Source organism: Alnus glutinosa, chromosome 3, assembly GCF_958979055.1.
Source record: "Alnus glutinosa chromosome 3, dhAlnGlut1.1, whole genome shotgun sequence".
NCBI classification, from domain to species: domain Eukaryota; kingdom Viridiplantae; phylum Streptophyta; class Magnoliopsida; order Fagales; family Betulaceae; genus Alnus; species Alnus glutinosa.
The window spans coordinates 14,723,163-14,825,655 of record NC_084888.1 but is presented as its reverse complement, the minus strand read 5'-3'; the positions used below and the strand labels follow the sequence as shown (position 1 = coordinate 14,825,655).

General features: G+C 36.4%; 4 protein-coding genes and 2 long non-coding RNA genes across 10 annotated transcripts; 4 read left to right on the top strand and 2 right to left on the bottom strand.

The window, feature by feature from the left end:
- The first annotated feature begins 6,403 nt into the window (after positions 1-6,403).
- On the top strand, positions 6,404-12,281 carry LOC133864033 (protein FLUORESCENT IN BLUE LIGHT, chloroplastic). Of its 2 annotated transcripts, XM_062300224.1 has the most exons (5): positions 6,404-6,536; positions 7,345-7,454; positions 8,031-8,199; positions 10,686-11,006; positions 11,730-12,281. In XM_062300224.1, exons 1-5 carry the CDS (start codon positions 6,440-6,442, stop codon positions 11,930-11,932), a joined length of 900 nt encoding a protein of 299 aa, XP_062156208.1. In that variant the 5' UTR covers positions 6,404-6,439; the 3' UTR covers positions 11,933-12,281. The 2 variants fall into 2 exon arrangements, with proteins under 2 accessions (XP_062156208.1, XP_062156209.1); XM_062300225.1 differs by lacking the exon at positions 6,404-6,536 and having other exon boundaries at positions 7,345-7,462.
- A 2,436-nt stretch (positions 12,282-14,717) lies between these two features.
- LOC133864974 (uncharacterized) lies at positions 14,718-16,930 on the bottom strand. The gene is made up of 4 exons (XR_009899593.1): positions 16,743-16,930; positions 16,541-16,621; positions 15,642-15,848; positions 14,718-15,011 (listed from the first exon to the last, which is right to left on the bottom strand). It is a non-coding gene; the product is annotated as an uncharacterized LOC133864974 (long non-coding RNA).
- A 21,276-nt stretch (positions 16,931-38,206) lies between these two features.
- Positions 38,207-48,811, top strand: LOC133865059 (25.3 kDa vesicle transport protein SEC22-1). Its single transcript, XM_062301529.1, has 6 exons — positions 38,207-38,494; positions 38,910-39,118; positions 40,720-40,880; positions 40,996-41,142; positions 47,148-47,224; positions 48,350-48,811. Exons 2-6 carry the CDS (start codon positions 38,931-38,933, stop codon positions 48,431-48,433), a joined length of 657 nt encoding a protein of 218 aa, XP_062157513.1. The 5' UTR covers positions 38,207-38,494; positions 38,910-38,930; the 3' UTR covers positions 48,434-48,811.
- Positions 48,812-52,036: 3,225 nt separating this feature from the next.
- LOC133864299 (zinc finger CCCH domain-containing protein 62-like) lies at positions 52,037-57,433 on the top strand. 2 transcript variants are annotated; one of them, XM_062300583.1, is made up of 10 exons: positions 52,037-52,371; positions 52,529-52,647; positions 53,249-53,363; positions 53,446-53,504; positions 55,262-55,313; positions 55,616-55,727; positions 55,977-56,075; positions 56,166-56,293; positions 56,395-56,477; positions 56,581-57,433. In XM_062300583.1, exons 1-10 carry the CDS (start codon positions 52,202-52,204, stop codon positions 57,120-57,122), a joined length of 1,479 nt encoding a protein of 492 aa, XP_062156567.1. In that variant the 5' UTR covers positions 52,037-52,201; the 3' UTR covers positions 57,123-57,433. The 2 variants fall into 2 exon arrangements, with proteins under 2 accessions (XP_062156567.1, XP_062156566.1); XM_062300582.1 differs by having other exon boundaries at positions 53,246-53,363.
- Positions 57,434-58,749: 1,316 nt separating this feature from the next.
- On the top strand, positions 58,750-76,931 carry LOC133864088 (peroxisomal (S)-2-hydroxyacid oxidase GLO4-like). Of its 3 annotated transcripts, XM_062300296.1 has the most exons (13): positions 58,750-59,068; positions 59,217-59,338; positions 59,501-59,649; positions 59,734-59,858; positions 59,942-59,988; positions 60,144-60,221; positions 60,346-60,470; positions 60,609-60,666; positions 61,505-61,567; positions 61,847-61,916; positions 69,361-69,461; positions 75,995-76,099; positions 76,612-76,931. In XM_062300296.1, the coding sequence occupies exons 2-13, from the start codon at positions 59,327-59,329 to the stop codon at positions 76,789-76,791; spliced, it is 1,113 nt and encodes a 370-aa protein (XP_062156280.1). In that variant the 5' UTR covers positions 58,750-59,068; positions 59,217-59,326; the 3' UTR covers positions 76,792-76,931. The 3 variants fall into 3 exon arrangements, with proteins under 3 accessions (XP_062156280.1, XP_062156281.1, XP_062156282.1); XM_062300297.1 differs by lacking the exon at positions 59,217-59,338 and having other exon boundaries at positions 58,752-59,068; XM_062300298.1 differs by lacking the exons at positions 58,750-59,068; positions 59,217-59,338; positions 59,501-59,649 and having other exon boundaries at positions 59,775-59,793.
- Positions 76,932-81,796: 4,865 nt separating this feature from the next.
- On the bottom strand, positions 81,797-85,536 carry LOC133862256 (uncharacterized). Its single transcript, XR_009899186.1, has 2 exons — positions 85,325-85,536; positions 81,797-82,082 (listed from the first exon to the last, which is right to left on the bottom strand). It is a non-coding gene; the product is annotated as an uncharacterized LOC133862256 (long non-coding RNA).
- Positions 85,537-102,493: the final 16,957 nt, after the last annotated feature.

The window sequence follows — 102,493 nt, the reverse complement described above, 5'->3', positions numbered from 1 at the left end:
CATATTTGTTAAAAATATGAGTGTCTTGTTTATAAATTTGTTTTTGATAATGTTTTGATTAGTTTGAGGGGGTATTATTGTGCCCCTTTTCAATAATGTTTTTTTGTGTATTGCGAAAAAAAAAAAAAAAAAAACAAAGACAAAGCATATGAACAACATCTATAGTTGTGGACAATAAAAACAAAGTTACTTTTGTATATTGATCAATGGATTATATTATGCTTTTTTTTTTTTTTTAAGTGTTTACAAAGTAAATTAGTTTTTGGTAATGGTTTGATAAGTTTTAAAAAAACTGATGTATGTAATCTTCTTGTTGTTAATTCAAGCCCTCTTCAAAAAATAAAAAAACAGATGCTCACATTTTTAAATAAGTATTTCTAATTTCTATATATATATTTTTTACAATTCAATACTTCTTACATCAGGGTTACGTTATTCGATAGAAACGCAAAATGGGATTGGAAAATACTTGTTTTAGAGAAATCGTGAAGGCCTAGATGAAGAAATGAAATCAAAATGGGGATTTGGCGAACAATGCATCAACGAAAAGACTAGAGAATATTTTTTCTATTTTATTTTGTGAAGGAAGAGAAAAGAGCGATTGAACCAGAGTGTCTTTTCTTTCTGAACCAGAACAAACGGTCATCATGGTGTAAATTTTTGGTCTTGAATTTTTACAATTATTTGGGGTTATTGCTATTCTCACAACAAATGTGGATAGCATGCATATTTCATTCAGTTGTCATGCCAATCCATTAGGTGATTCAAAAAAATAATTATACTTAAAAGAAAAAAACAAAACAAAATAAACACACAGATCAACCAAAATTAAATAACAATTCAAACAATAATAACAGATGTTCAAATTTATGCAGTTACTCGAATATTTAATTCGAAATGATCTTAAAAATCCAAACAAACAAACAGGAACAATATTTGAACATTAAAAACAGAATAACTATTTTAAAAAATAATAACAACATAATAAATCCCCTTAATAGTTCATGAAATACAAAAAATTCTTGTACAAATTACAAATAAAAAATGAAACAATAATCAACAACAACAAAGTATGAAATTGAAACTAACCCTCCAAGATCGTGTTCTTGGACCGTCCACGTGCATTATCTTCAATGGAGGAGCTGAGTATCGTTCGGTGTTGGAACCAGTTGAGGAAGAATGCTCATCCGAGGAATAAGGCTTCTCTAAAGACATTGAGGTTCTACCTTCTGATGCACGATCTTATAGCCAATTTCCGTTCACTGTGCAAGGCCGTCACTCACAACACAAAACCCAAAAATGGTTAGGTTTAGGTCTAATAAATAGAATAAAAGCAAATAACCCAAAAATCACCTACCTATCTGATGGGTGAAAGACCCCAATCTTCTCTGCCAACGAATATTGCTGCAACGGCCGAAAGGTGGTGATGGAAGCTGAAAAGCACCCTGACACGTTGCTTTTCAGGCAATAGCAACACACACCATCTTCTCTCTCGGGTTTCTTGTTCGCCAGGAGGAAGGAAATGAGGGAAGGCGGTTTACACCCACCAGAGTTCACACCTAACGTTTAGAGTCTGAGCATGTGATAAGACAAAAGCTTCAATTGCCATTCCAAGAAAAAGCAGACGTTACACAGCAATCCCATCACTACACAGCAGGTTCAGAGTAGCATTTACTACTACAAGAGGAAAATAATAGCACATGAACTCAGTTGCAATCAAAGTTACTACACAAATACAAGATTGGCCGTTGATTGCAACAAATTTTTCGAGATTATCTGATCTCGATGACCCAATAGATAAAATAAAAAAAGAACAAGGCTGGGATTGTGTACACGTACAGCAGCAGATCTATGAGTTTGCACACCCAAATTATTTCCTTTCTCTCCTACTGGCCCCCGGTGGTGGGTACCAGCTTGTGCACCTGGCCTTACATCTTTGAGACTCCCTCGTCTTCCATTTCTGGGACAAGGAATGAATGAGTTTTTTTTCAAAATAAGACAAAATAAGATATGGATGGGTTTTAAAAAAATATTAAAATAAGAAAAATTGTAGAACTTGCAGTGAAGTGTGCTGTAGCTTGATGGGGGAAGAAGAAGAAGGCAAATACGAAAATGGGATTCTGCAGGAATGAATGGGTTTTTTTCAAAATAAACCAAAAAAAGATATGGATGGGTTTTAAAAAATATTAAAATAAGAGAAATTGTAGAACTTGCAGTGAAGTGTGCTGTAGCTTGATGGGGGAAGAAGAAGAAGTCAAATACGAAATTGAGATTTTGCAGGAATGGATGGGTTTTTTTCAAAATAAACCAAAAAAAGATATGGATGGGTTTTAAAAAATATTAAAATAAGAGAAATTGTAGAACTTGCAGTGAAGTGTGTTGTAGCTTGATGGGGGAAGAAGAAGAAGACAAATACGAAAATGGGATTCTGCAAGAATTTGGTGCATCGCAGCTGCAAGAAACGTGGCGAGAAGGAGAAAGGCTAGCTGCAACGTGTATGGTGACTGACTGGTAAGGTGTTGAAACATCCCCAGAAACTTTGACTGCTGGCTCGAAATTCACGCGTCAATCCTCGAAATTCAAACTTCATTCAAACAATATTCAAGTGGCCAGGCGGATCTTATTCAACTTGGTTCCAGGTTCGGGTTTTTGAATAAAAACCCGGTTGGAATATTGAATACTCATTCAAACCAAACGCACCATAATGGAACCGTCAATAGGCAATGTCACCACCAATAAACAATTCACAGGTGTTCCTGAGTTACTATTGAAAGAGTGGAAAAATACCATGATGGGAAGTACATGTGATCACCACATTGCCATGTGTATGCCACCTTATTTAAAAATGCCATGTCAGCAAAGTACTGACAAACATTTTCTTTAAAAAAAAAAAAAAAAAAAAAAGAACACTAGCATCAACCGAATACCCTAAAAACTTTAGGACTTGTTGCATATTACCCTAGCGCCAATTGTTTGGACCCAAAAATCACGAACTAGCCGGAGATTTCCTTAAATTTTCTTTCAATGTAAGGAATTAAGCTATTTTTTTGCTTCCATGTTCAAATAAACTCTACAATATCTTCCTTTATCATTTTCCCAAACTATTTAAATATTCTTTAAATTAAATTTTAGAGAAAATATAAATGAAAAAAAAAATCATTTAAATATTATTTTAAATAAATGATAGATAAAATAAAAAGTTTTTTATATTAAAATAATATAAAGGGAACCATTTTTGCTTCCCTAAGTTTAGGGTAAGTTGATACAGTTTTCTGTCTTGGGTAGCACTTCGTGAATTGGATCAAGATTCACCTGCAATAGCCCAGAATTAGAGTGAGCCGAGGATGGTCTGGTTGGGGTAACTCTTATGTTTAAGTTAGATTCTTCATTTGAAGGATAACCTAAAAAAAAAAAGCAAAAGTATTTTAGAATGTATGAGTTTAGAGGTTTTTTTTTTTTTCCCCGCCATTTACTTTGACCTTTTTCCCTTTTATAGGAAAGGTTTTTTATGGGTATAATATCAAAAGGTTAACGATTCGGTGGAGTCTTTCTCTCAACCTCATAGATCATGATATCTCACTTGCCACCGAAATCGTGGTTTGTTAGGATGTGGATCTTGGAGATTGTTGACTGATGAATTTATTCCAAGGGTCGTACTATCTGTAGGCCATAATATTATATGGGCTTTTCTTTAATTGGTGGACTTGACCAATACGTAACATGGTACAACTTTTGGTTTTATTGGTATTCCCTTAGTTTAGGTAACAAGAAAATTTATTTCAAGATGTTTTTAAGAGTTTTTCCTACATTTAGAGAATAAAATAAGTTTTAAGCAAGGTGTTGCTAGTTATTTAACTAGCGCCGAGTCCTTCGTAGCTTTCATGTCTTATTAATGGACTCACCCGATACTTTCTTATAGCTGCAACAATCACAACACTCAATTTTTGGACAGAAATTTCTTACAAACTGGTTTGTATGAAGTTTCTTACAACCCACATATAAGATTGACATGTGTCCCTTGGCATGTGAGAAACATATTTATTTAAATAGCATGTGCTTCTTACATGCTTTTTTAATAGCATTAATAAAAAAACATGTGATTCTCACATGTTTAAAGGATGCATGTCATTTTTATATGTGGGTTGTAGAAAATTTATGTCCTCCATTTTTTTGTATGAAGAATCACAATACTACATTTGCTACCCACGCTCCTCGCCGTTCGATGAATCGCCTTCTCTAGGACCCCATATCGAAAGGGGCAGATTCTGCCACAAAAAATGGCAGGGTTTGTAATTGTGCTTGCTTGTATAATGGTGGGTTTGTGGATGGGCATATGGTGGTTGAGAAGGTGCCTATCGGCAAGAGCTAGTGTTGAAGATTTCCATGCACACACACGCGTACCCTCAACTACTTTGACTATCCAAGCCTGTGTCGCTTGTCCATGATCAACTCGCTCATGCGCAAGGCTGCCAGCGACAACAATGCATGGAATGCGCACCATCACAAGGTAAATTTTGATTGTAATGAGCAATTTGCGGATGATACTGCAGTTACTGATGAGAATTTTGGTTTAGAATTTTAAGCAAATTGAGAAGAGCTAAAATGTTTTAGAACCCAATAGCAAATTGAGTATTATAGTTACAACTTTATATATATATATTTTTTTTTTATTAATGTAATTTGAGACATGGGTTGACGAGTTTAGGCTATTCTGCATCACATACTGTGCGTCTCTTTTTTTTTTTTTTTTTTTTGACATGTCCACACAAAAGGGGGGATTCGAACTAGTGACTTCCGCTTCATGAGGCATGGTCCCCAGCCGATTGAGCTACCCCTTGGGGACCATACTGCGTGTCTCTTGCCAAAGATCGAAACAAATTTCTTTTCTTATGTATGAAATTAGGGTTATTTTCCTATGTTAAATCCAACGGGATTTTTCTTTTTGTTATTCAATTTTGGGAAGGAGGCATTGTGGACAATCGACCCTAATATGGTATTTTGAGAGGTTTGTCACTTTGCTGACATAGCATTTTTAGATAATGTGGCATACGTGTGGTAGTGTGACAATGATGTGTACTAGGGGTGAAAATGTGATGCGGATATAATAATTAACAATATTCGCATTTGTAAGATTATTAAATATGATTATTATTCGCTATCTGCATATGAGATAATGAACATTTTGAATTACTATCTAAATCTATATGTAAGACTAAATAATGCGGTTATGATACTATATGCAAGCTTAAATAAATTAATATTTTATTTGTTACATAATTCATGATTATCAATCATAGATGATCATTGTCTCATAAAGTAATCGGGATTGTGATTACTTAAAGAAAAGAAAAAATTAAAAGTAAATATAGTTAAGTATTACTTTGAAATGATAGTGAAAAAAAAAAAAAAAAAACCTAACATGGTCTATAGTTAAAATTATAAAGCCCAACAGCTCTTTTCAAATTAATTAACTAGAAAAATTATCATCTAACATCTATTACAATGAATAAAATAGCAAAAAGTGAAAAATAATTATTTGAGCTACAATTAATTTATCAATATAATATCATTGAGAGGACATTGACAATTTTTTAATAGTTTAAAAAAAATGACGTAATTGGTAGTTCGGAGTCATCCACAAGCAGCGATAGTTTGAGGATTATTTATACTTTTCATTTTCCCTGAATTATAAGAGTGGCATCAAAGTGTTGATTTTTGGGAATTAGAGGTCATTTTACCTAATTACAAAAAGAAAAAAGTAGGGAAAAATACATATAAGTATATAACCACCTCAAACTATCATTTAATTATTAATGTCTTGTCCAAACTATTAATTGTGTCAATCTCTTCTCTAAACTATCGAAAAATATCAATGTCCCCCCTAATAGCAAAAATACTATTCATAAAATAATTAAAAAAAAAACTAAAAAAATTATTTAAAAAAATCTAAAATAAAAAAAAAGTTATAAAAAAAAAACAAAAAACAAAAAAAATTAAAAATAAAATAAAAAAAATAAAAACGGTTTTTTGTTTTCCTTTTTTTTTTTTTTTATATATAATTTTTAGTTATTTTTTCCTTTTTCTTGTTTTTTTTTTTTAAGTTATTTGTTTTTTTTTTAATTTTTAAGTTATTATTATTATTTTTTTTGAATTTATAAGGACATTGTTGTCTTATTGAAAAAATTTGATGGTCATTTTTATATTTTTATTGGTCTTTGGGGGATATTGACATGTTTTAGTAGTTTGAGAGGATACATTGACACAATTGTTAGTTTGGGAAAAAATTGACAATTGACTAGATATTTGAGGGGATATTTGTAATTTTTTTTTAAAAAAATAAAGAAAATAAAGAAAAAGGTTATTTTACCTTGTCAGACGACTCAGACATAATGCTTATAAAGAAGCTCACTGGAACACCCCCCAAAGTTTATCCGAAGCAATGGCGGTTGTACTCCGTTGCTCCTGCTTCTTCACTCCCCCGAACTCCGGCCGATCTCTGCCGTCCGATCCTTTACCCGGAAAATCCCAAGCTCCCGGTCAGTACTACCCCGTACACAATCTCCTCTTTCTTTCTACAATCATTTCTCACCTTTTTGCTTACATTTGAAATCCTTTTTAAATTCGAAGCGATTCTTCCTCTCTGCTCTGAATTTGTGGTGCCGATTTATCTCCTTAAGCTGTAAGATTAACAGCGAACTCGAAGAGTCCCCAATGTAACCTTTGATTCTGGGGTCTTCACATTTTAAGCTCAGTTTGGTTGCTGAGAAAAAAAAATAAAATGTACTAAGGATAATAAATTGGATATTATGCTTGAATTACTGCATTGTGAGTGGAAGAAAAAAAGGAAAAAAAAAATTGCGTACGAGAATTCAGTTGTTGAAAACAGTGTCTATATTGGATATAAACGTTAAGTTTTGTTGAGGTTAAAGCTAAATGTGAAATATGGAGGTTTAAGGTTTTGTTGTTGAGGTATGCAAGTAGGCTTGAAACCCCCCCCCCCTTTCCCCCCCCCCTTTTTTTTTAATTAAAAGTGGGTAGATAAGTTCATAGAATCAAGGATATTCGAGAAAATTGTGGAATAACGATAGTAGAAGCTGAAATACAGAAAATATGTGATTCTTGAGCTGGTCGTGTTGCGTGATTTTCATACTGATGGTCTGCATAATGAGTACAAATTTTCAAAACTTTTTATATATGCATAAATACGTGTATACTGTTCATCAACCCACCATCATTTTACCCATGTACAGGAAGGCCTTATTTGGGATAGTTGCAGGGTTAACGACTCAAATGTGGAGAATCATCCTCTTACTAATAGGGTTATGTTTTCATTGATTGAATCAGGGAAGATGGCTTCTCTTTCACTTAAAATGGATAGGCTTGTATTGTCCTTGGGAGATACTTTTAATGGACCATCTGAGATTTGCTACACTTTGCCTAACTTACATTGTCAGGTATGATGGTGAGTTCCCCGATATCAGCTGTTATGACTTTCCTAGGACTTTTTTTTTTTGATATATGTTGCACTTGCTTGCTTTATCTGTGGTATAAGAAAACTCCAAATTGTAAAATGCAGAGATTACAATCCCTACAAAACTGCTTTAGAGAACATTATTATGCAAAATATTTGTAGGTTGTTTCTTGTGTTTTTTTTTTTTTTTTTTGGATCTTTCTAGTAGACATAAGTTGCAAGTTAGCAACTCCTGTCAAGTTTAGAGTTAACTGCCCATTTTAATTTTGCCAAGTCTGGTTTTCATTTGATAGTCATACGCCCACAACCAAACTAGAGCAACACAAATGGATGGAGTTCATTAAGTGTTATTTTTACGCAAGCCAATAAACATAAAGTACACAAGAGAAACACCTAACTAGAAAAGTTTATTAAGTGTTATATTTCAAGAAAGATGTGTGTACTCAAAATTACCATAGCATGCATTTATTACCATCCATTTCACCTTTTGGATTCCCTCTTTGATAGCAATTGTTTACATTAAACCGTGCCATCTGATTGTTAATTACTGATTTGGCAGGGAAACAAACAATTAAGAATCCGAACAGTGGGATTTCTTGTCAGTAATGCTTTGATGTTAACTACACCTTTTAAAGCTCTGGCCGAAACATGTGAGGCTAATAACTCTGTTTTCAACATGAACATGCCTTTACTGCTAGCCGTGGCCCTTATAGGAGCCACTGTTGGAGGTAAGGTACTATTGGCTTCATTGTCTCCTTTACTTCCATTCCTTATCATTACTTTGAAGTATTTATTTGGAATATATCTGGATTTTTCTATTTTTGGTAGAGTTGATTATGCTTCCCCCCCACCCTCCTCAAAAAAAAAAAAAAAAAAACTTGATTACTGCATTTATATTTTTTTAGGTATTTTGATGAGCAAATGTAAGGAAATGTTACATATGGAATGCCCTGGTGGCTGGGGTTTATAACCCAGACAGCCACGTAGGAGTTTGAGATTTAGGCATGGAAATTGCCTGCTAAATGACCAACGTGCATGAGTTGTTAATGTCCCAGACACCTTGGGCCTTTTCTTAAAGCAGCATTTTCAAGTTTGGAATTGAGTATGGAAACATCAACTGGAAATAGCAACGGACCTTAAGGGGGTCCTTCCCCCGCGCGGGTTTCAAAGGTTTTTTGAATAAAAATAAATATCCTAGCACCCAAAAGGTTTTGTAGGCCCCCTTAAAGATTTTGAAAAATACCTGCCAAAAATTTTGATTTTGATTTTTTTTTTTTTTTTTCCTGGATTGTTATATTAATGTTTCTTAGGTTATGTTTCCTTTATTGTCATTGGAAACAAATAAGTGGTAGTTTCTACCAACATGTAGAAAAGGAAAAAAAAAAAAAAAATTCAATTCATTTAAATCCCACAGAAATATTTATGCTGAATAATGTCTCCAACAAAATCGAGATTTGAACATTTACTCATAAACTATGTAATCATGGTCACTTTTATTCTTTTTCTTTCTAGGTAAAATCATGGTTAGTTTTATCCGTCTTTCCCCCCCCCCTATAGAAGCTTAAAGTTTGGCAGATGATTGTAAAAAAGTATAGAAACTGAAGTGTCATAAAAACTAATAATTTTGGGGGAAAGTACACTTTACCCCCCCTGAAGGGGGATATGATTGAAGATTGTGGGATATGATTGAAGATTGTGAGCTTTAAGGGCTTAGGGTTGGGTTGTTTTGTGGGCTGTTCCTTGTCGGGTCGGTTGTGAGGCTGTTGCTTCTTGTATACTCCGTGTGTACTAGGGGCGCCTTACGCTGTTTTTTTAATAAAATTGCAATTACTTATCAAAAAAAAAGTATCCAGCCATTTGTGTTTTGGCTTCCAATGTTACAAAATCGGCGATAGACCCCCCTAATTTATCCAACTTTGACAAATCGTACCTTCTGTCCATGTTGTCCGTCTCTTTGGACGGAAACGAAGTCACGTGCAATGCACACGACCTTTTAAGGCTGCATCGAGACCATTTTGTCCCTCCTCCATTTAGAGAAATATTCCTCTGAATCAATAAGCCGCATAGCAATCCAGCCGGATTGGAGGGCGGGTGGGAAGTTTTCGGTGAGGAATCAGACGGCACTGATTAGATGGTGGCGGAGGTAACTGACGACGTAGATCAGAAACAAGCAGAGGCGTAGAGCTGATCAGAATCAGAGCCGGTGGTGAGCTCAATGGAGCAGCCCCCAGGAGGCGACGACACAGAAGGTTTAGCCACTAGAGCTGGCGCAGCCGGCTTCGATGGAGTTGGCGCCGCCGGTTTCACAGGACTCGAAGCTGGTGGAGACGACAATGGAGACGTGGCCGGAGCTGGAGATTTAGGCCTGAGATTGCAGACTCCGATATGAGCGATTTGAAGAGTTTTCAGGAACAGGACGAGTCTGTGGTTGTTTTGAATTTGGAAAACAAAGGAACCCTAGAATTTTTTGGTGCTGAAACGATGGGGGTGGATGATGGGTCAGTTTTAATGGGAAGAAACGCCCGCTCCAGCGACAATGACGCCGATCAATGCGAATGCGAGCAAGCATTTTCGATCCATTGATTCAGATGAATATTTGGAGGAGGGAAAAAAAATGGTCTCGATGCAACCTTAAAAGGTCACGTGCATTGCATGTGACTTCGTTTCCGTCCAAAGAGACGGACAACATGGACAGAAGGTACGATTTGCCAAAGTTGGATAGATTTGGGGGGGGAGGGGTCTATCGCCGATTTTTGAATATTTGATGCCAAAATGCAAATGGTTGGATACTTCATAGGGGTAAAGTGCACTTTCCCCATAATTTTTTATAATCTATTTATTTAATTATCTCATTTATTAAATACTTTATAATTTACATAAAGCATGTTTTTATATAAGTACTTGAAGATTTAGCCACAAATCAATTTTTAAAGATATATATATATATATATATATATATTTTGTATTTTATTTTAGAACTATATCCAGCCCCCCTAGATAAAAATCCTGGGTTCTGTCCCTGCTTGGAAGTTCTCTCTCTCTCTCTCTCTCTCTCTCTCTCATTGTTTTCATTTTGAGGATCCCATTCTATACTTCGGTGCCTGATATCTATGCTTTTATTTTATTTTATTTTTATTTTTTATGAATGTGAAGTTTAGATCTATAGCCATCCTATGCACAGTCTTCCACTAATTGTTGATTGCTTGTATGGTAGGGTTGCTTGCTCGGCAAAGGAGAGGGGAAATGCAACGGTTGAACGAACAGCTGCGCCAAATCAATGCAGCCCTAAGAAGGCAAGCTAAGATTGAGTCCTATGCTCCTAGCTTGAGTTATGCTCCTGTTGGTGGAAGAATACCAGAGAATGAAGTAATTGTTGATCCAAAGAAGCAGGAGTTGATTTCTCGATTGAAGACTGGAAAGATTTTTTTGAGAAACCAAGAACTCGAAAAAGCATTCATGGAATTTAAAACAGCTCTTGAGCTTGCTCAGAATTTAAAGGATCCTACTGAGGAGAAGAAAGCTGCAAGAGGTTTAGGTCTGTTTTCATTCCCTTGGTCGTTAACTGCCTCCTAGGTTTGTTTAATATAAGTGCTATGGCTTATGTCAAATCAGGAAACCAAACAAAAGCCATGTTATGGGGCATTTAATTTTATAAGCGCGTGGGTATTTTGTACTCTTGAGGTTCCATTTAGAGTCCTATGCATCTAGTACCAAAAAAAATAAAAAAATTCCGTGAAGGATTTTTTCTCTTTTCTTTTATTGTTTTTATGGATAGAATGAATCGAAGCGTTAAGCCTTGTTTTGGATGGATTGGTGATAAGACCTTTTCTCTTATCATTCATTGAGTAATCTCATTAATTGAAGCCTAAAGAATTGTTATAACCATTCTCATGCAACTAAATGAAACCAATCATGTGCAACCTATTATGAGGTTCCTCTCTATTGAGTATCAAAATCATATATTGTTTCAAGATTTAAGAATACAAAAATGTTTAAATTGACTCTATGATGTCCTTCTAAGCATTAATTTCAGTCAAAAATATGTTGTTCTGGATTTCTCAATTACTTTTGTTTCTAACTCTAAATATCTTTAGAAATTAACTTCTGTGTGCTATTTGAAATTTTTTCATTAGTCCACGTTTCTCACTCATTTTTGTTTTTCTTAAAATATAATTTCTTAGAAGCAGGTTCAACAGTGTTTGTGATTTCTCTACAGTAGCTATCCATCTCAAGTTCTGATTCAAAGTTGATCTTTCAGGAGCCTCCCTGCAAAGGCAAGGCAAGTACCGGGAAGCCATCAAATACCATTCTATGGTTTTGACAATCTCTGAGAGAGAAGGAGAGGACTCGGGAAACACAGAAGCTTATGGAGCAATTGCTGACTGTTATACTGAGCTTGGAGATCTTGAGCGAGCAGGGAAATTCTATGACCATTATATTTCAAGGTTGGAAACAGACTAAACCGTCCCTCTAATCCAGTACTTTTTCTTTGTCAGTGATGTCTTGAGGTTGTAGTATTAGTTGAGTTTGCTGAAAGCTGGTTACCTGCATTTCCTTGTGGTTCATTTCATTTTTGTATCCATGTTAAAAGTCACTTGATGGAGAATATCCTTCGGAAATCCCTTTGGATGTCATGGGGCTTCCATTTGTTTGTAAAACCATCTAGTTGTCGATTGATATGCCACATGCTATGACAATCAAATCTGGATTTGCAATTTTGTTGAGCAAAATATCAATCTCAATCAGCCTTTGAATTCGTATTGGGATTTTGATTCAAGTAATGAGTAAGCCTATTTCTTTTTGATTCTAAGACCAGTAATTATAGTGGTTTACTCGCTTCTTTCAAATTGTTTCTCATTATTAAGAAAAGGTATTTAGTTATGTATGACTTGTGAGAGAAATGAAAGATGTTGAGGAGATTTTTGCTGGAATACGAATATTACTGTTTAGAATTTGATATAATGCCTGATATAGCGAGACTTACACAAAATGCTAAAACCCTGATCCCTCCCCGCTTTTACCCTAAACCAAAACCCCTGTTGAGTTTAGTTTTGTATACCCTTCTCGAGGTGGTGGTGTGGGGTTGGCATGCATGTTATTATCAGAAATTACAAAATATCCATTCTATTATGATTTTATGAGCTAAAAACCATTTTTGCGTTACTGTGGAGAATATCTATTTATCCCCGTAGGAGTGTGCAGAGAAAAAGTTGCAAAAGGTTTCTAAGAGTAGGGATGCATTGGATGATGTTAATGTTTTTGGTACAGTGGATAATACCTATTTATTTCCTATGTGTTGTGCTAAATAACACAAAAACAATTACACACAAAAACACTAGAATTTATGCGGTTCTCTTAATGTGATGTACGTCTACAGGTGAAGGCAAACACTAACAAAAGATGGAATATAAAAATTAGTGAAGAGAAAAGAAAAACCATTTAAAATCCAAAGCCACAAAACACTCAAATAGGGTTGTTAAACAAATAAAGCCACTCACGAATAGGTTCGGATTAAACTTGCATTCGGTTCATTTAATAAATAAGCTAATTGTAGACACAAAATTAAGTTCGATTATTAAATGATATATACTATTATAAACTCGGCTCGATTCGTTAGCTCGTTCATATATATATATATATATATAAAAGTAATATGTATGTATATATGTTACTTGAATGTGTGCGCGCACGTGTCTATATAGATTGTTATACACCACACTATATTGATGTTGCACTGTCAATCAGCTAATAGATAATTTTTTTTTTCTTTTTGAAACAAGGGCGGCAGTACCACATCAACAAAGTGAGATAAAAGTGTAAAGCCTCGAGGAAATTAATTAATTAGTAATTAACTCCGCGGTTCGCTTCCCGCCTCACTTACCAAATAAATAAGACCAGTGGATCTTAAACTCTCAACATAAAGCTTAAAATGAAAGACTTATCACTTTACAATTAAAAGATAGCCACTAGTTATACCCATAATAAACAAATACCAGAGCAATTCTAAAACATTAAGACATTACATAACATAATCATCTAATGCCTTGGCCTAAATTCAGTCATTAAGTCGAATAGTTAAATATTACAGATCTAACTAGAGCATCGAGATAAATATTATCCAATCCAAAAAAAACCTCAACAAATACAAAACATCAAACACCACATATAAAAAAGCCCTAGGAGTATACAACCCAGCTCTGCGCCCCTAGCGTCGATCATTGCTACCAACTCAGGATCGAACCCAAAGATTAGCCTAGCAAGATCATCCAAGGACATCCTCTTGCTCGGGTGCTCAAATACCATCCTCAAAAGTACAACCAACTATAAAACAACACATATTTTATAGGTGGAAAGATAAAGTATAAGTTCACGACTTAGTGAGTAATAGTACACGGAGAAAGCATGTTATCAACTAGTGAACTCAGTTGTTTGACAAAAAGAGTTTATAAATCACAAGTAGTAACATAACTTGTAATCATATGTTAAATGATAAGAATATCATGATGTTACATTATAACTATAGTATATGATATTTAAAATGGACATGTTTATAGTTAAATTGTATATGGTTTACCCGAGGAGCTCTTAACCCATTTTTAGTAGGGTTAACACTGTCTTGAGGGACTTATAATACAACACCGGTGCCCCGATGTTGCCACATACCATCATCTCTAGTGACTCGACCAGATTTAAACCCTGGGTGATCCACATCACTAATGATGCTGTCATTCGGACCACCAATCAAACATGCTTGCGCCGGTCACCTTTAAAATCATTGGATCCAATACTAGACAATAAACATAAATCTCTTGACCATACGGGATAACCCATATAATAGTAGCCCATGGTCTTCATCAGTACATGAAGTACCATGTCGTACGATGCAATTAGCCATTTTCTTTTCCATGCATGCATTTACAAACTCTCATTTTACATCTTTCTATTATTCATCATACATTTTCACAAAATAGTAGAGTTCACATCGTTCTAAAGTGAATTTCATATGAGTTGTAAGTATGCACATCTAATGTATGCATACGGATATTTTATGCATACATTAAACGTGAGACGGGTTCAAATTGGACTGAAGGGAGGAGGAATTGTAACGACCCGCACTTTTACAAAAAGGCTTAAGTGAAAATTTCGATTTTCACGTATCATTATGACATCAACAACGACATCATCAGAGTATAAATTGACGGCGGAATATAATTTTTCTTTCTTTACAATGACACATTAGAGCTGATAGAATAACCTCATTATATAAATTAATAACCTTTGTTTTAATAATATGAATACATCTCAATAATAACATACATGCTACAAGCGGCACTTAATAAAGTATTAGTAATACCAAAATATCGTAGCATCAAAGAGACATTTAAAAAGAGTCTGACATATGTACATGAAAGGATAGACTAAGCAGGGTAGTCCATCACATCCAGGAGACCACAACACAGGAGGCAACCTAGCCTCAAAAGACTGCTACTCAGATTCATCTAAGCATCTGGATAGTCCTGATACTCTTCATCCTCAAATCCTGTATTAATAAATAATACAGATAGAAACAATAATGTAAAAATACTTAAGTGAGTCAACTGTTTCCAATAATATAATGAATGCTGATTTATTTACGAAATGCAACACAATGTAAAATAGATTATATGTATATGCAATTTATGGCCAATGGTAGCTAATCATAGTCATAGACTGAATATAAATATAATCATAAAGAAGTGATATGACAGTTTTATATGTAAAGTCTTAATTATATCTTTTCAAGCACTCCTCTCGTAATGGATCCTACGGTCTGTATTAGCGCGTTGATTGGGATCCTACGGACCCCCTTTTTCGTTGCTTGGGATCCTACGGTCCCCTGGAGCCTACGGTCTAGTATCATCTCACCAAGTTTTATTAATCTTTTACTGGAATCCTACATTTCCAGCATAACTGAAATCCTACGGTTTCAATGGCTTGTTTATTATTCTTTTACTGGAATCCTACAGTTCTAGCGTAACTGAAATCCTACAGTTTTAGTAGCTTATTAATCAGTTTAATTAAAACAGTAAAATATGCAAATTCACATGGACAACCAAATAAATAAGGCAGTAAACACCGCATTAAGGAAAAGTCCACCAGCATTACCATCAGTAAGTATAAAGATACTTACTTCTTTTTGCTTCTAAAAGGATTTCCACACAATTGATGACAAAAGCTTATAGAGAAAGGGCTAAAACATAGCACACGAAACAGAGAATTTTTCTGTTTTCCTTTCAAAAGAAATGCAACCCGTGAGAGCAACAAAACGTTTCTTCTCTGTGTTTTCTTCATTCTTTTCCCTTTTGTCAACATCATAAACCAAACACACAGGAATACACTGCAATACCATTCAATACACACAATAGTGAATTAATATAATTCACTAACAATATATTTTAATCATATTATCATTTCTGATTTCTTAATCCTATTATCATTTTTGCAGAGTAACGGTATATAAAATCCTTCAATTATAATGCCACATATTTTATTTGGGCATTATAACTGTGTTTATAACTAAATTACCAAAATATCCTTATTCATAAATATTACCAAAATACCATTTTCATAATAATTACCAAAATACCCTTTTCATAATAATTACTTTTTACTCAGGCATTACAACGGCATGATTTATATTTTAATCACTCCGTTTTGAAAATCCTATTTAAAACATAATTTATAAAATCAAAGGATAAGAATCTTTATTCAAAATATCTTCTAGGATATTTTGTAAAATATCACAAAATATCTTCTAGGATATTTTGTAAAATATCTCAAAATATTTTTTGAGATATTTTGTAAAACTTCCATTTAATCTTAAAACCATTTCAAAGAGATATTTTATAACTAAAACAATACTCTTTTTATTTTCTTAATCCATTCCACCTCTAATCTTCTTTTCAAAGAGATATTTTATAACTAAAACAATACTCTTTTTCTTTTCTTAATCCATTTCACCTCTAATCTTCTCCTTAACACATATTCCTTAAAGCATAGAAACTAACTTTAAGAACTTTATGAACTTACCTTCAAATATCCTTAGGAAGCATACAACACTACTACTCACAAGATCCGGCCAAGAGAGTGTGATGAAGATGATCATTTTTCCTTTGAACAGCCCGAATAGAGAGATCAAAGAGAGAGGGAGAGAGTTATTTATATATATAAGAAGAAGAAGGAAGAATCCTTCTTGAAGTAGAAAACCAAGAGAAAAGTAAAGGAAACTTACCATCTACGTGAAAGAGAATAAGAGTTTCTTCTTCCTTGATGCAACTCCAATTAAAGAGGACTAGAGGAAGAGCAGGCGAGCTTCTTTCTTTCTCTTGATGCAACCAAACCAAAAGAGAAGAAGAAAGTGTTTACAAAACAAGAGAGAAGCCAAGAGGGGGATATGAGAATTGTGTGAGGGAGGGGCTCCTTTTATATTGGAATAAAGGGCCAAGATTGATCCACCATGATCTCATCCAAAGGCTAGAATCCAACTTGGAGAGCAAGTTTGATGAGTTGTCCTTGATAAGTCATGCATGTGATGATGAGAAAGAGAAGAAAGAAGAGGATTAAACGTGAAAGGGAAAGATTTGGGATATTTGATAAGATCTTATCCTATCTCAAGGAATATTAATCATTGCACCATGAATCATCACAAGAGAAGATGAGAGGAAAAGGGAAGAGAGTTATGTGTTGTCAAGAATCCAAGAAAGAAAGGAGAGAAGAAACCGTATGTGATTTACCCAAAGCAATTACAAATATCTCCTATCTTAATGTATGACTCATCATAAAGGAATCTTAGTAATCATTAGCTTGGTGACTCATCCTATCTAAAAGGAACAATAATCATCATTCACCAAAATATCTCTTATCTTAAGTTTTGATTTAAGGATAGAGATAGATACTTGTGCATCAAGTTTGGATCAATAGTTGAGGATTTGCACATGGATAGATGACTCATCTATTTCCAAAGGAATATAATAATAATTACTCATCAAGATATTTTCTAACCTTAACCAACTAGATTTGATTTCTAACTAAATCTAATAATTCTCTAACCAAATTCCTTTGAGATTAAGTATTGATGGCTAAGATTGATTAAGAACTCATCTAAGGTCAAGAATATGCAGATGTGTGCCATGACTCATCAAAAGAAATGATGAGAATTGATAAAAATCAGAAAACAGGTGTTTGGACGAGATTCTGCATTTCTGTAGATGAATGGCGCTCGATCGACTGATTGTATCGCTTGATTGACTATGTCTATTTATATAAAATCGCTCGATCGATCGATTCTAATTGCTAAAACGTTGCTCGATCGATTCTATAATCACTTGATCGACTTTGACTTAAATTTGATTTCCAAATCCGTTTCAACTCTCATACACTATTTAATCACTTAAATATTTGGGATAATTGCACCGTTGGTCCCTGTGGTATACCATAATTATTTTTCACTCCCTATAGTTTAAAAAGTTCATGGGAGGTCCTCGTGGTATACAATAATTACAAATCGATCCTTAGCGTCAAATTCTGTTAAAATTTTTAACAGATTCCGTCAAATGCCACGTCAGTGACACGTGTCGCCAATAAGATGGCGACACGTGTTCATCGTAATAAAAAAATATAAATTTATTAAAAAATAAATAGAAATACTTATTTTTTTAAAAAAAAAAAATTCAAAAAAATCCAAAAAAAGAAGAAGAAGAAAGCTGAAAGGGCTGGCAGGCCACCCCCTGGCCGCCCCCAGCCACTGGGGGTGGCCGCGCGCCACCCCTAGTGGCCGCAGGGGTGGCGCGCGGCCACCCCCAACCCACAGGGGGTGGCTTGGGGTGGCCATCGGGCCACCCCTCTGTGGCTTGGGGGTGGCCGGCCAGCCCTTTCAGCTTTCTTCTTTTTTTTTTTGAATTTTTTTTTTTAAAAAAAATAAGTATTTTTATTTATTTTTTAATAAATTTATATTTTTTTTATTACGATGGACACGTGTTGCCATCTTATTAGCGACACGTGTCGCTGACGTGGCATTTGACGGAATCTGTTAAAAATTTTAACAGAATTTAATGCCATGGATCAATTTGTAATTATTGCATATCACAAGGACCTCCCATGAACTTTTTAAACCATAGGGAGTAAAAAATAATTATGGCATACCACAGGGACCAACGGTGCAATTATCCCTAAATATTTATACCTAAATGGATGAATATTTATTCCATAAATATTCATATATATATATATATATATATATATATATATATTATTCCTATTATTAGACCTTAAATCATATTTTAAGATATTTTATTCAATGTCTTAAAATACGGGGTATTACAGGAATTCAATACTCTGATTTTACTGGGGATTCATCATTGGCTAGGGCTTTCGAATCAAAGCATGGGCATCTGCAACTAAGAGGGAGCCTAGAGCCAAATTTCACGCAAAAAACCTCAAAGAAAAAAAATCTAGAAACCCAGAGCCAAATTTCTAAACTTAAATGGAAAAATCGCCAGAGCAAAAGCCGAATCGCATCCTGGTTGTAAAGGTCTTACAGTGAGTCACCCAGATCCGAATCACATCATTGTGCAGCGATTCGCGCGCTCCAATTTGCAGTTAGTTCAGGTCGAGAAGCTGATCAGAGAGCTGAACTTGTTCCCCAAGAATGACCTCAACGTCATTGACGGCCGATATTCCTCGCCCCCACCGAAGAACAAGATCGTCGAGAAGCGGCTCGTCTTTCCCAACTTCGTCGGGTCGGGGGCGTCTGTGGAGGACTTGGGCCACCACGATGGCTACTACAACATTGAGCATTCTCACGCTACGTGTGAAGATCCGGCGAGGAAGACATGGAAAACGACGACGTTTGTGAAGGGTAAAATTGAGAAGAAGAAGAAGAGGGAAAGGAAAACGACGTCGTTTTCGAGTGAGAGTAAAACGGATAAAATTGCATAAAAAAAAGTCACTGACACGCACATGTTCACATTTCTGTCTGGCTTAACGGCTGAGGGTGATGGAATGGTGACATTGACAATTTTGAAAACTTTGGGGGGGTGGGGGGGCACATTGCAAATTTTTAAACTTTGGTATTCAAATTGAAAATGGGTTACAACTTTGGGGGGTGAATTGTATTTAACCCTTATAATGTTTATGGACAATGTAATAATTTTTGAAGGATTTAAGGAGACATGTGGATATTATGGAACTGAATCATGGTTGATGACATTTAGTTTAGAGCCTTCGATTTTATTATTAAGGAATTTTGTTGTACAAATTAATTAACTCGTAAGTGCACGAATCATTTGCAATAAAGTGTTTTGCAAGTGCGAGATCAATCCCACAGAGAAATGGTCAAAAATCAATGTTTTGTTTAACTAATCTCATTTTAACCTAGTTCCAAATGTTGAGGTTCAAACATGCAAAATAACAATTAAGTTAAAGATGATGAAAAACAAAATATAAAAAGAACTAAAGCTTAAGAATCCACCAAACCAAATCCAACAACACACATTCTTGTTTTCCATTTAAATACCTAAAGAACATTTAAGCTTTGCATTGTTATTCAAGTACTTAACCATAAATGTTAGAACTATTTAATAAATCCAACTCAAAGATAAATCATAAAGAGTACCCATTTGAAATCAAATCATTCATTGTATCTATTCAAGGAACAAATCACAATGGGTACCCTCTTTCAAACCAATAACTCGATGTACCCATCTGTTGAAACACATTAAATACCCTACTACTTCAATAAATGCAAATTCACTCTAAGGCATAAGCAATAAAGAGAATGAAACTTGAATAGCATTTCAATAAAAGTTGGAATGTACAAATAGTATAACAAGAGCGTGAGTGTTATCAATGGTGAGGTTTCATCCTCAACCTTAGTTGAAAGTTCTAGCCTCCTATGACTAAAAACACCACAAAAGCTTGAAGAAATAACATGAAATTAAAGGAAACTTCAAAGAAAAGAGTTACAAAATGTAAAGAGTTTCTGAACTAAGCTACAACTGAAGAGAAAATGGCCTACTCTACTGCCTAAATTCGTTGGTTTACAAGGAGGGGATAGCTATGGCTTTATAGATGAGCATTAGGGTTTGAGGGCCAAGCAAAAAGACTCATTTACCCCTCTCTTGCAACAGACAAGTCTGAGCACAAGAGCAGCGTGACTTTTTGCAAAACTAGAGGAAGAAGTGCTTTTGTCATAAGGAAATTGCTGATGGGAGCTCTGGTATGATTTTGCATTTTTGCTAGTTCTGCTGGGTGCGCTCGAGCCCAACAGGGCTGCGCTCGAGCTCACTTGGGCCGAACGTCTACTCTGCGGTGCATCGCGGTGTGCTGATGGCTCGTGTGCTTGAGCTCAACATGGGTGGGCTCGACCGCACTCGGCTTGAAGGCTCATTTGCGGCACATTGCAGTGGGTTGAGGGCTGTTGTGGGCATGTGCGCTCAAGCCCAACAGGGTTGCGCTCGAGCCCATTTCCAAAAAAATCCGAATTTTTAGCCTTTTTGCCTCAAAATCTCAATTTTTCACTTAATGGCCTGCAAAATGCTAAAATACCAAAATTAACAAAATATATTAGAAAATAACAAAGATAAAGGCCTAATAAGTGCAAATTAATGGGTCTAAATATACAATATTTGGTACTCATCAAATTTATTTTAGGCTAAGACTTTTATTATGGATAATTTATAAAGTAAAGGATTTTATGTGGGGCTAAAGGAGGGAGCTATTTTAGGTTGCAAGTAATAAAATTAATAATGCTTGTAGTACGTGGAAAATAATAGACTCCTAATTTACACGTGTGTGTGATAAATTGTGCAACAAAATATTAAATGCGAAATTTAAAAGAGACAAATATTTTGTTGATGAAGTGGAAAACAAAGCTATTTACAAAGCAGTAGCACTCACATACCCGATGCAGTGTTCGTACCTTGAACTCTGACACGTACCTATACGTGAACGCTTCCCAACCAGGTCTCCTACCTAAAGGGGTCTTCAATGAATTATTTTAGCTTATGGCTTGTCTCTAAGCTAGACTTCAAAAGATCAAATCACACAAAAACTCCTAAAAAGCTAGCAAATCTCACAATCTTTGCCTAAACACCTCTCTAAGCACAATGGAATTCAATATTGAATTCTATGAATAGTACAAGCCTGGAGACCTCTATTTATAGGCTTTAGAAGACCTAATACAATATTGATTCGGAGTTCTCTGGGCGGTGTTCAGACGGCAAGCAGCAACTGACTTCCATAACGCGCTTCACACGTTTCTTCATTAAACTTCAATCTCCGTGTCAAGACGATGTTGCCCTAACATCCAGATGGTTGCATGTTGTCTATGTTGAGCTGTTCATAATCTTCTAGAATACTGATGGATGTCCGGACGTTTCACTAGGCCGTCCGAACAATCAATTGGGGATCCGACCTTTGCTGAGTTGTAAACTATGCAGAATCTTCCTGGAATCCGAAAATTGCCTTCTTGATGCTTGTGACACTGATAATTGTCATATTAAGGCCATTTCCATATTGGAGAAATAATCTCTGAATATTCTGAAGACTCTGAATAATTACGGCATTCCTGTTACAGTAGCACACTTACATGGTAGTGATTTTGTCAACAGAATGTAGCCAATAAAACTAACAGTACGAATATAAAATGATAGTGTGTATGGTGAAAAGAAAAGGAAAGCAAAATGGGGCAATTTCATAATTAAAAAGAAATTGTTAATTATTTGGTTAAAGTTATAGACAGAGTTTTCCTTCAAACTAGGTTGGAGGAAGTTCCTCCAACATTGTCTATAAAAATGCCATGTGTCTTTTTGCGTATAAGAAGCACGTGCTTTTTTTAATTACAAGGGCAAAGTTGGAAGAGCAAATGCATTTTTAATAAAATTTATTCCAACTTTGTCCTTGCAATTAACAAAGGCGCGTGCTTCTCATATGCAAAGGGACACATGACATCTTTATAGACAATTTAGAGAAAATATTTGTTCTAAAGTTAGTGGTTGGTAGTTAGAAAAAATGTGATAAATAATATTTTGAGGTGAATTTGAAAATACTAAAAGTTTAATACTTAAAACGGAATTTTTGTTGTAGAGAAATTTGGCTTTATGTACAAAACCACCCCCCACTTGGCCAATGGTGGTTTCGACCACTCCATATGGCCACGTGATATTGCAAAATAGTTTGTAACAATGTGTGTTGAGAAGCCTTCTGATGGTTAAGTGGGGGCAATACGCTTAACAATAAAAACATTCGGATGGTTAAGTGAGAGGTAATATGCTTAACAATAAAAACCCTTGGATGGTTAGGTGGGGTCAATACCTTAACAATAAATACTATTTGATGGTTATGTAAGGATAATACGCATAACAACAAAAATCCTATGATGGTTATGTGATGGTAATACACATAACAAGACTCTCTTATAGTTATGTGGGAGTAATACGCATAACAAAATGTGTTAAAGAATTTGATAATGTATATATTTGTGTAAAATATGCATGAGCTTTATGATATATATTGTTGACAGTTAAACGATGCTTTGGATGTGTTACATTATCACGATATAAATTGTTTTTGTGCTCCATAGTATGGGGTATTATATATATTAAATGCAAAGGAAAATATTTGAGATTTTATAAGTATGTATTAACAAACCTTTAGGCTTGATTTACAAAATGGTTATGAAAGTTTAGAAGTAAACACTTTTGCGAAAACCCTACTTGAGATAACTCTTTAGTAAAATCAAGATAAAGAATTTGCAAAAGAAAATGAGGCTCACATCACACACTTATGGTCATAATGTTTTATACTTGTTGAGTCGTGGACTCACACATCCACCTATAAAATTATGGTAATATTACAGATGTTGCTAAGAATGAGGTAGATAATGACCCTTATGCTTGTCTAGGCTTTCGTTTGTGAGGCTGGTAGGAGGCCTCTCATCTTTTGAATAGCTAGCTCATGTTTGGGTCAATATTTAGATATGAGTAGAAATGTCTTTATGGTATATTTTTTATTTGAAGACAAGACGATGGTAGTTTTATGTCATTGTAATAACATTATGATTAATTTGTAGTATGTGATTTCAGATAGAAGCTATGATATTTTTGTGTTGTGGTTTCATTAGTAAAATGAAAAAAAAAAAAAATACACATTTTCTTCCACTGCAAGTATATGTAAAGGTGGTAGCGTCATTTGCAATTAAGATAATTCCGCTTTGTGGCTTATTTAAAGTCAGGGCGTTACACGAGCAACTAGAGTAATCAATAGATGAGATCTTCGAGGGTATTCGGTTTGTATAGTTTTGACTTCACTAGACTTGTGTCCTATTATGTAATATGGATGATGTAGAAGCTGGTAGATCATGATGTTTAATTAAGGTTGTAAGTTGAACAACTGATGTAATTATGTGACATGAATGTATGTAGTATGCTTATGTTTAGTGCTCTAGTGAAATTGTCTACGCAATGTTATAGTTAAAGAAAAAAAAATTCATAGTCATTTCCATTGCATGTTTATGACAAGGAACTAGCAGTAGTGCCTCAAGGCGATTTAATAATTCATAATTATCGTGGAGTTTAGAGAAGCCATGATCGATTCTGGAAGTTTTTATTTTATAATCAACTCCCTTATGGCCACAAGCCGAACTTAAAGAGGTCATTCGAGACACGTCAACCCTAGATCATACGAGGATTAATAGTATGAGTGACCAAAGGAGAGAGCTACAAACATATAAGTCCTAATTTTAAAATCTAGAAAAAAAAAATGATTTTTCTAAATAGATGATTTGAAAAAGGAAGGAATTTTAAGAGGCTTATGTTCAAAATATACAATTTTAAAAGGCAAAAATGGCTCACTTTACACATTGTTTTAGACTTTACTTACTGAGACGTAAGGTTGTCAATTTTTTACACGACTCGCGAATCCGATACGAACACAACACGAAGTTATAGGTTTGGGTTTAGGTCATAAATGGGTTGACCCATTTAAAAACGGGCCAACCCGTCAATCAGTTTATTATAAATATATATCAGAATGATGCATTGTTCTCGTGGCTTGGTGATAGAATGATAGTAACTTAAAGCAGGTAGTTGGTGGCTTGGTACTAGGTAATTTTAGTTTAAGTCAAATGCCCCATTATTGGCTCATATATTCCTAATCAAAATTCAAAAAATCTATAAAAAACAATTGGGTCGGGTCGGGTCGCAACGACCCATTAACTAAACAAGTTAATTGTGTCGTGTCAGGTAACCCGACTTCTAATCATGTCATGTTTGGGTTTCATGTTTCAACCCGATTAACTAATCGTGTCAGGTTCGAGTTGACCTAAACGGGTTAGCGGGTCAATCGGGTTGACTCAAACCCGACACGATTACCTGTTTTGCCAACCCTACTGAGACGTCTACTCATCCCTCCACCTATAAATTGTATTTACAAAAGAAATTCCAACCAGTGGGCCTTGGGGGTGGCACTACTATTTGTAGGCCGAAAGGCTGCTCTAGAAGATGCTTTATTTAATGTGATTTGTTATGAGTAGTTATGTTACTTAGATTATCTAACGACCCACCCTCAATAACACAATATTGTCTGTTTTTCGCTCTCCCAAACCAGACTTCTCAGGAAATCACCTATTTTAGTACTACTCGCGCAGAAGCACGCTTAACTACATAGTTCTGATAGGTTTATGGACATAGCGGTTTTAAAATGCGTTGTGTCAAGAAGCGTGTAAATATACATATAAGCACATACCCATTCCCATATCCAGGCGATGTGGAACGTCACAATCACCATCTCTTAGGACCCAGCATCCCCACTGGCAACCTCATGTGATTACCCCATTCTTGGTGTCCCAGCGAGTGCCAATTGGCGACACTCATGGGCTTGTGCACGCTCCCCCCATCTCAAGCTGGGCAATAGTTCTAATACTATTTGTAACAACTCACCCCCAATGACACAATATTACTTGCTTTTGACTCTCCCAAACCAGACTTCCCAGGAGGTCACCCATCCTGTTACTACTCTTGCAGAAACACGCTTAACTGCGGAGTTCTGATAGATTCATGGCCATCACAACTTTAAAACGCGTTGTGTCAAGAATGGTGCGAATATACATATAAGCACATACCCATTCTCATACCTAGGCGATGTAGGACGTCACATATTAGTTTATGTTGTGAAGGCTTTTTATGATTTCATGTGATGTAAGCTTAGAGGACTTTTATCCATCGACCATCACATATTAATATATATATATATGTTTTATGGTATTAAATTTAGTGTTTTGGTGTTGTATACATGCTTTTTTTAAAAAAAAAAAAAAAAAATCATTATTATTGCTATGCACATTTTTGACGTGAAATGATGATGATAGATGCTTGCACGCTCGAGCCCCCTTAATGTGGGTAAGGAGCTAAGAGCATTTACAACCATGATGGCACATTTGTTTTTTAGAACGACAAGAACATTGTTGTTTTTTAAAAGGGTTAGTTTGTTTTCAAAAGAATGTTTTAATTTCTTTTAATATCAATTTTATTTAGTTTAGTCGTTCTGGTTAACTTTAGTAATTATATCTTAAACTTTACCTACTTGAATGCATGAGATTCTATTTTTAATTGAGTAATGTTATGTACTACATTTTTATCTTATAACTATTTCACAATGCCGACATGATAGTTTCAACCAATTCCTGCACCAGTAATTGCTATATACTACATTTTATTCCATAATACTGACGTGATAGTCTCAATCAACAATTGGATATATAAAATTGATTTAAGGGTTGATTGAGACTGCTACATCAGAATTGTATGATAAAAATGTAATTTATAGTATTAATCAATTCAAAATATTGAGTTGTCTCTTCTAGCTATATCTAAAGGCATAAACCATTTTTTTAAACCCTTATCGGAATAAACTTGTCCTTGGTTATAGAAAAATTGGGATAAGGGTTATCTTATGCCCACACCAAACAACTTCTGTTGTAGCTACTAACCTGGGATTGAGATATCCTTAAACAAGAAGGAGGCTACCTTATTCTTGTATCGAAGTAGAATATGCCCTTATATCATAAAGTAATACTACTAGGGGCATAGTGCAACATGAGTTATCCAAGTGATAGTCTCAAAGCCACGCTTCTCTCTCTCGCTTAGATAGAGAAGTTTTCTATGAAAAACTTGGTTTTTCTATCATTTACTTAGAGGCTTCTCCTCCCTTTGGGACTACCTTCTGGGGGAGGAGGTATGGTTCCCATCCTCCTCCCATTTCCTCTTCTTTGTTCATTTTTCTTTTCCTCCATAGGTTTTTGTTTTCCCCTTCCTCGACACAGTGTTGACTCCCTCTTTAGTGGTTCTTTTGGGTTTTCCTCCTCCCTCTTCTTTTTTGCCGTCGGAACCATCCTCCCTTCTTCCCCTTCCCCATTCACTTTCGAACTCTTCCTCGGATTAGCTGGGTTTTTCATATATAGTTTCCAAAAAACAAGATCTACTTCTCCTCGCCAGTCCGACCATCTAACGCGCCTTGCCACCATCTCCACTGGCCCGCACTGGAGTGTGGCCTCCATGCCCAAGCCAGACATTGCCTACCCTTACTACTCTCTTACACGCCTCGCCTTCTCCCCTTCCAGCGGCTCCGCTTTGTGCCGTCTTCCTCCACATCTCCTTTAGACCTCCCGGTGCCAGCGTGTGGCCTTCACACCCAGGTCAGGATGCCATCCTCCATTGCATCTTGTCTCCGTCATCCTCTGTATTTTGTTTATGTTGGGATTTGTTTTGTATTTCTGTTTTATTTTGTCTTCTTTTTTTTTTGGTTATGGTCTATCTGGATCTTGTTGTTTTATCCTATGATGAAGACTTGTTTATGAAGTTTTTGTTTTAATTGTAGCAATGCCTCCCCCCCTTAACCCCCGAGAGGGGGTTGCTGTTTCCTTTACCTAGCAAATGTTTGGGTAGGTTTGAAGGGTCTCTTGAGGGTTATGTCCCTATCCGAACGGGTAGGGTTGAAGAGTCTCACGAGGGTCATGCCCTTGCTCGTGTCCATTTTATTTAGGGGTCAGGTAGGGCTGAAGGGTCTTGTGAGGGTCATGCCCCTGCCCAAAACATTATTTGGCTTTTGCCAAAGGTTTAGAGGACCAGGGGCGGAGCCAACATTTGAGATTTAGGGGGGGTGCAAAATTGAAAAAAAAAATTAGGGGTAAAATTTTAATTTTAATTTTATTTATTATTATTATTTTTTAGGGAAAACCTTAGGGCCCCTTGGTAGCTCCGCTTCTGTAGAGGACCATTACATTTTTGACCCATTTGGGGTAAAAAACACATTCATTTCTTGTTTGCTGTTTCTAGATTTGACATTGTTTCTTTTGTTTGGATATGTTATTGGGAAGCCTACCCCTCTTGATTTTTTTGTTCCTTGTAGCCCTTCTCAATTTTACTGAATGATGTACTTACAAAAAAAAAAAGTAATACTATTAACCACATTTTTATCTCACAATTATCTCATAATGCTGTTGTAGTAGTCCTAATCAATAATATTTTTTTTTTTTTTAAAAAAAAAGAGTAATGATAAAAACCACATTCTTATCTCACAAATATCTTACAATGCTGACGTGACAGTCTTGACCAACCATCATTGTTTATTTTTTATTCTTCTTATTTTTAACAATAATATATTTAAGGGTTGGTTAGAACTGTTACACCAACATTGTGAAATATTTGTAATATAAAAATGTAGTTTATAGTATTAATTAAACAAATTTAAAAGTTGATTGAAACTGACACATCAACATTGTGGGATAGTTGTGGGTGGAGGTGACAATTCATGTTTGCGTGTCGAGTTTGAGTCGTGTTCAGAAATGAATATAAGACTATATAAGTAAATCTTAAACCGACAACTATGTGATAGGAACTCCTAAGATTTTTCTCTTTAGGGAAACACGGTTAACCTAGAGGAGAAGAAAAATTCTCCATCCTTGATTGGATTGTGGAGGCGAGTTCGGTTTTACAAGTTATTGTTTGAAGATTTTATTGGTAACTACTGAAGGCTAGATATCATGGCAGAGGATCTTTCAACCTTATTGAGGAATTTTTCTCTGACGGGGGAGGAGAGTGTGGAGATGCGACATATCAAGTGGATTGGTATTTCTTTACGTGGAAAATCATGCCTAGTGGGTAAGCTGTTTGCCAATCGGATAGTGGGAAAAGATGCTGTAAAGCCCGTCTTTTACAAAAAGGCGTAAGTGAAAATTTCAATTTTCACGTGACATTACGATATCATCAGAGTTATAAATTGGCAGCGGTAACTGAATAAAAATACTTCAAATTAGATAAAAGAGTGTAACTGAATAATTACACTATAAAATAGTATTTGTGCCATGTATGGCACAGATAATTTACAAACATTATATTTATAGCATCATTAATACATACCAACAAAAATATAAATATTGTTCTCCGAATATTATAATAATGGACTAAACATAGTGGTTCACAAAAATGAGATGCGTCCTAGCCTCAGATACTGCCATCAAGATCACCTAAGTGTCTGGACAATCCTAATACTCATCTCCCTCGTAACCTGTATTAATATAAAATACAGGGAAAAACAATAATACAAAAATACCTAGTGAGTCCATTGCTTTCAATAATATGATGATTACTGATTTATTTAATAATATATGATGCAATGATATAATATAATGACAGTTTTATATGCACAGTCTTAATTATTTTCTTCTTGCACCTCTCATACCAGGGCCATTAAATCCCTGTTCGTTTAAGCGGCTAATTATTGGAGCACAGACTCCCTTACATGTTTTCTTAGCTTTTCCGCACTAGTAGTCAAAGTAGCATACTTAGTACATTGGTCATCTCAACAACCAAGTATATTGATCATTCCGACAGTCAATTAAGTACCCATAACTTGCCTAGCACATTGACCATCCCGACAGTCAACTTATACTTATTATTATTTTTGGCACAGGCGGTATGCCTGTCCATTGGTCATCCCAACAACCAACTTGTTATTAACCCTGCATCAGAATTATTAACAGTATGCAATATACTATTTCTATGCATATAATTAAATAAAGCAGAAATCACAACATTATAGAAAACAACCACGTATGGTCCTCAGTTAGTAAGAATACTCACAGTTTTTTCCTGCTTCAGAAAGTATTCACAAAAATGATAACTGCATAATTATATACATGCAATAATAAATTAGTATAAAATACTAAGAACTTATTTTGACACTTTTATCACTTTCGACTTTTAAACCACTTAACTCAATTTTTAATGTCGCTTAGATCTTATAACGGCATAAAATAGGTTAATTGTATTACCATATATTTCGTGTGGGCATTATTTCTGCATTTATTAATTAATGACTAAAATACTCTTTAATTAAAATTGACATTACTACAACATTAGTATTAAAAGCTTATATATATATATATATATATATTTATCAAATAAACATAGTAACTCCATTAATATAAATATTGGATTTTATATATTAAAAATAACTAGATAGTACAACGGCATAAATATAAATAATCTTTATTTTAATCTTATAAAATTTAGGTGGAATAACGGCATTAGTAACACTAATGCCTAAAAATACTATTAAAATTTTGGGCGACATAACAACACTTTTGTAAAATATTACTTTTTACTCGGGTATCACAACAACGTGATTTATTAATTAAATACGCCACTTGAAATACCCTGTTAAAATACAATTTAAGGCATTAAAATGGCCTGGAAACTTGATTATATTTAAATGAAGCCTGTTTTGCCTAAGAGGCTGGAAACTAACGGGCTGGGTTGAGTTTATCATTCCATATGGGCTGGGTGTTATGGGCTGAGTCCATAAAGAATTAAAATGGGCCCACAAATTATTATTGTTCAATTTTAGTCCAAATCAGGGTACCATTTTTCGTGAGTATTTTTAGGTATTAAACGAAGTCCAAAAACTATGAAATTCGGAGGGTAGTTAGAGGACTTCGAGACGAACGTTCTGGCTTTTGAATCGACCAAAATGGAGTTCGTTTGACCTTATTTTTTTATTCCAAAGTTTAAAGTTTGTTTGAGCTTTTATCAAATTAAAACTATAAATGCTTCTAAATGAATACTTATTTTCATAAATATTCATATTTATTCTTTTACCTTATTATTAGGTCATAAATCATATTTTAAGATATTTTATTCAATATCTTAAAATGCAGGGTATTACAAATGCAATCAAGTTCACCCTTGTTCAGGGTTGGAAACCTACTGGTACACTTTCTTTTAAGGTCTTAGGAGACAATTTTGAAAATTAAAGATGACTTCTAATTTACCAAGTGCATGTGTGCAATAGTGTGCAACAAAATATCAAAATACAGAAATTAAAAAGACAGATATTTTTGTTGACGAAGTGGAAACTCAATTAAGAGAAAAACCACTACGGGACAGCCAAACCCAGGATATCCACTATTCAGAAGACAAAGCTAGTTACAAAGCAATAGCACTCACATACCTTTATGCAGTGGTCGTGCCTTGAACTTTGACGTGTAACCTAACATGAACGCCTCCCAACCAAGTCACCTACTTGAAGGGGTCTTCAATAGAATCCTTTACCTTAGGGCCAACCCCTAAGATAGACTTCAGTTTCAGCACAGCAACAACACTAGGCAACGGCTTGAGAATGATCGGATTAGCACAATAACTCCTAAAAGATTCTCTTTAAGCACTACAGAATTCTTACAAAATACATGCCTAGGGTCTCTATTTATAAGCTACAAAAACCTAAATAGCGTTTGATGCGATTTTCCTAGGCGATGTCCGGACGGTAGCTGAGGGCGTCTGGACGGACATTTGTGCGATCGGCTTTCCAAATTCGCTTGAAATTCTTTCATGAATAGAGCCGCATCCGGACGGTGTTGCCCTAGCGTCCGGACGGTTGCACTTCAGCTGCACGCAATTTCTATATTAAGGATTGAGCGTCCAGACCATGGAGTCTGTCGTCTGTACGGTTGAACATCTTCTGCACGACTTGCCTTATCAAGGATAACGTCTAGACAGAATGGTCACGTCGTCCGAACGGTTGCAACTGTCTTCCCATATTTGCGTTTTGGAAAGAAATTCGTTTACTTGTTGAACACTAAAGGGCATCCGGCCGTGTTGTTGAGACGTCCGAACGGATGTAACCTGGATCAGTTCGAAGCTTCTGGACATAGAGGAAGGTCTGGACAAAAAGTTATCGTCGTTTGGATGGATGATGCTTTGACAGTTGAGCATCTGGATAGAATCTCATGTCGTTCGGACAAATGCAAGGGATCCGATTTCTCTAACTTGGAATCTGTGCAGAATCTTCTAGAAACATAGTTTTGAAATGAAGGCTCTGAAAATAACTGAATGGCTGATAAAAAGCATCATTACAAATAAGTGATTTTGTCCAACAGAATGTAGCCAATCACAAACTAACAAATTTTTTGTTTCTCGTTTAATTTGAGCATGTTTGGGATAAGTCTCGAGTACTTGAAGGGCGACCATGGGTTTTTTAAGGTAATCTGTTCTCTATTGAGGACTTTAATTGTGCCATTGTGCCTATAAAAATGGATTTTGAGAAGGTTGCTTTCTGGGTTCTTATGTTCAATCTTCCATTGTTATGTATGAGCGAGACAATGGGGGCCCAAATTGGTAAATCGGTGGGAGTTGTAGAAGAGGTTGAAACGATTGAAGACGAGATAGGCTGGGAAGAGTATCTATGCGTCAAAATACGGATAGATCTCTCAAAGCCGTTGGTTAGGGGACGAGTTCTTAAACTTCAAGGTGAATCCACTTGGAAAGCCTTCCAGTATGAGCGTCTCACAAAATTTTGTTTTCATTGTGGTGTGATATGTCATGGTGTTGCAAGTTGCATGGGGTTGACAAGGAATGCCCGTCAAGGACCATCATCATCGATTCAATTTGGCACATGGCTTCATGCTTCCCCGGTGTTTAAGCGATCTAATTCTGGACGTGGCTGGTTTGAACGAGCTGCTAACGTAAAATCACTAGAGCTTTCTCATATGGAGGCAGCAAGGAGTCTGAGGAGTGCTGGTAGTAGACATGGGGATTATTGTCAGGAGGAGGGTGGTGTTTATGGGAAGAATAAATCTCATACTGTCATGAAGTATCATAGTGGTGAAGGTGGTGGTGCCGGGGATGTGTCGATCACCATGGGAGGCCCTAATTCCGTTCACGTTCCCAATTTAATAGCGCATTACAATGCGGATATCTCGGGGGCAAAATAGGGAGATTTGTTAATGGGTGATCATGTAATCCCGACTTTGGACGAGGAACAAGTTGATAGGGTCGAATCTTTGGTGGGCGCTAAAGTTGGTGTGGCGGAAGGAGTTAGTGTTGGGGTCCAACATGATGTTGATTTCTCGTTGGTTGGCGTTGAAACATGTGCAGATAGAGGAGTTATCAGGATGTTTCCAGATAACCTCTTGAAGTCATCTCCTCTTATAACACCTGGACTGGGCCTCAATATTCTTAATACTCAAGGGGGCCCGGCAAGGGTTGAAAATTTGGCAAGTCCAATTCTATCGACTCATTCGGCATGGGTTGACATTCCAGTGTTACAATAGACTGGGGGATCAGGCCTATCGAGTACAACACAGGGTGCTGATTCTTTTTTTAAACCTGCTGATGTAGTGCATGCAAAACTAGTGGACAACTCTGCTGTTACTCCTACAAAATGGAAACACAAGATTCGGGGTGGAAGGAAGATATCTGATGGGTCAATAGGCAATAAAGGAGGGTGTGAGAAGAGAAGTCATAAACATCACTTGATCGCACATGAAACACGTTGGTGCGGGGAAGAAGTTCAAATGAGCTGCTGTTAACCAAGACAACAATAGGGTGGAGGCTGATAATCAGCCCCGCCTACCCCAATGAGTATCCTTAGTTGGAACTGTTGGGGGCTTGGGAACCCCCGGACAGTTTGTGACCTTTGCCAGATGGTGAATGAGAAGCATCCCGGTCTGGTTTTCTTGATGGAAATCAAACTACAATCTCTACTCGGCTAGAATGTCTAAAACTGAAGCTGGGTTTTGATTGTGTCTTTGCTTTTGATAGTAGAGGAAAGAGTGGAGGCTTGGCTTTGTTTTGAAAAGTTGACTTTTAAGTCACTATTCAGAATTTTAGCTGGTAGCATATAAATGGTACAATTTATTCTACAAACCATGATTTTCTTTGGAAAATAATTGGCTTTTATGGACATCCGAAAACTCACAGGAGAAAGGAATCGTGGGAACTTCTTCATCACCTTGCCACATTTCCCCCCTCAACCTTGGCTTTGTCTCGGAGATTTTAATGAGATTTTAGAAGATGCCGAAAAATAGGGAGGTGCTAGAAGGCCACGGATTCAAATGGAGGATTTTCATAGCATTATGGTTCATTGTAATTTGAATGATTTGGGCTTTTCAGGGTCATGTTTTACTTGGTCCAATTGTTGTCATGATGATATGTTCACGAAGGAACGGTTGGATAGAGCTTTGGTGAATTTTCCGTTCGCTTCAACGCTCTCTTAGTTATCTGTGGAAGTGTTGGTAGCCCGCACTTCAGACCTTGCACCTTTGTTTGTACAACTTAAGGATCCTCTTGACTCACGTCGAGGTAGGAAGGGTCTATTCCGTTTTGAGTCTTGGTGGCAGAAAAAAGGGGACTTCCTGAAAGTGGTTCAGAGGGTATGAAGAGAAAAGATGGGTTGCCGTGATTCTTGGGGTGCTGTGAAAGCAAAGATATATATTAAAAAAAAAAAAAAAACCCAACATGCTTGCACTCAATGGCGTAAGGTAAATTCGAACCCCACTGAAAAATTGATTATTCAAAAGTCTTCTTTTCTGGGCAATTTACAGGGAGAAGGGGATGGGAGTGACATGGCCCAAGTGAAAAACTTGCAAGTAGAGGTCAATGATTTAGTTGAATTTGGAGATTTTAAATGGAGGCAAAGGGCGAAGCAAGCTTGGTTACAACAAGGGAATAAAAATTCTAAATATTTCCACGCCTATGTTAGTCAAAGAACGAAGGCGAATGAGATAAAAAAAAAAAAAAAATCAGAATTTGGAGGGGGAATGTTTTTACTGATCCGGCAGCCATTGAGGGTGCTTTTTTGCAATATTTCAAGGGGCTGTTTTGAGGTAACAATATCGAGGGTATTGATACTTGTCTATTGGGTATGGAGGGTCGAGTTACACCAGAGATGAACGCTCGTCTTTTAAGGCCTTGTTCTGTTGAGGAGGTGAGTCAAGCTCTACATTTTACGGGGCCTTTAAAAGCCCCCCGGATCGGATGGTTTCTCGGCTTTTTTCTATCAACGAAATTGGGCTCATATTGGCAAGGAGCTTTGTATGTCTATTTCACAATTTCTTAGATTGGGTATTATGGATAAAGACATAAATATTACTCATATTGTGTTAATCCAAAAAAAAAAAGAGCAACCTGTGTCTGTAGCTGATTTTAGACCCATTAGCTTGTGCAATGTTGTTTATAAACTAACCTCTAAGTGTTGGCTAATCGGCTCAAGGAGTTTCTTCCTTTTATTATATCTCCAAATCAGAATGCTTTCATCCCTAGGCGATTGATTTCGGATAATGTGTTTGTTGCATATGAAACACTACATTCCATGCAGACACGTCAATGGGGCAAAACGGGCCATGTTGCAGTAAAGCTTGATATGAGCAAGGCCAATGACCGAGTGGAATGGGGTTTTCTTGACGAGGTTATGAGAAGGATGGGATTTGCACAGAATTGGCGAGGTTTGATTATGCACTGTATTCAATTTGTTCAGTTCTCCATTCTTTTAAATGGCTAGCCTACAGAAGTTTTCCAACCTTCACGTGGAATCAGACAAAGGGATCCTCTCTCCCCTTACTTGTTCTTTATTTGTGCTAAAGCCCTGAGTAATATGCTATATCAATATGAACTTTCAGGATGGCTAACGAGGGTTCCAACCTCTCCTAAGGGACCTCGGTTGAATCACCTGTTTTTTGCAGATGATAGTTTACTTTTTTGCAAGGCTACAGTTAGATATTGGGGTAGTTTGACACATCTTTTACAGGCCTATGAAAAGGCTTTGGGTCAACAGCTTAATAAGGAGAAGACTTCAATTTTTTTTTTTTCAGTCGCAACGCTAGTACTGAGGCTCGAGATTGTATTATTCGGTTATCTGGGATTCCTAGCACACAGAGATATGATAAATATTTGGGTCTCCCTACCCTCGTGGGAAAATCTCGAATGTCGGAGTTTAAAAGTATTAAAGATAAGGTGTGAAAGTGTTTAAATGACTGGAAGACAAAATTCTTATCTCAAGCGAGCAAGGAAATATTACTCAAGGCTGTGATCCAAGCCATTCCGACGTACAGTATGAGTGTGTTTTTACTCCCTATTGGTTTATGTAAGGAGCTAAATTATTTGATGCAGAATTTCTGATGGGGGCATAAGGATAATAAATCAAGAATTCATTGGATGAGTTGGCAGAGATTGGGGTTCTCAAAGACCAAGGGGGGAATGGGGTTTCGTGACTTAAGGTGCTTTAACAAAGCCCTTCTTGCTAAATAGGGTTGGCGTCTCCTGCATAATCCTCATAGTTTGGCATGCCAGATTCTGAAGGCCAAATATTTTTCTCGGTCTTCTTTTTTGGAGGCTCAATTGGGTGGCTGGCCTTTCTATGCTTGGCGTAGTATTATGTCCTCCTCAGATCTTATCAAGGAAGGGTGTGTTTGGAGGTTCGGGAATGGCAGTGATGTGAGAATTTGGGGGGATAAGTGGTTTCCACAACCTACTACATATGGGATACAGTCTCCACCAAATTTGCTACCGGCTGAAGCTAGAGTTAGTAGTTTGATTGATCCAGTGACAAAATGGTGGAATGGTTCCTTTGTTCATCATATTTTTTGTAAAGAGGAAGTGGAGAAATTTTAAGTGTTCCTCTTAGCAAACATGGTCAACATGACCTATAAATTTGTTGGGGTTCCTCAACGGGTGAATTCACGGTTCAGAGTGCATACCACAGTGAAAAAGATCTTCAAGAGGGAAAGGGAGGTGAGTGCTCTTACTCTTCTAAGGGGCAATTGTTGTGGAAGGTGATTTGGGGGATGCATGTGCCAAATCCTATTAAAAAAAATTTGTGGTGTGCTTGTCAAAATATTCTCCCTACTATTGAAAATATGCTTAAGAAGGATATGGATGTGGATCCTTTGTGTTTATTTTGTAAGTCGACAGTGGAGTCGGTAAAGCATATTTTATGGGACTGTCCTTCGACAAATAACGTTTGGGGAGCTTGTAGAAAGTCTATGTAGAAGAGTATAGTTGCTAGGGAGTCTTTTTCTGAGGTGGTGGAATACATGATAAAAAGATGTATGCTTGAGGAGTTTGAACTCCATCCAGAAGTGGCAAGACGTTTGTGTTTTAGAAGAAATTCAGTGGTTCACGGTGGAGGCTTTCTGCATTCGAACGATTTGATTAGAGCAGCAAATTCCTATATTGAAGACTACCATTTAGCTATGAAACCAGAGGAGGTGGTGGGATGTGTTGGTGATGCAACAGTATGTGATGGTAATGCAATAGAACATTGGGTCAACCTGCGACAGTATATTGGAATCCTTCTCCTTTGGGTTTTTTGAAGGTAAACTGGGACGCCTCTTTAAATATTGATAAAGGAAGAATGGGGGTGGGTATTATTGTGCGGGATTCTCTTGGGCGGATTGTTGCAACTTCTAACTTTTCAGTTCCAGTTCATGTGGATATGGTAGTTACTGAGGCGATGGCAGCATTGCAAGCGGTGGAGTTTTGTCATGGTAGGAGTTTGTTGAAGATAATTTTGAAAGTGGATTCTTTGAAAGTTGTCTCCACTATTAAAAATCAGAAGTTCATTTGGGCTACCCATGGACAAATTATTGTAGACATCTTGGATGTTCTTTGTTATTTTCAGGTCTGGGAGGTTTGTCATATTAAACGAGCGAGTAACTCGGTTGCACACCAATTGGCGAAGGCGGGCCATCAACATGATCAGGATCACGTGTGGCTTCATTGTATTCCAGAATTTCTTAAACCTTTTGTTTTATCAGAGGACTTTTCTCTGATTATTTAGAACTGTTTTGCTCTAGTTGTTTCAAGTTTGAATGAGAATGAATACTATTTTTTTTTTTTAAAAAAAATAGTATATCCTAAGCGGATTAAGGGTCCGTTTGGGTTTGCGATTTCAAAAAGTGCGATTTAAAATAACGATTTTAAAATGTGCGATTTGAAAAAATTGATTTTTAAAAACACAGTTAAGCGTTTGGTAAAATCGCAGTTTAACATTTAAAATCGCGAATTTACCTTTAAAATTTTGCGTTTTCAAAAAAGCATCATCTTATCTGCGATTTGAAAAAGTAGATTTTTTGCGTTTTCAAATCGCAATTTTTAAAAACGTAGTTCCTAAACGATTTGTGTTCTGCCATTTGGTTTAAAATCACATTTATTATCTGCGAAATCACAATCCCAAACACACCCTAATTTAATTAAACAGTCAAATCTCTCTGCTCCATTTCACTAATTTGATGCTCCATTTCACTAATTTGATGTTATACTCTTGCCAAGTTCTTTTATCGTGTTAAAAATTGTTGGCTGGGATAAAAAAATTGTGACTCATTGCTCTATGACCAAACAGGATGAAGAAATCCACAAATCTTGACCGTATAACCAAACGGACTCTTTCTTCGACAATAGAACTCACGCGCGTCTTCTTCCTCAAAACTTCAAAAGAAAGGATTCGATCGTTCAAGCGAGCCTTCACTACGCCACGCTCCGCGCCACCGCAGGGCGAGCTCACCGCCCACCACACTGCCCATTCCAACGTCGCCGCTTCACCGTACGACCCCACCGCACGGCGTTATTCACGTTCAGACGTCCCGCTTTCGATCCTCCGCGTGCAGTCCACCACTTCGCACCCCTACCACCGTTCGGTGCCGCAGACACCTCCGCGGTACACTCACAACCATATTATTGCCTAATAACGTAGGGATTGCAATATTGTGAAATTTTTTCGGAATATTACGATTATGTGAAATTAATGGAGAATATCTGGGAATCGTATAATGGGAACACTAGTTATTCCATCAAATCTTCTGGGCTGAAGGATATGCTATAACTTTTGGCAAGAAAATAATTTGGATTCGCAAATTGGGGCCTTGCATTGTTGTCGTGAGGGGCGATCCAAACAGAAAAATGAACTCTTAGGTTATATGAATCTAGCAGTTCATTTTGATCTAAAGCCGAGTTTTTTGTTAGTGTGTGTATCAGCATCTCTTTTTTTTGAGTAGTTTTGGCTTGTTCATTATCTCCCGGATCTGGCTTCAAATGGCTTACATATTGGAGTCATTTTTTAATTTTTTGTATAGCTGAGAAGTTGTGAACTGAAGATGGTGAAGTTGACGATGATTGCTCGCGTCACTGATGGTCTTCCACTAGCAGAGGGGCTTGATGATGGCCGTGATTCAAACGATGCTGAATTCTACAAACAGCAAGTCAAGGCATTGTTTAAAAACCTTTCAAGAGGCCAGAACGAGGCTTCAAGGATGTCAGTTGAAACTGGCCCTTATATTTTCCAGTATCCTTGTGAGTTTGTTTATGAATGTTGCCATGCTATTTACTTATCAAAAAAAATGTTGCCATGCCATTACATTTTAATCCTCTGTTATTTCTTTTCTATTTCTTTTGACTGAAGTGGTTCCCTCTCGTTTGCTTCTTTTTATTCTACTTGGCATTTTTAACTTGTGAGAAAAGTATGCTAGGTGCTCTTTTTGTTTGCATCATTATTTTTCCAGTATTACTTTTGAGAAAATAGTTTTCCAGTATTGTTCTTGCTATGGTTTGGAATATGCAATCTCTTTGTCAAACTTAACTTGACTAAGCCTTGATCCTAAATAAATTGTGGGTGGGTTTCAAACACAATGTGAATTATGGAGACTTAATGAGATGTAGTCTCGTAGATGAGTGGGTGTAGGGTTGTAATCGAGCCGAGCTCGAGCTGAGTTTTGAATGTTCAAGTTCGTTCGTTTAATTTTGTTTCGAACACGAGCTGAGCTCAAGCTGATAACCGCGCTATATAATCTATTCAAACTCGATTCATTTATTTTTCGAACGAACTCAAGTTTGTTCACGAGCTGCTCAATTAACATTTTTTATTTTATTTTTTATTTGTAAATTCATAGTTAATTTATTTTTGTTAAGATTTTATCATTTGAGTTAATTAGATAAATTAACTTGAATCTTAAACAATCCAATCTCAAGTCTATATGTATGTTTTATAGTATGTGTATAAATTTATTATACACACATAAATACACTTATCTACACATAAACACATATATTTATATCAATACTTACAATCACAATAATTCAAGCTATATCTATTACATTATGAAGAGAATTTCTTTTATCATTTAAATACTTACAATATTCACATTACATAGTTGAATAATACTATAAAAATAATAAAAATGAAGTTATGCGAGTTTGTACGAGCTTATATGAGTCGAGCGGAGTTTATACAAGTTTGGCTTGTTTAGTAAACAAGCCTAAATTTCTGTTCAAGCTTGATTCATTGAATAAACGAACTCAACTTGAGTTGAGTCTATACGATTCAAGCTCGAGTTGTTTATGAACAACTCTGTTCATTTACAACCCTAAGTATGTGATATTAAGTTCCCTGAGCTGTAGTCGTTCAGTTCAAATGATTCTGCCCTATTTAACACATCTGAGATGTGATGGGTGTGGCAGCTTTGGGTAGAACTTATGCTGTCTTTTATAACATGTCTTGACGCCGAAGTATCATAGTTGCATACTTTTGGTTTGTGGAAGAGGTTCAGTTACAGTTTGTTACTTTTTATGTCAGTCAAGACATTAGATTTTCTTTCTATATGATTGTAACACCCAAGTCTCACAATAGGAAGATGGTTAGCCTACATAGAGTGTGGAATATAAAGGAGTTAATGGATGCTAAGTCCTACATTGGTTCCTTACTAGGTGAGACTGAGCTTTATAAACGATTCTAGGGAGCTCCAATTGCAACTTAATTAGTCATTTTGGAATGATAGTGTAGATGTGGTGAGTGATTTCTTTTGGTCGTTACAATGATTCACAAAATAATTTTTTTTTTTTTTTTGAATGCTAGAACTATTTTAAGGTTACCTTGACGTAAGTTCTTAGTTACATAATTGAAGGACGTGTTTGCTACTTGACAATGTGTGACCGTGCTTATCCTAAAAAACTTGCCTTTCAATACCTTGAAGACCTCAAGAATGAATTTGAGCGCGTTAATGGGTCTCAAATTGAAACTGCTGCCAGACCTTATGCCTTCATTAAATTTGGTGGGTCTCACTTTTTCCTACATGGTCCTTTTTATGTGCTTCATATTTTTACAGCATTGTTTTTGGTGCTTCTTCTAATGTGTCTGAGTTTCCCATTTCTTTTTATGTTTAAAAGACACATTCATACAGAAAACGAAGAAACTGTATCAGGACACTCGTACTCAGCGGAATATTTCAAAGTTGAATGATGAACTCTATGAAGTCCACCAAATAATGACTCGCAATGTTCAGGAAGTTCTTGGTGTTGGTGAAAAGTTGGATCGTAAGATACTCCCTTTTTTTAAAGAAATAATTAGATTTTGTTATATCGTTTTGTTCTTATATTTGTTTAAAGCTACCAACATAATGGAACTCTTCAAGCTAAGGCATTGTTGAATTCAGAAATTCATGTCTCTAGGATCAACTTGCGCATTTAATTAACAGGCCTGCACTATATATATATATAAAACACATAGGGTACCCCCAAAGAGGATATAATTCAATGTCTTGGAGTGCATGTATCTGTGTGTTTGGAAACCATGTATGTTGCTTTGTTTATAGGTGTTTGTAGTTAGTCTTGTAACAAGGATGATATTACAAAAAGATTCACCATGGTCAATGGCATAGCCAGACTTGCTTTAGAATTCTGGTAAGGCTGTCTGTGGGTTTACAAGCTGTGATCAAATTTTTGTTTGTTTGTTACTGTCTCCTACTGAATGTGAACTTATGTTTGTGACATCAAATTATGGTGTCAACACAAAATTGTAGTTGCACTCCTCTCTTGTTATTTTTATGCAGGTCATGTGTTTTTTTTTTTTTTTTTTTTCCCTTTTCTGTAGATGCCACATATTTCTGTTTCTTTAGATTTTTTAGAATAAAAAATCCGGAGAATTTACTTTGTAATGTTCCTCTCTCTCTCTCTCTCTAGATTTTTTATAATAAAAAATCAGTAGAAGCCTGATCAAACCTCTTCTTCTTGCCTATCTTGACTAAAGAACGTAACACTAGGAATTTAGAGAGTTCCTAAGCTCTTCAAACAATAAGTTTGAGTAATAATTTTTGCCTGTCGCTTTATTGATGTGTTCTTCTTTAAATAGGATTCAATAACCTGCTGAAACTAGGAATACAAGTTAGACTTGTACTAGGAAAACAAATACGGCTAGACCTAGAAAAATCAAGTAGAATCTGACTCCTTTTGGGAATAAATCAGATTCTTACATAACTTGGAATATTTCCTTATTAAGCTTATAACCTAATGGAAGTAACTTCCTTATTGAAATAGTTACTCTAATAACTTAGGGCTAACGTCACCAACTTAGGGTTGACGTCTTCCACTCTCATAACATTCCTCCCCCATTAAGAGTGTCCTTGTCCTCAAGGAGAAAATCTGGAAATTGTGCTTGGAAATCTAGCACTGTCTCCCAAGTAGCATCTGCAGGACTAAAGCCTCGCCAATGGATAAGAACCTCTCTGTTATTGATGTGGCCATGAAAGCCTAGAGCTGCTTGAGGGGGAAGAACTGGATGTTCAGATTCACACTCAGGAAGGACTGTGCTAGTAGCAGTTGCAGGACCCAACTTTTGCTTAAAAGTAGAGACACGTGAAAGACTGGGTGAACCTTCGAACCAGTGGGTAATGCCAACTTGTATGCCACCTCCCCAATCCGGTCTAGCACTTTGAAAGGGCCATAGAACTTGGCAGCCAACTTCATATTTGTCCGTTTGTAAGCGTACATACGCATAATCCCCCGGTTGAAAAGTCCGCTCTTGATGACCACGATCATAAATCCGTTTCATTCGATTCTGATCCGACCGGAGTTTAACTCGTACATCTTTAAGCAATGCATTTCTGTCTAAGAGATCACATTCAACAACCTCGATTTGAGCGGTGCTAGGGATGTATGTGAGTAGTGTAAGTAGAGGCTGTCCATAAACAATCTCAAAGGGTGTCTTACCTGTACTAGTGTGTCAACTAGTATTGTAGGTATATTTGAGCCAAGATAACCTCTTGACCCAATCCTTGGGCTTGCCACCCATGAAACAGCGGAGGTACATCTCCAATGTGCTGTTGACGACCTCCGTTTGACCGTCCGTTTGAGGATGATAGGAAGAATTGACCCTGTAATCCAAACAACTCCTGCTAGAATTTGCTAGTGAAAGCTGCATCTCGGTCACACACAATGGTTGTGGGCAAGCCGTGGAGCTTGAAAATATTATCAAAGAAAACTAGAGCTACACTTGAAGCTGAGTAAGGATGCTTGAGGGGAATAAAGTGAGCATATTTGGAGAATCTGTCCACTACTATGAAAATTACTGACTTTCCTTTTGATAGAGGCAGCCCATCCACAAAATCCATAGAAATATCAGCCCATGTAGTGGAAGGAATAGTCAAAGGTTGGAGCAAACCTGCTTGTTTTGTGAGCTCACTTTTGTTGCGCTGGCATACATCACATTCTCAAAGATATGCTTTAAGTTGAGAACATGCTCCTTGCCAATAAAAAACCGACTTGAGTTGGTGTCACATTTTATGGAAACCCTCATGGAAGCTGCTGTGAAATTTGTGGATAATAGCCTTTGTGAGTGGGGAGTTAGCCCGTAAGTAGATACAGTCCTTAAAAAAATATGAGACCTAATTTATAGCTCCATGGTCCAAGAGCCTCCCCTTGGCGAATGCGCTCAACCAATTGTTGTACCTTGGGTTCCCCTGCTATCTCGACTTTGATGGGCTTGACCCATTGAGGAAGTGGGCTAGAGATGGTGTGGAATTGCCCGGGTTCTTCTCTCTGAGACAGGCTATCAGCAGCTGAATTCTCAAGGCCCCTTTTATATTCAATGGTAAAATCATACCCCAAGAGCTTGACTAGCCATTTTTGTTGAGCTTCAGTAGTGATCATTTGCTCTAACAAGTGGCATAGGCTCTTTTGATATGTTCGAATAATAAACTTGGTGCCTAACAGGTAAGGCCTCCACTTTTGAATGGTAGCTATCAAGGTGATCATCTCCTTCTCATATGTAGAACGGGCTAAGTTGCTACCTTTAAGTGTTTGACTAAAAAAGGCTATAGGCTGAGAATCTTGCATTAAAACAGCCCCAATGCTAGAACCTGAGGCATCACATTCCATGACAAAGGGTTTAGTGAAATCGGGAAGTGCTAGAACTGGGCCTGTGGTCATAGCTTGCTTGAGATGGGTGAAAGCCGATTCAGCTTGATCATTCCAATTAGTCGCATTTTTCTCTAATAGCTGGGTAAGGGGACTAGCAATGAGTTTGTAAATTTGATGAATTTACGATAGTAACCTGTGAGCCCGAAAAATCCCCGTAATGCCTTCACGGATTTAGGCTTGGGCCATTGCACCATAGCTGATATCTTTTCAGGGTCCATGGATACACCCTTACTGGAAATTACATGACCCAAATAATTTACCTGTTTTTTTACCAAACTGACACTTTTCCCTTTTCACAAATAAATGGTTATCCCGCAAAAGTTGTAGAACAATGCTAATATGTTGGAGATGGTCAGGCCTAGATTTGCTATAAAATTAAAATATCATCAAAAAACACTAGCACATACCTTCGGAGTAATCCCTTAGAAATTTTGTTCATGAGAGATTGGAAAGTTGAGGGTGTGTTGGTTAAACCAAACCGCATCACAAGAAATTCATAGTGCCCTTGATGAGTTCGAAAAGCTGTTTTTTCGATATCTTCTTGCGCCATCTGAATTTTGTGATAACCCGATTGCAGATCGAGTTTAGAAAAAATGTGAGCCCCATTCAATTCATCCAAAAGCACATCAATGACCAGGATTTGAAATTTATCTTTGACTGTCACGTGGTTGAGGGCGCGATAGTCCACACATAATCTCCACGACCCATCTTGTTTCTTGACTAATAGAACCAGTGAAGAATAGGGACTAGTACTTGGTCGGATGACTCCAGATTGTAGAAGACCGGTCACCATCTTTTCTATTTCATTTTTCTGATAATGAGGATATTTGTAAGGCCTCACATTAATGGGTCCACCTGCAGATGTCAAAGGGATTTTAAGGTCGTGGGATCTGTTTGGAGGGAGCCCATGTGGTTCAGCAAATATATCATAAAAATTGTGCAATATGGAAAGCAATGCAGAATTTTCTGAATTGGGCCCTCCCTTCTGTGCACCTAAAGTGATGACGCCGGTCGCCGGCATCCACTGATTCTAAATATGATCCCAAGCATGTGAAGACCATGCCCCTTTCTGCCCCTGCTTGATTTGGCTTTATCCGTGTGATGGCCCTATCTTTCTCGGCAGCATTCAGACATTTTAGAGGCATTAATTGACAAAGCCATTCAGACCCCTTCTTTCTCAATTCTCAGCACATCTCTGGGCTATCCACCACACGATGGATGGGGGCTTCAACCCCCTTCAAGCTGATGCTCCTGCCTCTCCAATGGAAGTTCATCAATAACTTAGCAAAATCCCACCAGATTGGGCCAAGCTCACGCAGCCATTGCGTCCCTAGAATTGCATCACATCCCTCCAATGGTAGCAAGAATCCATCATGAATGGCTCGCCTTGCAGCACCATCCGCAACCCATGGCAGATTCCTCGGCATTCCAGTTTTTCTCCACTAGCCATCGTGACCAGTAGCCTTGCTCCCTTTGTTGGTTTCAACCCCATTCATTCAGCTAGCTGGTAGTTTAAAAATTATGGGTACTGCCAGTATCCATCAATGTTGTGAGTCTGTGAGTGCCCAGTCTTCCTAGGACTTGCATGGTTCGTGGTGTGGGTGAACCTGTGATGGCGTGCATTGAAATCCTCGGCTCATCTGATGCATCTCCTTCAGGTTCATCGAAGCTGTCTGACCCCTCATTGTTTTCTTCATAGAGGCCTTCAATCAAGAACAACTTTCGGCAATGGTGACCTGGAACAAACTTCTCCTCGCAATTGAAACATAAAGTCCTGCATCTCTTCGGTTGTCAATTTTCAGATAGGGGGATTTTTCGGCTTAGTTAGATTTGGGGATGGCAAGGGCGGTACAGGATCTCCATATGTTGGTCGCCGATTCTCTGTGGTTAGGAATTTCTTCAAGCTCCAGGTTTTGGCTTCAAACAGTCAAGCCAATCTGATTGCCTCAGTCAAAGAGGTGGGTTTTGCAGCTTGGACTTTTCTCCGGATGGTCTCCTTCAATCCACTCACGAAACACCCCAGCTGATGTTGGGTGGATAATTTTTCCACACGGCTAAGGAGCCACTCAAACTCTGCCTGGTAGTCCCTCACAGAACCTCCTTGCTGCAGTTTGGTAAGATCACCAAAGTGATCTTCAAACCTTGTCGGTCCACACCTGGTGTATAACCCTGCCTTCAAACTTTCCCAAGAAATTGACTCCTCACTCTCCTTGAAGAGTTGGTACCACATCTGGGCTGCTCCTTCCATGTGTTGGTATTCGAAGAACTGCTCTACACGGCAAATCCAGCTCCTGGGGTCTCATCGCCGCCGTATGGAGGAAAATTCAATTTAGCAAATTTGGGTGTTGCTGAATTGGATGACCCACTGTGATTCTTGCCCCTGCTCCTGGCGTTGGAGCTTTCTCCAAACCCGATGTCGTACCCTCTGGAGATTAGGCTGTCAACTTTGGAATTGTCGCTTCTACTTTGGAATCCACCTCTTCCATCTTCTTCATCAGGCAGGTAAACTGTTGTTCTAGTCGATCAATTCGTGGATCAGCCATAGAATCGCTTGGCTTTGATACCAAGTTATGAGAATTAGAGATTGATCGGGTAATTCTCCTTTCAACAGGAAAAGAAGCCTGATCAAGTCTCTTCTTCTTGTCTATCTTGACTAAAGAACGTAACACTAGGAATTTAGAGAGTTCCTAAGCTCTTCAAACAATAAGTTTGAGTAATAATGCGTATCACTTTATTGATGTTCTCCTTTGAATAGGATTCAATAACCTGCTGAAACTAGGAATACAATCTTGTACTAGGAAAACAAATACAGTTAGACCTAGAAAAATAAAGTAGAATCTGACTCCTTTTGGGAATAAATCAGATTCTTACATAACTTGGAATATTTCCTTATTAAGCTAATAACCTAATGGAAGTAACTTCCTTATTGAAATAGTTACTCTAATAACTTAGGGCTAATGTCACCAACTTAGGGCTGACGTTTAGGGCTTACGTCTTCCACTCTCATAACAAATTTACTTTGTAATGTTCCTCTCAGGTTGATAGATGCCTTTACTTTTCCTTCCTAAAATACATGTCATGCATATTACAGGTCATATAATCTCTTTTGAATTTCAATTTTGCAGAGGTCAGTGAAATGTCAAGTCGATTAACATCAGAATCTCGTATATATGCTGATAAGGCAAGAGACTTAAACCGACAGGTTAGTTTCATCCAATTAATGCATGAAATACATGAGAATCATCCAGCTAATCTCTTTGCTATGCAGGAAGTTGCAATCTGTTTGGTGCACATACATGCTTCTGAAGCCACATTTGTGTTGCTTATGAAACTTTTTTCCAAAAGAAAACTTCTTATTAAGTGTGATTTTTCCCTTTACGGTGCTTCACAGTATGCAATTTTGCAACACAACTTTAACCTAACTCTTTGAGCTATTTTTTTACTCCCTAGCCTGGGACATGGATATGTATTTTTCCCTTTATGGTGCTTCGCAGCATGCAATTTGGCAACACAACATTACCCTAACTCTTTGAGCTGTTTTTAACTCCCTAGCCTGGGACATGGATATGTATTTTTCCCTTTATGGTACTTCACAGCATGCAATTTTGCAACACAACCTTACCCTAACTCTTTGAGCTGTATTTAGCTCCCTAGCCTGGGACATGCATATGTATTTTTCCGTTCATTGTACTTCACAGCATGCAATTTTGCAACATAACTTTACCCTAACTTTTTAAGCTGTTTTTAACTCCCTAGCCTGGGACATGCATATGTATGTGATATATATAATCTTAAGGATAAAATTTTCCTCCAAACTGGGTTGGAGGACAAAATCTTAATAGATATTGTAAGGATCCCACTAGAGTATGGAAGTTGCTGAATGGTTTCATTAACACTGGTTTGATTATTTGTGCCTCCAGCTTCATTGAGTCATTGTGCCTTATTTAGATGTGAATATAAAGACAAGATCATTGTTAATTTTTCTGTAGATGAGACCTACACTTGACACCTTTCCAAGAAAGATTCCTGATAATAAAAGGGACTGGCTGACTATCCATGGTCTTAGCCATCTATTACCCTAAATTTACATAATTATATGCATAATCGTTGAGTAATTTCCATTTGGGCACACTCATCAGTTGTCTTTACTACAGAAATTTTCTTTATGATATTTATGTTTGTCTCATTTTGACGAGTCATGACATTTGCTTTTATTAGCCTTCCTTTCGTCTGCCATGTGTTTTTCAAGATTGAATCGTCTCTCTCATGTATCTGATTATTTTTGGAAGATGAAGTTTACTTAACTGCTTATGCATCTCTTTTTTAGGCATTAATACGGAAGTGGGCCCCTGTTGCCATTGTGTTTGGAGTTGTCTTCCTCCTCTTCTGGGTCAAAACAAAGATCTGGTGATCACACTGATCATTCTGAAAACTGTTGCGAATTTTCTCCGTGCTTCTTGTGGCATTATAGTCTAGGCCCCAGATCTGTTGTCATCCACATATGTACTTGAATTGTGGCAAGGAAAGTAGTCTGGTAGGTACCTCGCGGGGGTAGATCTGCGTTTAGAATCGTAAAGAGTGAACTGGGTACCTTTAAGACCAGATAATGAGCCAAAATATATTGTTCGGAAATATGAGAGAGGTTATTATTACTTGCTATTTTTTTAATATGCTTCTCTTGACTATTACTCTATTACATTGTAATACCCCACAAATGATTATTTTAACCTTTCTAATTCTAGCTGAATAATATGATGGAAGAAATTCTTATGATATTCTACAATATAAATTTCCTTAAATTTCTGAGCACTTTTTCCAAATTAAATTGTTGGAAGTTTGCCTTATCAGTATTTATCACTTTTAACAACTTAACGTTATTCATTTTAATATTTACTATATTTTACCATGAGAAATGATCTCTACACTCATTTCTCACAACCCCACAACAAGCTGATATGTCTGGTAATATTTTGTGGGATTTGATTCATACACAACATCATCATAACAACCACACAACAACTCCTCACATGAGGGTGGGCCTCAGTGTGTGGGGTCTACCCTTATGTGAGGGGTTGTTGTGTGATTGCTGTGTTGGTGTTGTAAATTTAACATTTTTCATATTTTATTACTTTTTTTGTTTTCTTTTCTTTTCTTTTTGTAAAAAAATAATAAAATACTACCAGCCACGTCAGCTTGTTGTGGGGCTGTTGTGAGAAATGAGTGTAAGAATCATTTACATTTTAAAAGTGATAAATGCTGATGTGGTAACGTCTCACCATTTAATTAGAAAACATTGATGAGGATTTGATGAATTCTAATTTCTACATGACAGAATACCTTAAAGAATTCTAAAAAATCTTGATTATGATGTACCTAAGGCAAAACCTTCAAATTTTTTTGCTTCCTGTTTTGCCTTTGGGGTGGCCGAACCACCCCCATAGGCCACGGGAGTGGTTTGGCCACTCCCAAGGCAAAACCCTCAATTTTTTTTTGCTTCCCGTTTTGCCCTTGAGGGTGGCCAAACCACCTCATAGGCTACGGGGGTGGTTCGGTCACTCCCAAGGCAAAACCCTTAAAATTTTTTTGCTTCCCGTTTTGCTCTTGAGGGTGGTCGAACCACTCCGATGAGCCACGTTCGGCCACGGGAGTGGTTCAGCCACCCCCAGATCGGTCGGTCTGGAGGTGGCCGAACTACCCGCAAGCCAAATGGGGGTGGCCGGCCACCTCCATGTGGCCCAAAAGAGCCACCCCAAAAATTATTATTATTATTTTTTTTAAAAAAAAAAGCCTTAATTTCTTTTAAAAAAAATTTAGAAATATATTATAGCCACGTGTCGTATTTTAAATGGTACCACGTGGTGCTGACGTGGATTTCTATTAATTTTGGATGGAAAAATAGATGGAGATACCATTTGCATCTTTTTCCATAGCACAGGTACCACTTATGATAAAAAGTAAAACTGAAAGAATAAAAAATAAAGTTTGCAAACCGGGGTAAGTATGTATTTAACTCCCTACAAAACAAACTCAAACCCACTAATAATAATAATTAAAAAAAGAAAAGAAAAGAAACAACCCCTCTTTGATACTCCACTTACGGCAAATAAGCAAAGACTCCTCGTTCCTTTTAATCTGCTCTTATGTCTTTTGATGACTTCCATGCCTAACATAGACAATCTACAGATGTTGGATAGCAAAGATTTTTTTTCTTCCAAGCATCCACTCCCAGCCCATGACATCTTTTCAAATTTTGTCGATGAGTAAAGGTCTGGTCAAGGTTTGGCTTGAGTTTAGAGTGGCTCGAGGAGAGGAGGTCTGTTTAGGGGAATTGATTGTTGGGGGACGAAAAACCGTCCCCCAACCGGCTTTTATAATAAATAAATGTTTTTTTTATAAAAAAAAACAATTTTGATATGACATCAGAATTGCTTTTTGATTAAAAAAAGCTTATATTAATCAAAAGGGAGGCAAGGGGACGGTAACCCGTCTCATGCCAATCAACCCTCCTTGTTTAGAGTGGGTTGAGAAGAAGAGATCGGGTCTGTGACGTCACCCAAATAGCGTGAAGTCACGCATAGTTTTTTTTTTTTTTTTTTTTTTTTTGGCGCAATAAGTCATGCATAGTCCTAGTTTTAGACATAGTTTTGTTGGCTTTTGCTATTAGTATAAAACGACTTAGTTTTAGGCTAACAACATTTATGCGATAGTTTACACTACCGCATAGAAGCTAAATCCAATTCTTTTGATACTCGTCATTTATAACTAATCTATCAACTTATCATAATGCAAAACAATAATGCTATATAATAAAATTTTATTTTATTTTGATGATGTGGTATTGCCAATCAATTTTTAGATTTGTTTATTTTAACAATGATTGATTTGCAGTTCTATGTAAACAAAGTGAGATAAAAATATGATAAAAGTATAGTGTATAACATTTCTTAATACAAAATTACTGATCTTAAGAAGTGAGAAAAACAAAGAGTAATGTTATATATCACATCTTTATCTCACTTTTCTTTCACTCTGCTGATGTAATAAGGCTTAGTAGCGATTCAACTAAGGACTATTACACCTTACCATATCAGCATAATAAAATAAAAATGAAATATGAGTGTGATATATAGCATTTAAAAAAAAAAAAAAAAAAAAAAAAAAACAAATGGTGCTTCATAAGCATATTCTTTTCTCGTTGTTTTCTTGTAATGGGTTACATATACCGGGAAAGATAAGGGCATGTATACTTGATACCTATTTAAGACTAAAGATGAGAGAAGGGTCTCACCCAAAAAAAAAAAAAAATCTGAGAAGAATATGCTTCATAAAGCTATATATCATACAAATATTCTATTTTTACCTCACTATCCTTGTATCTCGGGCTGTAATAACCAAATTAGCTACTTAAAAAAGTATAATTCTATGCTTTAGCTACTGCTTTTTTTATATCATTTTTAACAGATTTTCTGTTCTATTTCTTACTTGCTTTTAAATATTATTTCTCATTTTTTTTTTAATTATATTCTTACCAACACTCAATCAAAGAAAAAAATATTGAATTTTCACATTGACAGAGTCACCTTCAGACTATAGTAGAATTCACATTTTTTTTTCGCTGCACCATACAATAAAATTCATTGAAATTCACTAAGCATTGAAATCATTTAGTTATTCTCAAGCATCGTTAAGCATACATTTGACCAATGAAGTATCAAAAAAAAAAAAAAAAAGAAAAAAAAAAAAAGCAACCGTTTTCCCTCAATGCTCTCCTATCTTATTTTGTTTATTTTGTTTTTTTGGCAGACCCTTCTTTCATTAAGAGGTAATTTTTTTTTTTTTAAAAAAAAAAATCATTCATTAAGAGTTATTAAAAAGGTATCAAGTATTGAGGGCCATCATCTTTGCCAGTAGATACAGCCCATTACAAGAAAATTCGTTGCTCCAGGATTATGGGCCCTTATTAAAAGTCCAAGTGTGTTTTCAAATTTCAAAATCTTTCCCCCGACAGTTCACGTATACAGTACACTCTCAAACGGTCACATTCCAGTTTCCATAAATATAATTATATAAAAAACTTTTCTATTTCAGTGTCAAAAAAAGAAAAAAATTACAATATTACTAAAATCTTCCCTTGAGTATTAAGATCAGAACCAAAATAGAGCAAGAAACAAACCCATCGATGGAGGTCTCTGAGCAGTCCAAAGATGACCAATTTGAAGGAGATGAAGACTACAGTGAAAGTGGAGGCTCCGACCCAGATTCGGATGAAGACCCTAGTTACAGCATTCTTGAAGAAACCCATGCCAAGTTCTCTAACCTCTCAATCAAGAAGAAGAAATCAAAGGCTCGGTTAGTATCTCACCCATGACATTTATTTATTAATTTCTTGTATGTTAATGGGTTTTTAAATTCTGATCAGGACTTATGATCTGTGTTTGAGTGTTGACATCTTTTTATTTATTTATTTTTTCCGTGGTTGTTGTTGTTGTTGTTGTCTTATTTGCAGGATTGCTGAAGATATGAATATGGGTAGTAAGGGAGATCCACATGAGGTGGGGGTGGTTGCGCCAGAACTTGATGAGGAAGACGTGAAAAGCTTTGATAAAGTGCAAAAGATCATTGAAGGTTAGTTCATGAATTTGATTCTTGATGCTACTTTGTTTGGCTCTTGGCAACGATGAAGAATAGGAAGGAAAAAACGTGAAAGTTTTTCTGGACAGACTAAATTGATCCTGTGTGTTTGGGAGTTGAAATACAGTTGATGGATTCTTGAAATGAGTGGTATTCGGGTTTGATAGAATTGATGGGAACTCTAATGTGTGTTTGTGCGCGTGTTTGTACAGGATAGTTTCATGCATATGCATAGTGCTTTTGAACATGTAGCAATGTTGAGGGAAAAAGAAAAAGAAAAATGTTTAAATTTGGAGCAAGCCATCACAGAAATACACAAGTGAATATTCACTTCTGGTTTATATATGGAATTTTATTGTTCTTGTCATTATTTCGTGGCAGATTGCCAGCTAGAGAAGCTGAAATATGGGCTTCATTGTGTTGAGGAGGAGCTTCTTATAATTAAGAAAAAAATAGCAATGTTGAGAAGAACTTTCAAGAACAAGGGAAAGTCAATTTTCAGGCCATAGGACAGAAATGCACAACTTGATGATCACTTGAATCGATTTTCTTTGTTGATAAATGAAACTTTATTTATTTAACTATTTTGTAGCAGATGGTCAGCTAGAGAAACTGAAAGTCGACCAGTGTAAGGTTTATCTGAGGAAGAATGGATTGAGACTGACTGGCAATAAAGATACGCTCATTCAGCGCATTAAGGAGCATAGAGAGTAATCTCATCTTCTTTGCTGGTGGAAATGATTTTGAATAATTATATGGTTTCTCATATTTTTTTTAATGTTTATTTTCCAGAATTGTAAATGGAGGGGAGAAGAAATACCCTGTCTCTAGTTTTGTATTGAATTGTAAAGGTGCGCACATGTTAACTTAAATGCTCATGGTTATATATATATTGTTTATTTGTTGGTCCTGGTGCTATGGAGGGGTCAAGCCGCAAGCAAAAGAGAAACAAAAGACCGTATAACACTTTCAGGGGCCAATCGACCCCAAGTGGGTCACTCCTCAGCAAAGCCTACCACTTGGGAGCTAGCCAATCTACATAAGCATTTGCTTCCCTGAGAGATGAAAAACTTTGGATTTTTTTAAACATAGTTAAAAATTTATAGTTGTTGATATTGCCACATTAAATTTATGGTTCCCCTGTTTATGGTTTGAAGGTGTACATATCATCATTCTGCATTTACAATCACACAAATTGTTACCTTCTCCATGTGGTAAGATCCATTTCAAAAGACTTACATGGGTGGGGAGAAAGTTTATGTTTAAAATTCAAGGCGGTTAAAAAATGTAACAAGTTGCGGCTGGTTTGATCGAATGAGGGTTTAGCTCGTTTGAACGAGAATTAGGGTTTCACAAAGATCACATTACTTTGATCGAATGAAGGTTGTGATCGAGGGTCTTGGTTCTAAACTTATGAGCACCTCCGATCAGTTCGATTGTTCTTGCAATTGAGGCTCTCGGTGGTAAATATGAAACATTGAGGTTCAGTTTTGATCGACCGAGGTTCAATCAACCTTGCAATCGAGGCTTTTGGAACTTGAAATTTAGTTGCTTCATTACTTCGATTGAATGACCTTCGATCATACTTGCGATTGAGCTTTTCAGGTTTAAACATTAAAACATGATAAACTAGCTCGATTCAATCGAGGTTGTGATCGAAACCTTCTTTATCTCAATTCCAGCCAATTCTTCAACCGCACTTGAAACCAACTTCAACCCTAATCCTATACCTAAATCTAAACCTTACAAGATAACATGTTTTGACACTGAATTTGCCTATACTAAAACCTAACACCTAGAAGGGTGCTAAAATTGTTGGTTAGCTGTAGAGGTCAACTGGGAAGCTGCTGCAGGTTAGAAGCTTGGAGGATAGCTCTTCTATGTTTAATGTGGTGCATTTGGAGAGAGTGGAACAAGAGGAGTTTTGAAGATAGTGTGATATCTGTGTTAGAGTTAAAAGTCATTATGTTCAAATCTCTTTATGCTAGTTATAAAAAAAAAAAAAAAAAAAAAAAAAAACCAAAAAAACTTGTTTTATATTTCTAGTAATCTTAGGATTAGAAATTGTAGCCTATATAAAGCCATGTTTTAGACTTTTTTTCAATTACCGTTTACTGAATAAACTTTCTTTTAAGAGATTTCTCTATTTTCCTAGAGTCCTAGTGGATTTCAGTTATCTTTCTGGTGGATTCCAAAAACTACTTGAGTTAACTTGTTTATCTCTTTATCCCTAAAGTTAAAGACAAAATGTTTTCTTTGGCTTAGAGTAGAAGGCTGGAGTACGTTATACAGTTTCATGCTGCTTAATATATTGTATTGTTTCTTAGTAAATTGTGTTTTTGGAATGTATTTGGACTATCTAATACATTGAACTTTGTGTCTTAGCGATTTATTTATACTTCTTAGTGCATTAAACTTTGTTTTAGAAGGAAGAGTGAAAATAACCTTTACAACGGTCTCCTTTTTTTTTTTTATTTCTTATATGTTATGCATCACATTTCTCTATCAAGCCTAAAGTGTTTAATTTTGTGGTCATTAATTGGTGTTGTTAAATTACATTTCATTTCCTTCATGTTTATATTTTGAAAGATGAATGGGGTATATGCAGGTGATGCATGCACTGGTGATGTTGTTATGTTTGAGCAAAATGTTTATGAAATGTAAGTATTTATTTTTTTGCTAGTGTTGTTTGTTTTATATTTGAGTGCATGATACACTTTGCCTTCTTTGCTTTACAAGGGGAAAAGATTTGGAAGTAGCACTTAATGTGTATTCAGTTCATTTTGCTCACTTTAAAAATGATTGTTCTTTTCATGATCTTCACTCAAGAGGGGCTATGGTTGGTAAAAATTATGATGATGATGCTTACTAGTATGCTACTAACGCTATCACATTACTCAAAATAATTTTTCCAACCTTCGAAGTAATTATACCTTTCATGCATATAATTTGGAAATTTCAGGTTCAATATCGCATCCCGAAGTGCCAGTGGTCCTCCTTGTGGCACAAGGATTGTTGCAGGTCGCATCGTGAAAGAAAGTTATGGTGCTGCCAAGCAACAGCATACTTTCACGGTTGGTAAAAGAATTGTTTGGTTCTTATAGAAGAATACTGATAAAGAGAATACACATTTTAATGCATGATTAGTTAATGCCAATGGTTACAATGGAGCTGTGTTTGTGTTTTGGTAAATTCAAAAATGGACCTCATTGGTGGCTTGACCTGATTTCAATAGTTAAAACACAGGAGCAAGCAGAGCATATGTATGTTTCTACGGTTATTTGCCAGTAGTTAACATCCAGTTTTCTGGCTGTTCTGACCAGATAGAAGTACTCTGGAGCAAGGGAGAGAAGCCACTCCCTCCACTTCATCCCCTCCTAATTAAGGGTCGAAACCTTTACCGGTTGAAGACTTTGAGACAGGTTTTTCCCATCTAGACATTTTTTTCTTTTTTTCTGTCTTCTGTTGATTGCTTGGTGTTAAACTAATTGCATTTTGGTTGTCAACTTTAGAGATGGGAAGATGAAAGGGAGAGGCAGAAAGTTCTGATGGACAAGCACTCCAGGGGGTCTTTCGCAAGATCTGATAGAGAAGCACGGATCCAAGAGAAGGAATTGAGGAAAGTGCTCAAGGCAACTAGGTACTCCCTACTAATTACACACTGGAAAAAAAGTTAGAGAATCATTTTCGTTATTCTTGCATTTTACATGCGTAAGTTATCTTTCTATTTCACTACTTCAGGATCTCAAGAAAGGAGGAGTCAAATAGGAACCACTCTCAGTTCAATTCATCCTCAGCTGATGCAATCGAGCCGCTACAGTCAGGTATCATCTCAGTCACTTTAAACCGTCACAGTCAGGTGAGGTCCATCTTGATAACTTAAGAAAAATAGAATCTTGACCTCAAAAGTTGGATTCACCTCTTCAGGGAAACCTGCAGTTTCCCAGCAGCAGCTTGGTGTATCAATTTCTGGGAAACTAGCAATGAGATATCAGCAGCCGGGGTTGTTCGGTGATTTAGGAAAGCCAACGATGCAAGCTCAACCAGCAGATTTGTCTCTTGAACCAAGACAGGCGGCAATACGACGTAATTATCACCACCAATCTTCTCAGAACACAGTTGAGTGTAGGCGTGGTAGTAATACAGAAAGATTGTACAGTGGCTGTCAGGAGGTTCCTCACCTAAGAGGTAATGAATTTCATGCACATTACAAGCGGCCTAACTTTCACCACAATGACCATCGAGTTCCTGTTAATAAATATCCAAATATTCACGCAACAAGAGGGTCATCAGACAGGATTTATCATAGACAGCCATTGGCAAACATGAAATTCTTTCCGCCAACGAATCCATTGCCAAGGCATGGCCACACGCAACCACAGCTGTGCCGATATTATGCTCAAGGGAGGAGGTGCCATTTTGGAGATAATTGCAAATTTGCGCACGAATCAAGAAGGATATTCCAGTGATCAGAGGAAGTTAAGAAGATGGGCTCACTGACATATTCACAATATTCAGTCCGAACCTCGGCGGTTTTGGTGGAAGCTTATAGATTATTTTGTTCAACGAGTTCGTTGAATGTTGTGTTTTCTTTAAATGGTGGTACTTGGAAATTATCTTGTTCAATGCAAAAAGTTTTGTTGAATGCATATTTTCTTTTGAACATTATTGATGAACGGACGGGCAATGATCAAAATTCAAATGCTGCTGCTACGCGAGACAATGATCAAAGAAGGCAGTACGTTAGGCTAGGCTAGGAGATGGAGAAGGTTAATTTGGTAACGTACTGCTATTTTTTTTTTTCTTGGTAAATAAAAAAATTGCAGGATTGATGATAAGTATAATCACTAGTAATGTTATACACCATCATTTTATTCTCAAATCTTATGTGGTATGATGCATGAAAACAGTTTTTTTGGTTTTTTTTTTTTTAAAAAAAAATCACACCATGTCAGCTTTTTGAAGAATAAAAGAATGATTTATAGAATTACTCGTATAATTACGAGCCTATTTTAGGTTGGAGTAATGTTATATATCACTCCTTATCTTCCAGAGCCTATGTAGCATGGCCTGGCGTGACGTAATCTTTCATGTCATTTGATGCATGATAATTGAATTTTGGTAGGAAAAACCATGCCAAATAAGTTTTGGGGATATAGAATGATGTATAGAATTACTTGGTTAGGTTGAAGTAGCCTGCTTCCACGGACATGAGTGTATAATAAGTATGTTTGGTTAAAGTTTTTGAGGTGACCGTTTTTTTTTTTGTTTTTTTGTAAGTAATAAGAAGTAATTGATGTAATATAAAGTAAAAAGAAGAAGTAATGTATATAGCATTACTTGGTTAGGTTGAAGCAGCTTGCTTCCAGGGACATGGATGTGTAATAAGTATGTTTGGTAAAAGTTTTTGAGGTGATTTTTTTTTTTTTTTTTTTTTTGTTTTTTTAAATAATAATAAGAACTAAGAAGTAATTGATGTAATATAAAGTAAAAAGAAATTTTAATTTTTTTTTTTTTTTTTATTTTGTAAAGAAAAGTGAAAAACGTTGTCGTAGAAAAGTAAATGATAAGATATAAAAAATAAATGTTTTAAATTTGATTTTTTTAAGAAAAAAAACATGAGATTTTGATGTGATCTTAATATATAAGGATTACATCTATATCGAAGTAAGAGATATATCTAAGTTGCAGATATATATAATAAAAGTAGTAGTTTAATAAGAGTCTTAAGTCTGCTAGCGAGAGAAGACGAATAGTAGTAGTTGTTTTCATTTAAAATTTTCTTTGAATAGCAGTATGATTATCTAGCTAAAAGAATGTAATAGAAGTTGTGAAACTCTATCTAAAATAGAGTTACACTCTTACGTGAGTTTGCTAGCCTAATTGTATATTTAAAGAAACAAACTATGAAATAATATTATGTTGAGTTTTGTTAAGTAAAATACAGTCTCACTATATTTTTTTGGGAGTTTCTTACTCACTCAAAACACCCGACCTATCAATTCCTGCGAACCAACCTAACAATTTCTGTGTTTTGTATTAATTGATTCGCATCAGATTGGTTGCCAAACTTTCCAAATCCATACGACAGTCATTCGCAGCTTCCCTTCAATTGAGATTTGAGCATACCAAACTAACTCAAGTTACTGTTGGGAGGTGAAAATATTTTTCACGTTTTCACACAAGGAGGTGTGTTTAGATGTCCAGTCAGCTGAACTGGAGAGGTTCGACATGGAAACATGGAGTAACTTTTGGTTTTCTGGGGAAAATTCCGATGAATAATCAAGGATGGCCAAATTTACTGCCCTGGCAGGAGCACTTTGGCCTATATCTGTTAGCTAATCGTATTTGTTCAGAAGCTGCCCTGGCAGGTCGCCTTCTCTAAAACCCAAAGGATTTCAGCTAGCTTCCATTGGTAAGCTTAACTATGGCCAAATTTACTTGATAATCTTGTATTCTTAAAAGTACGTAGTTTAATCTATGTGGGGCATGTGTTTTCAATTCGTTCTTGTTGTTATGTGGGTCAAAAGCAAATTTTTGATTGGTTTACATATTGGCAACAGAGGCGTTTAAGGTCCTAATTGATCTTCGCTCCCACAATTTTGGCTGTGAACTGCTAAAATATCAGCTAGATTTTCCAAATGGATGGTGTGCTTGGAAATTGATTTTCTAGATGAGCACTTTGGTAACTTTCAGTTGTTGTGTCTGCGTCTGTGAATATTAGAGGCTTGCTTGTACATCTCAATTCTCATGGATATTGAATTTGTACTCCACATGTTTTTCAACTATAGAAAAGCTATTGGTTCTGGTGATGGATCCATTGAAAATATATGTGCACGTGTTCCAGGATATAATGGCAGGTGAAGCAGTAAATGTGAAGGAGATCCAAGAATTGGCAAGGGAAGCCCTTCCAAAAATGCACTATGATTTTTATGCTGGTGGAGCTGAGGATGAGTACACTTTAAAAGAGAACGTGAAAGCATTTAGTAGAATCACGTAATTAATGTGCAAAACCTGCTAATCTTAATAGGGCAAACAGTATCTTGGCATTTTACCCATCAGTTTTCATGGCTTTCTCAGGATCCTGCCCAGAATTCTTCTGGATGTAAGCAGAATAGATTTGTCAACTTCCGTATTGGGGTACAATATCTCGGCGCCCATTATGATTGCTCCAACTGCCTTGCATAAGCTGGCACACCCAGAAGGTGTAAGCCCTCTAGGAAGTGGCCTCAGTTGAGGTTTCCTTCCCCCTGCCAAATGCTAATACTGCTTGATGTTCTGTTTGTAGGAGAGGTTGCCACAGCCAGAGCAGCAGCTGCATGTAAAACCGTAATGGTAATTATGTAACCGATTCGAGCTCATCTGTTAAATCCTCAGTTATCTCAAAAGCTTAAACTAACAGAAAATGATAAAATTTAATCAATTTTAATTAATATTCTAACAATCTGCTTACACAAGGTCCTTGCACACTGAGTTATGTTTTACTGTAGGTTCTATCCTTCACGTCTTCCTGTACTGTGGAGGAGGTTGCTTCCAGCTGCAATGCTGTTCGATTCTTTCAATTATATGTAATGTATTCTTCTTGTTCTCTTATAATTTAGTTTAATTTTATTTTTTTTGGTTACCGTTTCCTTAAATGTGATCTTGTATGGTAGAAACACACACTGAAATTTGGTAACCATTTGTGAACAGGTATACAAGAGGCGAGATATAGCAGCTGTTTTGGTGCAGAGAGCTGAAAAAAACGGATACAAGGCTCTTGTCCTAACTGCTGATGTGCCCAGACTTGGTCGAAGGGAGGCCGACATAAGAAACAAGTGAAATATCATCTCTCTTTTTTATTTTTATGAAAGCATGAAAAATTTGTTGCCTTCAAAGTTTGGCATAAACTGCTTTATCTCTTATTGACGCAATGAATTATGCCTAATGCTTTTAAAATGTGACAACTTCTGCAGAATGGTTGCACCTCGATTGAAGAATCTTGAGGGTCTCTTATCAATTGAAGCTGGATTTGTGAGTGGAATATTTCCAAACTTTTGAATCTAAATATGGCAGCTAACAATTATGAGGTTATTCTGTTTACCAGATGTCTTATATATTCTCTTAAAAATACATCACTTTAACTGTACCATATCGTTTGTTCTTTGATAAGCCAAAAGACCCTCCATTAGTCTGTTCATTATCTGACACAAGAAAAACAGAAAAGAAAGAAAGAAAGAAAGAAAGGAAAAAAAAAAAAGATCAGTAAAGTGCTCTTATGCTGCACGACACCTGTTTGTCATAATGAATAATTCAAAAGCACAAGGTACACAACGAGTACGTTTCAAACATGCATTGGTTGTGCCATGTTTGTGATAAATGGATGTAAAAAATATGACCTGCTCATTTCAAGAAGTTTCCTTCAGATCACAACATTAACTAGCATTTGTCTTTCTTTCTATTTCTAATGGTGTTTTTATCAACTTTTTTCTTGTAAATTTCTGCCTTTTTTGTAGCTATGTAATTGTGGGGTTTCACTGCATCTTCTTGCTTGTGATTCACAAGTCACCACTTCTCACCAATTATTAGTATGTGGGCTATGGCACTCATGTATCCCTGTTTTTGGGACCCTTAAGATGCAATGAAGTAAACTTCATAATACGTTACAAGTTTATGCTGAGGACTGTGTTATATTGTTGAATTATAATTTGAAGTTTTATAATACTTTGATTGTAGAATGTCTGATCATTTACAGGCCAGTGTAATGTGTGTGTGGCTGCGCGCGTATGTGTGCCGTGCAAGTGTTGTCTGTTGGTTATTCATACTCATAGACTGATATTGTTATGATTATTCAGAAACTTAACTGTTGCAGGATAATGGTTCAAACTTAGAAGCTTATGCTAACGAGACAATGGACGCTTCCTTGAGTTGGAAGGTATAGAAAAAGCAACTATTTTGATTACTTGCTGATATGCTTGTAGAAATATGTCAGGAAAGTTTAGGTTTGTGACTTACGAAGATGCCAGTATGCCTAGCTGGCAAAGTCTCATAGTTTTTATACCAGGGACTTACGGTTGATTAGAGATATGGAGGTTCTAAGGGCTGGGGAAAAAAGATATTACTGTCAGCAGTCATATTTTGTACTCTTTAATTTTAGTTTTAGCTCGGCGCACTCTAGAACCATGGTTTAATTAGTGCATCACAAAATCTGCAGGACATAGAATGGTTAAGATCAATTACAAACATGCCAATTCTTATCAAGGGAATACTTACTCGTGAAGATGGTAAGATTAAGCTTCACTTGTGATATTTGTATCTCTTCACATCATCTTCCCTACTACAAAACAGAAAGAACCTTCTCTGCCTTAATTTAAAACTTTATACTTTCAATGCAATTTTCAGTCGTTTATAATTAGTATTTATTATCAATTGAATTCTAAACTTATCCATTCTAAATATTTTATATCTTTTGATTAAATTTTTTTCACCTACTCTTGAAACTCTTTAATAGCTTTTTTCCTCTGGAAATTCAAGTATAGGAGCCATGTTTTAAACATATTGAAAAATAAGGACTTCTAATTTATCGTGTGTGTGTGTGATCAAGTATGCAATAAAATATTAAATGTGGAATTTAAAGGAGACAAATATTGTGTTGACGAAGTAGAAACTTAATTAAGAGAAAACCACTCCGGAGCAGCCAATCCCAAGATATCTACTATTCAGAAAACAAAGCTAGTAACATTCACATACCCCGATGCAGCGATCGTACCTTGCACTCTAACACGTACCTATACGTGAATGCTTCCCAACCAGGTCTCCTACTTGAAGGGATCTTCAATGGAATCCTTTAGCTTAGGGCTCCTAGACTTCACACGATCAAATCACACAACGGACAATTCTTAGAGAGCTAACAAATCTCACAATTTCTACTTAAACACCATCTCTAAGCTCAAAGGAATTCAATACCGAATTCTGTAAATAATACAAGCCTAAAGATCTCTATTTATAGGCTTGTGAAGACCTAATTCAACATTGACTTGGAGTTCTTCGGGTGTCGTCCGGACCTAGACATATAGCGTCCGGACGACAAGCTGCAATCGACTTACATAACGCGTTTCACGCGTTTCCTTATTAAGGATCAGTCTCCGCGTTTGGATGGTTTGAGGACGGTGTTGCCCTAGCGTCAACACCGTCCAGACGGTTGCAAGCTGTCTTCACCAAGCATGTGCTGAGCTGTTCAGAATCTTCTCGAACACTGAATAGCGTTCGGACGGTGTTGCCTAGCATTCGAACTGTTGCTTTTTGTCTTCACCGACGTGTCTGCTGAGCTGTTCAGAATCTTCTCGAACACTGAGGAGCGTCTGGACGTTTCACTATGCCGTCCGGATGGTCAAGTTGTAGTATTTTTTTATTAGCTTTTTGACGACACTAATTTCATCTCAATTTAATACTTAAGTAGAAAGTTATGATAAAAATACTGAGATGTGTGCAGAATCTTCCTGGAAACTGAAAATTGCCTTCTTGATGCTTGTGATACTGATACTTGTTATATTAAGGCTCTTTTCATATTGGAGAACTAATATCTGAATATTCTGAAGACTTTGAATAATTATGACGTCCTTGTTTTAGCAGCACACTTACATGGCAATGATTTTGTCAACAGAATGTAGTCAATAAAACTAACAAACTCTCCCTGCGGTTATTCTGGAACAAAAATCACTTGACCGGTTTAAAATACAATCTAAAATAACAAATACTCCTCATTTTTGTCTCATAAGGACAAAGGGTAAACAGAGTATCTAAACCACAGACAAAAAGTTTTAAAATCAAAAAATAATAGGGATAATAGAGAAGTGTCTGCAAGTAGCCCAAAAAATCAGAAGTTTGTAAAACAATTGATAGAGGAAGGAACAAAAATTCTTCATGTACCAAATCCTGCTGATCCACTAAAAGCAAGTGACGGAGAGAGATCCGTACAATAAGCTGGATTTGTGCTACTTCGGCTTCTAGCTCTTGAAGCCGGGTACCATAGACTCATAACCTTCAGTCACTTGAGTTTGCAAAGCCTAAAACTGATTATCCGCAGTTTTAAATCCTTTAGTCAACTAGTTTGTAAGATAAATGAGAAGATTCACCATTGAACCTCTAACTAGTGCAGATCTAAAGAAAGATGCTATGGAAGGTTTTGCATGAGCTGGGGAAAAATCTCATTTAAATCCTGAGACCTTTGAAATTTGAGCAAATGATCCATCTGTCGGACGTTGTGCCAGGAGCCGCTGGCTGTCATTCTGAAAAAGATTTAAACAGAAATATTTTCAAAAATACCACCACAAAGAAAGATTAGATCCTGTTAGTTCCAAAAAAAAGTGGTATTATGATGGCTGTCAATTTGATGCCAAAATTACATAAGCAAATATAGCAATCCAAATGGCATAAATATATCAATATCTTTTTTTTTTTTTTTTTTATTTTTTATTTTTTATTTTATTATTTTTTTTTTATAAGTAATAGAATAGGTATACAGGGATTATACAAAGGAACAACCCAGCTAGCCCATAAAGCAGAACCCAATAAGACCCTCTAAAATCTAAACACCCAACAACATCCAAAACCCTCAGGAACCCCAAAACCCCAACCCAAAAAAACAAAAAAAGCCCCCAACAAACCCGAACAAACCCTTTCCAAAACCCAAGAGAGACACCCAAACCTGAGCCAACATCAGCTAAAAAATAGGCCCAAAATACAAAAAAAAACGAAGCAAAAGAACCCATCAACCATGCACAAAGACATGGCGACCATCCACAAAACAACTTTCAAGACTGAAACAGGCCGGCGAATCCTCTAGCGGGACGCGAGAGCACCGGAAAAAGCCCAACCACCGTAGAACTACACCTAAGAAGAAGAGAAACCCCAAGCTAAAAGACTAAAAAAGAAGAAGAAAAGCACTAGGAGGAAGGGACCAGAAGAGGAGGGAGGGAGGGAGGATATCTCAGAATAGGATTTTCATGTACAATATCTCAAGAAAATATTCCAATCAACAAATATTTCAATATTCTAAAAAGCACAAAAACTTAAAAGAACAAAAGAAGACAAAGAGAATACCATGGAATGAGAAGAGACGTGCAGAGAATGCCAAAATCTCAAGAGAAAATCGTGAGAAAAACACACACAACATGACATGATAAATCAATAAAAGTGCAGTGGTGTGCGGCTGGCCGAGAAAGAAAGCGATGGATAAATGCCTGTAAGGATCGCGTCCGGATGTGTTACCAACTCATCCGGACAGTCTACTGCCAGATTAGCAATCGGCAGGGCCGCTTGCGTCCTGACTGTAAGCCAAGTCCATCCGGATGCTTCACATAGTAAAGCTGTAAATCAGAGAAAAATTTGCAGAAAAATAATTTTCCCTAAAGTTAGTTTCAGAATATGCATGTATAAATAACTGATAAGACAATCAAATAGCAATTCAAAAAACGTAATGATATAGTTGAGAGTTAAGTATTCAATAAGCACAAATTTTCCTGTAGATAAATTTTTTTAAAAAATGACTCAAACTCATGTTATGCGTTTGTGCGTGAAAACTTTCTCAATAAGGTATGATGTTCGCTGATATGATTTACAATAATTTAATTTTCTAAACATGAGAAAAATTCAATGTTAGATCAGTCAAAAGTCAAACCTTATCTTACTAGGGCCTAGTTACCCTCATCTGATGCACTCCTCCTAAGATGCAGCACTTTTATTTTACTTAGTCCGTTAGTGACAGTCTATTTCCATAATGATTTGGTCACTGATTCTTTCTATAGGGACAAGTGTAAGAACAGATTTTACAGCTCAATAAGCAGTGGATCTTTTTGTTTATCCATATTTACTGAAATTAAATGTTTTTTATCACTTGGTGCTGCAACTTAGAAAGAATGCCAGAATTTATAGGTTCTAGGTTTAACTAACGAGTTGGTCAATTTAACCATCTTAGCAAAAGAAATCTCTCATCAGAATTTTCAAAAGCTAAAAATCAGAAAGTAAAAAAAATGTACCTTAGGGGAGCTTTGGATAGTACACAATTTTTTCATCACATGAGAAAAGTAACTATCTAGCATTAAGATTCAACGAGAAAATTTAGAAGATATTAGACATAAACTCTCAATTATATATAATCATATTCAATCAATACACAATGAATTGAGATATCAGGCAAAAATACATACAATATCCGAAAAGCTATCAAAAGAAAAAAAATAAAATTATGCATCTTCTCCCCCAAATTATTTATTTATTCATTTTTATTTTTTATGAAAAAAAATAACGACATAAAAACAACAAAAACATGCTCTATGGTAAAGAATCAGAATCTAAACCTAGCATGCGTGGTAAGATCAAACTTGTCTTCAATGAAAGGTTTAGAATTACCAAGACAGAAAAACAGCTGTCTAACGTGCTTATTTTGTCATCCCCATGAAATACCTGCAGAAATTTTCTCAAGACAACAAAAGAAAATTTTTGGGGATAAAACAAATATGGTTCCTAGAATGTAAAGCATATGAATAGATATATGATAGGAAGAACCCGCATCATTTCTGACCCAAACCTGCATTTCCTGTGGTGGTTGTTGACAGTCATTCAACTGATTTTCCATCCATTTCAGCAGGTTCAACATCAAAGTACTGAAAATAGGCAGCCCCATATAATATTGGTCACTTTCGGGCATCTGCAGCTTCTCCTTGTAGTGCATTGATTTGTCGTTCTTTGGTTTACCACTCTGATTGAAAGGAACAAATTTCTGCTGTTGACGCTGATGCTGCGGAGCTTGATATCTTGCTGGAGGTTTAGTGCCTGATGTAGGGTGTCTTGACACCTCCTTCTGAGTATGACGCTGAGGACACTTGGGTCGGATGTTACCGCCTATGCCACAATGGTGGCATATGGGAGGGCTTCTTTTGGTAGGACGCTTCTTAATGAGTTCTATAACAACCAAATCTTCTCCTTAATGACAGCCTTTCCCTTATCCACAAGGGCAGGTGGAGGCTCGGGGACTGTGGGCTTGACGAACACAGTCTTTGAAGTAGAGGGGATATCAGAGGTAGAGGCTACATACCCGAGTCCTGTCTTGTCAGTTGGACACTTTTGAATTGATAGCATATGAGTGAGTTTCTCATCAATAATTCTCTCCAACTATAGCTGTGTCTCCAACAACTTCTGCTTTAAATCTTGAATCTTGAGCAGTAAGGAACTCCTTCTCAATTTGCAAACTGTTTAGCTTATGCACATGTTGTTAGCAAGTCTCCCTTAGCTTCAAAAACTTTATATAGAGGTCTTTATAGGCCTCTTTGAGTTCTTCCCCGTCTTCATCACTGCACTCTGAGTAGTAGGATTGGTAATCTTCTTGGTCTTCATGTGGAGCCACAAAGGTTAGAAATTTTTTATCTTTACCAGGAGTTTCTTCTTCTTTTTCTGACTCATCACTGAGAGTAGCGTTGTAGGCCTTCCCTTTAGCCTGCTTGAGATTCCCACAGTCAGCTCGCATATGCTCAAAGCTTGAGCACTCAAAACATCTGGGACCTTTTGGATCCTTCTTCTCAGCTTCTTTTGGCTTAGATTCTCTAGGGGTCTTTTTCAGCCTTTCAGTGAACTTCTTGAATTTCTCAATTTTCATCAGTTTCCCGAAGTTTACCCAGCATTGCTACTGCATCTTCTTCTTCTTCATTATTAGAGTCTTCCTTAGATGAGACTTTCACCTTCTTTTTAGATACCTTGAGGGCAATTGTCTTTGCCTTTCTGACTGGAGACAGGGAATACTCATAAGTTTGAAGAGATTCTACAAACTCTTCAATCTTCATCGACTCCAAGTCATTGTTTTCTTCAATTGTGGTAACTTTGATCTTGAAACGTTCTGGCAAAAACCTTAGAATCTTTCGGATGAGTTTTACATCAGAGATCATCTTCCTGAGATTCACCATCGAGTTCCTAAGATCGCTGATCTTGGTGTAAAACTCACCGAATGTCTCATCCACTAGCATCTCAATTTCTTCAAATCTATAAATCAACATTTGGAGCTTGACAGATTTAACAAGTTTTGTGCCCTTATATGTTGTTTCTAAGATTTGCTACGCTTCTTGAGCGGATTCACAGTTTAAAATTTTTGTGAATTCAGGCGGTGAAAGTGCTTGACATAGAGCGTAGAGGGCTTTATCATTGGAAAGTCGCGCGCTGGTTTGAGCAACAGTGAGTTCGTCAATTGTTTCCTTTGGTTTAATCCAACTAGATTCAACAATCTTCCAAACATCAATAGATTTTAAAAAGCGTATACGAGCTTTCCAATAGCCATAATTCGTGCTATCAAAGGCAGGAACAAAATTAAGAGTTTGAGACATGGTAATCAAAAATAGAAGTCAGAAGGATCACACTTAAGAATTTAATTTAAATAGAGTGTACCGAGATCTAATACCAATTGAACAATAAAGACTTCTAATTTATCGTGTGTGTGTGATCAAGTGTCCAACAAAATATTAAATGCGGAATTTAAAGGAAACAAATATTTTGTTGACAAAGTGAAAACTCAATTAAGAGAAAAACCATTCTGGGCCAGCCAAACCCAAGATATCCACTATTCAGAAAACAAAGCTAGTAAGAAAGTAGTAACACTCACATACCTCAATCCAGCGATCGTACCTTGCACTCTAACACGTACCTATACGTGAACGCTTCCCAACTAGGTCTCCTACCTGAAAGGGCCTTCAATGGAATCATTTAGCTTAGGGCTCTTCCTCAAGCTAGACTTCACACGATCAAATTACACAACAGACAACCTTTAGAGAGCTAGCAAATCTTACAATTTCTACCTAAACACCCTTTCTAAGCTAAAAGGAATTCAGTACCGAATTCTGTAAATAATATAAACCTAGAGACCTCTATTTATAGGCTTTTAAAAACCTAATTTAATACTGATTCGGAGTTCTCTGGGCAGCGTTCGGACCTAAACATAGAGCGTCTGGACAGCAAGCTGCAATCGACTTTCATAAAGCGCTTCATACGTTTCCTTATTAAGGATCAGTCTCCCCGTTCGGATGGTGTTACCCGAGCGTCCGGACGGTTGTAAGCTGTCTTCACCAAGCGTGTGCTGAGCTGTTTAGAATTTTCTTGAACACTGAATAGCATTCGGACGGTGTTGCCTAGCGTTCGGACGGTTTCTTGCTGTTTTCACCGACGTGTCTGCTGAGCTATTCAGAATCTTCTCGAACACTGAGGAGCGTCTGAACGTTTCACTGGGCTGTTCGGATGGTCAACTTGTAGTATTTTTACTAGTTTTTCAAAGACACCAATTTCATCTCAATTGAATACTTAAGTAGAAAGTTATGATAAAAATATTGAGACTTGTGCAGAATCTTATCAGAAACCAGAAATTGTCTTCTTGATGTTTATGACACTGAGACTTGTCATATTAATGCCTTTTTCATATTGGAGAAATAATCTCTAAATATTCTGAAGATTCTGAATAATTATGGTGTTTCTGTTTCAGCAGCATACTTACATAGCAGTGATTTTGTCAATAGAATGTAGCCAGTAAAACTAACACATACTACTCAAGCAATCTTCCTTTTCTTTTTATTTCCTCTCGTAACCTCTTTGTTGATTTTTTTTTTTTTACATAAATCCATTTAAAGACTGCCTCATTACATGCTCTTGATATAAATACCCCTTAATGTTTGACGAACTACTATATTTTGACAGCAATAAAGGCTGCAGAAGTAGGTGTTGCTGGGATTGTTGTCTCCAATCATGGAGCTCGCCAGCTTGATTATACTCCTGCTACTATTACTGTCCTGGAAGAGGTGAGGCTCTATATCTACTGCTTACCATAAGAAAGGCTCTTTCTATGGATTATGTCGGTGAAAGACACATACTGGGTTTTAAGTACGAATAAATCTCATCTTTGTGCTAATTTTTATATATATATAGTAGCAAATGATAAAAATTATTAGGGAAAATTGTAGGTGGTAATGTTGTAGCAAGAACACAACATTTTCGTAGGAATGGTGTGCATTCTAATATTAGGAAATATATGTGTTCATGCGTTTCTACACTGGACTTTTTGTTGTGATAAATACCAAATCAATATATTAGATCGCAAAGATATAGGAAAGAGAAGGAAAAAAAGAAAAAGAAAACCAGGTCAGGACTCCGAATTCTTTTGCTCATTTTGATTTTAAGACCCCATTTTTTAATTTGATAGATTTAAGACTTGAGTTTGGACTCATTCTAAATTTGAGATATCTGTCAAAATAGTTGTCAAAATACAGTTATACCCCTCAAATCGTTTTCTTAAAAAAGCAAAAAAAGAGAAAAAAAAAAGGCTAGGTTGGCCTAGCTAGGGCTAGTTCGTCTCCTAGCCACCTCGATCAAAGAACCACCTCGGTCAAAAGCCATGGATGCTGGGAGAAGATCCCACCATGGCTGAGTTGTGCCACCCACAGTCACCATCGTGGTTGGGCTGGGTGACCCACTCCAACCACATTTTTTTTTTTCTTTCTTTCTTTTTAAATTTTTTGATCTTAAGGGAATAATTTATTTTCACAACTATATATGTTACCTATTTGACAGAAGGCTAACGAAGATCTCGAATTTATAATAAGATTAAGCTTAGGTCTTAAATTTATCAAATTGAAGATAAGAGTCTTAAAGTCAAAGTGGCCAAAAGCATAGTTGGATCCTAATCCGATTTCTCAAAAAAAAGAAAAAAGAAAGAAAAAGAAAAAGAAAAAGAAAAGTCAATTGCACAAAACACTAAGATTTATGTGGTTCAACATGAAGACCTATGATGATGCAGTTGATTGCACAACCTACTTTAGACCACGAATGCTTGGAAGAGAGAAATGGGAAGTGAGCTTGGAGACTTTCTGAGGCTATCGGCGAGGATACCTTTGATGCTTAAATTAGTAAGTGGTTTTCTCTGATGGAAAAGAGAATGCAATAGCATTAGGGTATTGAGAGTATCTACCTAGAGTGGTGTCTTCCCCTACTTATGTGGAGTATTTCTTCTCTTTGTATGGCTCTCGCCAAGGATTGTCCCCTGATAAGGCACAATCCTGGCCATATGCATTCGGTTTTCATCCTTTAGTGAGGTACGTCCTTTGTCATGTGCCATTCATTGGTGAGGTATGGTCCTGTCAAGGTGGTGGCACCGAATTCCTTGCTTCCTGCAATTGTTATTAGACATTGTGTAATGCTGTGTCTGCTGATAGGTTAATGGTGTTTACCCAATTTTTCATTGCGAGTATCGAGACAGTTGTGAAGAGGTGGCAAAGCAGTTATCCCTTACAACGTGTCCCCCTTTGTTCTCTGAACATTGATTGAACTGTTGGCTGACTAATTCGCTTAGCCCATTGGGATTCATATATTGGGCCCAATTGCTCGGCCCAAATGGGTCTCCTCAGCTTGGGGCCTGACGAATGGATACTTGGTGTTAGGGTACTTTTTTGGTTACTGTTCGAGTGTGGGAAATCGAGTTGACAACCCCCTTTGGCCTACGTTCGTTAGAATGGGAGTCATGCTCAGAACTCACGCTAATTGGGACAGCTGGCAGTTACTGGGGCACTATAGGCTTGCAAAAGACCCAAGTATCGTTTTGTTCTAACTGACTTTGGGAAGCACAACGACACATTCAAGTATCGTTTCCAAACACCATGCAGCCCTTAGCTTATGTTAGATCTCATTATCATCAAAACCCTACTTTTATCAACTTTCACAACACTTCTATCATAATACATACGCTTTCACTATTATCACAATATTGTCAATATAACTTGTAGCATAACTACACATACATATATATTTTGACAATACAACTATCATAACCATTATTTATGTACAAAGTGATAGCGATAGTGTTTATATACTTCCCCCAAGTTTCGCTCTGTGAGCACCACTTTTCTTCTGGCATCAGGACCTCACTTCCACACTAAAATCGCAAAATTTCGCTAACCTTTTACACTCCTAAAGTTTCTCAGCTTTTCAGAACGTGAAGAAACGAAAATATGGTTTTTCATCAGACTTTCAGCCTTTAAACAGGCTTCTAAAGTTGGTGTCATTGTAGCTCAATCGATAGAGAGATTCCATTTCAGTCACCAATTTTCTTCCACGTGTTCGGTTGAACAAGACATCATAAATGCGAGTCAATTTGAGTTCAAATTGAGTTCAGGCAAAGTCAAATCAGTCGTTTCCACCAGACCTTGGTCGATTTTGGTGCCATCTTGGTCAATTGAGTGTCGATTTTTCCCTCTAGAAATGTGGCCTGACACGTCCTTTTTCTTGGTCGATTGAGCTTGTGCAGTAAGCCCTAAACTTTGTGTTTTCAATATGTATTTTGTGCATTTTCTGTACTTTATATTATCATGATCCTTGACGTGTATTTTGTGCATTTCTTTATTTTCTTAATATTTGAAGTATTCATTTTAAATTCTTGGGTGTTACAGATACTACCAATGTGTCGTCGTGCAGATGTTGTACTACTTGGCATCTTCTTCCATAAACATGATGGGCTACAATTCCATTTGTGGGTTGGTCCACTGTGAAGACCTCTCTCGTTCATGCTCTCCTTGCATGTACCTTCCAGGATGAGCTGGACTCACCACTCCCTATGAATCCCCCCACGATCATCGTAGTTTACCCTAGGGGTTTTGAATCCTGTGTGGGCTGCTTCTGTCTGCCATCGGGGTGGGGTTTCCCGTGATTTCTCTGAGGCCTCAGTTGCCGTTGGTTGGCTTCGAATCTCACCAACTTTTCTTGTTCGATCAAGGACTCAATTTGGCTTTTGAGGGCATAGCAATCATCCGTGTCATATCTGTGGTCCTGGTAAAATTGGTAGTACTTATCCCACAACTTCTTGGGTGTCATTTTCATCCTTTTCGACCATTTCAGCTCCGGGTCTTCTCGAATATGCATCAGTACTTCCCCCACTAGAACGTTAAGGGGAGTGAAGTTGGCAAACCCCAGGCTGCTCTTCAAACCCTTCTTGGTTTGTGCTCCATATTAGGCCTCATTGGCCTGTGCTCATTCCTCTTCTTATCTTGGTGACTATTCTCCCTCCACCCCCACCCCCCCCCCCCGCGCGCGCTCATGGTATCTTCAGCATTCATGAACCTCTCGGGCATGTCCATAAACTCTTGCAAGTTGGAGGGTGTTCTCTTAGCGAGCACGTACATAAAGTTGTCCAGCAAAATTCCTCCCGTGAGGGCCGTCAAGACCACCTTCTCATCCGAGTCATCTACCGACAGTAGTCCTTGAGGGGTGCTTCTTCTTTTTGCCTGATGCTGAGGAGGTATGCTGCTGACCTCCTATGCCTTTGTCCTCTGATGAATTGTCTCACGAACTGTTTACATAACTCTATGAACCCCTTTTTGTCAGTCGTCTTGATCCGCCCGAGGGTCTTGAGCTAGCTTCTTTGAAGAGGCTTGATGGGAAAGAGAGGTGAAAAAGGACGAGTTTATTGTCCCTGGATGCAAGCTGTTGAACCATCTTTGAGCAGGTCCTTTCAGTGTGGTAGGGAAGACCTTGCACATAATCTCATTGGGAACTGCTTGCAGGTTCATGAAGGTCTTGTAGGTCGCAAGATGTTCCATGGGATCTCTTGAACCATCATACATCTCTAACTGAGACATTTTGAACTTCAGGGGGAGCGGGAACTCCATTATTTTAGGGGAGAAGGGCAGGTCCTTCCCTTAGACAAGGTTTTCTAAAGTAGTGGAGTGCTTCTCATTCATTGCTTTCATCACTCTATCAAGCATGGCCTACATATTGGTGAGTCGTGCGTCCACATGGCTACCCACTTTGGGCTCCTCCTCACGATTCCCTTTCAAGCCACTCTTTTGGGGACTGCCGCTGGTTCTCCTCTGGGTTCCTTGTGTCATGTTCTTCGTTAGTGCCATTTCCTCCTTCACGACGTGGGATTGGCTCCTGTACACTGTGATGTGATGGTTCTTGGTTTTGTTGGATCTGCTGCATCATTGCATGGTTCTGTTGCATGATCAGATCAATGTTCTGAGCTATTTGCTACAACTGGATCTCTATGATGGAGATCCTTTGGTCCTTGGGGTTCGGCTAGGTCAACAAGCCAACATCGTTCCCTCTAGCACTCACTAATCTGGTGTTAGGCATACAACCTTTGGTCTAGGAATCGATAAATGATACTAACTGATGATGTAGTTGATCACACGACCAACCTTAAAACACGAATGCCTACAAGAAAGAATTGGGAAATGAGCTCAGAGACTTGCCAACGGGGGATATCTCATATACTTAAGTTAGTAAGATATATATATTTTGTAAAAAAAAAAAAAAATTAATCTATGGAAAGGAGAATGCACTAGCAGTAGGGTATGAAGAGTATCTACCAAGAGTGGTGCCTTCTGTTACTTATGCAAAGTATTTCTTCCCCTATATGGCTCTAGCCAAGTGTTGTCTACTGATAGGGCACAATCCTGGCCAGGTGTGGCATTTGATTTACATCCTCTAGTGAGGTATGTCCTTTGCCAGGTATCGTTTGCTGGTAGGTATAGTTCTAGCAGGGTAGTGGCACTGAATTCCTTGCCTTCTGTAGCTGTTATCAGACATCGTGTGGTACTACGTGACTGCGGGTAGATTAAGGGTGTTGCATGATTCTTTGCCAAGAATATCGGGACAATTGAGATGAAATGATAGAGTAGTTATTCCCTGTAATGCGTCCCTCTTTATTCTTTTAACAGCTGGCTAATTGATTCCCTTAGCCCATTGGGACTTGTGGTTTGGGCCCAACTGCTAGGTCCCCATGTGTCTCGTCAACTGTTACGGCATGACACAAGCTGTCTTCAATCGTCTAGTGGCGTTACCATGAGCTCACCAACGAGATTTTTTTTTTTCCCTTTTTTATTTTATTTTTTTATCCTGCGGTGGCACATATATTTAGAGAGAGGCTTATATGGGGTTATTGAATGATGGCAAAACCTAGGCGGTTAGGCTTTCGAGAGGGCTGCCAAAAAATGGGCTAGGCAAAAGGAAACACAAGTCGGCTGCAAAGTGCCCAACGGCCTACAAACACAACTTTGAGAAAAGGCCACAAAACCACCACGTGACTTGATGGCATCAAGTCACATTAAAACACTTCTCTGACTGTATTTGTGAATGGTTATTGATAAGCGTTGAATGTTGCATATTCAAGCCCCTTAACTCGCATATGTTAGGCCCTTAGTTTCATTGTAATATAATGTTTTGTGTTGTTTTTGTGTTTTAGGCATTCTCAGGTGACTAAGGAAAAATGCAAGTAAATCCATCACTTTTAAGGCTTGAAAAGCAAATCCTGCATGCTGTAGGAAAAATGGACTCGTGCGTACCAACTACCTAGGCTCGAGCGTATTTGTGCGGCAGAACTGACATCAAGATAGAAATCAGAAAATGAAAGAGTTTTACTTCTCTTACTTGGACGAAAAGTTTTAGAAGGCTACAAAATCAATTAGGGTTGTTCTTGTACTCTATAAACACACCTTATATTCGTGCATTAGAGGCATGCCGCATTACATAATAGAAATTAATAGGATTAGTAGCTAGGTTTTGAGAGAAACGTGTAGAAATTCCATTAGCTTCTTGGGATTGATTTCTCCTCTACGAAGGCGATTTCCAGCATCTCCATGAGTGGCTAATTCATCCATAGGGTATTGATGTAGCCTTTTCCAAGTAATAATGGTGTAATTGTGTTTTTCTTTGAAAATTATATAAATATGAATGATGGTTGTTTAATCTTGAGATTATGCTTTAACGTTTATATTCAATTTTGATAAACCTCTTATCTTGTCTTAGAAAGTTGTTTATCTCTATTTGATTCAACCTTCGGATTTTTTGTGATTATACGAATGATAGTTTTACAATAGTCTTAATGGATACGAAATTAAGAGGGTTTGATAGGCCATGCCTAAGAAGAATGAATTGTTCTACACCCTAGTTAGTTTAATTTAGATAGAACAATGCATGCCTTGCCGGAAGATGAGTTATGCTTATCATTTGATTATGTGCATGCTAATTAAGAGATTTGATAGTTCATACCTAGGGAAGATGGATCGTATTGTATCTTAATGGTTAGGTAGACGATCCGTGCCAACCAAAAATGAGTTATTCTTATTTCTTAATAAAAGAATTTTCTTGACGACATCGTTGGGTGCTTTACAAACACACGAGTCATATCATTCATGCATGTGAAATTCTCATGTTAAATGTAATTTACCATTATTATGAGGTTAACGGCGAAATCAATACTACTGTGCTCTTTGGCATGGCAATTTCAATCAGTTATGTCATGTAAACGTTTGTTTTAGGATATTTGTGTACCTTGTGGTTGAAGGTGGTTCATGCTGTTGGAGGTAAAGTTCCTGTTCTCTTTGATGGAGGAGTGCGGCGAGGAACGGACATCTTCAAGGCATTAGCCCTTGGGGCACAAGCTGTCCTTGTAAGCTCTCCACCCCAAACTATTTAATTCATCTAACTTATGAATTTCCTCTCACACTTCTTTTCTCCATATGCACCGTTGGACAAGTAATTGCTTTCTCAAAAGGAGTATTCTTTTTCAGTCATTCACTCTGTAATCACAATTGTGTGAGTTTTCAAGGTAAATATCTACACATCATTGAAACACTTTGCACGTTGAGACTGCTGGATATGTTTTATAGGAGAAATCAGGAGGGTTTTGGGGTTTATGGTAAATCTAAAGATTGCCAATTATAGCTACAACAAGGGGCGGAACAACAGCAAGCATTGGGGGCAGTAGTCCTCCCAAAACTTTCAAAATTCTCCAAAAAATATATGTTTTTTCTTTCTTTCCTTTTTTGCCCGTCCCTCCTTACCTAAAAGTCTAGTTCTGGCCCTGGCTATAACCAATTTTTGCTTCTCTCTTTTGATATATTTGTAGTCTTAATCATTGCTCTTTTAAGCCGACTGTAACCTATATATATGTTGTTGAAGATTGGAAGGCCTGTTATCTTTGGGCTGGCAGCAAAGGGGGAATATGGGGTGAGACGAGTCATCCAAATGCTGAAGGATGAGCTTGAGCTCACCATGGCGCTATCCGGCTGTCCAAGTGTGAAGGATATTACTAGAAGCCATGTGAGGACAGAGCGTGAAAGACTCCCTTCAATGCTTTAATGTTATATTATTGAAGCATTAAGATTGTATGGTGGAGATAAATGACTCAGACCATCAATCATACATGAAATTATGTAATGGATTTTCTGATTGGATAGTTAATCATAGCCAGGTATACATTCATACTCAGGTCTGGAATATCTTACATCTTGCCATGAATCTTCAATTATTAAGTTGGCATGTATGCAGATTGTGGGTTGGGCCATGAAAAATTTCGTCAGTCATATCTTTTCTTGTAGTTTAAGTAAATGTGGTTGAGTTCCACATGTGGAAATTCTACTTACAGAAGTTGAAGCTTAGTGTTTTTTTATTTTTATTTTTTTCAAGCAATTTTTTTAGTGAGTCGTTATTTTCTGTTTTTACTCGTAGCTCATGCAAAATTTCATAAAATCCAAATAAAATAAGGTAGTCTTAAACGTGATAACGGAATCTAAAGTTATGGCATTTGAAATTTATTGGTTTAAAAATATATTAGACTTATTATGACAACAATCTTACATCTCAATAATGTCTTTTACATCTAGCCTTCTATAATGTCTTTTAAATGATTTCTTATTAAAAGTTGTTCTCTGAGTGACTCTTTACCTTAAAATATTTAACTATCAATTTTTAAGACTAACTGAAAAAAAATTTGGCCATTTTGAGTATAAATATGATCCTACTGCATTTCTTTTCGGACTAAACCCTATATGTTTGTACTTATATGCAAAATAATGAATTCATTAAGGATAAAATTGAATTATCAAAAATATAGTTAATAATTCTAAAAGAGCCAAACTTTAGGTAGGGGTATAATTATGACTTGAAAAGAAGATGTGGCAACGATAGCAACTGAAGCAAAAAATCAAAAGGTTAAAAGATTAAACAAAATTGAATGGCTCTAGTGGCATTCTACCTTATTTAGTTGATGCTACTATGACCAGCCAGGCCTACAAACATCTTTATTTAAATCTGGACTAAATTAGCGTAGCAGGTACATCTCTCTACACATTTCTCTTCTCTAAATTTAGTCAAAACCTTTGCTTGAAACCCTGCAGTGGCTGTCCAGATTCTGTAAACTCTAGATTAAACAACCTCAGTTATTGTAGGTATGTGCAGTTTCTGCAGATCATGTACTAAATATAGACAAGATACTTGTTCAAATACTGTTCTAATCACGTGTGTTTAAGATTTTAATGGAGTAACTGATTTTTCATTTTAGCCCATCAAAATATTTGAATATACTACTTTATGCAAGAAATATTTTTCATATGATGATTTAATGAAAATCTTGATACTTAATCGTATTATTCAAATAATCATATCATATACAATGACAATGTAATTGGTATAATTCCAAATCAGTTGATTAGCATTAAAATCAATAATGTGTTTCTTATAATCACAAATTGAGTATAATTATTAGAATTCATATCATTAGATTATATGATCATATGGATTATCACTAGAATTTATATGAAATGCATTTGATATAAAATTTATATGATATTAAATCTTAAGTGATATGACACATTATATCTTTATTATATAATGTAATAATCATATTAACAATACTTATTTTGTATCATTGTATAATTAAGTTTAATATAAGTTCTAACAATGTACTTTATATGATGTAACAACAATAAATGATGTGATCAAACAATTTGATTTAATTTAAGTATGATCTAACAATTTATATTATATTAAATCTCATGTCATATAGCATAATATATAATGTAATAATCATATAAAAAATACTTATTTTGTATCATTGTATAATTAACTGTAATTTAAGTTCTAATAATATACTATGATGTAACAACAATAGGTGATGTGATCTAACAATTCTTTTGATTTAATTTAAGTATGATCTAACAATTTATATGATATTAAATCTCATGTCATATGGCACAATGTATAATGTAATAATCATATTAACAATATTATATCATATAAATGTTATTATTAGATACTAAGGAAGTTATGATAAGTAATTAAGTATGATTCATAATTTTCATATTATATTATAAATAATCTCATATCATATGATATGAATCGTAATTCATAACTATATATAATTAAAATTTTATCTATAACAATAATTATTATAGCCACATAATAACATAGTCTGAACTACACAAGTCATAACTCATAAGTATACAATTCACGCTAAGTAACTAATATAAATTATAATGATTAAATATCTAGTTACTTAGATAATTACTTAGATAATTTTGTTACATACTTGATACTTGTAGCTTAAGTATAAAATAATGATTAATTATTATTATTATTATTATTATTATTATTATTTTAGTTTAAATATAATTAATAATTTGTAGGCTTTTACTCGTGAGCCTATGAATTAATGAATTATGATTAAGTGTAATTTGTGTAAATATATAATTATTAATTATGGATTTATGATTAACATTTAACAGATTAACTAATTAATTATAAATGTATAATTATACGAATATGACAATATGTAACTTATAAGTTAGAATTAATTATCTTTAAGTATAAATAATAATTTTTAAAATTTTTAATTAACTTATAAATATAGGCTTATAATTTATAAAGTACTAAGGTATTAACTTATTGCAGAAATGAGAAAATGGTAATTTTTTTTTAAACTTTGAATCATTATATTAACTAATTAAATATGACCGTTAGATTTATTTGTTAATCAATTTCAACTGTTGGATGGCTAATGTGCATTCCAACTGTAGAGCACGAATGACATTGAAATTTACTTAGTGTTTCGCACGTCACGCTATTCATCTATTGACTATTAGTCTATTGTTGAATCATCCAACAACTAATTTATATCAACGCTCATAATTCATCTGAATCGAGCCATTGTATCCGATCAAACGCAACTTGCGTGTACAGGATTATTTCCTGTTTGAATTCGCGTGCGTGACCTGCGTCACTGGCAGAGTCGCAGCAATGCAGCATGGCTTTTCAGTTTTCAGCCTTTTCCTGTGTTTCCAAATGTTGAACGCATGTTACCGAGGAGACTTTGAAAGTTTCAAAAATTTTGCTGTATGCATTCGAGTTTCGACCGTAGGAACTATTGGCCGGAATAAAACAAAAAATTAAAAAAGGGTACAAAGGAAAAGGGTTGAGATTTTGCATTCATGGAGAATCGTACCACCAGGTACCGGCCTTCTTTTTCTTTTCTTTTTTCTCTCTTTTTCTTGAGGCCTTTTTTTTTTTTTTTTTTTGAACACTTCTTGAGGCCTGCTTTTATCTTCAACAGTTCAGCATGTGTAAAGTAGACTCCTTATTTCTCCCACTCTCTCTTCTCTCCCATAATCCCATTTCTTTTCTTCTATTTTCGTTTCTCTTGAAGTCCTGCGTCGGACCTAAACGCGAGAGAGAGATTCAGTCTTTCAGAGATTGAGAGAGAGAGACAACCCCAGAGAGAGAAGGTACAGTGAGAGATGATGAAGAAGAAGAAGATGGTGAAACAATGTGTGAGAATCTGTCATTAATTGGATCAAGAAAAGGTAAATCTCAAGCTTTTACGATTTCGTTATACCCACCATGAGCAAAAATCGAAAATCATGTTAATTCCGTAGGATTTAATTCTTAGGGTTGATTTATGTTGAGATTTTGAACCTTTTGTTCTTGCGGGTGTTGGCTTGTTACACTGAAATTTGTCCTCACGAGCCGGGCGAGCCGAGTGCCTTATCGGGCACTCGGCTTGTCAAAAAACCACTACTCACCCTCGAGCTCATGAACATTCTCCATGAGCCGAGCTTGGGCAACCACTACTCACCCAAACTCGGCTCGTATACATGCCTATCTACAACAGCATCAGATCTTGTTGGTCGCCAACACCAAACACTATTGATCAACACAATAGAGAGTTTAGCATCCACCCTACTTTGAGCATCATAAACAGCTCGAAACCCATGCTTCTCAAACAAAACTCCAGCAGGGTGCCAATTATCCATCCAGATATGAATATTTTTCCCATCCCCTACTTCAAACTTATGGAGATTCTTAGCAGTATCACGCAATTTCAACAATTTCTACCAACTCCAAGAACAATTCTGAGGAATGCTAATACTCCAAAAGCACATCCTCTTCAAAAGATTCTCTTGAACCAAGGCCACTCAAATAGACCCTGAGCGAGCAAAGAGACTCTAAATATGTCTCAATATAGAGATCTTCCAAACCTCCAAATTTGTCAAGCCCAAACCCCCATCTTTCTTTGGAAAACAAACCTCATCCCAAGCAACTTTAGCCTTTGTAGTAGCACCATCTTTTCCATTCCAAAGAAATCAATTAAATTTCTGATTAATATCCTTTATAATCTTCTTAGGCAAGATGAAAATCCCAGACTAGAAGACTTGAAGGCTATAAAGTATAGAGGCCTAGAGTTAAAGCCTCCCTACAAAAGACAGATGCCAAGAAGTCCAAGAAACAATGTGGTTTGTAATCTTGTCTAACAACACTTTACAATCTGCAGCAAAGAGTCTAGAGGATATCTGTAATGACCCACCCCCAATGACACAGTATTGTCTACTTTTTGGCTCCCCCAAACTAGATTTCCCAGGAGGTCACCCATCCTGGTACTACTCTCGCAGAAACATGCTTAACTGCAGAGTTCTGATAGATTCATGCCCATTACGGTTTTAAAACACGTGTCAAGAAGGGTGCTTATATATATATATATATATATATATATATATATATATATATATATATATATATATATATAAGCACATACCCATTCACATACCTAGGTGATGTGGGATATCACCATCACCCCCTTTTAGGACCCAGCGTGTGACGACCTTTTTTTTTTTTTTTTTTTTAAATTTTTTTTTTTTTTATACAAAACATTTGCATAAACATTAATTTCTTAAAATATAAACGGATCTTCACAGTGGCACGACGATATGTCACAAAGCCAACATATGGTACATATCCCATAATATGTATATGGTAAATCAGAGTATAACATCTATCTACTATGCAACGGAAAACATAAACCTAATAGCGGAAATCACATCTTAAACATCTATCATAAATTAATCATAATCAAGAGCCAATATTACATATATCTATTTAAGTCTTTCTTCAAATTAAATACATAACATAAATGACCTTATATAATAATAAGTGACACAGGTGTCACAAACCATAAACAAAACCCATAAAATAGAGGATGCCTATGGTTCTGCAACTACGACCGTCGCAGCAAGTTTCAGTCATAATATCCCAAGTGCACATCTACAACACCATCAACTACGACTGGAGTACCTACAGCCAAATGAACATCATCTATACGGCTGTGGGGTTTGCCACATCCGTATAGGTGGAATTATGAGCCCACCGTCTTAGCATAAATACATACACTAAGACCTCAGATGTATACTATTCATTGAGTTTTCGCAATGAACCAACTTTTTCTTTTTAGTCATGCGTACACTATAACAGCTACCAATTTTATAAATTTTTGTTTGAAAACCCCAATAGCTGATATAGCAAACACCGAATAATAGAAAATATTTAAAGCATACCAGTTGAGCTTATACGTAGAAGTTTCATTGTTGAAAACAACTACATACATTCTCACCTACTATAATACTTTTATGATTGATGGCACGATGCTTTTTAACACATGCAACCCGACGATAGAAATATACATAAGCTCTTTTCCATTAAAAATCTTATGCATACTAATACGTCTAGTAAAACTACTTATAGTATAAAAACATCACTCATAAAAACAATGCTATACATGCTCATGCTCATAGTTTTATGCCTTGGGAATCTAACTCAAGTATAGTGCCTCAAGGGAATCTAACCCAAGTGAGCACCGCATGGGAATCTAACCCATAGTCGAGGACCTCAAGGGAATCTAACCCAAGTAAGTACTAGTGCCTCAAGGGAATCTAACCCAAGTAGGCACCTCATAAGAATCTAACTCATGGTCGAGGACCTCTAGGGAATCTAACTCAAGTAAGTACCTCGTGAGTACCTCAATGGAATCTAACCCAAGTAGGCACCTCATGAGAATCTAACCCATGTATAATTTCCTGTGGGCTATGAACCTCACTTCGATGCACGTTTAGTGTTCATATGTTTATACCTCATGCCTTAAAATAATATACATTTAATTTCATGAATCATACCTTTAACACATGCTTTCTTTATAAAAACATAAACAATTCAACATGTCATTTCTTAAACAATTTGCATAACTTAACTCACTCTAAAATCATATTCATGTTCCATTGCGATCACAGTTTTCAAAACTCTCAACCATAACATACAGTGACTCCATTCATTTAAACTTCACATATCATATTCATACTTCAAAACATCATCATAATTTCAATATATTCAAAAGTACTCAAATCGTCCAAAACAGTTCATAATCAATATACAGTTGGTTCAAGTTTGTAAAACAATATATATTTTGCAATTCATCATATATGAAAATAATACTTTTCAGTGAGTAGAATACTCACCTTGGCTACATTGGACTCTTGACTCGAATATTCCTTTGAATTCTAGTTACTCAAACTCTACATTGGAGAACCAATTAAAGTCTCTAATTTGGACACAATTCTGCAAACATTGGTAAAGTTAGACTACTCTATTGAACTTATACTCTTATGACACATAAACTACCCGCGTGCTCACACGTCGCTTCACTCACTTCTAAGACTAGTTAAGTATCCTAAACTATTATTAGGTTAATCATTGGTTATAGGTTTGTATCTTATCTTGTTTATTTATTATTATTATATCTTATTATCATTATTAACCCTTAATGGCTTGTTACTTATTTACTAAGTTAACCATACATACTTAACTCATATACATGCATATGTATGTTTATGTATATACATATACGCATACAATGCTTATTAAGCTAAACATAGCCTTATAACACACTTAGGTATTTCATTATACATAGATAAACGCATTAATCATATAATTACATTCCTAATTGATTTTGGAACCTATTCATGTATTTCTATAATATTACTATTTCGTGTTTGTTGTCTTAGGGTTATTTGGACAATTTATCATTTTACGACATTCTTATTTTAACTATTGTACTTGATACTTAATCTTTATTAACTATTAACCATCAAAGTAATTTAAGCTATAAGACCTTAATATTATAAAACATATTAATCTAATAACTCTTATTAAACTAACTTATAATCACATATTGTAATATACATTCTTTTATTACACTTTGCCTATTTATTTATTAGAGCTTATGGTATATACATAAACCTTAAAGCTTAGTATTATACTTAGGATCAATTTGCTATTAGTCAATCACTCTTATGGACCCTATTATGTCCATTTCAATATCCAAACTATTATTTATGTTTGTTTGATACAATTCTTGCATTTATTTTATATTTAGTTATTCACTTATTTTATCCACCTATTCTTTGTCCCCTATGATAATAATCTTAGGCTTTAGGTGAATAACTTATTTCGTTTCTTAATCTTTAGATACAACTATTAGTATATTTTATACTTTATCTTTTATTAGCTACAACTATCTAGGTAATTTAGATTATAGTAAGGTACTAATTTAATAACTCTTATTAGATTAGATTAGATTATAATTCCATTTGTAACATATTTGTTTACTAAAGCTTAAAGCATATGCATAGACTTCTAAACTAGGTATTACACCTTTTGTTATTAGTTCATATCTCTTAGGAATTCTACCTCGATATTAGTTATGTTAATATTTCAATATCACAAGCTATCTATGTTTATTGGACTAACTCGATTATCAATTCTTGTATTTCTTTTACATCAAGTTATTTACTTATTCCCTTAATTTATTCTTTGTTTATACTAATGTATTTTATTTACTATTTATATTAATCTCTATCCATTCACTTGTTTATTATTATTACCCTTTATCCTAATTTTAGTTCAACCCTTGTACATATATGCATTCACTTATCTATTATTATGCCCATAAGAGGAAACAATCAAATTAAATCCCCAATTGGCCATAAACCATACGACCATTCAACCCCAACACCCCAATTCAGTTACTTGAAAATTAGTAACATAAATTAAACTCTATCCCTACAAAACTACATAAATCCAAAATGCTCAACTCCAATTTTGGCTAACATCAAGAACTCAATCCATAGGCAAAATAATCTCAAGATATTTATAATTCCAATTTCTACGAAAGCCCAACATCAATTCAAAGACATAGCAAAAGCCCCAAAATTTCCAAACAAAACCCTAGATTCGGACTCAAATAGAAATCTAACAAATTAACATGATTTCAAGTTATAAATCCAATGGGTATGATGAAATTACAAAGAGAAGCTTCAAACCATATCATTCTAGCTTCTATGTGCGAAATGCCCATACAACAAACTCAAAATCACTAATAAACTTTCAAAACCGAAACCCACTTCTCACTTTAATCTAAAATTCGCATCTAGAAAAATCCCTAATGACCCACATGATTTCTATGATGCATAAACAATGGGTGACATGAAAACACAACGAAAAGTTAGAAATCTACCTCACAAACGACCCATAACCGGACTTCTTCTTTCTCTTCTCTGCATCATGCTCTAAATCTCCCTCTCAAAAATCTGCAACGTCTCACTCTCGGCATCAATCTCTCCCATGGCAGCTCTCTCTCTCACGGCCATGTGTGTGTGAGTGAGTGAAGAAGAAATGTGGAAGAGAGCAATGTGAAGAAGGGAGAGGGAGGGGCTGCGTGAAATGGAGAGAAGAAAAGAAAGAAAAGAAGAAAAGAAAGAGGAATGGGAGAGAGAGAGAGAGTGAGTGGGACACTTGTCCCATTGTGGGTGGTTGGGAGAAGATGATGTTATCTTCTCCTAACCAATCCAAGGGTGACATGTAGCAAAGTGAGATGACATTTTTATTTAAATGCCTAGACTTTCATAAATTACACTAGGACCCACAATATTAAAATCCTATCTTTTAATAACTAATATATAACCCCACATTTAATTTAATTACTCACTACTCATTTAATTCATTATTTATTCCATTAAGACCCATTATTATTATTATTATTATAATTCTATTATTCCACCTAAGACTTATTTTGTTTTCAATAACATAAATATTATTACCTAGAATATAATTATTAGTCTCATGTATTTAATAAATAAAATTTATTAATTACTAAATTCCTTATTTATTTTCTTGGTTTTTACACAGCGTCCCCGCTGGTGACCCTCATGGGATCATTTCATTCTTGGCATTCCAGCGAGTGCCCACTGGCGACCTTCATGGACTTGTGCATGCTCCCCTCATCTCAGACTAGGCAATGTCTCTGATACCATTTGTAACGACCTACCCCCAACGATACAATATTGTCTGTTTTTTTGCTCTCTCAAACCTGATTTTTGAGAAGGTCACCCATACTGATACTACTCTCGCAGAAGTACGCTTAACTGCGGAGTTCTGATAGGTTCATGACCATTATAACTTTAAAATATGTTGTGTCAAGAAGGGTACGAATATATATATATATATATATATATATATATATATATATATAAGCAATCATCATTCTCATATCTAGGCGATATGGGACGTCACAATATGAAAAGAACCCCAAGGTATCAAACAGGAAAGTGTCATTCCTTCATCTGCAGTGCTTCCATCAATAGGTGCTTCACCCTAGTCGAAATTCTAGAGTAGAAGAAAGAACTCTTGGATGGACTTGAATTCAAATCCGAAAAGTTTTTCAAACTCTTGAAGAGCTTTTTTAATAACAGAAATAGAGTTTAGGCTAGCATCAGAGAAAATAAGCAAGTCATAAGCAAAACATAGGTGATTAAGCTTCAACGGAAAACATCTATGGTGAAATTTGAAACCAAAATTTCCCCAATGCAATCAACCATGATCTTAGAGAAAATTGTTATAGCAAGCACAAACAAATAGGGAGAAAGATGGTCCCCTTGCCTTAACCCTTTCTTCCCTTCAAAATAACCAACCAAGGTCCCATTTAAAGAAATAGAAAACCTTGGAGAAGAAATGCATTCCTTAATCCAACTAGTGAACTTCTCAGGGAAACCAAACTAGAGTAAGTAGTATATGACGAAATCTCAGTTTATTGAATCATAAGCTTTCATAAGATCAATTTTTGTGGTGTATCTCGGGGTCCCTTCCATCTTATGATAATTCCTGACAAGTTCTTGAGCTAGAAGAATATTTTCATAAATACTTCTAGAAGGAATGAAAGATGACTGATTTTTACTAATCAAATCACCAAGAATAGTCAACAACCTAATAGAGAGGATCTTGGTTATACACTTGTAAAGCACATTACAACATGCTATCGATCTGAAATCCCCATAGTAGAGGGGTTAACTTTATTTGGCACCAAAGTTAAGATAGTAGCATTTACTTCCTTAAGAAGTCTTCCTGTATTAAAAAAAACCTTTGATGGTAGCAACCACATCATTACCTACAATGAACCAGGAGGATTTGAAAAACTCGGCAAAGAAGCCATCAGGGCCGGGGGTGTAACGCCCCGCTTTTATAAAAAGTGTAAGTGGAATTTTTTGAATTTTCACGTGACATTACTATCTTATCAGAGTTAAATGTTGGCAACGGAATATATAAATATAATACAGACATGGGAATTAAGTAACACTTCAGAGCTTCTACTGAAATACCTCAAAATAGGTATAATAAGTGAGTCAGTATAATTATACAAAAGTAGTAGTAGTCATGCTTCACAGGGCATATATAATTACACAGGCCAAAATATCTAGAGTTTAATAATTACATAACAGTAGAAATATAAATATTGTCTCAGAAACTAGGTTAATGAACTACATCATAGTAGTTCCCAAAAAGGAGGCATTCTAGTCTCAAATACTAGTATCAGGATCCATCTAAGGGTCTGAATAGTTATGATATTCTTCCTCTTCATAACCTGATTTAACACATAATACAGGGAGAAAACAACAACACAAAATACTATAATAATATGAATGCTGATTCATTTAATAAATGCAACATAATGCAATGGCTTTATAATCACATGTATACGCAATATATAATCTATGGTCACGAAGCATAGACATAGATTGAATATTAGCATAATTATAAAGTAATGACAGTTTTAAATGCAGAGTTTTAGGTATTTCTCTTTTTCCGCTCCTTTGTTGACCTTGACACGGTTAGTATTTTATTTGAAGCTTTGGCTTCCTCACTTTAACTTTTAATTATATTATTTGGGAGCCTAGGCTCCTGGAAACCTTGGTTTTCCTGGTGACCTTGGTATACCAGTTTTTGTATTTATTATTCCATTTTCAGGTACTTCCTCATTCATTGAGAACATTGGAACTCTAGTGGAGCATAATGTACCCACTGTGAATCTTGATCCAACAGCTTGTTATTAGACAGATTATTAAAATAATAAAATATGCAAAGTCACATGCGCAAACAAGTAAATAAAGTAGTAGACATAATATTATAGGAAAAATCAACCAGCTTCGTCCTCAGTAAGTATAGAGATACTTACTCGTTTGCTTCAACAGTTATCCTTAAAAACTGCATAATTTAAGCCATGCAATAATAATAAATTAGTGAAAAAGGCACTACAAAAGTATTTATTATTATTACTATACTTATTCTCTAGAAATTATTTTCTATTATAGCGGCTACAGATTTAAATATAGCAATCATTCTAATACTTCCATTTATAAAAATTGAATGGCTTAACGGTATTGATGTTTTGTTCTCTTAACTAGGATATTGAACGCCATTTTAAATTATTGAGTAATGAAATGACACTACTATAATCAAATATCTTCTTTTTATTAACTATTAGCTCCAGCTAGTATATATATATATATATATATATATATACACACATATTAAAATAACTTACACACACATACACTCATACACGGCACACACATACACTGCCACTCTTTTATGCACATCCTAATGCCATATATATATATATATATATATATATATACTTTTATCAATCACCCATATTATCCACTCACACAATTCACACACACAGGTTACCTGCACTTATATATATATATATATATATATATATATATATATATATATATAGAAACAATCAATTAAAACATCTTATGATAGTATTACATGCAAAACTCTCCAAGTGTCCTTGTAACTTCTTCTCTCTTTTCTATCCCCATAACCAATTCTTTCCTTCAACTAATATACATATTTATTCCTTAAATTATCCTATTCAATACTCACTGTTTTGCTGTTGATGACTGGTTATGTCTCCAAAAGGAAAAACTCATTTGGTGAAAATAAAAGAGAAGGTAAGGAAAATTATATCTATATCCGATTGTTACAACTTCAAGGGAGAAGGGGAAAACATAGCATATATTAAAGGAATGATATACTAAATCCAAAAATGAAGAATTACTTACTGGAATTCGCACAGAAAAATCCAATGAAGAAAGGGAAAACTGATCTGGAATAGAACACTCCAAAGTTGAGTTGAAGGTTGCTGGTTTTTTGTTCAAAAATAAGGAAGGAGTTCAAGCATTGTTTTCTAGTGTTTTGCTGAGAAATGAGAGGTGGTTTGAGGCTTCATTTTTGATCTTGAAGTGCTGGTTTCATAGGAAAATAAGAGAGCTTTTCCTATTGGAGTTTCAGCACTAAAACAGGGGAAGAACAAGAAGCTTACATGAGGGAGAAAGAAGAGAGAGTTTGCTGAATTTGGTGATGATTTTGATTGCCCATGCATGCATTTTATAGAAATCCTGGATGGTTGAGATCACACCAGCAAGGATGCACTTCAATGGTTGGATTGAAGCCAAATAATCCCCCAAAATCGTAGCCCAAATCCCCTAGGATACTATTCCCACATCTTTAGGCAATGATTACTTGGTATCTATAAAAATCTAGTTGGTATTGAACCAAATTGGACTAACTAGTACTAACTAGATTGGGAATATGATCGTCTGGAACCAAAAGCATGGTGTGCGTTTAAGAATCAAAGGTAGAAAATCGACCCTTGCAGCTTACACGTAAACTGCACCGCACTGGATAATTAAGTCGCTTGATCGACTATAAAGTCGCTCGATTGATCCCATTTACCCGCAAATATTAAGTCGCTCGATCGATTTAATATTCGATCGATAAACTTCGCTTCCAAAGTCGCTCGATCGACTTTGGTTAATAGTATATTTACTTATCTGATTTCTATACATGCATATGTACATATACATAATTCTATTTAATCTATAACTAACATTAATCAAGTCTTATACCTATGTACATACACATGTAAATATTCAATGGCGGACCTACATGGGGGCTAGGGGGGGCCCTGGCCCCCCCAACCCCTAGAATTTTTCTCAAAAAAATATAAAAAATTTTAAAATAAATAAAATAAAATAAAATTTTTCCCTTAATTTTGTTTACTTTTTTAGATTTGCCCCCCCAAATTTTTTTTCTTTCAATTTGGCCCTCCCATATTTGGGAGGCTGGGTCCGCCACTGTAAATATTATTATATGCACATTATTAACCTAAGCATGATATTTTTCGGGTATTACAGGGGGCCTTGTTTGATTTCATATTAAAAATTGTAGTTCTAATCTCCTCAGTCGTGACTTCCTTATCCAGCATAACAGCTTTCTCAATCGAGTTAGAAGCATAAACGAGTTGTCTCACCCTAGCAGCTTTTTCTTCAGTAAAAACCAGCTGATTATAACCCAAAAGCTTCTTATAAAAATCTACATCAATCTCCTTTATCTTTTCTATATCCTCCACTTTATTTCCTTGCTCATCCAAAAAGTGGGTAATGGTATTCCTAGCATGTCGAGCTTTAAGAAAACGATGAAAGAAAGCATTGTTTTGGTCCCCTAGTTGAAGCCATTGATTTCTAGCTTTTTGTTTCAAAAATGCCTCATCAGCTTTTGTAAATAAGCATGAAGACATTCCCTTTTTTTAAGCATACAATCAGCTCTACCACACGAAGCAAGCACCTCTTTTTGAGCCATATCAAGTTGATCTCGAGCTTTTAGAACTCTACTTTTTAAATCACCAAAACAACCCAATGCCTTCCCTTTTAAAACAACTTTAAGGGAATGAAGCTTTACACAAAGTTGATACATAGGGACCCCTTTTACCTCATTATTCCACCATTCTCTAAGCCAATCCATACACTCCTTATGCTTCAACCAATAGCTATAAAATTTGAAAGGCTTGGTGTCAAAGCTCTTCAAAATGCCAACTGAGATGATAGTAGGAGAGTGGTCCGAGATACCTCCAGTAGGAAAATCTTCAACAGTTTTACCAAACTTGCAAAGCCACTCTTCATTGACCATCACTCTATCAAGCTTTCTAGCCACAAAATCATCCCCTTCACTCTTATTAGTCCAAGTATAGAAACAGCCACTAAAGTTAAGATCAATTACCTCTAGGTTGTTCAAACAAGTCCCAAACTCCACTTCATAGGAATTTAGCCTATCCGAGACCCACTACTCAGCCACAGTTTTCACCATATTGAAACACCACATAGAACCCAAGGATTTGATGCCACCCTGATGTGGTCTTATTTACCAAAATATATCAATAATAATAATTAACCACTCGCAATAGTACGAATTCTTGTAGGATAAGACTATATTGAGGGTGTCAAACTTCAAGGACTGCATAAGAATTGCTATCAAGTTTTTCAAGATTAAATATAACCTAATTAAAAGAAGTTTGATTTGATTTTGTTTATAACTAAGTTAAATGTATAAACTTAAAGACATAAAAATAAAGATTAGAGTGATGAGAGAAAGAATAGGGGATTGATTTCACCACTCACCGCATAACAATGGTTAATCATAAATTAACAAGAAAAATTCATACTATGCATAATATAGGGCTCGTCTCACTTGAGTAGTTAAGAAATTACCTTTAAAGAATAAGTATAATCCATCTTCGATTGGCACGTACCATCCACCTAACCACTAAGATGCGGTATGAGTAGTCTTCCCTAGGTATGGATTAGCTACGTCTTTAATAGGATACACACAATCAATGGGATAGTATAACCCATTTTCGGTTGGTACGAAGTGTCTACCTAAATTACACTAAACTAAGGTATAGTACAATCCGTCTTCCCTAGGCATGGCCTATCTAACACTCTTGATCATATATCAATTAAAACCGTTGTATAACAATCATTCACATAATCACAGAAAATATGAAGGATTGAGTTCAATCAATATAAAAGACTTTCTAAGACAAGATAAGAAATTCATAATGATTGAATATAAACATTAAGATCAATTCTCACAGTTATACAACCATTATGCGTATAGAAAATCCCAAATTAAAATACAATTAAACCATTGTTACTTGGAAAGGGCTACATCAACACCCTATTACGAATTTAGCCGCTCATCGTGGTGCTGGGATGGCCTCCTGCCATGTTCTTCTCCTCTTCAACTTGTCATGCCTCCAAGAATAATTTTCTATCTAAAGCTAAGCATAAGCACACCTTCTCTTAAAGCTTAGGAGTCTATTTATAGAGACTAGGAGAGGCCTAAAAGTCATAGGAATCCAAGAAAAATCTTACTCTCTTAATCCAAGTAAGAGATTGAAACTTCAATCCAAGGAGGAAAATGATTCCAAATTCGTCAAGAATTGCAGTCTTTTATTGCGGGGCGATTTCGACATAGTAAACGTCTGAATTGGGAAAAAGCTATTTCTTACATATTTATTGAATTTTTTTATTAGGTTGCCAACGCCATCAATTTCATTGCAATCCGATATCTGAGCAGAAAGATATGATTCAAACACTGAGATGTATGCAGAATCCAAATTTGAAGCCAATCAGATTTTGACTCTTATTGGAGAAATTCTGATTTAATCCTTCCATTGGTTTAATTAAACTTAATCCCATCTTATAGGTCTTCTCAAAGTATGCTTTAGGCCAAAAACCAATAGAATTAATTGCATCTTTATTTAAAACTTGAAAACAATAAAACAACACAAAATCAAAGAAATAACAATACTAAGGAATTAACATATATAAGTTAAGGAACTTGAACGTGCAACATTCAACGCTTATTATACCCTCAGCTTCATAGATAGCAAGCTTTGCCACAAAAGCATCCTATGCATGAGCTTTTTTAGCATCATAAACAAAAGTTTGATACCAACAAAACTTCTCTTTTAGCAAGTGAACTACACAACTAATATTTTGATCGCTTTTGTCACGTACAATCACATCAACCTTACCTTTATTCCAGCACACCCAAATTCTCCCTAAGAAGTGCTTTTCATAGTTAAAAATAGATCCCCAATCCAGGAGCATGGAATTCTTGATAATATCAGCTTTTTCTTCTTTTACTATAGTCTCAATCAAGCAAACCAATCCAATTTTTTTTAGTTTTTATCATGCTTTTTACCCCCCTTTGTTTAGAGGGATGATTTAAACCCCTCACATTCCATATGAGTAGATTCATAGATGTGGAGAGAAACCTCTCATCAACACCTCCTCCTCCTCACCCATTTTGCTCTTTCCTTTATCTCAAGGATTGGGAATTCCATATTCTAAAGCCTCCTCTAGAACTTTTTGAATAGCAGAGAAGCTTGTTCTTTGCACTTCTCCTACCTTATAAGAATTACCATCAGCTCTGGCCAACAAATGAAAGGAGTTAGACCAATGTTTATTACTACCTTCGGCGGTAACCTTGGTTGAAGGGGTTTTCTTAGAGTAATTAACTTCAGTCCACTTCTCCTCAACATAGTCCCCTTTAACATCACCTGTTACCTTCGATATAGGAGGATCCTTTTTATCAATCACCTGTTGAGCTTGATCAATTCTATGTGGAATCCAAACAGGTTCCTCAACTATGGTGCAAGTATGCGTAGCATGACCAAACAATTTGCACTTCTTACATTCGATCTCCACCATCAATTCCAATAATATCAACATCTTTAGGGAAATCAGAATCAATGTTAATCCCAACTAGGACATGAGCATAAACCAAGTCGAAGCTGTTCTTCAGTAACATTATCAACACAGAGGGGTTCGCCAACACCACTAGCAACATAACTCAAGTAGGTAGCATTCCAAAATTCCATACGCAGATTATGCAACTTGATCCAGATAGGAACAGAGGTTAGAGAGATTTTAAGCAGCTGAATATTTGGAGTCCAATGACGTAGGATTAAATGTTTGTTAGCTATATGCCATAGCTTATCCTACCAAACATCATCCATAGTTTTTTCATCTGCAAATCGGAACTAATAAATCCCATTCTCGAGCAAGAACACGTCCACTTTACCATAATTTGCCAACACATACAATTCACATATCTCTTAAGAATATAAAATGGAAGCGGTTTATCAAGGAACTGACCTACCAAAGATGGAGACCATTTCGTTATCCCTTTCTGAATAGCCTCCTTCGGTGGCTTCACAACAACCTTCCCATTGACTCTAGTAAGCTCGAAATATTGGAGAGTGTGAGAGACTTCTCAGATCAGAAAAATTGCCTCGAGTCTTGAATCACTTCATTCTTAGATGAAGGTTTCAAAATATTAGCAATTTCATCTCCCTTTCTCCTTGACGTGAAAACAGAATGAATTTGGAATGGCTTAGAGGAAATAAGAGGCACAATGCTAGAAGAAGTAACCCATTGCATTAGAACTTCCTTCATTGAGCTAGCCGAATTCATCCTTACATTCACATTTAGAGACTCAATCTTAGCAGTTTGAATGCTCTGTTTTCCTTCATTTCCAAGAGAAAACACCTCTTTACTAGTAGGAGAATCATAATTCACATCTTCCATATCCTCTTCAATACTTTGATCCACAGGGCATAAAACTGCTTCCAAAGAATCAATCATCACCAGATTAAGAGTTTTGGAAGGCTTCTTCCCTCCATGGTCTCCTATTTGCTTTCCTCACCATATCAGAATAGTCAAGATAGAATCACTCTTCCAGCCAGAACTACAACAACAGAAATTTCGGCATAACAGACACCGGAAAAGAATCACCTTGTTGGTACGCGCCCTCACGCGCCGAAACCAGTAAAGCAAGTTAAAAAAAATCTCAAAACGAAACTATTTGCCGTAGAGCTTTCTAACAACCTTCGCTACTTCAGCAAAAGGAGCTTTCAATCCAACCTTTTTATGCTCTATTTGCAAAAGTATTTCTTTACTCATAATAAACCACATAACACTAAAATCAGTTCTATTATAAGTAAAACTAGTTCTTCATAATATAACTGTTTTAGTGTCATACGGTTTAATGTCCACTTACAATTTTTGGAAGTGCCTATAGTTTATAGACTTATTTTTTGTTTTTGTTTGTTGACGATGCATGTGTGGACCATGGTTTCTTAACCTTATAATTTTCCTTTGCAACATCCGCAGGATATAGGATGGTTAAGATCTATAGCAAACTTGCCAATTATGATCAAGAGAGTTCTCACTAGTGAAGATGGTAACATCTCCATTTATAATATTCAAATATTTTTATTATTATATTGTCAATATTATTACTTTTATTGGGAGCCGTACATAAGTAAGAGAAGAATCTTCTTTACTTTTAAACTTGACAATATCAACCAAATATTCAGGATATTGTCAACCTTAAAATCAAAAGGGAAAGAGGTTTAATTTCACATATATGAGAATGGTTATATAGAAGATTATTCATTTGTTCAAACATGATAGTCCTTTTGTTAGTCAATATTTTTTTTTTTTTTTTGTTGCAGGTAAAAAAAGAGTTTCTACATGTTATCTTTTTTGTCATATTACCTGTCACACTACTTTCTCTTCTTTTAACTGTTCACCTGAATCTTGACTAATGTACACAAAGAGAGTGTGCTTCTTAAAATTATCTTATATGCCTCAAAAGATGCTTTTACTAGTTAATGACAATAGTAATTCTTTTTAATTTTTTGCATGTTCCTCTGTTGACAATTCCTGCTCAATATTTGATGTTCTACCGTTTGTAGCAATAAAGGATGTGGAAGTAGGAGTTGATGGTATTATTGTCTCAAATCATGGAGCTCGCCAGCTAGATTATACTCCGGCCACTATTTCTGTTCGGGAAAAGGTTACTCTCTATTTCTCTACACGTTATTTAGTCTTCCAAATTCTCCGAAAGTGCGTGTACTAATAACTATGGAACAAATTAAAAGAAAGGATTTCTTATAGCAACCCAACTTTCTGCTCGTGATATCACGTGCCTCCAACCAAGGCCAATTCCCTCTGTGATAGCATCAATTATTAGATTCGCCGCAGAGCTGTCCAGCGTTGTCCAGAACGTCTCCAACGGACCATCCACGCGTAGCCACACGCCGTCCGAACTTCTGGACCTCAGCTTCACGCACCCAGCACTACCACGTCACTTTCTGCCGCTCCCGTTGGTCGATCGTCCCGGTTGCAGCGCCACTCAATAGATTTGCTTCAAATCTATCCATCGCTGTCCAGAACGTCTCCATTGGACCATCCACGGGCTTCCACGTGCTATTTGAAATTTTGGACCGCAAATTCATGTGTGAACGTGCCGCCACCTTGCCACGCGTATATGCCACACGCCTACAGTGAGTTGGGCCACATCAGCCCTAATTTCATTTCAAATCTGGTCCAAATTAGTCAACCCGGGCCAACCTAGGTCACTTTATTTCGGGTCAGACCATATTCAATGGTCCATGGGTTTTGGCCATTTTGGCCCAATCAAACCGGCCCAATTTAGCCTATTCTATAAGGATCCAGTATCAGGCCCAAATCATTCACTGCCACCACCAGCCACCATCATCTGCAGCCGGTAGCCAACAGCCGCCGTCCTCCGCTGCCTGCCGCCACTCTCCGGCGACCAAAAATAAAATTTCCTTTTTTTTTTTTTTTTTTTTTTCCAAACTCAATCTTGCACCTTGAGTTTAAGGGGAGATGTTAGAATATTTTTTATTATTCTATGTTTATTTCCTTTCCTATTAGGGTTTATTCCATACCTTACGTAGTTTAGGGTTTCTTGCTCACTGCTCATTGTCTTTCTATAAATAGAGACTTATGTAATAGTATTAGGTACAACACTACTTCAATACAATGTAGTCTATTATATGCTTCCGCGCTCTATCTCTCTCTCTCTCTCTCTCATTCTTTCTCTCTTTCATATATTTCTCCAATATATTTAACAATAACTAATCTATCAGCTTATCATAATGAAAAACAATAATGCTATATAATAAATTTTTATTTTATTTTGTTGACGTGGTATTGCCAATCAATTTTTAGATTTATTTATTTTAACAATGATTGATTTGCAGTTCTATATGATAAAAGTATAGTGTATAACATTTCTTAATGCAAAATTACTGATCTTAAGAAGTGAAAAAAACAAAGAGTAATGCTATATACAACATCTTTATCTCACTTTTATTTCACTATGCTGATGTAATAAGGCTTAGTAGCGATTCTACTAAGGACTATTAGTCTATTACACCTTGCCAAATTGCTATTCTATTAGAAGAAGTCCATCCTATGCCAATGCTTGTTGAACGTGGCTTGAAGTCATTGAGGAAAGAAAGGAAACCAAGTGGGACCAGCTAACTTAAAAAGAGAAAAAAAGAAAAGCAAGAGAAGACAAATCATAGGAAAACAAAAGAAGTAGAGATGAGACACTATTCCGTGAAATATGCAAAGAAGAACAATTGAAGAAGGGCTGTACGTGTCATTGCTTATTACGAAAAGGACTCTTCCTCGTGCTAACATCAAGGAAGAAGAAGAAAAAGATCTCTTTGGCCTTTATAAAAGAGGGGGACGTTCAACATTTTTATGAACTTTTTTTTTTTTTTTTTTTCTTGCTCAGTTTATTTTATTTTGCTAGCTTGATGTTTATGACTTGAATGATGGAATTTATTTTCGTACTCATGTGTAGCTAAATCTCTAGTTAAAGCTAAGGTTGAAACTTTTAATGAAATTATAGTATTTATTCTCCAATTCTTCTATGGTTTTTAATGTATAATCTTTTTAATTGATTGCATGATTTATTTTAGGAAATGGTTTTTGTTCTGTAAAATTCCTTGATTTATTGTTAACTACGGGTACAGTAAATGCTTGGAATTCCTTGCGAATCAAATAACCAATTTTACGTAATGAAATCAATCAATTTTAAGATTAATCTTTTAATGATATTTTTTATTTATGATCACTGCTCTATTTTCCGATTGGGTGCACTCCTTACCTACCTCTCAATTGAGTTATAAAATGGGTTGAGGAATAAGTATTATGTTTTCGTTAAAAGTAAAACCCTAATGCCTTAGGAGTTTCTTTTAATTATTTTTTCCTTATATCTTTTATTGCATTTTATAAAAATCATTGAACCAAATTAATTGTCACAGATTTTTCCTAATCTTATTTTGTTAGTGTTCTTTGTTCCCCAAATCCCTGTAGTTAGACACTCGGACTCACAAGAATTTACTACTTCGCGACAACCTGTACTTGGGATTGCACACTTAAATTGTTAACAATGCTCAATGTGACAATGTATGTTAACCATATATATATATATAAAAAATTAACAATGACTAATTTAAAGGATACTACATGAAAAAATATAGACTCCTAATTTAACGTGCGTGTGTGTAACAAAATATCTAAATGCGAAATTTAAAGAAGACATATATTTTGTTAATGAAGTGGAAACTTAGTTAAGAGAAAAATCACTCTAGGGCAGCCAACCCAGGATTTTCACTATTCAGAAGACAAAACTAGTAACAAAGCAGTCGTACTCACATACCCGTTATGCAGTGGTCATACCGTGCACTCTGACTTGTACCTATAATCGAACACCTCCCAACTAGGTCTCTTACCTGAAGGGGTCTTCAATGGAATCATTTAGCTTAAGGTTCCTCCCAAAGCTAGACTTCATAGGTTGATCAAATCTCACACGAACCAGCCTAAGAGAGCTAGCAAATACTCTGTTTCTGCCTAAACACCATCTCTTAGTACAAAGGAATTCAATATCGAATTCTTGAATAATACATGCCTAGAGACCTCTATTTATAGGCTATTGAAAACCTAATACAAGTCTGATTCGGAGTTCTCTAGGTGGCGTTTGGACTTAGATAATAAGATTCCGGACGGCAAGCAACAACTGACTTCAAATCACGCGTTTCTTCATTAATCTTCAGTCATCGAGTCCGGACGGTATAGCCCTAGCGTCCGGACAGTTGCTTGCAATGTTCACTGTTCGCAGCCTTCAGTTTGCCATTCGGACACCTTTGCAAACAGGTGCTCTTGGGAGTTGCTGTTCGCTAGGCTGTTCGAACATCTATGCGAACATGAGTTCCCTGTGGTTGGTGTCTACTGAGGTGTTTGGGCACTTCTTTGAACACCGATGGGCGTCCGGACGCTTCCTCTGGGCTGCCCGAATGGTAACAAGGGAACCGGCTTTGTTGAGCTGTACACTGCATAGAATCTTCCTGACAACTAGAAATTTCCTTTCTTGAGCTGATGACACTGATACTTGTCATATTATGGCTTTCCATGTTATGAAAATTAATTCCTGAATATTCTGAAGACTCTGAAATATATGTCATCCCTGTTAAGGCAGCAGACTTACATAATGGTGATTTTGTCAACAGAATGCAGCCAATTAAAAACTAACACTACATCCTGTCACATCAGCATAGTGAGATAAAAATGAAATGTTGGTGTGGTATATAGCTTTGTGAAGCATATTCTTCTCGATTAAGGATTCAACAAGCTTATTGTGGTCTGAGCAGGTAGACATTGAGAGGGCTTTTTTCCAGCATTTTCAACTTTTATTTGCTTCGGAGGGTACAAGGGGAATTGATGAATGCATGGCAGCGATTTCGCCCTGAGTGACCCAAGTTATGAACGATGCCCTCACTCGGACTTTCATTGGCGATGAAGTGGACAAAGTTGTGTCATAGATGCAGCCTCTCAAGGTACCCGGACCATATGGCTTTGGTGTCTGTTTTTTCCAGCATCACTGGGCACAGAGGTGTAATTCCGAACCGGTTATAACCAGTCGGGAAATCGGCTCCGGGAAACTGGTTTGGTAGCCAGAGCCAGAGTTGGTTATGAATTTTCTAGGCACCCAGTTATAACCAGGTAATCAACTCCAGGTGTATAATATATTAAAAAAAATAAAAATACCCCCTGTTTTTGGAATACTTGTTCTAGGAATCATCATATAACATTGGAACTTGTCAAGCTTGTTTGTGACCTTGGGCTTTGCTACGTGTCTCTTGAACTCTTTCTAATATCCATTTAAATGAATTAGTGGGGTGCTTGGAAATAGAAATTTATCTGGCTATGCTCAACCATTTCAGCTAGCTGTCATAATTTTGTAAAGTAAACAAGTTTACAGCATGTCAAATACTCTTCTAGAGATTGCCTTTTCATACCTAAAACGAGAAGGCAAGCAAAATTGCAATGAAGTGTTTTTTGCTGGGATGGACTCTCTGAACAACCAACTTGGCTGATCTTCTAAGTTTCTTGAAGAGCCCCCTTTTATTATTATTATTATTATTATGCATTAGTTTTGTTTATATTTAATCATCTTGGGGGCTATTAATTGGTTTGACATGTCTCTATAACTAACTACTAAGCATTTCTTGTTTTCCTAATTCCCTCTTGTTGCAGATCAAAACTCTTGCTGCTAAGCTTTGTCATGACAGGGCCATTGTTCTTGAAATGCTCTGTGACCCCCTCCAAACTTTTAAATGATGAGTGCTGCTTTACCTGAAGTACTTGCACCAACAATATCAGTATCGGTGCCTAAAACCAAACCAGTGGAAAGTAATCATATCGAGACAAGTGTGGATGCTGTAGAACTTAGGACCAAGGTGCAAGAGCCTGTTCATTTCATCTTTCTTTTTCATACATCCTCTGTAACTATGATTGCTTTTCTTTCAAGTTTGATTTTCTGTATTATCTCAGTTTTTTTTTTAATACTACCCGGTCCAGATAACTGGTTTCACCCGAGGTAACGGGGTAACCCCGATTAACCGGGGTACTCAGTTCAGGAGTCGATTATTGATATTTAATAACCATGGACCCCGGAGCCGGTTCCCGGTTATTACCCAATAACTGGGAATCGGCTCTTGGTTTACACCTCTACTGGGACACAGTAGGGGAGGCCGTTCGTAGTGCAGCTCTTAATTTCCTTAACCATGGCCAATTTGATTCCTCGATCAATGCCACCTACGTTGTGTTGATCCCCAAGAGTTCCTCTGCCGATTCTATCAATGATTATCGTCCAATAAGTTTGTGCAAGGTCTTGTACAAAATTATAGCCAAAAGTGCTGGCCAAAAGGCTCAAGGTGGTCTTGCCTTCTATCATATCTCAACATCAGAGTGCCTTTGTTCCAAGAAGGTTAATATCTGACAACATTCTGGTTGCTTATGAGGCCTTACACACTATGGCTACACGCATGAAGGGGGAGGAAGGGTTATATGGCCATTAAATTGGACATGACAAAAGCCTACGATCGAGTTGAATGGGCATTCCTAGAGGCGGCAATGTGCAGGTTAGGCTTTGTTGATTCTTGGATCTCTATGATTATGACTTGTGTAACCACTGTTTCCTATTCTATTTTGGTTAATGGCAAGCCCTCCAATCCCATCATTCCTAGCAGAGGCATATGGTAGGGGTATCCTCTCTCCCCTTACCTTTTCTTGCTCTATGTGGAATGCCTTAGTGCCATGTTGAGCAGGGCAGAGCAGGAGAGTTTCATTTCGGGGGTACCAGTGTCAGCCAATGGATTTCGGCTGAGTCACCTCTTCTTCGCTGATGATAGCCTCCTCTTTTGTCATGCCAACTTCCAAGAATGGGGGAATATGATGAAGTTGCTTCAAAATTATGAGCAGGCCTCTGGAACAAAGTTGAACAGTACCAAGATTGCAATCTATTTCAGTAAGAATACCGGCAGAGAGTTTCAGGGATCTAGAAGTCTTCAATTCTGCTCTTTTGGCCAAGCAGGGATGGCGTTTGCTTCAATTCCCTGAATCCCTGATGGCTATTGTTTTGAAGGAGAAATACTTCAGGGGGTGTAGTTTTTTGCAAACTAGAATGGGCCATAACCCGTCCTATGCTTGGCACAGTATTGTGAATGCCAGGGCAGTTTTGGAAAGGGGGTTATTCTGGCGGGTGGGGAATGGGGATAGCATCAGAATCTGGGGTGACAAGTGGGTGGCTCTTCCTACTTTATTCCAGGTCCATTCCCCAGTGGCAGATTGGGATCCGGATGCTAAGGTCAGCTGCCTCATTGATCTAGTTTTTGGTGGCTGGAATGTCCCTCTTATCAGGAGCTCTTTTGCTGCTTGTGAAGCAGCAGCCATTTGTAGCTTGATTCTGAGTCCTTTGGGGCAGCCGGATAAAATGGTTTGGATAGGTAACTCCTCTGGATTCTTCTCAGTTTGAAGCGCATACCATATGGAGATCTCCAGAAGGCTAGCTGATCGCGGGGAGTGTTCTAGCTCAAAGGAGAATGCTGAGGTGTGGAAGATTATCTGGAATGTGGAGGGTCCAGGGGCTCTTCGACATTTTTTGTGGAAACTTTATGCAGGGGCCCTTCCTACGAAGGACAACTTCGCCATAGACATATTGTGTCTGACCCGTTGTGCCCTTTTTGTTCTTCATGTCCAGAGGATAGTTAGCATGCCCTTTGGAGCATATTGTTAATTAATTAGAAGGTAAATTGACAAAACATACTATT

Excerpts from the sequence above, each read along its gene's own strand:
- LOC133864033 (XM_062300224.1), top strand. The coding sequence starts at position 6,440 with ATGGCGGTTGTACTCCGTTGCTCCTGCTTCTTCACTCCCCCGAACTCC. Across the intron at positions 7,455-8,030 it reads TGCCTAACTTACATTGTCAG|GGAAACAAACAATTAAGAAT; the intron begins GTATGATGGTGA and ends CTGATTTGGCAG. Across the intron at positions 8,200-10,685 it reads TATAGGAGCCACTGTTGGAG|GGTTGCTTGCTCGGCAAAGG; the intron begins GTAAGGTACTAT and ends CTTGTATGGTAG.
- LOC133865059 (XM_062301529.1), top strand. The coding sequence starts at position 38,931 with ATGGTGAAGTTGACGATGATTGCTCGCGTCACTGATGGTCTTCCACTA. Across the intron at positions 39,119-40,719 it reads ACTGGCCCTTATATTTTCCA|TTACATAATTGAAGGACGTG; the intron begins GTATCCTTGTGA and ends GTAAGTTCTTAG. Across the intron at positions 47,225-48,349 it reads CAAGAGACTTAAACCGACAG|GCATTAATACGGAAGTGGGC; the intron begins GTTAGTTTCATC and ends TCTCTTTTTTAG.
- LOC133864299 (XM_062300582.1), top strand. The coding sequence starts at position 52,202 with ATGGAGGTCTCTGAGCAGTCCAAAGATGACCAATTTGAAGGAGATGAA. Across the intron at positions 52,648-53,245 it reads AGTGCAAAAGATCATTGAAG|CAGATGGTCAGCTAGAGAAA; the intron begins GTTAGTTCATGA and ends ACTATTTTGTAG. Across the intron at positions 53,505-55,261 it reads TTTTGTATTGAATTGTAAAG|GTGATGCATGCACTGGTGAT; the intron begins GTGCGCACATGT and ends GGGTATATGCAG.
- LOC133864088 (XM_062300296.1), top strand. Across the intron at positions 59,650-59,733 it reads AAAGCATTTAGTAGAATCAC|GATCCTGCCCAGAATTCTTC; the intron begins GTAATTAATGTG and ends TGGCTTTCTCAG. Across the intron at positions 60,471-60,608 it reads GAGGCCGACATAAGAAACAA|AATGGTTGCACCTCGATTGA; the intron begins GTGAAATATCAT and ends CAACTTCTGCAG.